The sequence below is a fragment of the Lichenostomus cassidix genome, chromosome 21 (genome assembly GCF_008360975.1).
Source record: "Lichenostomus cassidix isolate B80296 chromosome 21, HeHo_3.0, whole genome shotgun sequence".
Lineage (NCBI taxonomy): Eukaryota > Metazoa > Chordata > Aves > Passeriformes > Meliphagidae > Lichenostomus > Lichenostomus cassidix.
In genome coordinates, this window is record NC_139501.1 from 1,567,068 (window position 1) to 1,708,334 (window position 141,267).

The window sequence follows — 141,267 nt, forward strand, 5'->3', positions numbered from 1 at the left end:
ATAGATCTGCTCAGGGTAACATAAATTCAATAGATCTGCTCAGGGTTAATCGATCTGCTCAGCCCCAGCCCAGCGACTCTCCCTCATCCCAAACACTCCCCAAACCAGGCAGCCCACCCCAATTCCCACCGGAGAGCTGCTGAATCCCCCAGGCTGCTCCTCCTGGGCGATCTGCTCTCCTGGAGCTGCAACCACAGGGCTGAACATCCCCAGAGCCCATGAGGATCTCACCACAGCCTGCAGCTCGCCCCTCCCCGCGGCTGGGGAGAGCAGCTCAAGGCTGCAGAGACCAGCAGGAAGGAAGAGGAATTCCTGCAGCCCCACAAGGTTTCTGTTAAAGCTGCTGGGAGGCTTCCCACGTGGTGCCAGCAGCTGTGGAAGGACAGAGCTGGCCTGGAAAGCACTGATCCTGTGAAGAGTCAGCACCAAATCAGCTCATGGTTGGATTTTTCTCCTCTGCTTTGCTCCTCTCATCACCCACCCAACCCATCTGCCTGTGCAGACATCACTGGGGTTGGTGCCTCAGGATTTTAGCCTCTGGATTTTTCCTGTTCCAAGCATTTTTGGACAAAATCATTCCCCTCTCAGCTCCAACCTCAAGGATACCTTAATATAAGGTATATACCTTAATAGAAGGTGTAATAAGAAGGTATAATAATACTTTAATATAAGGGATAATAATAAGGATAACTAATTGTCTCAGGCCTTGAGATATGTAAACAGCAGTGAATTAATTGGGGGAGCAAACCTGGAGTAATTGACTTCGTTAGCTGAAGGTGTAATTGGAGGATTCAGGGTTGATATGTTAATGGGCAGAAATTATGAAGTATGAAGAACCTGTGACCTTATAAAAACCTTATAAAGTATGAAAACCCACGACCTGCTGTCCATTTTGGGTGTAGCTCTGGCTGGGCTGTGATTGCCCTACATGCACCTGAATGGCCTACAATAAATTTATCTGCTTTTTATTCTCTTCACTTTGTCTACCTCTGGTTTGGGTAAGCTCGTCAAGGCTTCAGGATAATGCAGAACATCTGCTGGGCTCACCCCAAATCCAGAGGAGGAGCTAAAAGGGAAAATAAGAATCCCTGGGAGAAGCAGGAACAGGGATAACAGGATCACAGCTTTTCTCCCCTCTGGGAACTCCAGGAGAGTGGAAGCAGCGTGGAACAATGGACATCCTGCTGGGCTTTGTTCTGGAAACTTCCATCAGGGACATCCTCTCCCGGGAGGTGACAGAATCCAGCTGCTAAAGCCATGAAGGAACTGGCCATGGAGCAGAGCTGGGGGATTCAGGACAAGGGGGGACAAAGCCACACGTCCTAACAGAGCTCTCAGAGTCACCTCTGGGCTCAATCAGCTCTCACTGAAAGCTTCACAGCTTTTTCAGGGCCAGAATGTGTACAGTGACATCATTTCTAAAGCACTCTGATTTGAACTTTAGGGTGTTTAGAACTGTCTCGGTTTTATTTTCAATCTCAGAATAATATTTATGTCTGTGGCCAGACAATGGGAGCCTGAAAGCTTCATTTTCATGGCAATAGGATTAGGATTAGCAAAGACCTACCTCCAAATAATTCTGGACTCCCACCAGTGCCTGGTCACTCTTGGTCTCCATGACCCCACTGCAGAGCAAAACAAACACCATTTATTGATGTGTTTCACCATTCAGGGCCAACAGCACACCCAGGACTTCTGGGGTTCTGTGATGGGATCTTCCCACAAAATCTGCACTGAGGAATGGGCAGAAGTGATGGAGGTGGTGTTTTCAAGAAGGGAGGTTGGAAATAAAATCAAATGTTCCTCTCTGGGCTGGTCCTTGAGACTTGTGATTAAATTCTGCCCTCCCAAAACTCTGCTCTCCCCAAACTCTGCCTTCCCAAATTCTGCCATCCCAAATTCTGCTCTCCCTAAATTATGCTGTCCCAAACTCTGCTCTCATCCAGCACATCCCAAACTCTGCTCTCCCCAAATTCTGCTCTTCCAAACTCTGCTCTCCTCAAACTCTGCCTACCCCAAATTCTGCTCTCCCAGATGCTGTTCTCCCTACATTCTGCTCTCCCAAACTCTTCTCTCATCCAGCACATCCCAAACTCTGCTCTCCTCATATTCTGCTCTCCCCAAACTCTGCCTTCCCCAAATTCGGCCTCCCAAACTCCACCCCCAAATTCTACTCTTCCCACACTCTGCCTACCCCAAATTCTGCTCTCCCAGATGCTGTTCTCCCTAAATTCTGCTCTCTCAAACTCTTCACTCCCAAACTCTGCTCTCCTCATATTCTGCTCTCCCCAAATTCCGCTCTCCCGAACTCCACCCCCAAACTCTGCCCTCCCAAACCGCCTCCCCCAAATTCCGCCCTCCCAAGCTCCCAGCCCTGTCCTGTCCTGTCCCAGCCGTGCTGAGCTCTGCTCGCCCCGGGCTCGGTTCGGTGGCCACCCGCGGCTGGGCTGGGCGGGCAGGTAGGGCAGGTACACCTACCTGTACCTGGTGCCGAAGTACTGAAAGAACACCAGGTACCGGGCAGGGCCACAGCACATGGCTGCCAGCGGAGCGCCCGGGACGGAGCGGGACAGAGCACGGCCCGGCCCGGCCCGGCACGGCTCGGCACGGCACGGCACGGCTGCACCGCCCCTTCCCCCACACAGCACGGCCCGGCCCGGCACGGCGCGGCACGGCACGGCTCGGCCCGGCTGCACCGCCCCTTCCCCCGCACGGCACGGCACGGCACGGCACGGCTCAGCCCGGCTGCACCGCCGCTTCCCCCGGCACGGCGCGGCGCGGCACGGCACGGCGCGGCACGGCACGGCGCGGCACGGCTCAGCCCGGCTGCACCGCCCCTTCCCCCGCACGGCACTGCCGCTTCCGCCGCCGGCGGCACGGGGGGAGCGAGGGACGGGATGGGCTAGTGAGGACCGGGATGGGCTAGTGGGGAGCGGGATGGGCTAGTGGGGACTGGGATGGGCTAGTGGGGAGCGGGATGGGCTAGTGGGGACAGGGGATGGGCTAGTGGGGACAGGGAATGGGCTAGTGGGGACAGGGATGGGCTAGTGGGGACCGGGATGGGCTAGTGGGGACAGGGATGGGCTAGTGGGGACAGGGAATGGACTAATGGGGACAGGGATGGGCTAGTGGGGACAGGGATGGGCTTTTGGGGACTGGGATGTGCTTTGGGAACCAGGATGTGTTTTTGGGAACCGGGATGTGGTTTTGGGGACTGGGACCACCCTGGGATAGTGGAAGGTGAGAACTGGATGATTTTTCAGGTCCCTCTTGCCCAAATGCTGCCATTTCAGACAATCCCACACCCATCTCTCCCAGCCTGGAGAGATAAATAACAGCTGAGGGCAAACAGCAGCTCGGGGGACAGAAATAAACCGAGATAGTGACAAAACACCAGAGCTGCAGATGTTCTCAGTGGCTGCAATCTGCATTTCAACCTCCTGCTCTTTCTAAAACACTGAACTGTGATTTCTGGGTGGGCAAGAGCCTCAAACCAGCTCGAAAAAGGACTTAACCCTCTGGTGAGGCAGGCAGAGGGAGAGAAAAATCCCTCCTGGGAGGCTGAGATCTGTTTGGAATGACAAATAAATGAACTAATCCAGCAGCTTTCAGGCCCCACAGTGACACCAGACTGTGATAATGGAAATGATGAGTGTCAGCTTTGGAGAGGAGGAATCTCTAATCCCTGGGCACACTCCCACAGGAGCAGCCAGGAGCTGTCATCCCTGCTGGAATCACCACGGAAAATCAGCGTTGGGTTGGTGTGACCTCGGGGACACCACAGGGGACAGAGGCCACCTGAGGTCACCTCGCCCCTTCTCCTGGCTGAGGTGTTGGCAGGGCTGAGTGCTTTCCCTGGGTTCCTCAGAGCTCCCCAGCAGCTGAGAGCTGGGATAAATAACTCTGGTTTTTGCTCTCACCGTGGTAAATAACTCTGATTTTTGCTCTCATTTTGGTAAATAACTCTGGTTTTTGCTCTCACTGTGGTAAATAACTCTGATTTTTGCTCTCAGTGCTCCTGGCTGTGGCTGGCAAATCAAGGTCTGGGAGCTCAGGTGGAAACGAGTCTGGTCTGGAGGTGAATTTTGGCTGCAATTTGTGTACAAAAATGGCATTAAACATCTCATTTCCCCTCTTTTCATCCTGGTTCTGCCTGGCAAATCAAGGTGTGGGAGCTCAGGTGGAAACGAGTCTGGTCTGGAGGTGAATTTTGGCTGCAATTTGTGCACAAAAATGGCATTGAACTTCTCATTTCCCCTCATTTCATCCCGGTTCTGCCCCATGGCTGGGATGAGGCCTCCTTGTGACATCTGTCATGGATTGTGACACCCCTGCTCCTGTTGTTAGCCTCGTGGCTTTGGTTTAGGTCTATAATATATAAGATTTTCTTCAAACATGGGATTTCCACCTCAGCCAGTTGACAGCAGGTTCATCTCCCACCTGCAGCGATGATGTGGTCACTGCTGCTCTCTGTGGTGCTCAGTGGGAGGATGATCAGCGCTAATTAGCCTCATTTAGCCACCCCACGTTCTGCTGCCTGGCCCGTGGCTAACGAGCTCGGCTCAGCCAGAGCCACAAGCCCAGCTGTGCTCCTGCCCCAGGGGATTGCAGTTCCCACAGGTTTGTCCCGTGGCAGCAGCAAATCCTGTGGGAAATGAAAAACGAGATTGAGGAGTAACGGGATTGATGGCAGTGCTGCTGCTGGGGTGGAGCTGCAGGTGGGTTGGGTTGGGTTGGTTCTTCTGCAGGGCATGGGGAGAGCAATCCCGCCTGGAAATCATGGAATGGGTTGGGTTGGAAGGTCTGAATTCCAATTCGACCTGGAAATCATGGAATGGTTTAGGTTGGAAGGTTTGAAATCCAATCCCACCTGGAAATCATGGAGTGGTTTGGGTTGGAAGGGTTTGGGTTGGAATGGTTTGGGTCAGAAGGGATTTCCAATCCCCCCTGGAAATCATGGAATGGTTTGGGTTGGAATTGTGTTGTGTTTGGTTTGGGTTGGAAGGTTTGAATTCCAGTCCTGCCTGGAAATCATGGAATGGTTTGGGTTGGAAGGTTTGAATTCCAATCCCTCCTGGACATCATGGAATGTTTGGGTTGGAATGGTTTGGGTCGGAAGGGTTAAATTCCAGTCCCACCTGGAAATCATGGAATGGTTTGGGTTGGAAGGTCTGAATTCCAAACCCACCTGGATATCATGGAATGGTTTGGGTTGGAATGTTTGAATTCAGCTATCCCAACACCTCCCACCAGGCCAGTCTGACCCTGGATGTTCCCAGGGTTGGGAATATTCCCAGCCAAACCTCTCTGGGCAGCTTTGCCACTGTTTTAACGCCCTCACTGTGGAAAATTCCTCCCAGACAGGACCTTGAGCTGTCACAGCTCCCCCGAGGTGGTGGCACTGTCATAGCCAGCCCAGCCCTGAGCCACACCTGAGCATCCATCCATCCATCCATCCATCCATCCATCCATCCCCACCCAGGGAGCAGGAACAGAGCTTTCCTCACAGAGGGATGATGAAATTCCGGAATGGCTGCTCAGGGAGGTGGCACAGTCACTGTCCCCAGCGGGTTTTAAGGACAGGCTCAGTGCCACAGGCTGGGTGACACGGCGGATTTGGGTCACAGGCTGGAGTCCATGGTTTCACTTTCCAAAGGACACCGAGAGTGGCCAGCAAAGGGCAGCCAGGCTCTCAGAGGGCTAAAAATGGCTTGTGAGGAACAGCTGAGGGAGCTGGGGTGACCAGCCTGGAGGAGAGGAGGCTCAGGGGGGATTCTGTCATTCCTACAGCTCCGGACAGCAGGGTGGGCTGGGCTGGGCTGGGCTGGACTGGGCTGGGCTGGACTGGACTGGACTCTGCTCTGCTCTGCTCTGTCCTGCCAGGCCTGCAGTGAAAAGATGACAGGAAATGGCCTCGAGCTGAGACAGGGCAGATTCAGATCCGATTTTGGAAAAAATCCGGGTGGTCAAGCCCTGGGATGTCAGCCCAGGGAGGGGTTGGAGTCCCCAACCCTGCAGGTGTGCAGGAGACACCTGGCTGGGGTTTGGGGTGCTGAGCTGATGGTTCCAAGCTCTCCTGAGCTGATGATTCCAAGCTCTCCTGAGCTGATGATTCCAAGCTCTCCTGAGCTGATGGTTTCAAGCTCTCCTGAGCTGATGATTTCAAGCTCTCCTCCAGCCCTGACCATTCCATGATCCCAGAACCTCACAGGTCCTTCCCAACGCCACCGATCCGTGCGTTCCGAGCAGAGGGACCGCGCCCTGTGTGTCCCACCAGCGCAGCCGGCCCGGGCTGGCCGGGAGGGGCTGTTCGGGGCCGGTGCTGTGGCCGGGCTGGGCTCGGTGTCGTGGCCGGTGGGCGGGAGGCGGGCCGGTGCCGTACCCGGTTCTGTAGCGGTGCTGGTACTGTCTCCGGTCTGTACCGGGCCGTGTCAGGGCTGTCCCCGCTTCTGCCCCGGGGCCGTGTCGGGGCTGTCCCCGGTTCTGTACCGGGCCATGTCAGGGCTGTCCCCGGCTCTGTACCGGTGCCGTGCCGTACCCGGTTCTGTCCCGGTGCCGTGCCAGGGCTGTCCCCGGTTCTGTACCGGGCGGTGTCAGGGCTGTCCCCTGTTCTGTACTGGTTCTGTGCCGGTGCCGTACCCGGTTCTGTACCGGGCCATGTCAGGGCTGTCCCCGGTTCTGTACCGGGCCATGTCAGGGCTGTCCCCGGTTCTGTCCCGGGGCCGTGCCAGGACTTTCCCCGGTTCTGTGCCGGTGCCGTACCCGGTTCTGTGCCGGGCCGTGCCAGGGCTGTCCCCGGTTCCGTGCCGGTGCTGCGGGAGGCGGATCGGTGCCGTGCCAGGGCTGTCCCGGGGCTGTACCGGAGGCGGGTCAGAGCCGCTCGGTGCCGTGTCGGTGCCGTGTCGGTGCCGTATCCGGTGCTGCGGGAGGCGGATCCGTTCCGTGTCTGTGCCGGCGGAGGCGGGCCGTGCCGTATCCGGAGCTGGGCTGCACCCGGTGCTGCGGGAGGCGGGCCGGTTCCGTGCCCGGTTCCGTTCCCGGTTCCGTGCCCGGTTCCGTGCCCGGTTCTGTACCGGGGCTGTGTCGGGGACTGTAGCCGGTGCCATAGCTGGTGCTGCGGGGGGCGGGCCGGTTCTGTACCCGGTTCCGTGTGGTTCTATAGCCGGTTCCGTGCCGGTGCCGCGGGAGGCGGGCCGGTTCCATAGCCGGTTCCGTGCCGGTTCTATAGCCGGTTCTGTACCCGGTGCCGGTTGTATCCTCGGTTCCGTGGCCGGTTCTACAGCCGGTGCCGCGGGAGGCGGGCCGGTACCGGTGCCGGTTCTATAGCCGGTTCTACACTCGGTTCCGTGGCGGTGCCGCGGGAGGCGGGCCGGTGCTGTACCCGGTTCTATCCTCGGTTCCGTGGCCGGTTCTACAGCCGGTGCTGTACCCGGTTCTATCCTCGGTTCCGTGGCCGGTTCTACAGCCGGTGCTGTACCCGGTTCCATCGCGGTTCCGTGGCCGGTTCTAGAGCCGGTGCGGCGGGAGGCGGGCCGGTTCGGTGCCGGTTCTGTACCCGGTTCTACACTCGGTTCTAGAGCCGGTGCCGCGGGAGGCGGGCCGGTTCGGTGCCGGTTCTGTACCCGGTTCTACACTCGGTTCTAGAGCCGGTGCCGCGGGAGGCGGGCCGGTTCGGTGCCGGGGCGGGCGAGGGGCGGGCGCTGCCCGAGCGTTCGCGGCCGGCGGGCGATGCGCTTCCTCCGCTGAGCGCAGCGCGGCCGAGCCGGCAGCATGACGGTGGAGTTCGAGGAGTGCATCAAGGACTCGCCCCGGTTCCGGTAAGCGCCGCGGCGGCTCCGGGAGCGGCTCGGGGCCGCGCTGGGGGGACGGGGGGACGGCGGGGCCGCGCCCGGGGAACGGAGAACGGCGGGCGGCGGCGGGGATGGGCTGGAGCCGCGGCCCAGCGCGCTGCCCCGGCAGCCCCGAGCGCCTCCGAGCGCAGGCGTTGTCCTTCCGAGCTCCGCATCGCTCCCGCATCGCTCCCGCATCGCTCCCGCATCGCTCCCGCATCGCTCCCGCATCGCTCCCGCATCCCTCATCCCACCCTCCCCCGCTCCCTCCGGCCTCTCGGCTGATGAAAAATGGCTCTGCGGCTGAAAAAACGCCTCGGCGGATGAGAAATTGGGGCACGGCAGGGCTGGGATCCCACCGGGACCATCGCCCCGCGGGGAGCAGCCGGGCGGCGCTGCTCGGAACCGCCCGGCTGGACTCTGATTTTCCGTGCGGTCACAGCGCCGGCGGGATTTCTGCAGCGGTCTCGGAGGAATCTGGGCTGGGACAACAAAGGCTCCGGCTGGGCTGAGCCGCAGCCAAGTCAGGCCGCTCCAGAAATGCCCCGGGCGGCGGGGAAAGGAGCGGCGGAGCTCGGGGCGATGGTCCATCGTGCCCGGAGCATCCTCCGGGTGGGCTCGGCCGCTCCGGGGCTGCCCGGGGGAGGAACCGCAGCCGAGCCTGCCGAGGGGAATGCAGACAATAGCCGGCTGGGGCTGCCTGCGTGTGCAGGGGAAGGAGCTGTCAGGGGGTTTGTCTCCTTCCTGCAGACATTTCGTGCTGTTCCTGCTCGAAACCGCTTCGGTTTGCTAGGGGAGAAAAAAAAAAAAAAATGCGGTTTGCGTTTTGCTGGAAGCGCGTTTGAAAGTGATCCCTGGGAATGCAGGCGCTGGGTTCTGCTGGAAGTGGATTTTAGAAATGATTCCTGGGAATGTAGGCTCTGCGTTTTGCTGGAAGTGGATTTTAGAATGATTTTTGGGAATACAGGCTCCGGATTTTGCTGGAAGTGGGTTTAAGAATGATTTTTGGGAATGCAGGCGCTGGGTTTTGCTGGAAGTACATTTAGAAATGATTCCTGGGAATGCAGGCGCTGGGTTTTGCTGGAAGTGCGTTTAAAAACGATTTTTGGGAATGCAGGATCTGGATTTTGCTGGAAATACATTTAGAAATGATTCCTGGGAATGCAGGCGCTGGGTTTTGCTGGAAGTACATTTAAAAAAAGATTTTTGGGATGCAGGCTCCATGCAGAAGGGCCGCAGTGCTCTGTGGCTGTGGCTTGGCTGTCAGGTTGTTGTCACTCGGTGGCTGTGGCTGTGCAGAGCTGCAGGTACCACAGACACCTGGGCAGGTGCACCTTTATTCCTGTGGCAATGAGGGAAGCGACCTCCCCCGTGATTTAATTTTAAATCCAAATTCAATTTCTCCTTAATCCCGCGGGGAGATCCTCCCCTCCCTGTCGCCGGGAGCTGACGGGCAGTGCCAGGTGAGGTGACAGCTTTGTCACAGCCCAGCCGGAGCTGCAATCGCGGCATTTCTCCATCGGGGGAAAAAACTCAAATTCACACCGAGCACCAACCCCTGCTTTAACCCTTTCCTCCCTCACCCCCAGCCCGCATCCCTCCACCCTTCCTCTGCCTGTCCCTGTGCCGCAGAGGGCTGGTGGCACCGAGCCAGCGCTGTGACTTCACGGCCAGATGTCACATCCCTCACCAGTGACCCTTCCCCGGTGACGTCTGCAGCCATGGATGTGCTTTTTTATTTATTTATTTGCTCCGTGCTCGTGGGCCTGAGGCCAATTCCCGAGCATCACTCTGCTCTGTCTGCTCCGGCCGGAAAAACAAACCAGCTTCAGAGATCTGCCCTGGACCTTTATCAAAAGGCACTTATTTCAAATGGAATGATGAACTCTCTCCCCAAAGGCCAGACAGAGTCTGCCTGTTGGAGGGAGAACAAGAGATGAGGCTGGAGGGGAAAAAAAAAAAGGTTGGATGTTTCGGGGATATGTGGAGAAAGGGAATGTTTTAGCCTCGGTTGGGGAGAAATCCTGATGTGAGCAGGAAAAAAAAAATTATTATTTAGATTTTCTCAAAGAGGGTTCGGCCTCTTCCTGGGTTTTTCCTCCTTCCAGGCCTTTAATTCGTTATTTTTGTTGTAATTATTTGCTGGGGATGAGAGGGAATCCTTGGGGGTGTGAGGGACAGGATTTCTTCCATAGAATGTGGCAGAGATTCTTACTAACACATCCCTAAAATATCACAATTATAAAAATATTAGTAAAATATTTGTACAAGAATATAGATATGAGATATCTGTACAAAAATAGAGATAATTTGTGCAAAAATAGAGATTAAAATGCAGTGATTTCCAGCTGATTTATTCTCCTCAATGGAGACCTTCCAGACCATCAAATTATCTTCTTCAGGGAGGAAAAAAAAAAACCCTAAAAAAACCTCACCCAGGATGAACCAACACCGGATTAAACACCTCATCATAAAATCAGCAATCACCTCCAACTCCACGTCAGTTCCACCCTCACTGCTTCCCACTCCACACAGACCTTTCCCTACGAGGGAAAAAAAAATCACATTTTTAATTTCAATCCCACGATTTAAACCTGTCCAACCCTCGGGTAAAGCTGATTTCTGCCTTGTAGAGACCTGTGTGTGATTCCAGGAAAGGCTTTAATGACCTGGAAGGACCTGTTTGGCACATTTGCATGAGGTTTGCATCTCCTGGGAGGAGTTTGGGAAATCCAGGAATACCTGCAGTTTGTTTGACTCAATCAGGGAAGCTGGAGGTGCTGCAAAAAAAAGGGAATAATTGCTCTCCAGACCCTTGAAGAGCTTTAGGGAAGAGTGGTGGGGGAATGAATTGGATATTTGGGGAATTAATTGGATATTTGGGGAATTAATTGGGTGTTTGGGGAATTAATTGGAGATTTGGGGTTGGAACGAGGTGGTTTTTGAGGTCTCTTCCCACCTGAAGTGTTTTGTGATTCCCTGACTCATTCTTTAAAAAGTTTCTCCCCAAAAGAGCCTCAAAAAACCCCCAAACTCTTCAGGGATAACTCCCTAAAAGGGCTTCAAAAAACTCCAAATCCCTCAGGGATAACTCCCCAAAAAGGCCTCAAAAACCCCCAAATCCCTGAGGAATAACTCCCCAAAAAGGCCCAAAAAACCCCAAATCCCTCAGGGATAACTCCCCAAAAAGGCCTCAAAAACCTCCAAATCCCTGAGGAAGAACTCCCCAAAAGGACCCCAAAAACCCCAAATCCTTCAGGGTTAACTCCCTAAAAGGATCCCCAGAAAACCCCAAATCCCTCAGGGATAACTCCCCAAAATGGCCTCAAAAAACCCCAAATTTCTCAGGGGTAACTCCCCAAAAGGCCCCCAAAAAACCCCAAACTCCATAGGGATAACTCCCCAAAAAGGCCCCAAAACCCCCAAATTCCTGAGGAATAACTCCCCAAAAAGGCCCAAAAAAAACCCCAAATCCCTCAGGGATAACTCCCTAGAAGAACCCCAGAAAACCCCAAATTCCTGAGGGATAACTCCCCAAAAGGACCCAAAAAACCCCAAACTCCACAGGGATAACTCCCCAAAAAGGCCTCAAAACCCCCAAATTCTTCAGGGATAACTCCCCAAAAGGATCCCAAAAAAACCCCAAATTCCTGAGGAATAACTCCCGAAAAGGACCCAAAAAACCCCAAATCCCTGAGGGATAAGTCCCCAAAAAGGCCCCAAAAAAACCCCAAATCCCTGAGGGATAACTCCCCAAAAGAACAGGAAATGATCCTCAGTTTCCATCCCGAGCATCACTGCCGTGCTTGTTGTTCCTAACGATTTTCTGCTGAGTGCTAATTAATGACGCTAATTAATCAGCATCTCTGGGAGGTCACAGTTCCCGGGGTGTGGCACTGGGGTGACCCAGAGCTTCTGGAACCTTCTCCCGAGGATTCCTCCCATCCCAGCAGGGACAGGAAAAATCAGGAAAAATCTAAAACCAGGAAAAATCTAAATTTCAACAATTAAATCCCTAATGAATCCCTAATATTTCACAGAGGTATTTAGGATATTAGGAATTTTAGGATATTAAGATTTTTAGGACATTAGGATATGATGGACAGGATGGGAAACCTGGGGCCAAAACTGGAAAAATTGAAATTTCAACAATTAAATCCCTAATTAATCCCCAATGTTCCACAGAGATATTTAGGATATTAGGATATTAGGATATTAGGATATGATGGACAGGACAGGAAACCTGGGGACAAAACTGGAAAAATCAAAATTTCAAACATTAAATCCCTAATTAATCCCTAATATTCCACAGAGATATTTAGGATTGGTTTTGGTTGGTTTTTGGTTTGGTTTTTGGTTTGGTTTTTGGTTGGTTGTGGGGTGGGTGGGGTGGTTGTTTTTTTTTTTTGTTGTTTTGTTTGGTATTTAGGATATTAGGATATTTAGGATATTGGGATATGATGGACAGTATGGGAAACCTGGGGAGTGGAATAAATAATATTTCATGAAATCTTTTTTTTTCACTGAGGTGTTTAGGGTATTGGAATTTTGGTTTGGTTTTTGGTTGGTTTGGGGTGGGTGGGTGTTTTTGTTTTTTTTTGTTGTTTTGGTTTGGTTTTGGTTTGGTTTTGGTTGGTTTTGGTTGGTTGTGGAGAGGATGGGAAACTTGGAAAGGGATGAAATCCTCATTCCATGGGGAAAGCTTTACATAAAGACATTTAGGTGTGAATGGACAAGATGGGAGACAAAACTAGAAAGGGGAATAAATCCTCATTTTTTGAGGAAAGCTTCACCCAAAGATATTTAGGGCTGGAAGAACAGGATGGGAAACAAAACTAGGAATAAATCTTCATTTCATGGGGAAAGCTTCACCCAAAAATATTTAGGTTTGAATGGACAAGATGGGAGACAAAATTAGGAAAGGGAATAAATCCTCATTTTTTGAGGAAAGCTTCACCCAGAGATATTTAGGGCTGGAAGAACAGGATGGGAGACAAAACTAGAAAAGGGAATAAACCTGAATTCCATGGGGAAAGCTTCCCACAGGAATATTTCGGGGCTGGAAGGGCAGGAAGGGCAGCTGTGACTGCAGGGGAGGAAACAACTGCAGGGTGACATTTCTGCTTTGACTTCTGCCTTTCTCAGCCCCTTTGACTTGGGGAGATGAAGAGATTAAGAGATGAGAAATAAAGAGATAAATTAAGAGATGAGAAATAAAGAGATAAATTAAGAGATGAGAAATAAAGAGATAAAGATGAGAAATAAAGAAATAAATGGAGAGATGAGAAATGAAGAGATAAATGAAGAGATGAGAAATAAAGAGATAAATTAAGAGATGAGAAATAAAGAGATAAACGAAGAGATGAGAACTAAAGAGATAAATGGAGAGATGAGAAATAAAAAGATAAGAAATAGGTATTGTGATGGGTACAGGTGATATCAAGCTGCTTTTACGAGCAGATCTCAGAAATAATTAGAAATAATAATTAGAAATATTTCTGCTAGTGAACATCTGGTGGGATATCTCCTGTGCCCATCAGGGCTGGGTCCATGTGGGTGTCCTGCTGCCAAATTTGGGGACCCTGCTTGCGTAAGAAGCCTTTTTGTGTGACACAAGCCAGCCCCAGATCGATGCCAGAATCAATCTGTCACATCGATTTAGCCCAGCAGATGAAAGTCCTTCCTCTGGCCGTTCCCTGTGGAATTTAAATTCGCTTTTAAGTGGAAAATAAATGAGTTTATTTCTCCCAGACCTCCTGGCCGTGGTGCTCAGGGTCACCGCTGCGCCTCAAACCTCTCCTGGCTTCCCATCCTGTCCTTCCAGACCCCAAATTTCTCCGGATTCAGGTTACCCATGGAATGAGGACTTCTCCCCTCTCCTGGTTTCCAGTTCCCATCCTGTCCTTCCAGACCCCAAATTTCTCCAGACGAAGCCCCTGAATTTCTCCAGATTCAGGTTTTCCCATGGAATGAGGATTTTTTTCCCCTCCCTGGGTTTCCCACCGCTCAGAGCTGGAGTTTCTGCCTTTGCTGACACATCCACCCGGCGCTCAGACTGGTTCTGCTGCCTCTCAATCCTCTAATTCCTCCTCTCAACTGCTCTAATTCCACCTCTTATCAGCCTCAGCCGCGCCAGGCTGACTCAGGGCTTTGATTCTCCTCGCTCTGCGGGGAACAGCCCAGGCAGGGCTGGGGAATGGCTCCTGAATGTACTCGTTGGGCCACTTCCCTTGCCTCCGGCTAGTGACTGGGGGATTTGGAATTGTATCCCTGTCCCTAGAGATGGAATGACGTCCCTGTCCCTAGAGCTGGAACTGGAATTGCATTCCTGTCCCTTTCCTGGAGCTGCAATGACCTCCCTGTCCCTAGAGCTGGAATTGTATCCCTGAACCTAGAGCTGGAGTTGGAATTGTATCCCTATCCCTATCCCTATCCTGGAGTTGGAATGACATTCCTGTCCCTTTCCTGGAGCTGCAATGACCTCCCTGTCCCTAGAGCTGGAATTGGAATTGCGTCCCTGTCCCTTTCCCTGGAGCTGGAATGACATCCCTGTCCCTGTCCTGGAGCTGCAATGACATCCCTGTCTCATCCCTGTCCCTTCCCTGGAGCTGCAATGACATCCCTGTCCCTTTCCTGTCCATTTCCTGGAGCTGGAATTGTATCTCTGTCCCTTCCCTGGAGCTGGAATGACATCCCTGTCCCTGTCCTGGAGCTAGAATGACATCCCTGTCCTTTTCCCTGGAGCTGCAATGACATTCCTGTCCCTTCCCTGGAATTGTATCTCTGTCCCTTTCCCTGGAGCTGCAATGACACTCCTGTCCCTTCCCTGTCCTTTTCCCTAGAGCTGCAATGACATCCCTGTCCCTATCCTGGAGCTGCAATGACACCCCTGTCCCTTCCCTGTCCCTTCCCTGTCCCTCCCCTGCCCGAGGAGAGTCCAGCAAGGATCACTCAGTGCCACCCCGATGTCCCTGGGTCACTGGCTGGGGACAGCTCTGCCCCAGGAAACCCTGGGGATGTCTGACCACAGCCTGGAGCCTGAGGGGTGGGGGAGGCAGGGCTGGGAACACTGGGATCCCCATGGGAGTGCAATCCCACAGATCCCATTGCTGGGACCTCAATCCCACAGATCCCATTGCTGGGACCTCAATCCCATTGCTGGGACCTCAATCCCATCTGGGTTGGATATTGGCTATTGGATATCCCATTGCTGGGACCCCAATCCCATAGATCCCATTGCTGGGACCCCAGTCCCACAGATCCCATTCCTTCCTGGGACCTGTTTGTGGGTTTTGGTTGGTTTGGTTTGTTTTGTGGGTGTTTTTTGGGTCAACCCCATCTGGACTGGATATTGGATATTGGATATTGGATACTGGAAATCAGATAATTGGATATTAGATATGGGATATGGGATATGGGATACTGGATATGGGATATGGGATATGGGATATCAGAAATCGGATATTGGATATTGGATATTGGATATTGGATATTGGATACTGGGTATTGGATATTGAGTATTGGATATTGGATATTGGAAATCAGATATTGGAAATCAGATATTGGATATTGGATATTGGATATTGGATATTGGGTATTGGATATTGGATATTGGGTATTGGATATTGGATATTGGATATTGGACATTGGATATTGGATATTGGATATTGGAAATCAGATATTGGATATTGGATATTGGATATTGGATATTGGATATTGGGTATTGGATATTGGATATTGGATATTGGAAATCAGATATTGGATATTGGATATTGGATATTGGATATCGGATGTGGCATATCAGATAGATATTGGATATGTATTGGATATTGGATAGTGGATATTGGATATTGGATATTGGATATTGAGTATCAGATATTGGAAATCAGATATCAGATATTGGATATTGGATATCAGAAATCAGATGTTGGCTATAGGATATTGAATATTGAATATCGTATATTGGATATCATATACTGGATATTGGATATCAGCTATCGGTTATTGATCTCCCATTCCCTCTGGGCACAGATCTCCCTGCTCTGCCCGTGTTTGAAGCTCCCCTGGGTGCTGCTCAGGATCCTCGGGAGATTCCCAGCCCCGAACCCTTCCCTGCTGGATTTCCCTGCTAGATTTCCCTGCAGGATTTATTTCCCTGCAGGATTTATCTCCCTGCAGGGTTTATTTATTCCCCTGCAGGGTTGATCGATGTCCCCGCTGTCCCCCGCCGTGCCCCACCCCGCTGATCTGTGGGGTTTGTGCTCGGTGAGCTCTGCTGGCCCCGCAGAGGGTCACTGATCGCTGAGTCAGGGATGAAGCTGTGCTCTGTAGGATCAGCGCTGGCAAATCCTATTGTATCCCAGAGCCCCTTGAACAGTGGGGGAGCCTGGCAGTCCTTTTTCCCAGCCTTTCCTGGTTTGTAGGGTAAATTCTGGGGTTCCAGAGACCCCACTGGAGCTGAGGGAATGAGGTTTGGAGCTCCCATTTAGGTTTTCTGGTTTGTAGGATGCATTCTGGGGTTGCCACACAGCTCAGAGACCCCACTGGAGCAGAAGGAATGAAGCTGGAGGTTCCCATTTGGGTTTCCTAGTTTTTAGGATGTACTCTGGAGTTGTCCCACAGCTCAGGGACCCCAGGGAATGAGGTTTAGGGCTCCCAGTTTGATTTCCTGGTTTGTAGGATGCATTCTGGGGTTGCCATACAGCTCAGGGACCCCACTGGAGCAGTTGGAATGAGGCTGGAGGTTCCCATTTAGGTTTCCCAGTTTTTAGGATGTATTCTGGGGTTGCCATCATAGACCCCAGGGATTGAGGCTGGAGGTTCCCAGATCAGTTTCCTGGTTTGTAGGATGTATTCTGGGGTTGTCCCACAGCTCAGACACCCCAGGGAATGAGGTTTGGGGCTCCCAGTTCGGTTTCCTGGTCTGTAGGACACCTCCTGGGGTTCCCACACAGCTCACAGACCCCAGGGAATGAGGTTTGGGGTTCCCATTTGGATTTCCTGGTTTGTAGGACACATCCAGGCATTATCCCACAGCTCAGCCACCCCACTGGAGCAGAGGGAATGAGGTTTGGGGCTCCCAGTTTGGGGTCAGGGCTTAGCAGGGAACAGCTGAACCGAGATGGAAATGTCTGTGTCCCAGAATATTTAGGATATTATGACCTATAGGAACTCTGGGAACAGCTGAACCAGGATGGGAAGTCTCTGTGCCCCAGAATATTTAGGATATTGTCAGCAGGAACTCTGGGAACAGCTGAACTGGGATGGGAAATGTCTGTGCCCTAGAATATTTAGGGTAGGATCAGCAGGATTGGGATGGGAATTCTCTGTGTCCCAGAATATTTAGGATATTATCAGCAGGAAGTTTGGGAACAGCTGGACTGGGATGGGAATTCTCTGTGTCCCAGAATATTTAGGATATTATCAGCAAGAAGTTTGGGAACAGCTGAACCAGGATGGGAAATGTCTGCATCCTGGAATATTTAGGATCAGCAGGATTGGGATGGGAAGTCTCTGTGCCCCAGAATATTTAGGATATTATCAGGAATATTTGGGATATTATCAGCAGGAAGTTTGGGAACAGCTGGACCGGGATGGAAGTGTCTGTGCCATGGAATATTTATATATATTATTACCACCAGGATAATAATATATTATATATTATATATATACTATCCCTAGGAACTATGGGAACAGCTGGACTGGGATGGGAAGATTCTGTGCCCCAGAATATTTAGGATATTGTCACCAGGAACTATGGGAACAGCTGAACTGGGATGGAAAATATCTCTACCATGGAATATTTAGGATATTCTACACCATGGAATATTTAGGATATTCTATACCATGGAATATTTAGGATATTCTACACCATGGAATATTTGGGATATTCTACACCGTGGAATATTTGGGATATTCTACACCATGGAATATTTAGGATATTCAATACCATGGAATATTTAGGATATTCTACACCATGGAATATTTAGGATATTCTACACCATGGAATATTTAGGATATTCTACACCATGGAATATTCAGGATATGATCCCCAGGAAGGCTGGGGCTGTGAGCAGAGCTGCAGCAGGGATTTTGGGGTGGCTGCAGGGCTGTCCCAGCTGTCCCCAGGCTGTCCCCAGTTTGTCCCAGTTTGTCCCAGTTTGTCCCAGTTTGTCCCAGCCCGGCCCCAGCTCACACCCAGCATCCCCACCCTCGGTTTCCTGTCATTCCGAAATCAGTTTGAATTCCTGTGCTGAGAACAGCCTGAAACTGCAAATCTGGGCTGGAAAATCATCTGTAAGTCTGGGCTGGAAAATCTGTAAGTCTGGGCTGGAAAATCTGTAAATCTGGGCTGGAAAATCTGCAAATCTATGATGGAAAATCTGCAAATCTGGGCTGGAAAATCTGCAAATTTGGGCTGGAAAATCTGTAAATCTGGGCTGGAAAATCTGTAAATCTGGGCTGGAAAATCTGTAAATCTGGGCTGGAAAATCTGTAAATCTGGGCTGGAAAATCTGTAAATTTGGGCTGGAAAATCTGTAAATCTGGGCTGGAAAATCTGTAAATCTGGGCTGGAAAATCTGTAAATCTGGGCTGGAAAATCTGTAAATCTGGGCTGGAAAATCTGTAAATTTGGGCTGATTATTGAGGTGAATTTGGGGGTGAATTTAGGCTGAATTTGGGGAGAATTTAGGGTGAATTGGGGGTGAATTGGGGGTGAATTTGGTGTTAATTGGGGTGAATTGGAGGTGAATTGAATTTGAGGTGAATTTGGGTTAAATTTGGGGTGAATTGGGAGTGAATTCTGGGGTTACTTGGAGTAAATTGGAGGTGAATTGAATTGGGGATGAATTTGAGGTGAATTGGAGGTGAATTTGGGGTGAATTTTCTTTCTCCCTTCCCTTCCCCACCTTTCCCCCCCTTTCCCCCGTTCCCCAATTTCCCGCTGGCATTGAAAAAAAAAAATCCCAGTTTTTTCATGACACTTGAAAAAAAAAAAATCCCAGTTTTTTCATGACACTTGAAAAAAAAGAAAATCCCATTTTTTTCATGACACTGGAAGAAAAAAAATCCCAGTTATCCCCTGGAAGTGGAAAAGAAACTCCCAGTTTTTTCGTGACACTGCAAGAAAAAAATCCCATTTTTTTCATGACACTTGAAAAAAAAAAATCCCATTTTTTCTCATGGCTCTGGAAAAAAAAATCCCAGTTATTCTGTGGCACTGGAAGAAAAAAGTCCCAGTTTTTTCATGGCACTGGAAGAAAAACATCCCAATTATCCCGTGGAAGTGGAAAAGAAAATCCCAGTTTTTTTCATGACACTTGAAAAAAAAATCCCATTTTTCTCATGGCACTGGAAGAAAAAAATCCCAGTTTTTTTCATGACACTTGAAAAAAAAAAAATCCCATTTTTCTCATGGCACCGGAAGAGAAAAATCCCAGTTTTTTCATGGCACTGGAAAAAAAAAATCCCATTTTTTTCGTGGCACTGGAAGGAAAAAAATCCCATTTTTTTCATAGCACTGGAAAAAAAAAATCCCATTTTTTTCGTGGCACTGGAAGGAAAAAATCCCATTTTTCTCATGGCACTGGAAGAAAAAAATCTCAGTTTTTCTGTGGCACTGGAAAAAAAAATCCCAATTTTTTCGTGGCACTGGAAGGAAAAAATCCCTTTTTTTTTCATGGCACTGGAAAAAAAAATCCCAGTTATTCTGTGGCACTGGAAGAAAAAAATCCCAGTTTTTTCCATGACACTTGAAAAAAAAATCCCATTTTTCTCATGGCACTGGAAAAAAAAATCCCAGTTATTCTGTGGCACTGGAAGGAAAAAATCCCATTTTTTTCATGACGCTTGAAAAAAAAAATCCCATTTTTCTCATGGCACTGGAAGAAAAAAATCTCAGTTTTTCTGTGGCACTGGAAGAAAAAAATCCCAGTTTTTTCATGGCACTGGAAGAGAAAAAAATCCCAATTTTTTCATGGCACTGGAAGGAAAAAATCCCATTTTTTCATGACATTTGAAAAAAAAAAAGGCAGTTTTTTCATGGCACTGGAAGAAAAAAATCCCAATTATCCCCTGGAAGTGGAAAAGAAAATCCCAGTTTTTCATGACACTTGAAAAAAAAAATCCCAGTTTTTTCATGGCACTGGGAAGAAAAAAATCTCAGTTTTTCTGTGGCACTGGAAAAAAAATCCCAGTTATTCTGTGGCACTGGAAGAAAAAAATCTCAGTTTTTTCATGACGCTTGAAAAAAAAATCCCAATTTTTCGTGGCACTGGAAGGAAAAACATCCCATTTTTTTCATGGCACTGGAAAAAAAAAATCCCAATTTTTTCATGACACTTCAAAAAAAATCCCATTTTTTTCATGACACTGGAAGAAAAAAAATCCCAGTTTTTTCGTGGCACTGGAAGAAAAAAATCCCAATTATCCCCTGGAAGTGGAAAAGAAAATCCCAGTTTTTCATGACACTTCAAAAAAAAAATGTCATTTTTTTCATGACACTTGAAAAAAAAAATCCCATTTTTCTCATGGCACTGGAAAAAAAAAATCCCAGCTATTCTGTGGCACTGGAAAAAAAAAATCCCATTTTTTTCGTGGCACTGGAAGGAAAAAAAAATCCCATTTTTTTCATGGCACTGGAAAAAAAAAATCTCAGTTTTTCTGTGGCACTGGAAGAAAAAAATCCCAGTTTTTTTCATGACATTTAAAAAAAAATCCCATTTTTTTCATGGCACTGGAAGAAAAAAATCTCAGTTATTCTGTGGCACTGGAAGAAAAAAAATCCCAGTTTTTTCATGGCACTGGAAGAAAAAAAATCCCAGTTTTTTCATGGCACTGGAAGAAAAAAATCCCAGTTTTTTCATGACGCTTGAAAAAAAAATCCCAATTTTTCGTGGCACTGGAAGAAAAAAAATCCCATTTTTTTCATGGCACTGGAAAAAAAAAATCCCAGTTATTCTGTGGCACTGGAAGAAAAAAATCCCAATTTTTTCGTGGCACTGGAAGGAAAAAAAAATCCCATTTTTCTCATGGCACTGGAAAAAAAAAATCCCAATTTTTTTATGACACTTGAAAAAAAAAATCCCATTTTTTTCATGGCACTGGAAGAAAAAAATCCCATTTTTTGGTGTCGTGGGGACACAACAAATCCCCTGTGCCACCTGGGGGAGGCTGGCAGGTGCCAGGCAGCCCTGGCAGGGGACAAAGGGACCTGGAGTGTCCCCTCTGTGTCCCTCCAGAGCTCTGCAGGGCTGGCAGGACGGGAACAGAACAGGAAAAAAAAAGCTTTTCAGGGAGGAACAAAAGGAACTCAGAGCTCTGGCCAAGGCCTGGGGAAGGAGGGGAAAAGGAGAAAAAAGGAGAAAAAAGGAGAAGAAAAAAGGAGAAAAGAAAAGGAGAAAAAAAAAAGGAGGAAAAGGAGAAAAAATGAGAAAAAAAAGGGGAAAAAAAGGAGAAAAAAGGAGAAAAAAGGAGAAAAAAAAGGAGAAAAAAGGAGAAAAAAAAGGAGAAAAAAGGAGGAAAAAGGAGGAAAAAAAGGAGAAGAAAGGAGAAAAAAAAAGGAGAAAAAAGGAGGAAAAAGGAGGAAAAAAAGGAGAAGAAAGGAGAAAAAAAAAGGAGAAAAAAGGAGGAAAAAAAGGAGGAAAAAAGGAGAAAAAAGGAGAAAAAAGAAAGGAGAAAAAAGGAGGAAAAAAAGGAGGAAAAAGGAGAAAAAGGGAGAAAAAAAGGAGAAGAAAGGAGAAAAAAAAGGAGAAAAAAGGAGGAAAAAAAGGAGGAAAAAGGAGAAAAAAGGAGAAAAAAGGAGAAAAAAAAGGACCAGAAAGGAGGAAAAAAAAGGAGAAAAAAGGAGAAAAAAGGAGAAAAAAGGAGAAAAAAAAGGAGAAGAAAGGAGAAAAAAAAGGAGAAAAAAGGAGGAAAAAAAGGAGGAAAAAAAGGAGAAAAAAGGAGAAAAAATGAGAAAAGAAAAGGAGAAAAAAAAGGAGGAAAAAGGAGAAAAAAAAGGAGAAAAAAAGGAGAAAAAAGGAGAAAAAAGGAGGAAAAAGGAGGAAAAAAAGGAGAAAAAAGGAGAGAAAAAAGGAGAAAAAAGGAGGAAAAAGGAGGAAAAAAAAGGAGAAAAAAGGAGGAAAAAGGAGGAAAAAAAGGAGAAAAAAGGAGGAAAAAAAAGGAGAAAAAAGGAGGAAAAAAAGGAGAAAAAAGGAGGAAAAAGGAGGAAAAAAAGGAGAAAAAGGAGAAAAAAAGGAGAAAAAAAAGGAGAAAAAAGGAGAAAAAAGGAGAAAAAAAAGGAGGAAAAAGGAGAAAAAAGGAGAAAAAAGGAGGAAAAAGGAGAAAAAAGGAGGAAAAAGGAGGAAAAAAAGGAGAAAAAAAAGGAGAAAAAAGGAGAAAAAAAGGAAAAAAGGGAAAAAAGGAGAAAAAAGGAGAAAAAAAGGAGAAAAAAGAAAAATAGGAGAAAAAAGGAGAAAAAAGAAGAAAAAAAGGAGAAAAAAGAAAAATAGGAGAAAAAAGGAGAAAAAAGGAGAAAAAAGAAGGAAAAAAAGGAGAAAAAAAAGGAGAAAAAAGGAGAAAAAAGGAGAAAAAAAAGGAGAAGAAAGGAGAAAAAAAAAAGGAGAAAAAAGGAGAAAAAAAAGGAGAAGAAAGGAGGAAAAAAGGGGAAAAAAAGGAGAAAAAAGGAGAAAAAAAAAGGGGGAAAAAGGAGGAAAAAGGAGGAAAAAAGGAGATGATTAATTTTGCTCAATTTCAATGCACAGATTTGCAGCCAAACTGGAAAAAAAAAAACCACAAAAAAAACTCCCAAATCTGAGTCATTTTGTCCAAACATCCTCCTCCAGCCTGGGAGCTGCAAAATGACATTGAAAAGGTTACAAAATGCTTTAAATTTGAGTGAAATCAGAGGGGTTTGGGAGGTGTGGGGTGGGCAGGAAGGTAGGGAGATGAGTTTGGGTACAGAATCTGCTCAGCTTGGGGGAAAGTGGGCTTTGGAGGTGGAAAATTTGGGTTAAAATCGGGGAAAAATGGGTTAAAATATGGGGGAATTGGGTTAAAATCTGGGGGAAATTGGGTTAAAATCTGGGAAAATTTGGGCTAAAATATGGGGGAAATTGGGTTAAAATCTGGGGGAAATTGGGCTAAAATCTGGGAGAAATTGGGTTAAAATCTGGGAAAATTTGGGCTAAAATATGGGGAAATTGGGTTAAAATCTGGGGAAAATTGGGAAAAAATCTGGGAAATATTGGGTTAAAATATGGGAGAAATATTGGGTTAAAATCTGGGAAAATTTGGGCTAAAATATGGGGGAAATTGGGTTAAAATATGGGAAAAATTGGGTTAAAATCTGGGAGAAATTGGGTTAAAATCCACAAAAAATGGGTTAAAATCTGGGGGAAATTGGGTTAAAATGGGGGGAAAATTGGGTTAAAATATGGGAAAAATTGGGTTAAAAGCTGGGAAAATATTGGGTTAAAATCTGGGAAAATTGGGTTAAAATCTGGGAGAAATTGGGTTAAAATCTGGGGAAAATTGGGTTAAAATGGGGGGAAAATTGGGAAAAAAATCTGGGAAAAATTGGGTTAAAATCCAGGAAAAATTGGGTTAAAATCTGGGAAAATTTGGGTTAAAATCTGGGAAAAATTGGGAAAAAAATCTGGGAAAAATTGAGTTAAAATCTGGGAGAAATTGGGTTAAAATCTGGGAAAAATTGGAAAATCCTTAAAATTCCCAGATTTTTCCCTGGAAAACAGGGATATTCCCAGAATTCTCACTGAAAAAACAGGAATATCCACAGATAAAAATTCTTTTTCCAGGGGAGAGCAGCATGGAAAACAATTCCATTTTCATTCTCTTTTTCAGTGACTTTCCAATTATTTTTCCCACCCGATTTTCCCTCAGTTATTCCTAAGCACTGAGTGAATTTTGGGGTGAAACAAAGATTTCCAGAGGGGGAAAAAAATGGATTTTCCCAGGAAGGGAAGCAGGAGGAGAACAGAATTATTTGGGGATGGAATTATTTTTTTTCCAGGAGAACTCCAAGGGCAGGTAGCAGGGATTGGAGTCAGCTGGGGTGGGAGAAATGTGGGAATTAACTATAAATAGATTTATCTGGGCCAGAGCTCAGCTCAGCTCGTCAGCAAAATCACCTCTGAGCAAAGCTGAGTTCGGCTGGTGGGATTGGGGTTGGTGCTGCCCTGGAAAATGGGATTTTTCCAGTTTTTTCTGGGATTTTTCCAGGTTTTTCTGGGATTTTTTCAGGTTTTTTTGAGATTTTCCAGGTTTTTTTGAGATTTTTCCAGGTTTTTTTGAGATTTTCCAGGTTTTTCTGGGATTTTTCCAGGTTTTTCTGGGATTTTTCCAGGTTTTTTTGAGATTTTCCAGTTTTTTTCTGGGATTTTTCCAGTTTTTTCTGGGATTTTTCCTGTTTTTTCTGGGATTTTCCAGGTTTATCTGAGATTTTTCCAGTTTTTTCTGGGATTTTTCCTGGTTTTTCTGGGATTTTTCCAGTTTTTTCTGAGATTTTCTCAGGTTTTTCTGAGATTTTCCAGGTTTTTCTGAGATTTTCCAGGTTTTCCTGAGATTTTTCCAGGTTTCTCTGGGATTTTTCCAGGTTTTTCTGAGATTTTCCAGGTTTTTCTGGGATTTTTCCAGGTTTTTTTGAGATTTTCCAGGTTTTTCTGAGATTTTTTCCAGTTTTTCCTGGGATTTTCCAGGTTTTTCTGGGATTTTTCCAGGTTTTTCTGGGATTTTCCCAGTTTTTTCTGAGATTTTCCAGGTTTTTCTGAGATTTTCCAGGTTTTTCTGGGATTTTCCCAGGTTTTCCTGAGATTTTTCCAGTTCTTTCTGGGATTTTTCCAGGTTTTCCTGAGATTTTTCCAGGGTTTTTTGAGATTTTCCAGGTTTTTCTGAGATTTTCCAGGTTTTTCTGGGATTTTTCCAGGTTTTTCTGAGATTTTCCACGTTTTCCTGAGAGAGAAAATAGAGAAAATGGTGTAGAAAATATATAAAATATGTAAAAGGGTGTAGAAAATGTATGGAAGGTTAAGGAAAATATATTAAAAGGTATAGAAAATATATAAAAGGTTAGAGAAAATATAAAAAAGGGTATAGAAAATATGTAAAGGGTATAGAAAATATATTAAAGGGTATTAAAAATATATAAAAGGTTATAGAAAATATAAAAAAGGGTATAGAAAATATAAAAAAGGATATAGAAAATATATAGAAGGTTATGGAAAATATATAAAATATATAAAATATATAAAAAGAAATATATATAAAAGCATAGAAGAAGAAAAGGTGAAAATCATCAGGTGTGATGGAGAGTTGGGAATGTTGTCCTTGGATGGGAAATAATGGGAAATAATGGGAAATAATAATGGGAAATAATGGGAAATAATAATGGGAAATAATGGGAAATAATAATGGGAAATAATGGGAAATAATAATGGGAAATAATGGGAAATAAATAATGGGAAATAATGGGAAATAAATAATGGGAAATAATGGGAAATAAATAATGGGAAATAATGGGAAATAAATAATGGGAAATAATGGGAAATAAATAATGGGAAATAATGGGAAATAAATAATGGGAAATAATGGGAAATAAATAATGGGAAATAATGATGGGAAATAATGATGGGAAATAATGGGAAATAAATAATGGGAAATAATGGGAAATAATGGGAAATAATGGGAAATGGAATATGGGAAATAATGGGAAATAATGGGAAATAATGGGAAATAATGGGAAATAATGGGAAATAATGGGAAATAATGGGAAATAATGGGAAATAATGGGAAATGGAATATGGGAAATAATGGGAAATTATGGGAAATAATTGGAAATGGAATAATGGCATATGGGAAATTATGGGAAATAACTGGAAATGGAATAATGGGAAATAATAATGGGAAATAATAATGGGAAATAATAATGGGAAATTATGGGAAATAATTGGAAATGGAATATGGGAAATTATGGGAAATAATTGGAAATGGAATATGGGAAATTATGGGAAATAATGGGATATGGAAAATGGGAATTAATGGGAATTGGAAATGGTAATGGGGGAGATGGAAAATGGGAATAGATGGGAGATGGGGAATTGGAAATGGGAAATAATGGGATTTGGGGAATAATGGGAAATGGGAATTTCCATGGGGAATGGGAAATGAGAGGAAATGGAAAGTTGAAAATGGGAAATAATTTATAATGGGAGAGTTGAAAATGGGAAAGAATGGGAAACAAATAATGGGAAATAATTTTTAATGGGAAATAATGGGAAATAAATAATGGGAAATAATTTATAATGAGAAAGTTGGAAGTGGGAAATAATGGGAAATAATTCGTAATGGGAAAGTTGAAAATGGGAAATAATGGGAAATAAATAATGGGAAATAATTTTTAATGGGAAATAATGGGAAATAAATAATGGGAAATAATTTATAATGGGCGAGTTGAAAATGGGAAATAATGGGAAATAATTCATAGTGGGAAAGTTGAAAATGGGAAATAATGGGAAATAATTTATAATGGGAAAGTTGAAAATGAGAAATAATGGGAAACAAATAATGGGAAATAATTTATAATGGGAAATAATTCATAATGGGAAAGTTGAAAATGGGAAATAATGGGAGATAATTTATAATGGGAAATAATGGGAAATAAATAATGGGAAATAATCAAAATGGGCAAGTTGAAAATGAGAAATAATGGGAAATAAGAAAGGGAATTAATGGGAAAAATGGGAAATAAAAAAGGGAATTAATGGGAAATAATGGGAAATAAAAAAGGGAATTAATGGGAATTAATGGGAACTAATGGGAATTAATGGGAATTAATGGGAACTAATGGGAATTAATGGGAATTAATGGGAACTAATGGGAACTAATGGGAATTAATGGGAATTAATGGGAACTAATGGGAATTAATGGGAATTAATGGGAACTAATGGGAATTAATGGGAATTAATGGGAACTAATGGGAAAGGGCAGCCCAGGGCAGCACCCCAGGCAGGCTCAGGGCTCAGGGCTCAGGGCTGAGCAGAGGGACACAGCAGCACTGTGAGCTGCACAAAGCTGCCTTTGTCCCCGAGGAACCCGCAGGGCCAGGGGACAGCAGCAGGAGTGTCCCTGTGCCCTGGCGTGTCCCACGGCTCGGGGACAAGGGCTGAGTGTGAGCAGGAGTGACACACGTGCCTGGGAGGGGAAAAGGGGAAAAATTATCTTTGGGATGCTGAGAGGCAGCAGGGAAGGGCCAGGGAGGAATTCCCTGCTCATCACACCTGCAGAGCCCTCAGTTTGGGAGGGAAAAACAGGGAAAAATAACCTTTGGGACAGGGAGAGGCAGCAGGGAAGGGCCAGGGGGCAATTTTCTGCTCATCACACCTGCAGAGCCCTCAGTTTGGGAGGGAAAAACAGGGAAAAATCATCTTTGGGATGCTGAGAGCAGCAGGGAAGGGCCAGGGAGGAATTCCTTGCTCATCACACCTGCAGAGCCCTCAGTTTGGGAGGGAAAAAAGGAGAAAAAATAATTTTTGAGGCACTGAGAAGCAGCAGGGAAGGGCCAGGGGGGAATTTTCTGCTCATCACACCTGCAGAGCCCTCATTTTGGGAGGGAAAAACAGGGAAAAATTATCTTTGGGATGCTGAGAGGCAGCAGGGAAGGGCCAGGGAGGCATTTCCCACTCAGGTGGGCAAACAGGAACATCACACCTGCAGAACCCTCATTTTGGGAGGGGAAAAAAGGAGAAAAAATCACCTTTGGGATGCTGAGAGGCAGCAGGAATGGAGCAGGGTTAGGGTTAGGGTGCTGCTGCCTTGAAGGTGATGAGCAGGAGCATCACTAGTGCAGAACCATCGATTTGGGAGGGGAAAAAATGGGAAAAAATAACCTTTCAGACCATAAGACGCAGCAGGGAAGGGCCAAGGGTGCATTTTCTGCTCGGGTGGGTAAACAGGAGCATCACACCTGCAGAGCCCTCATTTTGGGAGGGGAAAAAAATGGGGAAAAAAATAATTTTTGGACACTGAGAAGCGGCAGGAAAGGGCCAGGGGGAATTCCCTGCTCATCCCATGTGCAGAGCCCTCAGTTTGGGAGGGAAAAAAGGAGAAAAAATAATTTTTGAGGCACTGAGAGGCAGCAGGGAAAGTCCAGGGGGGAATTCCCTGCTTGGGTGGACACTGCTGCCTGGAAAGGCAGGGAAAAGGAGGAGAAGGAGAAGGAGGAGGAAAAGGAAAAGAGAAGGAGGAGGAGAAGAAGAGAAGGAAAAGGAGAAGGAAAAAAGAAGGAGGAGAAGAGAAGGAGAGGGAAAAGAGAGAGGGAAAATAGAAGGAGGAGGAGGAGAAGACAAGGAGAAGGAAAAGACAAGGAGAAGGAAAAAAAGGAGGAGGAGGAGAGAAGAGGAAGAGAAGAGAAAGAGGAAGAGAAGAGAAGGAGAAGAGAAGAGAAGGAGAAGGAAAAAAGGAGAGGGAAAAGAGAGAAGAGAAGGAGGAGGAGGAGAAGGAAAAAAAGAAGGAGGAGGAGGAGGAGGAGAAGAGAAGGACACGGAGGAGGAGAAGGGAAGAAGGAGGGAGAGAAGGAAGGAGGAGGAGCAGAGCAGGAGCATCCCTGGCTCAGGTTTCCAGCAGAACTCCAAATCTAGGTCAGCTCGGCGCCGTCTGCAGCGCCGGGGGGTGACAAGGAATTCCTGGCGACATTCCGAGCGGCAGCATTCCCGGTTTCCTCCGGAATGCCACAATCGCCATGAAAAATGAGCTCAGGGCCAGAAATGGCTGGTTTTCAGACAAAAACACATCCTGGCAGAGTCCGGAGTCCTTCCCAGCCCCGCGCTGGGAATTCGGCATTCCCGGGAGCTTATCCCGAGCTCGGCGGGATTTTAAAATTAACATTTACATCCCAAAGGAGCTTGGGGATAAACATTGACTTTTCCTTTGGGAGAAACATTCCTTTTTCCCTTTTTCTTTTTTTTTTTTTTGCCCTTTTTCCCTTTTCCCCTTTTTTTCCCCTTTCTTTCTTCCCTTTTTCCCCCCTTTTCCCCCTCTTCCCCCGTTTTTTTGGGATTTGGGATGAGGAATGGCAGATTTGGGATCAAGAGATTTGGGATTAAGAGATTTGGGATCGGGATCAGGAGATTTGGGGTCAGGAGATTTGGGATCAGGAGTGGCAGATTTGGGATCAGGAGATTTGGGATCGGGAATAGCAGATTTGAGATCAGAAATGGCAGATTTGGGATTCAAGAGTGGCAGATTTGGGATTCAGGAGTGGCAGATTTGGGATCAGAAAATTTGGGATCAGGAATGGCAGATTTGGGATCAGGAGATTTGGGATTGGGAATGGCAGATTTGGGATTGGGAGTGGCAGATTCGGGATCAGGAAATTTGGGATCAGGAGTGGCAGATTTGGGTTCAGCAGTGGCAGCTTTAGGATCAGAAGGTTCGGGATCAGGAGATTTGGGGTCAGGAGAGGCAGATTTGGGATCAGGAATGGCAGATGTGGGATCAGAAGATTTGGGATCAGGAAATTTGGGATCAGGAGTGGCAGATTTGGGATTGGAAATGGCAGATTTGGGATTGGGAATGGCAGATTTGGGATTGGGAATGGTGGATTTGAGATCAGAAGATTTAGGATCAGAAGATTTAGGATCAGGAGAGGCAGATTTGTATTCAGGAAATTTGGGATCAGGAGAGGCAGATTTGGGATCAGGAATGGCAGATTTGGGATCAGGAAATTTGGGATCGGGAATGGCAGATTTGGGATCAGGAAATTTGGGGTCGGGAATGGCAGATTTGGGGTCAGGAATGGCAGATTTGGGGTCGGGAATGGCAGATTTGAGATCAGAAGATTTAGGATCAGGAGAGGCAGATTTGTATTCAGGAAATTTGGGATCAGGAGAGGCAGATTTGGGATCGGGAATGGCAGATTTGGGATCGGGAATGGCAGATTTGGGATTGGGAATGGCAGATTTGGGATCGGGAATGGCAGATTGGGGATCAGGAGATTTGGGATCGGGAATGGCAGATTTGGGATCGGGAATGGCAGATTGGGGATCAGGAGATTTGGGATCGGGAATGGCAGATTTGGGATCGGGAATGGCAGATTGGGGATCAGGAGATTTGGGATCGGGAATGGCAGATTTGGGATCGGGAATGGCAGATTGGGGATCAGGAGATTTGGGATCGGGAATGGCAGATTTGGGATCGGGAGAGGCAGATTTGTATTCAGGAAATTTGGGATCGGGAATGGCAGATTTGGGATCGGGAATGGCAGATTTGGCATTCACGGATGGAGTTCTCCTGCAGGATTTCCCAAATTCCCCAAATCCCCTCCAGCTGACCCCTGAGGCCCAAGCTGCTGTTTGCTGCCATTTCCCACTTCCTTTCCCCCGGAATTCCCATCTCTGCCATTCCAAATGGGAAAAATCCACGGAAATCACCGGGAAAGGGCAGGATGGGGTTGCCATGGAGACCATCACCATGGAGCTGTTGCCATGGTGATGCTCAGGGATGCTCAGGGAGTTCATCCTCGGGAAGGAAATTGAGGATTGTGGATCCCATGGGAGATCCAGATCGATATTTGGGGAATTATTCGATTATTCAGAACAACCCAAAAATCTGGGAAATCACCCAAAAATCCCAAAAGTGGCTTTGACCTCATTTTACCTCCAAAAATGGTTTCTTGTAGGAGACAAAGAGGAGGAGGTGGGGCTTGAAATCCCCCAAGTTCAGCCCTTTTTTTCCTTAAAATGATATTTTTTTGGGATTTCTGGAGGAAGCTGGGAGCTGTCAGGGCCCTGGCGGTGCTGGGAGGAGGAGTTGGGTGAGAAATGATTTGGTTTTGGGCCAAAAAAATGACCTTTTCAGTGCAGGCAGAGCTCAGCTCGCCGAGGCAAAGGTTGATTTCACTGCATTTTAAATGGAAATCAGTGTGATGGAATAATAGCAATGATAATAATAATAAAGAAAATTTAAATTAAAGTGAAAATGAAAATTTAAATTAAAGTGAAAATGAAAATGAAAATTTAAATTAAAGTGAAAATGAAAATGAAAATTTAAATTAAAGTGAAAATGAAAATGAAAATTTAAATTAAAGTGAAAATGAAAATGAAAATTTAAATTAAAGTGAAAACGAAAATGAAAATTTAAATTAAAGTGAAAATGAAAATGAAAATTTAAATTAAAGTGAAAACGAAAATGAAAATTTAAATTAAAGTGAAAAGAAAATTTGAAAATGAAAATGAAAATTTAAATTAAAGTGAAAACGAAAATGAAAATTTAAATTAAAGTGAAAACGAAAATGAAAATTTATATTACAGTGAAAACGAAAATGAAAATTAAAGTGAAAACGAAAATGAAAATTAAAATTAATGTAATAATAGTAATAGTAACAGTAATAGCAATAGTAACAGTAAAAGTAATAATAATAACAATTATAATCATAATAGCAATAATAGCAATAGTAATAATAGTAATAGTAGTAATAATAATAATAATATTTGCACACCTCCAGCTCCCAACTCCCAGAGCATTTTGCCGCTGCTATTTATGAAAAAATCCATGTATAATATTTATAAATATTAATAATATTTACAAAATGGTGAAGCTCTTCATGGCATTAATGGGTGGAGATCCCAACCATCCCTGCAGTGCCACATCCTGTCGGGTCTGACTGCTCCAGATGCTCCAGGGGTTAAAATAAATCACATTTTCTGGGATTCCAGGAGATCCTTCCAACCTCATCAGCCTTTCCATGGCCAGGGAAGATGTTCCTGTCGCTGCCAGAGTTGGGTTTTCCAGGGATTTGGATTTTCCCTGGATTTGGCAGTTGTTCCTGCTGCTGCTCAGCCGGGGGGGAATTAATCCCCTGGGAATTCCTGGTGGGAAGGGAAAGGAAAGGGGAAAAAAAAGGAAAGGAAAAAGGGAAGGGAAGAGAAGGAAAGGAAAGGAAAGGAAAAAAGAAAGGAAAGGAAAGGAAAAAGGGAAGGAAAGGAAAGGAAAAAAGAAAGGAAAAAAAAAGGAAAGGAAAGGAAAAAGGGAAGGAAAGGAAAGGAAAAAAGAAAGGAAAGGAAAATCTCCAAGGAATTTTGGGAAGGAAAGGAAAATCTCCAAGGAATGGAAAATCTCCAAGGAATTTTGGGAAGGAAAGGAAAATCTCCAAGGAATTTTGGGAAGGAAAAAAATAACTCTCCAAGGTGCTTTTCAGGTGCAGCTCGAGGTGGTGACCTGGGGAGGTTTTGTGTAGAAATGTGTGCAGAATTTTCTGAATCACTTTCTGGATAATTTTCTGAATCACTTTCTGGATAATTTTCTGACTCATCCGCTGAATCATTATTTTCTGTGTCGTTTTCTGCATCACTTTCTGCACAATTCTGTGCAAAAATGCTCATTTTAGGGACAACCCAGCCCTCCCTGCACCCTTTAACCTGCAGAACCCTCTGTGTTCTCCTGACCACAAAACTCCCTCCATCTCCACATTATTCTGCCTGAGTTTCCCTGCCAGAAAAACGAGAAAAACCGAGAAAAACCAAGAAAAACCGAGGGCACGGTGAATTAAATAAGCTCTGGCTGCCAGGAGCTGCTTTCTGAGCACCTCCTGGTGGGAATTGCACTCCGTGTGGTTGCCAGAGGTAACCGAGCGATTTCAGGTCACCTCGGCGCTTTTTTTAATCCCGTTTTTTTGGGGTTTGTGTGGCTCAGCACACGTGGTGGTGGCAGCAGGGAACAAAGGAATGCTGAGCGAATGGAAGAAAAGGGGAAATGCAGCTGGGAATGTCTGCTGATCGCTCCGTGCCTCAGAGAGGATTTAATAGAATTATTTGTTATTTTTATAGACGAGATTTATATAATTTTTACGTGTTTTTATATGTGAGGTTTGTATAAATCTCGGCTGGGGCTGAGGTTGTTTATTTTAATAATAGAATTATTAATTCTATATATTAATTCTATTTATTTTAATAATAGAATTATTATTGTGTTGTTTAATGCTGAGTTCATCCACGGAATCCAGGGCTGTGCTCACCTGGCTGAGGTGGATTCCTCACGGAATCTCCCTGGGATTGATGCATTTTCGGGATCGAGGCTGTGCAGGGGCAGGAGGTGATGAAAATCCCAATTCAAGGAGCTTTTGGGGTGTTCTGTCCCAGTTCTGGGATGTTTCCCAGGGGGATATTTTCTCTTTGGTTTTGTCCATCAAATCCAGTTCTGGATTGTTCCACGGCCACAGCCTGGGGCTGGGCTGCAGCCAGCTCCATCTCCATCCCTGGTTTTCCTGGGATTCTTCACCTGGATCCCTTTGGGATCACAGTGGAGCTGCTACCGTGGATCCTTTACTGGGATTGCTTTTGGGATCACAGTGGAGCTCCATCTCCATTGGTTTTCCCAGGGTTTTTCCCTGTTTTTTCCAGGGATCTTTTACCTGGATCCTTTTGGGATCACAATGGAGCTGCTACCATGGATCCTTTACTGGGATCCCTTTTGGGATCACAGTGGAGCTCCATCTCCATCCATTTTCCAGGATTCTTCACCTGGATCCTTTTGGGATCACAGTGGAGCTCCATCTTCATCCATTTTCCAGGGATCCTTTACCTGGATCCTTTTGGGATCACAGTGGAGCTCCATCTCCATCCCTTTTCCCAGGATCCTTTACCTGGATCCCTTTTGGGATCACAGTGGAGCTCCATCTCCATCCCTTTTCCATGGATTCTTGACCTGAATCCTTTTAGGATGCACAGTGGAGCTCCATCTCCATCGGTTTTCCATGGAACCTTGACCTGGATCCTTTTGGGATCACGGTGAACTCCTTTTTTGGTTTTGGTTTTTGGTGTGTTTTTTTTTTCCAGGAATCTTTTACCTGGATCCCTTTTGGGATCACAGTGGAGCTCCATCTCCATCGGTTTTCCAGGGTTTTTCCCTAGGTTTTCCAGGGATCCTTGACCTGGATCATTTTGGGATCACAGTGGAGCTCCATCTCCATCCCTTTCCCAGGATTCTTGCCCTAAATCCTTTTGGGATGCACTTTTTGGGATCCTGGCTGTCACCAGGAGCAAACCAAACCCAATCCAACCCAATCCCCGCCAGCCTGCAGAGCTCCATATTCCCATCCCCACGGTGGGAATCATGGAAAAAGGGATGGAAAAATGCTCCTGGTGGGATTTTTGGGTCACATTTGGCAGATTTTTGGGTCACATTCGGCGGATTTTTGGGTCACGTTCAATGGATTTTTGGGTCACATTTGATGGATTTTTGGGTCACATTTGATGGATTTTTGGGTCACATTTGGCGGATTTTTGGGTCACATTCGGCCGATTTTTGGGTCACATTCGGCGGATTTTTGGGTCTCATTCGGCGGATTTTTGGGTCACATTCGATGGATTTTTGGGTCACATTCGGCGGACTTTTGGGTCACATTCGGCGGACTTTTGGGTCACATTCGGCGGACTTTTGGGTCACATTCGGCGGATTTTTGGGTCACATTTGGCGGATTTTTGGGTCACATTCGGCCGATTTTTGGGTCACATTCGGCGGATTTTTGGGTCACATTCGGCCGATTTTGGGTCACATTCGGCAGATTTTTGGGTCACATTCGGCGGAGTTTTGGGTCACATTCGGCCAATTTTTGGGCCACATTGGGCGGGTTTTTGGGTGACATTCGGCAGATTTTTGGGTCACATTCAATGGATTTTTGGGTCACATTCGGCAGATTTTTGGGTCACATTCGGCGGATTTTTGGGTCACATTCGGCGGATTTTTGAGTCACATTCAATGGATTTTTGGGCCGCATTCGATGGATTTTTGGGTCACATTCGGCCGATTTTTGGGTCACATTCAGCAGATTTTGGCCATTTCCGAGCAGCTATTTAGAAGGACAAAGCGAAATCTCTGCTTTCTCCCGGCCAGGAAACCCAAACCCCATCCCTCCTCGGGAGCAGCTCCAGCAGCTGAGGCTGGGATTGTTCTCCCGACAGAACCATTCCTGGCAGATTCCCAGCAGGAAGCGCCGAGCGGCAGGAAACGCGCGGGGCGAGAGGCCAGGAAGCTCCTCCAGCTGCTCCGGGGCTCTTTTTTTGGGCTGAAAAGATCCAATTCTTGGCAGGGAGAGTCCCTGCAGCTGGGAGAGGCCGTGCTGAGCATCCCTGATCCCCGGGAGGGTGGGGATGGAATTCCTTCCCGGGATGGATGGAGCAGCGCTGAGCTGGCATTGCTCATCCCCCAGGAGTCATTCCAGCTCCTCATCCCGCCCGTGGAATTCCCAGGAAATGCAGAATTTCATCTCTGACGTGGCAGTGGGAAGGTTGAAATTTGGGAACGGAGCTGGAACAGTAAAATGTGTGATTCCCTGTGATTTTTCCAGGGAAAAGCAGGATCAGAGAGGAGGAAAATGAGATTTTGAGTCCCCAGAACTCAGAGATTCTGGAAATCAGGTGTTGGTCAGAAGGAAAAATCCATCCTCATCCCAATTGTGGAATTCCCAGGGTTTTGCCTTTTTCTCTGACACAGCAGTGGGAGGATTTCAATGTGGGAATGGAGCTGGAACAGTAAAAGTTTGTGATTCCCTGTGATTTTTCCAGGGAAAAGCAGGATCTGGGAGCAGGAAAATGAGATTTTGAGTCCCCAGAACTCAGAGATTCTGGAAATCAGGTGTTGGTGAGAAGGAGAAATCCATCCTCATCCCGATTGTGGAATTCCCAGGGGATTGCCTTTCATCCCTGGCATGGCAGTGGGAGGATTTGAATTTGGGAACGGAGATGGAACAGTAAAAGTTTGTGATTTCCCATGATTTTTCCAGGGAAAAGCAGGAGCAGGGAGCAGGAAAAGGAGATTTTGAGTCTCCAGAACTCAGAGATTCTGGAAATCAGATGTTGGTCAGAAGGAGAAATCCATCCTCATCCCAACTGTGTAATTCCCAGGGTTTTGCCTTTTTCTCTGACACAGCAGTGGGAGGATTTCAATGTGGGAATGGAGCTGGAACAGTAAAAGTTTGTGATTCCCTGTGATTTTTCCAGGGAAAAGCAGGATCAGAGAGAAGGAAAATGAGATTTTGAGTCCCCAGAACTCAGAAATTCTGGAAATCAGATGTTGGTCAGAAAGGAAAATCCATCCTCATCCCAACTGTGGAATTCCCAGGGTTTTGCCTTTTTCTCTGATACAGCAGTGGGAGGATTTAAATTTGGGATCAGAACTGCCACAATCATGGTTTGTGATTCCTGCAGGGAAAAGTAGGATCAGGGAGCAGGAAAAGGACATTTTGAGCCCCAAAATGCAGAGATGGGTGGGAAATCAGGTGTTCAGGCAATCAGGGAAATCAGGAAACCAGCAGGATGAGGTGTGGGGGAAATTCAGTATTGGGGAAATTGAATATTTGGGGTTTTTTTGCCTTCCCTCCCAGTCAATCCCAAATGGATTTGAGGCTGCACTGCCCCACTCAGCTTCAGAATTCACCTTCCCAAAGACTTCCCTTGCCATAAAATTGTACCTGGATAATTTATTTTATATTGGATAAATATATATATAATATATAACTATTTATATTGGATAAATAGAAATAAATCCACCTTTGCTTCCTGCTGGTTTAGGTTTTTTCCCCCTGGTTTTTAGGGTGGTGGATTTGGGTTTTTCCTCCCTCCCAGGCAAATCGATCCCTGGGATTGCTGTCCTCGATTTAAAGCACTCTGAAATCTTTTCTGTCAAATTTCCATCAGCAGCCCAAATAGAAAATTCAAACTTCCTCTCAGCCCCAGCCTGTTGTGTTCACCCCAAAAATATCTCCCTCCTCTGCAGATCCCAAATTTATCCTCTCCTCTCCACGATAAAAATGAGGAGCAATTTAATTTATTTTTTAATAAAAATTTAAAAAAAAAAATTATTTTTAATTTTATTTTTTAATTTTATTTATTTTATACTAAATATCTCCCCACCACCTCCTGGCAGGAAATCGACAATGGCAGCTCCTGCTTTCCCGGGAAGAAAACCATCCCCAGAAAAACGAAAAAAAACCCCAGAAAAACAAAAAAAACCCCAGAAATATCCATTTTTTGAAGTCCTTTTTAATTTCCTTCTATCGGTGGCGCGGGCAAACCGAGCGGAAAAATCAGCTGTGGCAGCAATGGGTGAAAACACACAGAACTGAGGACAAAAATAGCTGGGAGAGGGGGGAAAAAACCTGGAAAAAATCCTCTGGAATGATTCCTTTTCTCTCCAGCAGCTTTGCCCCCGGCGCTGCAGATGGGAGGTGGAGGGTGGGAGAGCTGCGATATTCCCTGAAAATCTCCTTTTTTCGGCTCTGCTTGCCCAGGGCTGCTGGTGGCAGAGCCATGGTGGCCAAAGCTCTGGGCAAGGAGCCGGCTGGGCTCGGCCTGGGAGAGCTGGGATGACTTTTCCAGGCATTTCTGGGGAGTTCAGGGCTTTGCTGGGAGGGAAAAGAAGGGATTTCCCAGGGATTGGTTTTCCAGGGAGTTTAGGGCTCTGCTGGATGGAAAAAGAGGGAATTTCCCAAGGATTCATTTCCCAGGGATTCCTTTTCCAGGGAGTTTGCTCTCTTGGAAAGAAAAAGAAGGGATAACCCAAGGATTTATTTCCCAAGGATTCATTTCCCAGGGATTAATTTTCCAGGGAGTTCAGGGATCTCCTGGAAGGAAAAGGAAAGGATTCGTTTCCCAAGGATTGGTTTTTCAGGGAGTTCAGGGCTCTGCTGGAAGGAAAAGGAAGGAATTTCCCAAGGATTCATTTCCCAAGGATTCATTTCCCAAGGATTCATTTTCCAGGGATTTCTGGGGAGTTTAGGGCTTTCCTGGAAGGAAAAAGAAGGGATTTCCCAGGGATTAATTTTCCAGGGAGTTTAGGGCTCTGCTGGAAGGAAAAGGAAGGAATTTTCCAGCGATTCATTTCCCAGGGATGGAATTTTTAGGGATTTCCTGGGAGTTCAGGACTCTGCTGGATGGAAAAGGAAAGGATTCATTTCCCAAGGATTCATTTCCCAGGGAGTCATTTTCCAGGGATTTTCGGGCAGTTCAGGGCTTTCCTGGGAGGAAAAAGAAGGGATTTCCCAGGGATTGATTTTCCAGGGAGTTCAGAGCTCTGCTGGAAGGAAAAGGAAAGGATTCATTTCCCAGGGATTGGTTTTCCAGGGATTCGTTTTCCAGAGATTTCCTGGGAGTTCAGGACTCTGCTGGATGGAAAAGGAAGGAATTTTCCAGGGATTCATTTTCCAGGGATTCGTTTCCCAGGGATTCGTTTCCCAGGGATTCATTTTCCAGGGATTCATTTTCCAGGGAGTTCAGAGCTCTGCTGGAAGGAAAAGGAAAGGATTCATTTCCCAAGGATTCATTTCCCAGGGATTCCTTTTCCAGGGATTTCTGGGCAGTTCAGGGCTTTCCTGGAAGGAAAACGAAGGAATTTCCCACGGATTGGTTTTCCAGGGAGTTTAGGGCTCTGCTGGATGGAAAAGGAAGGAATTTCCCAGGGATTTGTTTTCCAGGGATTTGTTTTCCAGGGAGTTCAGGGATCTCCTGGAAGGAAAAAGAAAGGATTCATGTCCCAGGGATTTATTTCCCAAGGATTCATTTCCCAGGGATGCATTTTCTAGGGATTTCCAGGGAGTTTAGGGCTCTGCTGGATGGAAAAAGAGGGAATTTCCCAGGAATTCATTTTCCAGGAGCTCTGAGCCTCTTCCCGAGGGATCCAGCCCTGGCATTGCACAGAAAACTCCAGAAAACTCTGGAAAACTCCGTCAGGAAACATCCCAGTGGGAATACCAAATCCACCCTCCTGCTCTCCTCCCACCCCTCTGCTCCTCCTCACCACCTCCCAGCCTCTCCCCAGTCAGCAGAGCCATCACCTGATGATTCCTCCTTGCTAATTAATGATTTCTAATAGCCAATTAATGATTTCTCATCACTAATTAACGATTTATCCTTGATTTCCCTGCAGGGCGACCATCGATGAGGTGGAGACAGATGTGGTGGAGATCGAGGCGAAGCTCGACAAGGTGAGGGCATTTGGGCTCTGGGGTGAGTCCTGGGCAGGGTGAGGTCACTGCCAGTGTCCCCTGGAGCCTGGGGACATAAACTGGTGTGTGGCACTCGAGCCTTGTCCCTCTGAGTGTCCCCTGGAACATTAAATTGGTGTGTGGCACTCCAAATTTGTCCCTCCAAGTGTCCCTTGGAATCAATCCCTTGTCCAGCTGTGGAATTGATGTTTGTCACTCCAGCCTTGTCCCTCCAAGTGTCCCCTGGATCCTGAGCTCGTTAAATTGGTGTTTGGAACTTCAGACTTGTCCCTGTGAGTGTCACCTGGAATCTTAGCCCTTGTCCAGCTGTTGAACTGATTTTTGTCACTCCAGCCTTGTCCCTCCGAGTGTCCCCTGCATCCCAATCCCATGTCCAGCTGTGGAATTGATGTTTGTCACTCCAGGCTTGTCCCTCCAGGTCACCCCTGGAATCTTAGCTCATTAAATTGATGTTTGACACTCCAGCCTTGTCCCTCTGAGTGTCCCCTGGATCCTGAGCCCCTGTCCAGCTGTTAAACTGATGTTTGACACTCCAGCCTTGTCCCTCTGAGTGTCCCCTGGATCCTGAGCCCCTGTCCTGATGTGGAATTGCTGTTTGGCACTCCAGCCTTGTCCTTCCAGGTCTTGAGCTCATTAAATTGGTGTTTGACACTCCAGGTTTGTCCCTCCAAGTGTCCCCTGGAATCAGATCTCTGGTCCAGCTGTGGAATTGCTGTTTGGCACTCCAAGCTTGTCCTTCCAAGTGTCCCCTGGATCCTGAGCCCATTGAATTGGTGTTTGGAACTCCAGCCTTGTCCCTTTGAGTGTCCCCTGGAATCAGTGCCTTGTCCAGCTGTTGAATTGATTTTTGTAACTCCAGGCTTGTCCCTCCAGGTCACCTCTGGAATCTGAGCTCTTTCCAGCTGTGGAATTGGTGTTTGGCACTCCAGCCTTGTCCCTCCGAGTGTCCCCTGCATCCCGAGCTCATTAAATTGCATTTTGTCACTCCAGGTTCTGCTGGTGACAATCCCCCTCCTGGTTCTGCTCCTGCTCCAGGGGGTGACACCACCTGGGGATGTCCCTTCAGCGCTGGCTGTCCCCTCCCCACCCTGCCTGTGACACTGGGTGGGGCAGGAGGTGTTTGATGTCCTCTCAGCCACCCAAAAGCCACATCCCAGCTGCTGGAATTCACATTTTTATCACTGTAATTCAAATTTTTGTCACTGGAATCCACATTTTTGTCACTGGAATTCACTTTTTTGTCACTGGAGTCCACATTTTTGACACCGGAATTCACATTTGTGTCACCAGAATTCCCATTTTTGTCACCAGAATTCCCATTTTTGTCACCAGAATTCCCCATTTTTGTCACTAAAAATGCCTCTCAGGCCCAGTTTGGCCATCCCACCCCCAGCCTGGCCACTCTTTTCGCCCAATTTGGACCTCAATTTCTGCCTCAAATTGTCTTTCCCACCCCCAGTGAGGCACTGCTGCTGTTCCTAAACAAAAATAGAAGCAAAGCAGAGCAGCCAGAGGAGCTGCTGGTTTTTTATTCCGCAGCCAGGCAGGATAAAATCAGAGTCTGCTGGAGAAAGGAGCCCCAGGCAGAGCTGTGTCCTACAAAAATCTGTTTATTCACCGCCCTGTGCCAGGCTTTGGCTGCTGGTGCCACTGGGGGAGCTGGGAAGGATTGAAATATTGCAATTTTTTTGCCTCTAGAGACAGAGCAGGGGTGAAAAAGCTGTGCAGGGAGATGATTTTGGGGTGAAAAATCTCTGATTCTGGTCCAGAGCTCTGCAGGGAGATGGTTTTGGGGTGAAAAAGCCTTGATTTTAGCTCTGAGCCCTGCAGGGAGCTGATTTTGGGGTGAAAAATCTCTGATTCGGCCCCAGAGTCCTTCAGGAAGGAGATTTTGGGGTGAAAAATCTCTGATTTTGGCTCTGAGCCCTGCAGGGAGGTGATTTGGGGTGAAAAAGCCCTGATTTTGGCTCTGAGCCCTGCAGAGAGATGATTTGGGGTGAAAATCTCTGATTTTGGCTCTGAGCCCTGCAGAGAGGAGATTTTGGGGTGAAAAATCTCTGATTTTGGCTCTGATCCCTGCAGGGAGATGATTTGGGGTGAAAAATCTCTGATTTTGGCTCTGAGCCCTGCAGGGAGGAGCTTTTGGTCTGATTCTGCCCCAGATCTCTGCAGGGAACTGATTTTGGGGTGAAAAAGCTCTGATTTTGGTCCAGCGGGAATGGGAAGGCGCCTGTCCCAAAGCTCTGCGTTGGAGTGGGACAATCCCAGCCTGGTGTAACCCCAGTGTAACCCTGGCATAACCCTGGTGTAACCTGGTGTCATCCTAGTGTAACCGTGGTGTAACTGTGGTGTAACCTGGTGTAACCCCGGTGTAACTGTGGGGTACACAGGGTTTTACAAGTAACCCTGGTGTAACCCTGGCAGAACCTGGTGTAACCCTGGCGTAACTCTGGTGTAACCTGGTATAACCCTGATATAACCCCAGTGTAACCCTGGCATAACCTGATGTAACCCTGGTGTAACCCTGGCGTACCCTGGTGTAATCCTGGTGTAACCCCAGTGTAACCCTGGTGTAACCTTGGCATAACCCTGGCATAGCCTGATGTAACCCTGGTGTACCCTGGTGTAACCACAGTGTAATCCTGGTGTAACCCTGGCGTAACCTGGTGTAACCCCAGTGTAACCCTGGCATAACCTGGTGTAACCCTGGTGTACACAGGGTTTTACAAGTAACCATGGTGTAACCCTGGCATAACCTGGTGTAATCCTGGTGCAACCCTGGCGTAACCTGGTGTAACCTGGTGTAATCCTGGCGTAACCCTGGCGTAATCCTGGCATAACCTGGTGTAACCCTGGTGTACACAGGGTTTTACAAGTAACCATGGTGTAACCCTGGCGTAACCTGGTATAACCTGGTGAAACCTGGTGTAATCCTGGTGTAACCACGGCGTAACCTGGTGTAACCCCGTAGTAAGCCCGTAGTAAGCGGTGCTGTCCCCGCAGCTGGTGAAGCTGTGCAGCGGGGTGATCGAGGCGGGCAAGGTGTACATCACCACCAACAAACACTTCGTCAGCGGCGTGCGCGACCTGTCCCAGCAGTGCAGGAAGGATGAGATGATCTCGGTGAGTCTGGGGTGGCAGTTGGGGATCCCTGGGGCTGGGGGTGCTGAGAGGGATCTTTGGGGGCTGCTGGGATCTTTGGGGGTGCTGGATGATTGGGGCTGCTGAGATCTCTGGTTCTGAGACCCCTGGGGCTGCTGAGATATTTGGGGTTGCTGAGATCTTTGGGGCTGCTGAGATCTTTGGGGCTGCAGAGATCCTGGGGGTGCTGAGACCCCTGGGGGGCTGATGAGACCCCTGGGGCTGCTGAGATCTCTGGGGCTGCTGAGATCTTTGGGGCTGCTGTGATCTCTGGGGCTGCTGGATGATTGGGGCTGCTGTGATCTCTGGGGCTGCTGAGATCTTTGGGGCTGCTGAGATATTTGGGGTTGCTGGGATCCTTGGGGCTGCTGAGATCTCTAGGGGCTGCTGGGATCTCTAGGGGCTGCTGGGATCTCTAGGGGCTGCTGGGATCTCTAGGGGCTGCTGGGATCTCTGGGGCTGCTGAGATCTTTGGGGGCTGCTGAGATCTTTGGGGGCTGCTGGGATCTCTGGTTCTGAGCATAAATCCCCGGATCCAACCAGAGCATTCCTGGTTCTGGCTCAGGGAGCACCAGGGGCTGCTCAGATCCCTGGTGCTGGTTCTGCTCAGATCCGTGGATTCGGCACCTAAAATCCCATTTTCCAATTTCCCAATGGCTCCAAACCCTCCCTGCCAGCAGCAGGAACTCCTCAGAGGCTCAGGGAGTGTCTCCATCCTCCCCTGACCCCTGGGAACGAGGAGCAGCAGCTGCTTCCCCCCACTGCCAGTCCTCTTCACTTTTTGGTTTTGTTTCTCAGGAATGCCTGGACAAGTTCGGGGACAGCCTGCAGGAGATGATCAATTATCACATGGTAAGGTGCTGCAGGAAATGAAATTATTAATTATCACATGGTAAGGTGCTGCAGGAATTGATCAATTACCAATTATCACATGGTAAGTTGCTGCAGGAAATGAAATGATCAATTATCAATCACATGGTAAGGTGCTGCAGGAAATGAAGTGATCAATTATCAATTGTCAATCCATGGTAAGGTGCTGCAGGAATTGAAATGATCAATTATCAATCCATGGTAAGGTGCTGCAGGAATTGATCAATTATCAATTATCACAGGGTAAGGTGCTGCAGGAAATGAAGTGATCAATTATCAATCCATGGTAAGGTGCTGCAGGAATTGATCAATTATCAATTATCACATGGTAAGGTGCTGCAGGAAATGAAATGATCAATTATCAATCCATGGTAAGGTGCTGCAGGAAATGATCAATTATCAATTATCAATCACATGGTAAGGTGCTGCAGGAAATGAAGTGATCAATTATCAATTATCAATCCATGGCAAGGTGCTGCAGGAATTGATCAATTACCAATTCTCAATCACATGGTAAAGTGCTGCAGGAAATTATTGATTATCACATGGTAAGGTGCTGCAGGAAATGAAGTGATCAATTATCAATCCATGGTAAGGTGCTGCAGCAATTGATCAATTATCAATTATTGATCAGGTCCTGCTTCCCCCTGTCCCTCTGGGGTGGCACTGGCTGCTGCTTCCTGGGTCCTGGCAGGGTGAGAAAACTTCTTCAGAAAGGGAGAATTCACCCAGAATTCTCTGTTTTAATTTATTTTTGGCAGCTGAGGGGTTTGTGGTGAGAGTCCTGGAAGGGCGAGAAAACATTTTCAGAAACCTCTTTTTTTCTAATAAAGAAAAAACTATATTATATATATTTATATATATATATATATATATATACTATATATATCTATATTATCTATTATATATTTTCTATTATCTATTATATGTATTATGTCTATTATATATATTATATTTATATATATTATATATTATATATATTATATATATTATATATTATATATTATATATTATATATATTATATATATTATATATATTATATATTTTATATATATATATATATATATAATATATTAAAAAGAGTACAGAAAATACATCAAAAGGCGTATAAAACACCGAAAAAGGTGTCTAAAAAGAACAGGCAGACACTCCTCAGGCATCCCTAGGATATGGAAATCCCTGGAATTGCAGCAGCTGCAATAGCAAATCTGCCCTGACCCAGCTGTGCCTCCAGAATTAACCTCCAGGAGGTGAATTAACCTCCAGAATTAACCTCCAGGAGGTGAATTCACCTCCAGGAGAAGCTGCACTCAGTCCTGACTGGAATTTTGTGGTGGAAAAGATTTTTTTCCAGGGAAAATGATGAAGGGCTGTGTGTGGGCTGGGAGTGTTTGGGGGCGAGGAGTGAGGAGAATAAATAGGAGTGAAAAATCCGTGTGAAGAAATCTGAGGGAAGGTGGGTTTGGGTCACAGCAGGGGGAGGAAAATCTGGATTTTCACCTCCCTACACCAGGATATTTCTCCCCAGTATGTTTTATATTTTATCCCATTTTGGGTGCTATTCCATCACTCCCTAACTACCAGGAGGCTTTTCCAGCTGGAACTTTGCTCCAGGGCTTGACATCTCCTCCTCCTCATCCTCCTAAATGCAAATAAATCCCACTCCTGGAAAATTCCCTCTATTTGAGAACCTGTGGAAACATCTCCACACCTCTCAATATTTCTAGCTAGTTTTTTAAATTTAAATTCTTTAAAATTTCATATTTTATCCCATTTTTGGTGCTATTCCATCACTCCCTACCTACCAGGAGGCTTTTCCAGCTGGAACTTTGCTCCAGGGCTTGACATCTCCTCCTCCTCCTTCTCCTCTTTCTCCTCCTCCGAAATGAAAATAAAACTCCACTCCTGGAAAATTCCCTCTACCTGAGAACCTGTGGAAACCCCTCCACACCCCTGAATATTTCTATCCAGCCAGTTTTATATTTTATCCCAATTTTCGGTGCTATTCCATCACTTCCCCAGCTGCCAGGAGGCTTTTCCTGGGCGCGGCCGGAGCTGATGCTCAGCATCTGGAGTTGCCCTGCCCTGAGCGAGCCACGAGCCGTGGCAGGGAGCAGAATTCCCGGGATTCCAGCAGAATTCCCGGGATTCCAGTAGAATTCCCGGGATTCCAGCTGCTCCGGGAGCCATGAAGCTGTACGGGGTGGCGCAGGAGCTGGAGTGGCAGCAGCTGGAATTTTGCTCCAGGGCTTGGCGTCTCCTTTTCCTTATCTTCTCCTTCTGTTGTTCTCCTTTTCCTCCTTTTCCTCCTTTTTCTCCTCCTCCTCTCCTTCTCCTTCTCCTTCTCCTCTCCTTCTCCTTTTCCTTTTCCTTCTCCTTCTCCTTCTCCTCCTCCTCCTCCTCCTCCTTTTCCTCCTTTTCCTCCCTTCCTCCTCCTCCTTTTCCTCCTTTTCCTCCTTTTCCTCCTCTTCCTCCTCCTTCTCCTTCTCCTCCTCTTCCTCCTCCTTCTCCTCCTCCTCCTCGTTTCCCTGCAGGTTTTCCTGTCAGCCCCAAATCCATGTTGTTTCCTCCTCTGGAATGTGGCAGAAGAACACGCTGAGCTCGAGAATTCCCATTTTTTTTAAATTTTTTTTATTATTTTATTTTAATGTACAGAGGGAAATAAACCCCAAAGGCACCTGAGAGGGCAGAGCTGGAATTGGTGTCCTCAACCTTTTTTTTCTCATCCTTTTCTGCCTTCTCTCCATTCTGAAACATCCAAGTGTAAACATCAAAGTATAAACATTCCCACTTTATTTTCCCTTTTTTTTCCCTTCTTTATCAGCCTCCCTGAAACTCAAAGCAGAGCAAATCTGAGGGAAACTCTGAGGGGAAATCCCTCAGAAATCCCACTTTTCCCTGGGTTTTCCCAGCCTGATGGATGCAGGTAAAGAGAGGAACAAAATCTTCCCCCAGATAAAGGAGATGAAGTTCTGGAGATATTCCTGATAATTATTGGATAATTATTTTGGGATGGACAGCAGAGTTGTTCCTCCTTCACCGAGCTCAGAGCTGAGGCTCCAGTGCCCTCCGCCGGCAAAACCGGGAATTGGGGTGGGGTTGGAGTTCTGGATGAGGAATTTGGGGTTTGATTGACAATTCTGAATGAGGAATTTGGGGTTTGATTGGCACTTCTGAATGAGGAATTTGGGGTTTGATTGACACTTCCGAATGAGGAATTTGGGTGGGGTTGGAATTCCGGATGAGGAATTTGGGGTTTGATTGACACTTCTGAATGAGGAATTTGGGGTTTGATTGACACTTCTGAATGAGGAATTCAGGATGGGATTGGAATTCCGAATGAGGAATTTGGGGTTTGATTGACGTTTTGGGGTTGGGGTGGTTGTTTGGGTTGGGGTGGGATAGGCAATTCCGAATGAGGAATTTGGGGTGGGATTGGAATTCCGAATGAGGAATTTGGGGTTTGATTGACACTTCTGAATGAGGAATTTGGGATGGATGGGATTGACAGTTCCAAATGAGGAATTTGGGGTTTGATTGACGTTTCTGAACGAGGAATTCGGGGTGGAATTGACACTTTCAGATGAGGAATTTGGGATGGGATAGGCAATTCCAAATGAGGAATTCGGGGTGGGATTGGAATTCCGAATGAGGAATTTGGGGTTTGATTGACACTTCTGAATGAGGAATTTGGGATGGGATGGGATGGAATTGGCACTTCCAATCAAGGAATTCGGGGTTTGATTGACACTTCCAAACAAGGAATTCGGGGTGGGATTGGAATTCCGGATGAGGAATTTGGGGTTTGATTGACATTTCTGAATGAGGAATTTGGGATCAACAGGAACTGACACTTCCAAACAGGGAATTCAGGATGGGATTGGAATTCTGAATGAGGAATTTGGGGTTTGACTGACACTGCTAAAGGAGGAATTCGGGATGGGATTGGCACTTCCAGATGAGGAATTTCGGGTTTGATTGACACTTCCAAACAATTTGGAATTTGGGGTGGGATTGGCACTTCCAAATGATAAAATTTGGGATCAACAGGACCTGACACTTCCAAACAAGGAATTCAGGGTGGGATTGGCACTTTCAAACCCAGAATTCGGGATGGGATGGACAATTCCAAATGAGGAATTCGGGGTTTGATTGACACTTCTGAATGAGGAATTCAGGATGGGATTGACAGTTCCAAACAAGGAATTTGGGGTAGAATTGGCACTTTCAAACCCAGAATTCGGGATGGGATGGACAATTCCAAATGAGGAATTCGGGGTTTGATTGACACTTCTGAATGAGGAATTCAGGAAGGGATTGACAGTTCCAAAGGAGGAATTCGAGTCTCAGAATCAACACCTCAAAACAGGGATGGAAAGGGAATTTCTCCCCCAAACTCTCCCTGGGGATCTGCCATGGTGTCTCTGCGAGGTGCAGAGCAGATGTGGAATTTTGTAGGAATTCTGCACACGGGAAAGCTGCAGCTCTGGAAAAAGTTGTTATTTATTAGATCAGGCACTAAATTTTTTCATAAAATTTAAGTTTTTTTCATAAAAACCCACGAAGGATTTTTATGAGTTCCCCACTCTGAGGCTCCTCAAGAGATGCTCCTGGATTCCCTCACTCCTCAATATTTCTGTGCTGAAAAATAATATTTTTTCCCCTCTTTCCTCGCAGATCCTGTTTGACCAAGCCCAGAGGTCAGTCCGGCAGCAGCTGCACAACTTTGTCAAAGAGTGAGTAATTCCCTTTTCCCTCTGGTTTTCAGCTCCCAGTCCGGGTGGGTTGGGAGGAGAAACCCACTGGTTTTTGGGATTTTCTGAGTTCCTGGTTAAACTGGGAATGAGGCATCATCCCAAATTCCATCTGCAGGGATGATCTGCCAGGATGAGCATCCCAAAATTCAGACTCCTGTAGGATTGATCCTAAAGGAAGAACATCCCAGAATTCAGATTCCTGTAGGGCTGATCCTAAAAGAAGAACATCCCAAATTCCATCTGTAGGGCTGATCCCCCAGAACATCCCAAAATTCAGATCCCTGCAGGGCTGATTCTTCAGGAAAAGCAGATCCCTGAATTCCTGTTCCTTCAGGGCAGCTCTGCCTCTATCCCAAATTTTTCTGCTTGGGAAGGTTTTAGGAGCCCAAATTTTGCTGAACAGGAGAAGTTTAGAAGCCCAAATTTTGGTGCCCAGGAAGGTTTTAGGAGCCCAAATTTTGCTGAACAGGAGAATTTTAGGAGCCCAAATTTTTCTGCCTGGGAGGGTTTTATGAGCCCAAATTTTGGTGCCCCGGAGGGTTTTAGGTGCCCAAATCTGAAATAGCTCTGAAATAGTTTGAAAATCGCTTTCCAACCCCAACTTCCTCATCAAACCCCAATTTTCCCAATCCAACCCCAAATTCCCCATCCAACTCCAATTTTCCTGGTGCAACCCCAATTCCCCAATTTCCCTATCCAACCCAAATTTCCCATTTTTCCCAATACAACCCCAATTTCCCAATTTTCTCAATCCAACCCCAACTTCCCAATTTCCCAATCCAACCCCAACTTCCCTATCCACCCCCAAATTTCCCAATCCAACCCCAATTTCCCAATTTCCCCATCCCACCCCAATTTCCCAATTTTCCCAAACCAACCCCAATTTCCCATTTTTCCCACTCCAACCTTAATTCCCCAATTTTCCCAATCCAACCCCAATTTCCCAATCCAACCCCATTTCCCCAACTTCCCAAACCAACCCCAATTTCCCAATTTCCCGAATCCAACTCCAATGTCCCATTTTTCCCACTCCAACCCCATTTCCCAATTTTCCCATCCAACCCCAATTTCCCAATTTCCCCATTTCCCAACTTCCCACTCCACCCCATTCCCCAATTTCCCCATCCAACCCCAACTTCCCAATCCAACCCCGATTTCCCAATGTCCCAATCCAATCCCAATTTCCCCATCCAACCCCATTCCCCAAATTTCCCAATCCAACCCTGATTGCCCAATTTCCCACTCCAACCCCATTCCCCATTTTTCCCAATCCAACCCCAATTTCCCAATCCAACCCCAACTTCTTCCCAACTTCCCAACTTCCCACTCCAACCCCATTTCCCCAATTTCACCACTCCACCCCATCCCCATTTTTCCCAATCCAACCCCGATTTTCTAATTTTCCGAATCCAATCCCAATTTCCCAATCCAACCCCGATTTCCCAACTTCCCACTCCAACCCCATTTCCCAACTTCCCACTCCAACCCCATTTCCCCAATTTCACCAATTTCACCACTTCACCCCATTCCCCAATTTCCCCATCCAACCCCATTCCCCATTTTTCCCAATCCAACCCCAATTTCCCATTTTTCCCACTCCAACCCCAATTTTCCCACTCCAACCCCAATTTCCTATTTTTCCCAATCCCAACTTCCCAATTTTCCCAATCCAACCTGATTCCCCAATTTCCCAATCCAACCCCAATTTCCCATTTTTCCCAACCCCAACTTCCCACTCCAACCCCAATTTCCCACTCCAACCCCATTTCCCATTTTTCCCCATCCAACCCCAATTTCCCAATTTTCCCACTCCAACCCCAATTTCCCAATTTCCCCATTTCCCAATTTCCCCATCCAACCCCAATTTCCCCATTTCCCAATTTTCCCATCCAACCCCCATTTCCCCATTTCCCAATTTCCCCAATTTCCCACTCCACCCCATTCCCCAAATTCCCAATCCAACCCCAATTTCCCCATTTCCCAATTTCCCCATCCAACCCCAATTTCCCATTTTTCCCATCCAACCCCAATTTCCCCATTTCCCAATTTCCCCATCCAACCCCAATTTCCCATTTTTCCCATCCAACCCCAATTTCCCAATCCAACCCCAATTTCCCCAATTTCCCAATTTCCCAATTTCCCCATCCAACCCCAATTTCCCATTTTCCCCATCCAACCCCAATTTCCCCATTTCCCAATTTCCCCAATTTCCCACCCTCTCCCCAGGGACGTGCGTAAGTTCAAGGAGACCAAGAAGCAGTTTGACAAGGTGCGCGAGGACATGGAGCTGGCGCTGGTGAAGAACGCGCAGGCGCCGCGCCACAAGCCCCACGAGGTGGAGGAAGCCTCGGGGACGCTGAGCATCACCAGGAAGTGCTTCCGGCACCTCGCCCTCGACTACGTGCTGCAGGTGGGGTGACAAATCCATCCTGGAGATGGGGTTTTGGCCCCAAAAATGGTGGGGGTTTGGGGAAAATGCACCTGCGCCTGAGAAGGGAAATATTCTTTGTTTTGTCTTGAAATGTTATTATTTTGTCTCAAAAATTTCGTTATTTTATCTTGAAATGGCCATTATTTTGTCTCAAATATTTCGTTATTTTATCTTGAAATAGTCATTATTTTGTCTCAAAAATTTCGTTATTTTATCTTGAAATGGTCATTATTTTATCTCAAAAATTTCGTTATTTTATCTTGAAATGGTCATTATTTTATCTAAAAAATTTCGTTATTTTATCTCGAAATTTTCATTATTTTACCTCAAAATATTCATTGTTTTTTCTGAAAAAATTCATTATTTCTAAATATTCATTATTTTACATTGAAATGTTCATTCTTTTATCTCAAAATATTCATTATTTTATCTCGAAATACTCATTATTTTATCTCAAAAAATTCATTCTTTTATCTCAAAATAGTCATTATTTTATCTCGAAATACTCATTATTTTATCTCAAAAAATGCATGATTTTATCTTGAAATAGTCATTATTTTGTTTTGAAATATTCATTATTTTTTCTCAACAAATTCATTATTTTATCTCGAAATACTCATTATTTTATCTTGAAAAATTCATTATTTTATCTCGAAATATTCATTGTTTTTTCTCAAAAAATTCATTGTTTCTAAATATTCATTATTTTATATTGAAATGTTCGTTCTTTTATCTCAAAATATTCATTATTTTATCTCGAAATACTCATTAGTTTATCTCAAAATATTCATTGTTTTTTCTCCAAAATTCATTGTTTCTAAATATGCATTATTTTATATTGAAATGTTCATTCTTTTATCTCAAAATATTCATTATTTTATCTCGAAATACTCATTATTTTATCTCAAAAAATTCATGATTTTATCTCAAAATATTCATTGTTTTTTCTCAACAAATTCATTATTTTATCTCGAAAATTTCGTTATTTTATCTTGAAATATTCATTATTTTATCTCGAAAATTTTGTTATTTTATCTTGAAATATTCATTATTTTATCTCAAAATATTCATGATTTTGTTTTGAAATATTCATTATTTTATCTCGACAAATTCATTATTTTATCTCGAAATTTTTGTTATTTTATCTTGAAAAATTCATTCTTTTATCTCAAAAAAATCATTATTTTATCTCAAAATATTCATTATTTTATCTCATAATATTCATTATTTTATCTTGAAAAATTTCCTTATTTTATCTCAAAATATTCATTATTTTATCTCAAAAAATTCGTTCTATTATCTCAAAATATTAATTATTTTATCTCGAAATATTCATTCCTTTATCTCGAAAATTCATTATTTTATCTCGAAATATTCATTCTTTTATCTCAAAAAATTAATTATTTTATCTCAGCAAGAGACATGAATACGCATTTCTATTTATTTCAGCAAGAGAAATAATGAAAAATTCTCTTTATCTCAGCAAGAGAAATGAAGAAAAATTCTCTTTATCTCAGCAAGAGAAATGAAGAAAAAATTCTGTTTATTTCAGCATGAGAAATGTATTTCAGTTAGAGAAATCCTAGCACCTTAAATCCATCAGCTTTGAGATGTTCAGGTGTGAATTTATCCAAAATTTGGTGTTTAACTGAAATTTCATAGTGAGGGAGGAGATTTCTTTTATCCTTTTATTCTGGAAATTTGGGACCTGCTGGGGGAAAAACGCTGAGCTTATTCCACCTTTTTATCCCAAAAAACTGCCTTTCCAGGTCCTTTCCCTCTGGAATTATTTGGGAATTATTTGTGGTTAATTCCTGGGAATTAATTAATTTCCCAGCGAATTTGGGAGATTTCCAGGATTATTTCCAGGATTATTTCCAGGATTATTTCCCGGATTATTTCCAATTTCTCGATTTCCCCCCCAGATCAATGTGCTGCAGGCCAAGAAGAAATTCGAGATCCTCGATGCGGTGAGAGCGCTGGGGGTGCCTGGAGAGCTGGGGTGGATCGTTAATTAACTAATTAATTAATTAGTGCCAGGAGGAAATCCAGCCCTGGGTGGGAATTTTGGGGTGCAGGAGGTGCTTTGGGCAGAGGGAGGGAGGAGAAGAGGGATGAGTGGCTTTGGGGAAGTGAAATATTAGGAGTTTGATCCTTTTTTGGTGGGGGATAATTAATTAATTAATTAATTAATTAGCAGCAGGATGATCCACGGCCGGGGGGGTGAAAGAAGGAGGAAAAAAGGTGACAGAATCAGAAAAATGGATGAGAAACAGGGAAAGAAAGAGAAAGAGAGAAAAGAAAGAGAGAAAAGAAAGAGAGAAAAGAAAGAAAGAAAGAAAGAAAAAGAAAGAAAGAAAGAAAGAAAGAAAGAAAGAAAGAAAGAAAGAAAGAAAGAAAGAAAGAAAGAAAGAAAGAAAGAAAGAAAGAAAGAAAGAAAGAAGAAAAAAAAGGTGACACAATCAGAAGAATGGATGAGAAAGGGGAAGGAAGGAAGGAAGGAAGGAAGGAAGGAAGGAAGGAAGGAAGGAAGGAAGGAAGGAAGGAAGGAAGGAAGGAAGGAAGGAAGGAAGGAAGGAAGGAAGGAAGGAAACCAAGAAAAACTAAAAGAAAGGAAAAAAGAGATAAAAATGAAAGGAAAAAAATGTGACTCAATCAGAAAAAGGAAAGGAGAGGAAAGGAAAGAGGGAAGTTTCAGGGAAGTTTCAGGGAAGTTTCAGGGAAGTTTCAGGGAAGTTTCAGGGAAGTTTCAGGGAAGTTTCAGGGAAGTTTCAGGGAAGGGAAGGAAAGGGAAGGGAAGGGAAGGAAAGGGAAGGGAAGGGAAGGAAAGGAAAGGAAAGGAAAGGAAAGGAAAGGAAAGGAAAGGAAAGGAAAGGAAAGGAAAGGAAAGGAAAGGAAAGGAAAGGAAAGGAAAGGAAAGGAAAGGAAAGGAAAGGAAAGGAAAGGAAAGGAAAGAAGGAAAGAAAAGGAAAGGAAAGGAAAGGAAAGGAAGCTCTAACTCGCTGTTCCCTGCAGATGCTCTCCTTCATGCACGCGCAGTTCACCTTCTTCCAGCAGGGCTACAGCCTCCTGCACGAGCTGGACCCCTACATGAAGAAACTGGCCACCGAGGTGAGCCCGGCGTGGGGACAGCCTGGGGGTGAGGGGACAGCCTGGGGACAGCCTGGGGACAGCCTGGGGACGGCCTGGGGACAGCCTGGGGGTGAGGGGACAGCCTGGGGACAGCCTGGGGACACAGCCCTGCCTGTCCAGGGACAGCAGGCAGTGCTTGGGGAGCATCCTGGGTGTGCTGGAGCAGAGCCTGCATACCCAGACATGGCTTTTTGCCTCTTTTTTATCTCCTTTTTCCTCCTTTTTGCCTCTATTTGGGGATTTGGGATGCTGGAGGGATGGCTGCACACCCGAACAGGGTTTTTTACCTCCTTTTTGCTTCTTTTTTGCCTCCTTTTTGTATCCTTTTTCCTCCTTTTCCCCTCTTTTCCCCTCCTTTTTGGGGATTTGGGATTCTGGAAGAATGGCTGCACACCCAAACAGGGTTTTTTACCCCCTTTTTGCCCTCATTTTGCTCCTTTTTGTATTCTTTTTTCCTCCTTTTTCCCTCTTTTTGGGGATTTGGGATGCTGGATGACTGGCTGCACACCCTAACATGAACTTGCCTTCTTTTTTCTTTCTTTTTCCTCCTTTTTCCCTCTTTTTTCCTCCTTTTTGGGGATTTGGGATTCTGGAGGAATGGCTGCACACCCAGACAGGGTTTTTTTCCTCCTTTTTTCCCCTTTTTCCCCTCCTTTTGGGTATTATTTGGGATTTGGGAAGCACTGCTGTCCCCCAGCAGGGCAGCAGTGACTCCCTGCACTAATTCCTGACATTTTTCCCATGATTTTTCCCATGATTTTTCCCGTTTTTCCTGCCCAGCTGGACCAGCTGGTGATCGACTCAGCCGTGGAGAAGAGGGAGATGGAGCACAAGCATGCCCTGATCCAGCAAAGGGTGAGTCCTGCCTCCATCCTGATGGACCAAATCACGGATTTTCCCAAATTTTCCCGGATTTTCCCAAATTTTCCTGGATTTTCCCGGATTTTCCCGAATTTTCCTGGATTTTCCTGGATTTTCCCGGATTTTCCTGGATTTTCCTGGATTTTGGGGAGGGGCAGAGTCATTCCCTGGGCTCTGATTTTCCACCCTTGGCAAGGATTCCCAGCCTGAAGGTGGCAGAAACTTTATAATAATTGATAAAAATAGCTTGTTATTGATTATTTCTATTTTCATTATAATAAAGAATTGTATTTTCGTTTATTCTTTTTATAATGTGTTGATTTATTATATAATTATGTATTTAAGATAATATATATTTATAGATCTAATAATATAATATAATATAATATATAATACAATATAAGGTAACATACATATATTTAATTATATACATAATAGATTATATATTAGATTATATAGATTATATAGATTATATTATATAGATTCTATAGATTCTATAATTCTATACATCTATAGTTTATTTCACAGTTTCATTTCAATTTCTTATTTATAATTTTACTGTTTTATTGTTTATTATTATTTGACATCTGCTTTAATTTACTGTTATTAACTTATATAATTTATACTAACAATCTATTTATATTTATAATAATAATTTATTTTTCTTTCCCTCCTTCCTGGCTTGCTGCCCTGGCCCTTCAGACCCTGATGCAGGTGAGTATTCACCTTTATTCCTCAAAATATTTCCTCCCTCTGGCATTTTTATTCCTCAAAATTTGCTGCTTTGTGTTTTCACTAAAAGCAACACAAAACCTCCTTGGCCTGGCATGGTGGAATTGTCATTTTAAAGCCAGTTGTGAGTGAGTTTGGTTAATGAAAAGTGTTAAAATAGCATTTTAAAGCCCAGTTTTGAGTGAGTTTGGTTAATGAAAAGTGTTAAAATAATATTTTTAAAGCCCAGCTGTGAGTGAGTTTGGTTAGTGAAAAGCGATAACATTTTTAAAGTCCAGTTTTGAGTGAGTTTGGTTAATGAAAAGTGATAAAATAATATTTTTAAAGTCCAGTTGTGAGTGAGTTTGGTTAATGAAAGGTGTTAAAATAATACTTTTAAAGCCCAGCTGTGAGTGAGTTTGGTTTCACCTTCATTAGAAGTGTTAAAATGAGATTTTTAAGCCAGTTCTGAGTGGTTTCACCCTCATTGGAAGTGTGAAAATGAGATTTTTAAGCCCAGTTCTGAGTGGTTTCACCCTCATGAAAGGTGTTAAAATAACATTTTTAAAGTCCAGCTTTGAGTGAGTTTGGTTAACAAAACGTGTTAAAATAAGATTTTCATTCCTTGTGTGCTGAGTTGTGCCTCAGGGAGGAAATTTGGGTTAAATAATACATTTTTTGAAGTGTTTTCAGGGTGGGGAGCTGTGAGTTTGAAGGCAGGGAGGTGACAACAACGCCAGGCTGATGTTTGGGAGCTCAGAGGGTTTAGTGGATCAATATTGATCCACATCTGGATTGATATTGATCCACATCTGGATCGATATTCCCCATCGGAGTGAGCTCTGCTGCTCCCTGGGGAATGTCAGAGTCCAGGAAATGGGAATGGAGCCAGGAGGAGTGACATCCTGGGAATGGCTTGGGAATTCTTCCATGGATGGGGAATCCATTTGTGATCCCCTGGGAAAATGTGATATTCCATGGAATGGGAATGGAATAATCAGGTTTGGAAAATGAGGAGTGATGTTCCCTGGGAATGGCTTGGGAATTCTTGTATTGATGGTGAATCCATTTGTGATCCCTTGGGAAAATGTCACAATCCAGGAAATGGAAATGGAACCACATTTGAGGAGTGATGTTCCTTGGGAATGGCCTGGGAATTCTTGCATTGATTGTGAATCCATTTGTGGTCCCTTGGGAAAATGTCATATTCCATGGAATGGAATGTTTGAGGAGTGACATCCTGGGAATGGCTTGGGAATTCTTGCATGGATGAAGGGAAAATCCCTCTGAGGGAAGGGTGAATCCATCTGTGACCCCTCAGGAATGTGATATTCCATGGAATGGGAATGGAATCAGGTTTGGAAGATGAGGAGTGACATTCCCTGGGAATGGTCTGGGAATTCTTGTATGGGTGGTGAATCCATCTGTGATCCCCTGGGAAAATGTCATATTGCATGGAATGGGAGTGGAATCAAGTTTGGAAGATGAGGAGTGACATTCCCTGGGAATGGCCTGGGAATTCTTCCATGGATTAAGTGCTCTGAGGGAGGAGTGAATCAATTTATGACCTCTCAGAAATGTCATATTCCATGGAATGGGAATGGAACCAGGTTTGAGGAGTGACATCCTGGGAATGGCCTGGGAATTCTTGCATTGATTGTGAATCCATTTGAGATCCCCTGAGAAAATGTCATATTGCATGGAATGGAAATGGAATCAAGTTTGGAAGATGAGGAGTGACATTCCCTGGGAATGGCTTGGGCATTTTCCCGTTCCTCCAAGGAAAGGGTGAATCCATCTGTGACCTCTCAGGAATGTCACAATCCATGAAATGGAAATGTAACCAGGTTTGAGGAGTGACATTCCCTGGGCATGGCCTGGGAATTCTCCTGTGGATCCATCTCTGACCCCTCAGGAATGTGATATTCCATGAAATGGGGATGGAACTAGGTTGGAGAGCTGAGGGGTGACAATCCCTGGGAATATCCCGGGCATTTCCCAGTCGGTGGTGAATCCATCCTGACCCCTCAGCTCCCCCAGAGCCATGATTTCATCCAGAGAACACAAAAATCCCTCCAGGGTGGAGCTTTTCCCTTCAGCCTGCCTGCTCCAGCAGGGAATGGAGGTCCCGAGGGGAGAAAAGGGAATGAATTCCTATCAGGATCCAAACCCAGAGCTTGGGAGAGTCCTGAGCATCCTCACTGCTGGCAGGGGTGGCTCTGCTCCTGGAGCCTTCCAGGGCCAATTCCCGGCTGGAATCACTGCTGAGGGTCACAAATGGATCCTTGGATTCCCAGCTGGAATCTCTGGAATCGCTGGAATAGCTTCCCAAGGGTGGCTCCACTCCAGGGTCCTTCCAGGGCCAATTCCCGGCTGGAATCACTGCTGAGGGACCACAGATGGATCTCTGGCTCTGCTCCAGGATCTTTCCAGCTCTGATTCCAAGCTGGAATCTCTTCCCAAGGGTGGCTCCACTCTGGGATCCTTCCAGCTCCGATTCCCAGCTGGAATCACTGCTGAGGGATCACAAATGGATCCCTGGATCTGCTCCTGGGTCCTTCCAGGGCCAATTCCCGGCTGGAATCACTGCTGAGGGATCTCCAATGGATCCCTGGCTCTGCTCCAGAGTCCTTCCAGCTCCGATTCCCAGCTGCAATCGCTTCCCAAGGGATCCTTCCAGCCGCACAATCCCTGCTCTGTGGTGTCACCGAGAGCATCCCGCTGTCCCCGCGCTCTGTTCCTGCCAGCTGTATGCTAATGAGCCCGGCTCTATGCTAATTAGCGCGGCTCTAAGCTGATTGCCTCTCAATAGCAGGGCTGTTGAGCAGGTGGTCCCCGGGGGCTAGCGCGGGTCCTGCGCTCTGTGCCACGGCCAGAGCTGCCCGGAAAGGAGGGGAGAGGGGAAGAGGTTTCCAAGGAAATCCTTCCTTCCCTGGCTGCCCCCGGGGAGGGAGCTGCAGCTCCGAGAGAGAGACAGAGCGCGGAGCTGCTCCGAGAGAGAGACAGAGCGCGGAGCTGCTTCGAGAGAGAGCGAGAGAGAGAGCGCGGAGCTACTCCTGTGCGGCTCCGAGAGAGGGAGAGAGCGCGGAGCTCCTCCTGTGCATCTCTGAGAGAGACAGAGGGCGTGGAGCTGCTCCGGGAGAGAACGCGGAGCTCCTCCTGCGCCCCTCTGAGAGCGAGAGAGAACGCGGAGCTCCTCCTGCGCCCCTCTGAGAGCGAGAGAGAACGCGGAGCTCCTCCTGCGCTCTGGGAAAGGCCGCGGAGAGAGCGCGGAGCTCCTCCTGCGCTGCTCTGAGAGAGAAAGCGGAGCTGCTGCTGTGCGGCTCTGAGACAGAGAGAGGGCGCGGAGCTGCTCCATCTCTCCGGGAAAGGCCGCGGAGCTCCTCCTGTGCAGCTCCGAGATAGCGAGCAGCCGCGGAGCTGCTCCTGCTCTCCGGGAAAAGCGGCAGAGCCTCGCTCCTCGCCTCCCTCCTTCCCGAAAATGAAGATTTTCGGCAGGCTGGAATATGTCCTGGTGAGGAGGATCGCGCGGGGATGGTGGGGAGAGAGTTGTGGGGTCGTTTTTGGGGTGGGAGTCCTTTTTAGGGTGGCAGTCCTTTTTAGGGTGGCAGTCCTTTTTAGGGTCTGTCGGTGGGATTTGGCTGGTGACACCAAAGCCAGGCTGGGCTTTGTCCAGGTTTCTTCTCCCTGGGTTTGGAAAAGCTCCGGAGCGTCGGGAAAGCCGGGAAACAAAAGGGTTTGGGATTGGGGCAGAGCTCTCCTCCCAATTCCGGCTGCGATTATCCATGGAATTCACGGGAAAATCTTGGAATTTGGGCAGCGGAATAGGACATGGGTGGATTTTTAGGGATTGGGAATATTCCCCGGGGTTGTTCCGTTCGGAATCCAGCGGCGCGATTCCCGGTTCTCCCCCGGGAGAAGTTGCTTTCCGCGCTGGGATAACGGGAGGGAAAGTGGGAATGATGTCATCGTTCGATCCGGAGAGTTATTGATCAGCCGGAGGGATTTGGGGATAAAAGCCTTTGTCTGCCGAGAGGGAAAGAATTCCCTGAGCTGCTGCTGCTGAGTGGTATTGATTGAGAAGGAAATCGTGAAATAATAAATAATAAATCATCAAATAATGATGAAATAATGATAAAATAACGGGGAGGTTTGGTGGTATATATATTTTATATTTCTAAATAAATATATATTTTAAAGATCTAAACCCATCTGAACCGATATCTAAACTGATGTAGAAATATCTGATAACTAAACTGATATGGAAATATCTGAACTGAAATGATTCCCTGGTTTGGTTTGGTTTGGTTTGGGGGTGTTTTCTGTCTGCAGAAAGAATTTCTGTCTGTAAAAATCCAATAATTGAAGAGGAAATTCAGTTTTATTCAACGTTATTTCCACCCGGAATGGATAACTGAGGGAATAAAGGAATGGATAACTGAAGGAATAAAGAGATGGAAAACTCAGGGAATAAAGGGATGGAAAATTGAGGGAATAAAAAATGGAAAACTGAAGGAATAACGCTGTGTTTTTCAGGACAGGCCTGGATCAGCTCCATTCCCACCCCAACACCTCCCAGGCACGTTGGAAATAACTCATTTTAACAAGTGCCTGTTGCCATGGCAACCGAGCATCCCCCGGGGGCTGAGATGCCTAAAATTACCCAAAGTTACCCCAAATTACCCAAAGCAGAGCCTAGACAAAGTTAAGAGATTGAGAAGCGTTTATTCATGAAGTTATTTATCATTTTATAGTGAATTAATTTATTATATATTGTATTTGTTTGTTGGTTGAATTTATTGTTTTATTTTTAATTTATTGTTTATAATTTGATTATAAAATATATTTATTGAAGGGCTTTCAGGTGCATTTAGGGGAATTACAGCCCACCCAGGGCTACACCCAAAATGGACAGCAGGTCATGGGTTTTTCATACTTTATCAGTTTTTATAAGCCCACAGGTTTTTCATACTTTATAAGTTTTTTATAAGATTATGAGTTTTTCACACTTTATAAGTTCTTTTTAAGATCATGAGTTTTTCCTACTTTATAAGTTTTATCCATTTGGATATCAAGGTTAATCCTCCAATTACACCTTCAGCTAATGAAGTCAATTACCCCAAAATTGCTCTCCCAATTAATTCACCATTATTTCCACATCTCAGGTATATAATCCAATCAGGTATTTCCTTTTCCCAGGATTTCCTGTTTCCTTTTCCCAGGATTTTCCTGTTTCCTTTCCCCAGGATTTTCCTCTTTCCTTTCCCCAGGATTTTCCTCTTTCCTTTCCCCAGGATTTTCCTGTTTCCTTTCCCCAGGATTTTCCTGTTTCCTTTCCCCAGGATTTCCTGTTTCCTTTTCCCAGGATTTCCTGTTTCCTTTTCCCAGGATTTTCCCTTTCCTTTTCCCAGGATTTTCTGTTTCCTTTTCCCAGGATTTCTCCTACGATGACCCCAAGCTGGAGTTCAACGTTGACGCTCCCAACGGGGTGGTGATGGAAGGATATCTGTTCAAGAGAGCCAGCAACGCCTTCAAAACCTGGAACAGGTCAGCCAGAATTGCATTTTTTGGGGTTTATATTCAGATTTATAGCCAGATTTACATCCAGATTTATATATATGTTATAAAATTTAAAATATACTTATTTTTTATATTTATACAAGATGTATTTTATAGATATTTTCATATATTTTCACAGATTTAGGTAAAGATTTATATATTTATGTAAAGATTGATATATATATATATATTATAAAATTTAAAATATACGTATTTTTATATTTATACAATGTATATTTTATAGATATTTTAATATATATATTTATATATTTATATACAGATTTATATATATAATATATATTATAAAATTTAAAATATACCTATTTTTATATTTATACAGTACATATTTTGAGATATTTTCCATATAGTTATATCTTTATATACAGATTTCTATATGTAAAAAATATATTATAAACTTAAATATATACCTTTTTTATATTTATACAATACATGTTTTAGAGATATTTTCATATATATTAATACAAATATATATACATATTTATATGTATAATAAAAATATAAATATTTTATATAGTACATATTTTTATAGATGTTTTCATACCTTTATATAGATTTATATACAGATTTATTTCGATTTATATACAGATTTACATAAAGATTTATATATATATAAAACCTATAAAAATATATAAAAATATATAATTTTTTAAAAATATTTCCACTGACCACTCCTGACCTCTGAATAACATCTCTGCCAAGGGCTCCAGGTTTTTCCTGCCCCAAATCCCAGTTTTTTTCCTGGAATCCTCCCCTGGCAGGATTTTCCTTCTCACCTGGATTTCCCCATTCATTCCCAAATCCATCAAACCCTCACATTGCTTTTTACCTCTTTAATATTCTGTATTCCATGACAAAAATTTATATATTTATTCCACTTTCCATGACAAAAGTCAGGGAATTCTGACATGGATTTTCCCATTCCTCCCCAAATCCATCAAATCCTCACATTGCTTTTTACCTCTTTAATATTCTGTATTCCACATTCTGTGACAAAAATTGATATATTTCTTATTTCACATTCTGTGACAAAAGGCAGAGAATTCCAACATGGATTTCCCCATTTCTCCCCAAATCCATCTAATCCTCACATTGCTTTTTATCTCTTTCACATTCTGTATTCCATATTCAGTGACAAAAACTGATATATTTATTTCACATTCCATGACAAAAGTCAGGGAATTCTGACATGGATTTTCCCATTCATTCCCAAATCCATCAAATCCTCACATTGCTTTTTACCTGTTTAATATTCTATATTCCACATTCCATGACAAAAATTGATATATTTTTTTATTTCACATTCCATGACAAAAGCAGAGAATTCCGACATGGATTTCCCCATTCATTCCCAAATCCATCAAATCCTCACATTGCTTTTCACCTGTTTAATATTCTCTATTCTGCATTCCATGACAAAAATTTATATATTTCTTATTTCATATTCTGTGACAAAAGGCAGAGAATTCCGACATGGATTTCCCCATTCATTCCCAAATCCATCAAATCCTCGCATTGCTTTTTACCTCTTTAATATTCTGTATTCCACATTCTGTGACAAAAATTGATATATTTCTTATTTCACATTCCATATAAATGGAATTTATACTCCATTTCTTATTTCACATTCCGTGACAAAAATTTATATATTTCTTATTCCACATTCCATGACAAAAATTTATATATTTATTTCACATTCCATGACAAAAATTGATATATTTATTTCACATTCCATGACAAAAATTTATATATTTATTTCACATTCCGTGACAAAAGTCAGGGAATTCCGACATGGATTTTCCCATTTCTCCCCAAATCCATCAAATCCTTTTACCTGTTCAACATCCCGGAGAATTCCGTCTCACCTCATTTCCCCTCATTTTATTTTCACCAGCAGAATGAGTAATCCATGAATAACGATGACTCAGGAATTCCCAGGATTTCCTTCCTGCTGGGAATGCTGAGAGCAGCTTCCTTGGCTTTCCCTCAGGAGGAGCAGCTTGCTAAATTTAGCCATTTTTTGGAGATATTTATTTTTTTATATATATTGGAATTATTAGGGATTTCCAAAGGGGTTGGATGATCAATTCCTTCTCTTTGCAGCTTCCCCTGGTGCTGAGGAGATTCCAGGGAAATTCCACACCATTCCTTATTTTTGGAGTGATTTTTTAATGAGAATTTAAATGGAAAATGCTGAATTCCCTCAGCTCATCCCAGGGAGCTCCTGAGATAGAAATTTTTTTAATATATATTAGAATTATCAGGGATTTCCGAAGGGGTTGGATGAGCAATTCCATCTCTTTGCAGCTTCCCCTGGTGCTGAGGAGATTCCAGAAAAAAATCCTGATTTTTGGGGTGATTTTTTAATGAGAATTTAAATGGAAAATGCTGAATTTCCCTCATGCTCATCCCAGGGAGCTCCTGGGATATAATTTTTTTTTTTATATATTAGAATTATTAGGGATTTTCAAAGGTGTTGGATGACCAATTCCTTTTCTTTGCAGCTTCCCCTGGTGCTGAGGAGATTCCAGGGAAATTCCACACCATTCCTGATTTTTGGAGCGATTTTTAATGGGAATTTAAATGGAAAATGCCAAACGCCCTCAGCTCATCCCAGGCAGATCCCACATGGATGGGATTTTTCTGAGATGTAAATTTTTTCTCAAATATTGGAATTATTAGGGATTTCCAAAGGTGTTGGATGAGCAATTCCATGTCTTTGCAGCTGCCCCTGGTGCTGAGGAGACTCCAGAAAAAATCCTGATTTTTGAAGAGACTTTTTAAATTGGAATTTAAATGGAAAATGCTGAATTCCCTCAGCTCATCCCAGGGAGCTCCTGAGATACAAAATTTTTTATATATATATTGGAATTATCAGGGATTTTTGAATGGGATTGAATGATCAATTCCTTCTCTTTTCAGCTTCCCCTGGTGCTGAGGAGATTCCAGGGAAATTCCTGATTTTTTGAGTGATTTTTTAATAGGTTTTTAAATGGGAAATCCCAGGAAAAGCTGGATTTTCCCCTCTCCTGATCCATATCCATATATTTCTCTCCCCACAGGAGGTGGTTTTCCATCCAGAACAGCCAACTTGTCTACCAGAAGAAGCTGAAGGTCAGTGAGCTGATTGATTAATTAATTAATTACCTAAGTGGTTAATTAACCCACTGGACTCGTGGCTCCTGCAGGGAGCAGGGAGGGGATTGGGATCAGAGGGACACAAAGCCATGGTTGGTAAGGAAATGGCAGAAAATGGCATTTAAAAATCATGATTTTTGAATCATAAATCATTCTTTATTTGGGTTCAATCCTTAAATTATTCCCTGTTTAGATCCAATCCCCGAGGAGGGAGTTTGGAGGATTTGGGAAGAATTTTGGCGGGTTTGGGGAAAAGTTTGGAGGGTTTGGAAAGCAGGGAGTTTGGAGGATTTGGGAAGAATTTTTCAGGATCTGGGAAGGAGGGAGTTTGGAGGGTTTGGGAAGAACTTTGTGGGGTTTGGGAAGGAGGGAGCTTGGAGGATTTGGGAAGAACTTTTTAGGGTCTGGCAGGAGGGAGTTTGTAGGGTCTGGGCAGGAGTTTGTGGGGTCTGGGCAGGAGTTTTAGGGGTCTGGGGAGGAGTTTTGGGGTCTGGGCAGGAGTTTGTGGGATTTGGACAGGAGTTTTAGGATCTGGGCAGGAGTTTCAGGGTCTGTACAGCAGTTTTAGGGTCTGGGCAGCAGTTTTGGGGTCTGGGCAGGAGTTTGTAGGGTTTGGACAGGAGTTTTGGGGTCTGGGCAGGAATTTAGGGGTCTGTACAGCAGTTTTGGGGTCTGGGCAGGAGTTTTGGAGTCTGAGCAGCAGTTTTAGGGTCTGGGCAGCAGTTTCGGGATCTGGACAGGAGTTTTGGGGTCTGGGCAGGAATTTAGGGGTCTGGGCAGGAGTTTGTGGGGTCTGGGCAGCAGTTTTGGGGTCTGGGCAGGAATTTAGGGGTCTGTACAGCAGTTTATAGTGTCTGTACAGCAGTTTATAGTGTCTGTACAGCAGTTTATAGGGTCTGTACAGCAGTTTTAGGGTCTGTACAGCAGTTTTAGGGTCTGTACAGCAGTTTTAGGGTCTGTACAGCAGTTTTGGGGTCTGGACAGCAGTTTTAGGGTCAGGACAGCAGTTTATAGGGTCTGTACAGCAGTTTTAGGGTCTGTACAGCAGTTTTAGGGTCTGTACAGCAGTTTTAGGGTCTGTACAGCAGTTTTGGGGTCTGGACAGCAGTTTTAGGGTCAGGACAGCAGTTTATAGGGTCTGTACAGCAGTTTTAGGGTCTGTACAGCAGTTTTAGGGTCTGTACAGCAGTTTTAGGGTCTGTACAGCAGTTTTAGGGTCAGGACAGCAGTTTATACGGTCTGTACAGCAGTTTTAGGGTCTGTACAGCAGTTTATAGGGTCTGTACAGCAGTTTTAGGGTCTGTACAGCAGTTTATAGGGTCTGTACAGCAGTTTTAGGGTCTGTACAGCAGTTTTAGGGTCAGGACAGCAGTTTATACGGTCTGTACAGCAGTTTTAGGGTCTGTACAGCAGTTTATAGGGTCTGTACAGCAGTTTTAGGGTCTGTACAGCAGTTTATAGTGTCTGTACAGCAGTTTAGGGTCTGTACAGCAGTTTAGGGTCTGTACAGCAGTTTTAGGGTCTGTACAGCAGTTTAGGGTCTGTACAGCAGTTTTAGGGTCTGTACAGCAGTTTAGGGTCTGTACAGCAGTTTTAGGGTCTGTACAGCAGTTTTAGGGTCTGTACAGCAGTTTTAGGGTCTGTACAGCAGTTTTAGGGTCAGGACAGCAGTTTATACGGTCTGTACAGCAGTTTTAGGGTCTGTACAGCAGTTTATAGGGTCTGTACAGCAGTTTTAGGGTCTGTACAGCAGTTTATAGGGTCTGTACAGCAGTTTTAGGGTCTGTACAGCAGTTTTAGGGTCTGTACAGCAGTTTATACGGTCTGTACAGCAGTTTTAGGGTCTGTACAGCAGTTTTAGGGTCTGTACAGCAGTTTATAGGGTCTGTACAGCAGTTTTAGGGTCTGTACAGCAGTTTTAGGGTCTGTACAGCAGTTTATAGGGTCTGTACAGCAGTTTTAGGGTCTGTACAGCAGTTTATAGGGTCTGTACAGCAGTTTTAGGGTCTGTACAGCAGTTTTAGGGTCTGTACAGCAGTTTATAGGGTCTGTACAGCAGTTTCAGGGTCTGTACAGCAGTTTCAGGGTCTGTACAGCAGTTTTGGGGTCTGTACAGCAGTTTTGGGGTCTGTACAGCAGTTTATAGGGTCTGTACAGCAGTTTTGGGGCCTGTACAGCAGTTTATAGGGTCTGTACAGCAGTTTGTAGGGTCTGTACAGCAGTTTTAGGGTCTGTACAGCAGTTTTAGGGTCTGTACAGCAGTTTTAGGGTCTGTACAGCAGTTTTAGGGTCTGTACCCACCTCTCCCCAGGACGTGCTGACGGTGGTGGTGGAGGACCTGCGGCTGTGCACCGTCAAACCCTGCGAGGACATCGAGAGGAGGTTCTGCTTCGAGGTCGTGTCCCCAACCAAGTGAGTCTGGGGTCCCCAGGGGCAGCTGGGCTGGGCCTGGGGCTGGGGAAATGGGATTGGGAAAGGGTTTGGGAAGTGGAAATGGGAATGGAAATAATGGAAATAATGGAAATAATGGGAATGGAAATAATGGAAAAATGGAAATGGAAGTGGAAATAATGGAAATGGAAAAATGGAAATGGAAATAATGGAAAAATGGAAATGGAAATAATGGAAAGGGAAATGGAAATGGAAATAATGGAAATGGAAAAATGGAAGTGGAAATAATGGAAATGGAAAAATGGAAGTGGAAATAATGGAAATGGAAAGAATGGAAAGGGAAATGGAAATGGAAAGAATGGAAATGGGAAAATGGAAATGGGAATGGAAATGGAGAGAATGAAAAGGGAAATGGAAATGGAAATAATGGAAATGGAAAAATGGAAATGGGAATGGAAAGAATGGAAATGGAAATGGAAATAATGGAAATGGAAATAATGGAAATGGAAATGGAAAGAATGGAAAGGGAAATGCAAATGGCAATGCCATGGCCTCCACCCCAGAGTCCCTGAAAGCTCCTCAGCATCTCCATGAACTGCATCTGATGGTGTAATTAGAGATGGTAATTAATACAGGAGGCTCAATTATAGAATTGCAGAATTAAAATCAGCTCCCAGAGCTGCCTGGAGGGTTTGGAGTGGGAAAAGTCCTGAGACTCCAACCTTTAGGGAGAATTTTTGCCTTAATTTTGGAGAGAGAACCCCCCAGGCTCTCCAACCTTGTGGGGTTAATTTGTCTCCTTTTTTCCTCCATTTTGATGTTTATGCCAAGGATGAAAGGGAACAAAACCTTACCCCAAATATCCCCTGTGTCTCTTTGCTCTTCCACCTCAATCCCTGATCTTTTTTTCATTTTTACCTGGAATATTTGAAGAGGGAACACCTCAAGCTCTCCAACCTTATAGGGATAATTTTTGCCTCAATTTTGGAGTGGGAACACCTCTGGTTCTTCAACCTTTAGGGTGAATTTTTCCCCCCATTTTTTCCTCCATTTCAATATCTCCACCAAGGACGAAAGGGAACAACCTCTCTCAGAACATCCCCTGTGTGTTTTTGCTCTTCCCACCCCAATCCCTGATTTTTTAAATTTTTCCCTCAAGGTTTGGAGTGGGAACACCTCTGGCTCTCCATCCTTTAGGGTTAAATTTTCCCCTATTTTTCCTCCATTTCAATATCTGTACCGAGGACGAAAGGGAACAACCTCTCCCAGAACATCCCCTGAGTGTTTTTTCTCTCCCCACGGCATTCCCTGTTTTTTCCAGGAGCTGCATGCTGCAGGCAGACTCGGAGAAGCTGCGCCAGGCGTGGATCCAGGCTGTGCAAGCCAGCATCGCCTCTGCCTACCGCGAGAGCCCCGACAGCTACTACATCGAGGTGAGCCAAACCCATGGAAAATCCCAAATTCCCTCTTCCCCTCTCCAATCCGCCCTGGATTGCTCTTCTCCAGGTGTTTTCCAGGTGTCTTTTTTGTGATTTTGATGCCTAAAAAATGCTACTGGAAATAGAGGCTGAGACAGAGTTAGGAGAATAAAAAGCAGATTAATTTATTAAAGGTTTTTATGGTACGTTCAGGCAAACGAAGCTCACTCGAGAGACTGCACCCAAAAATGGACACAGAGTCATGAGATCTTCCCATTTTATAAATTCTGTCCTGTATTGGGCCTTAATTCTCCAGCCTGAGGTGATGATGTTAGCCTGCTCCCCAAAATCCAGTTTTTTACATATTTTTGAGCTCTGAGGCAGCAAAGTCTCCTTGGATTTCTATTGGGAGGAAATTATTTTGGCAAAACTATTCCTCTATTCAGAGGAAATTATTTTGGCTAAATTATTCCTCTATTCAGAGGAAATTATTTTGGCTAAAGGTGCTGGGAGCAGAGATTTTAGCGTTTCTATACTGCACCAAGTTACAGACACACAAAGAGTGAAAATTAGAAATTCTTCAGCATGGATTTTCTCTGGGAACAGAGATTTTAGCGTTTCTATACTCCACCAAGTTACAGATACACAAAGAGTGAAAATTAGAAATTCTTAGGCATGGATTTTTTGTTTTTTCCCGCAGAGGTTGGACAGGACAGCCTCTCCCTCCACCAGCAGCATCGACTCAGCCACGGATTCGCGGGAAAGGGGTGGGAAAGGGGAGAGCATCCTGCAGAGGGTGCAGAGCATTCCTGGGAATGACCTGTGCTGCGACTGCGGGCAGCCCGATCCGCGCTGGGCCAGCATCAACCTGGGCATCCTGCTGTGCATCGAGTGCTCCGGGATCCACAGGTCAGGGGGCCGGGAAAATGGGCTGGGAGGGGCTGTGGGATACTGGGGAAAACGGGCTGAGAGGGGCTGCAGATTCCTAGGAAAAACGGGCTGGGATGGGTGGCGGGATCCTGGGGAAAATGGGCTGGGATGGACTGTGGGATACTGGGAAAATTGGGTAAGGATGGGTGGCGGGATCCTGGGGAAAATGGGCAGGGATGGGCTGTGGGATACTGGGGAAAAATGGGCTGGGGTGGGCTGTGGGATCCTTGGGAAAACCTGCTGGGATAGACTGCAGATTCCTAGGAAAATGGGCTGGGATGGGCTGTGGGATCTTGGGGAAAACAGGCTGGGACAGACTGCAGATTCCTAGGAAAAATGAGCTGGGATGGGCTGTGGGATACTGGGAAAAATGGGCTGGGATGGGCTGTGGGATCTTGGGGAAAACAGGCTGGGATGGACTGTGGGATCTCAGGAAAAATGGGCTGGGATGGGCTGTGGGATACTGGGGAAAACGGGCTGGGAGGGGCTGTGGGATACTGGGGAAATTGGGTGAGGATGGGCGGTGGGATCCTGAAAAAAATGGGCTGGGATGGGCTGTGGGATACTGGGGAAAACGGGCTGGGATGGACTGCAGATTCCTAGGAAAAATGGGCTGGGATGGGTTGTGGGATCCTGGGGAAAATGGGCTGGGATGGGCTGTGGGATCCTGGGAAAATTGGCCAAGGAGGGGACTGCAGATTCCTAGGAAAAACAGGCAGGGATGGGCTGTGGGATCCCAGGGATGGGCTGCAGATTCCTAGGAAAAATGGGCAGGGAGGGGCTGTGGGATCCTGGGAAAATGGCCAGGGATGGGCTGCAGATTCCTAGGAAAAATGGGCAGGGAGGGGCTGTAGGATTCCTAGGAAAAACGGATAGGGATGGAATTCAGATTCCTAGGAAAAATGGGCAGGGATGGGCTGTGGGATCCTGGGAAAATGGCCAGGGATGGGCTGCAGGATCCTGGGGAAAGTGGTGGAGCTGGAACTGCAGCTGCTGGAATGTTTGTGCCGATGGATTCTGTAGGGATTGTCCCTGAGTATTGGGTTGTGCCGAACATTCCCTGCTTTAGCTCCAGCTGGATAGAGGGACAATTAAAAACCACGTTCATTTTGGTGGAAAAATTCTGATTTTTATCTCATTGTCACAATTTGGGATTTTTTCCTCTTGGGGTTTTTAACCAATTCTGGTTTTCCTTTGGGCTGCGCAGGAGTCTGGGGGTTCACTGCTCCAAGGTGAGATCCCTCACGCTGGATTCCTGGGAACCCGAGCTGCTCAAGGTGAGTGGAACAGAGGGATTGGTTATTCCTGCCTGGAAGGAGGCAATTCCTGCCCTGAGGTTTGGAATTCCTGCCCTGGAAGGAGGGAATTGCTCTGCTGAGGGTTGGAATTCCTGCTCCAAGGGTTGGAATTCCTACTCTGGAAGGGGGGAATTCCTGCCCCAGGGTTGGAATTCCTGCCCCGAGGGCTGGAATTGCTCACCTGAGGATTTAATTTGATTTAAATTCATTTGCAGCTGATGTGTGAGCTGGGCAACAGCACCATGAACCAGATCTATGAGGGGCAGTGTGAGGAGCTGGGGCTGAAGAAACCCACGGCAGGGAGCTCCAGGTGAGCTGGGAGAGCCAGGCAAGCCCGAAATCCATGGAAAAGCAGGTCAGGAGGGCTCCAAATGCACACACAGATCCTGGGGAATCCCCAAAATCCATGGAAAAGGAGGTCCAGAGGGCTCCAAATGCACTCACAGATCCTAGGGAATCCCCAAAATCCATGGAAAAACAGGTCCAGAGGGCTTCAAATGCACACACAGATCCTAGGAAAGCCAGGCAACCCCAAAATCCAAAGAAATCCAGGTCCAGAGGGCTCCAAATGCCTCAGGACCCCCCATCCCATCCCTCTGACCCGAGCTGGGCTCTCACAGAGCCTCTGGGGCTTTGGGAGGTGTTTGGGAATCAGGAATTGTAGGATTTTCTCTGCCCTGAGATCTCCCAAACGCCCGGAACCCCCGGTGGTCCCTGAGGCTGAACCTCTCATTCCATCCTCATCCCACTCCCAGCAACCCTCTGCAATTCTTGGTTGTGCTTGGAGACATTTTGGAGTTGGAGAAACCCCAATTTTAGGTGGCCAAACCCCTCCAGACGTTTGGAAGTCTGAGAAGCCTCAGTTTGAGGCCTCAGGAGGCTAAAACACCCCAGATATTTGGAAGTTGCAGAAACCCTGAATTTAGGCCTCAGGTGGTCAAACCTCCCCAAATATTTTTAAGTTTGAAGAGCCTCAATTTTAGGCCTCAGGTAGCCAAAACACCCCAGACAGTCTGGAGTTGGAGAAGCCTCAATTTTAGGCCAAAATGCCTCAGACATTCTGAGGCTGGAGAAACCTCAGTTTTAGGCCTCAGGTGGCCAAAACGCCTCAGACATTAATTTGGGGAAACCCCAATTTTAGTTGGCCAAACTCCCCAGACATTTGGAAGTTTGACAAGCCTCAATTTTAGGCCTCAGATGGCGAAACCTCCCCCAATATTTTTAAGTTTGAGAAGCCTCAATTTTAGGCCGAAACGCCTCAGACATTTTTAAGTTGGAGAAACCCCAATTTTAGGCCAAAACACCTCAGACGTTCTGAAGTTGGAGAAGCCTCAATTTTAGGCCTCAGGTGGCCAAAACACCTCAGATATTTTGAACTTTGAAGAGCCTCAATTTTAAGCCTCAGGTGGCCAAACCTCCCCAGATGTTTTTAAGGTTGAGAAGCCTCTTTAGGCCGAAATGCCTCTGACATTCTGAAGTTGGAGGAACCCCAATTTTAGACCAAAATGACTGCAACATTCTGAAGTTGGAGAAACCCCAGTTTTAGGCCAAAACACCTCAGACATTCTGAAGTTGGAGGAACCCCAATTTCAGCCCTCAGGTGGCCAAACTGTCCCAGCCATTCTGAAGTGTGAGAAATGCCAATTTCAGCCCTCAGGTGACCAAAACACCTCAGACATTTTGAATTTGGAGAAACCCCAATTTTAGACCAAAACACCTCAGACATTCTGAAGTTGGAGGAGCCCCAATTTCAGGCCCCAGCTCAGCGGCTCCATCCCCTCACGGCTGCTCTGCCCAAACCCCACCACCATGTTTCCCCATCTCCGTGCCGTTCCCCCTCAGGCAGGACAAGGAGGCCTGGATCAAGGTGAAGTACGTGGAGAAGAAGTTCCTGAAGAAGCTGCCGGGCGGGGAGGCTCTGGCTGATGGAGAACGCAAGCCGCGGCGCTGGAGCGTCAAGAAGTGCCAGAGGCACAACAGTGGCTCCAGAGCTCCTCCTGCCCGCAGGAAATTCCGCCAGGACGCCGGCAGTGCCTCTCCGGCCATGCTGTCCTCAGGTGGGCATGGCACCCCCTGTGTCCCCTGCAGTGTCCCCAAGCCCTGGGAATGCTGCTGGAGCAGCCCTGGCTCTTCCAGGACCTTCCTGGCTCTTCCAGGACCTTCCTGGAAAAACGGTGTGGCACAAAGCCTTTTCCAGAGGCTTTAAAAAGCTTTTAAAACTATTTCCTGAGGTTTTCCAGCTGCCCCTGAGTCCCCATCCCATGTCCCCAGTCCCTGGGAATGCCCCTGGAGCAGCCCTGGCCCCTTCCAGGACCTTCCTGGGAAAACGGTGTGGCACAAAGCCTTTTCCAAAGGCTTTAAAAAGCTTTTAAAGCTATTTCCTGAGGTTTTCCAGCTGCTCCTGTATCCCCTCTCCATGTCCCCAAACCCTGGGAATTCCCCTGGAGCAGCCTCAGCCCCTTCCAGAACCTTCCTGGGAAAACAGTCTGGCACAAAGCCTTTTCCGAAGCCATTTTTAAAGCCATTTTAATGGTATTTCCTAAGGTTTTCCAGCTGCTCCTGAGTCCCCTCCCTGTGTCTCCAATTCCAGGGAATACTCCTGGTGCAGCCCTGTTCCCTTCCAGGACCCTCCTGGAAAAATGTTCTGGCACAAACCATTTTTTTTTATTTCCATGCTGCTCTTTAAAAGCCTTTAAAGCCATTTATTGAGGTTTTCCAGTTGTCCCTGTGTCCCCAAGCCCTGGGAATGCCCCTGGAGCAGCCTCAGCCCCTGACTTTAGTCTGAAATTTATTATCATCTTTTGGTGGCTCAAGAAGGGTTCTGGCTGCTCCAGGTGTTCTGAGATGACTTTGGTCAGAAATTTGTGATATTTTAGTTCCTTAGGAAGATTCTGTCTGCTCTGGGATGACTTTGGGCAGAAATCTGTGATATTTTAGTTCCTTAGGAAGGTTCTGGCTGCTCTGGGATCTGAGTTTGATCACAATTTGTGATATTTTGGTCACTCAAGAAGGGTTTTGGCTGCTCTGGGATCTGAGTTTGATCACAATTCATTATATTTTGGTCACTCAAGGAAGGGTTGGGGCTGCTCTGGGATGAGTTCGATCACAATCTGTGATATTTTGGTTGCGCAAGAAGGGTTGGGGCTGCTCTGGGATCTGAGTTTGATCACAATTTATTCTATTTTGGTTGCTCAGGAAGGGTTCTGGCTGTTCTGGGATCTGAGTTTGATCACAACTTATTGTATTTTGGTTGCTCAGGAAGGGTTGTGCTGCTCTGGGATCAGTTTGATCACAATCTGTGATATTTTGGTCACTCAAGAAGGGCTCTGGCTGTTCTGGGATGAATTTGATCAGCAATTTATGACATTTTGGGGCGTGCAGCCCCATCTGGTGAAGCCTCTCGTTTTCCAGAGATTAATCCTGATTCCCTGTGTGCCACAGCAGCCACCCTGGAGCGCAAGTTCCGCCGGGACTCGCTGTTCTGCCCCGACGAGCTGGACTCTCTCTTCTCCTACTTCGACACCGGCGCTGGCTCTGGGCCTCGCAGTAAGTGCCTGAGAGCTGCTGAGTCCTGCAGGGCACGGCACTGCAGAGGGCTCAGATAGTCCAGATATTCCAAATAACAGTCCAGCAGAGGGTCGATATACCAAATATTCCAAATAGTATTCCAGCAGAGGGTCAAGATTCCAAATATTCCATATAAATATTCCGACTATTCCAGCAGAGGGTCAAGATGCCAGATACTCCAAATAATATTCCAGCAGAGGGTCGAGATTCCATCTATTCCATATAAATATATTCCATATATTCCAGCAGAGGGTCAAGATTCCAAATATTCCAAATATTCCATATAAATATTCCAAATATCACAGCAGAGGGTTGAGATTCCAAATATTCCAAATAATCCAAATAGTATTCCAGCAGAGGGTTGAGATTCCGAATATTCCATATAAATATTCCAAATATTCCAGCAGAGGGTCAAGATTCCAGATGTTCCAAATATTCCAAATAATACTCCAGCAGAGGGTCGAGATTCCAAATATTCCAGCAGAGAGTCAAGATTCCAAATAAATATTTGAAATATTCCAGTGGAGGGTTGAGATTCCAAATAGATATTCCAAAGGATCCAGCAGAGGGTCAATATTCCAAATATTCCGAATAATACTCCAGCAGAGGGTCAATACTGCAAATATTTCAAATATTCCAGCAGAGGGTCGATAGTCCAAATATTCCAAATAATATTCCAGGAGAGAGTTGATATTCCAGACATCCCAGCAGAGGGGTGAGCACCCTTTAAGGCTCTTTTATCACCTATTTTTATGTGCTGCTGCCACTTGGCCTTCTGGTGGATGTGGATTTTTTTCCTCCCATAGCATCTTTCCCTCCCAGACCATGCATTCCATTGGCTTCTTTTTTAATTTTATTTTCCTTTTTTTTTTATTTTTAATTCCGCTTTTCATTTTGGCTTTCCTTTTTTCTAATTTTTAATATTTTTTTTAATGTTTAAATTTTTTTGTTTTAATTTTTTTGTTTTTATTGCTTTTTTCCTTTCAATTTTTTCGGTCATTTTTTTTCCCTTTTCATTTTTTTTTTCTAATTTAAAATTTTTTTTTTGTAAATTCATCTTTTTAATTTTTTTTTTTTTTTTTTAGCCGAGCCTCGCTGAGGACAATTTTCTTTTCCTCTCTTTTTTTTTTTTTTTAATTTTTATTTTTTTTTGCGTTTGTTCCAACGAACTCCCCTCCACCTTCCTCTAGGTGCCAACCACCCCTGTGCGCAGCCCCCGCTGGCAGGTGGCCCCTGGAGTGGGCCAGGTCCCGCTGGGTCCCTCCTGGACGGAGGTAAGGTGACGCTCTGGCAGCCAGCAGCACCACAGACACCCAAATTCCGCTCCTTTCACCCCAAAATCCCGACGGATTTCAGCTCAGCCATTCCCCTGGCGTTCCGCAGGCAAAGCTCTCCCTGAGGTTTTCAGCTTGTTACACCTTAGAGGATGTGATAAATTTAATTTATCCTCTAAGGAATGAATGCCTCAGAGGATCTAACGCTGGACAGGTGGGATCTCAGAGAGGAAGTTAATTTATTTTATTTTTATTTGATTTTATTTGGTGTTCTAAGAAAACAGAGTGTTTGTGTTCAACGATCATCCTTAGCTCAGGAGTTATTCAAACTTCCTGGCTCAGTTGCTTGTTCTTGTAGGGATTTACAATTTAAAATTTACAATTTCCAATTTGCAATAATTCAGGAGTTATTCAAACTTCTTGGAGTTATTCAAACCTCCTGGCTCAGTTCCTTGTCCTTGTAGGAATTTACAATTTAAAATTTCCAATTTACAATAATTCAGGAGTTATTCAAACCTCCTGGCTCACTTCCTTGTCCCTGTAGGAATCCCCAAGAATTATTTGTAGCCCTGAGTTTGGCACAACAGAAACTCCCAGGTTTTCCTCCCTGTCCACATTGTCTCTTGGAATTGAGAGAAAAAAGGTGCTTTAGGGTTTGTCTGAATCAGAGCTGTCCCAGTTTTGAGGAATTTTGGGCTTTTAGGCCATAAAACCAACGGGAAATGTAGGATTTCAGAGTCCCTCGAATCCCTCCGGCCTCATCTTGCTCCTGGAGGAGAAAATAGCAAATTCCTCAGAGAGAAAACAGCAAATTCTCTCAGAAGGAAAATATCAAATTCCCTTAGAGAGGAAAATAGCAAATTCTCTCAGAGAGGAAAATATCAATTTCCCTCAGAGGAGAAAATAGCAAATTCTCTCAAAGAGAAAATAGCAAATTCTCTCAGAGGGGAAAATAGCAAATTCTCTCAGAGAGGAAAATAGCAAATTATCTTAGAGAGGAAAATAGCAAATTCTCTCAGAGAAGAAAATATCAAATTCTCTCGGAGAGGAAAATAGCAAATTATCTTAGAGAGGAAAATATCAAATTCTCTCAGAGGAGAAAAATATCAAATTCCCTCGGAGGAGAAAATATCAAATTCTCTTGGAGAATTCCCTCGGATAGAAGGAAATAGCAAATTCTCTCAGAGGAGAAAATATCAAATTCCCTTAGAGAGGAAAATTGCAAATTCTCTCAGAGAGGAAAATTGCAAATTCTCTCAGAGAGGAAAATAGCAAATTCTCTCTGAGAGGAGAAAATAGCAAATTCCCTCAGATAGGAGAAAATAGCAAATTCTCTCAGAGGAGAAAATAGCAACTTTCTCCCCGCTGCAGGGAGAGCAGGGCTGGGAACGTGCTGGATCCACACCCATGTGCCACGAGGCAGATCCTCCCTTTCCCCACATTTTCGGGAATGTGGAGCAGAGCCGCCAGCCCTCGCTGCAGTCACGTTTTCCCTCCTGCCCAGGCCGTGGGTTTGTTTGCTATAAAAATCCCCAGCAGCTCCAAAAAAAGCCACTCGTGCTGCAGGCCACTGGGGTGGCTTCATTCCCTCGTGGGGCTGCAGGATTCCTCGTGATCCAGGATTTTGGGAGCTCTCGTGGAGAGCCTGATCTTCATCTGGGAATTTGCTCTGGGCAGTTTGGCAACCTTGGAAATTCAGAATTCTGGTGCTACTGAGGTTGTTCCAGGCTCGGCTCAGTGGTTCTTGCAGCTTTTGCTGCTGTTCCTCTTTGCACAGAGCACTCAGCTGGTGTAGGAATATTTTTCCAGGCTTGATTTCCTTCCTGATTGCAGAGGTTTGAGGATGGGGATGGAAGATCTGGAGTTCTGTGAGGCTTTCTGGTCAGTGGGGAGTTTAAAGCAGCAAGGAGGAGAATCCCAAGGGAAGGAGAATCCCAGAGAGGAGGTGAATCCTGAGGAAAGGTGATCCAAGAGAGGAGAACCCAGAGAGGAGGTGAATCCAAGAGAGGTGAATCCCAAGAGAAGGTGAATCCACAGTGAATTCCCAAGGCTGGCCAGCCATCCCTCAGGACAAAGGGAACATCCATCCCTCTTCCTGCAGGAGCAATTCCTTCTTCCTGCCTTTCTCTCCTTTTCCTGACCATTTTGGTGCAATCTGAGGAAGTTTCCCCTCCCCTGACACCTCGTGTGACCTCAGACAAGTGGCTTTGTCCTTCACCTCCATCCCTGGAGGCATCCCAGGCCAGGCTGGATGGGTTTGGAGCACCCTGGGACAGGGGGAGCTGTCCCTGCCATGGGTCAGGAGCAGGATGAGCTTTAGGATCCCTTGGGATCCCAAAAAACCCCTTGGATTCTGGGATTCCTTGGATGGAGCCAGGCAGGGAAGGTGGGAAGCACTGCGGGACAGGGAGGAGATTCTGGGAATGGATGAGAACAATTCCAGAGTTTGGTTTAGCTCCAGATGTGATTCAGCTCCAGCTGTGATTTGGCTCCAGATGTGATTTAGCTCCAGCTGTGATTCAACTCCAGCTGTGATTCAACTCCAGCTGTGACTTAGCCCCAGATGTGATTCAACTCCAGCTGTGATTCAACTCCAGCTGTGATTTGGCTCCAGCTGTGATTTGGCTCCAGCTGAGATTTGGCTCCAGCTGTGACTCAGCCCAGCCATGCCAACCAACCCAAGTGCCAGCTGCAGAGCTCTGAGTTTGTTTGTTTGTTCCGAGCACAGAGGGGTCTGGCTGTGCAGTGCCACCTCGTGCCACCCTGTCTCTGCTGCTGCTCCGCTCCAGTCTCCGTCACACCCCTCAGGGATGGCCGCAGGGGCTGTCCCCAGCTGTCCCCAGTGCTGTGGCAGTGTTGGAGCATCCCTGCATGAGGGCCACCGTGGGGACACGGCCACCGTGGGGACATTGCCACCATGGAGGCTTCTCCTCAGGGCTGAGTGGGGTGGCAGCGCCCTGTCCCTGTGCCCTGTCCCCATGCCAGTGGTGTGTGTGACGTCCCTGTCCCCCCCGGCTGGGCTGGGCTCGGCTCTGGGGGGCCTGGGGGTTAAAGTGGCCTTGCTTTGTGTCCTGTTGGCCCCGCAGGTCTGAGCAGTGACAGTGGCCTGGGAGGGAGCACCGATGGCAGCACCGACATCCTGGTGTTTGGCTCCGTGGTGGACAGCGTCACCGAGGAAGGTGGGTGGCACCTGAGCAGGGCTTTGTCACCTCCGTGAGGGACAGGGTGACACAGGAGGGTGGTGGCACCTGAGCAGGGCTTTGTCACCTCCATGAGGGACAGTGTGACACAGGAGGGTGGTGGCACCTGAGCAGGGCTTTGTCACCTCTGTGAGAGACAGTGTCACCGAGTAAGGTGGGTGGCACCTGAGCAGGGCTTTGTCACCTCTGTGAGGGACAGGGTGACACAGGAGAGTGGTGGCACCTGAGCAGGGCTTTGTCACAGGGACAGTGTGTCACAGGAGGGTGGTGGCACCTGAGCAGGGCTTTGTCACCTCTGTGAGGGACAGGGTGACAGAGGGAGGTGGGTGGCACCTGAGCAGGGCTTTGTCACCTCTGTGAGGGACAGGGTGACAGAGAAAGGTGGGTGGCACCTGAGCACGACTTTGTCACCTCTGTGAGGGACAGGGTGACACAGGAGGGTGGTGGCACCTGAGCAGGGCTTTGTCACCTCCCTGGTGGACAGTGTGACAGAGGAGGGTGGGTGGCACCTGGGGAAGGCTTTGTCACCTCCCTGGTGGACAGTGTGACAGTGTGGTGGCACCTGGGGGTGGCATCTGGGCAGGGCTCTGTCTGGAGTGTTTGTGAAGGGTACAAGGAGAGGAAAAGGGTATAAAATTGTATAACAAGGGTATAAAAATGTATAAAAAGGGTATAAAATGTATAAAACGGGTATAAATTTATAAAAAGGGTATAAAAATACATTTAAAGAGTATAAAAGTACATTTAAAGGGTATAAAAATGCATTTAAAGGGTATCAAATATCTAAAAAGGCTATAAAAATTTATAAAAAGGGTATAAAGAAAGGACAAAAAAATCACCAGGCATCACCTTCCCACCCACCCCAGCATGGGATTCTCTTCCCACCGAATTTCCCCAAAACAAAGCCAGAAATATCTACATAAAGCCCCAGGACTGGCAGCAGGAACACAAACCCAGGCTGACCCCTCCCCACCCTGTCCCCGCAGAGTGCGAGGCGTCCGAGGAGTCGAGCGGCGAGGCGGAGATGGAGCAGGAGGTGTCAGACCTGGAGGATGTCCGTGAGCTGCACCCCGGGCTGCTGCTGTACCGCGCGGCGCAGAGCCGCAACCTGCCGCTGATGGCCGAGGCGATGGCGCACGGGGCCGAGATCAACTGGGCCAACGAGGAGGATGAGAGCAAAACCCCACTGATCCAGGCTGTCAGCGGGGTGCGTGGGGATGGGATAATGGGATGGGATGATGGGGATGGGGATGGGATTGGGAATGGGGATGGGGATGGGATGGGATGGGATGGGATGGGATGGGATGGGATGGGAATGGGAATGGGAATGGGAAAGGGATGGGATGGGATAATGGGATGGGATGATGGGATGGAATGGGATAATGGGGTGGGATGGGATGGGAATGGGATGGGATGGGGATGGGATGGGAATGGGAATGGGAATGGGAATGGGAATGGGAATGGGAATGGGGATGGGGATGGGGATGGGAATGGGGATGGGGATGGGAACGGGATGGGAATGGGATGGGATGGAATGGAATGGGAATGGGAACGGGGATGGAATGGGATGGGAACAGGATGGGGATGGGATGGGAATGGGAATGGGAATGGGAATGGGAATGGAATGGGATGGGGATGGGAATGGGAATGGGGATGGGAATGGGGATGGGATGGGATGGGATGGGATGGGATGGGGATGGGAACAGGATGGGGATGGGAATGGGAATGGGAATGGGAATGGGAATGGGAACAGAATGGGGATGGGAATGGGAATGGGATGGGATGGGAATGGGAATGGGAACGGGAACGGGGATGGGAATGGGGATGGGATGGGATGGGAATGGGATGGGATGGGATGGGAACAGGAATGGGAATGGGAACGGGATTGGGAATGGGAATGGGAATGGGAAAGGGATGGGAGCTCCTGGATCTGGTTTGGAGCATTCTTCATGCCTAGAGTGGCTAGCAAAGTTCAGAGAATAACAAGCAGTGTTTATATATTTATTTATATATTTGTTTTTATTTTTACCTTTTTAATATATTTAGATTTATTTTGATCTTTTTTAATATATTTATATTTCTTTATGTATTTATTGAAGGGTCTTCAGGTGCATTTAGGGCTATTTAGATTTATTTTTATATTTTTTAATATATTTATATTTCTTTATGTGTTTGTTGAAGGGTCTTCAGGTGCATTTAGGGCACTCACAGCCCAACCAGGGGCTACACCCTAAATGGACAGCAGGTCATGGGTTGTTCATACTTTATACGTTTTTATGAGGTCACACATTTTTCATATTTAGTAGGTTCTTTATAAGCTCACAGGTTTTTCATACATTATAGGTTTTTTATAAGGTCACAGTTTTTTCATACTTTATAACTTCTGTCCATTTGCATATTGAGGTTTAATCCTCCAATTACACCTTCAGCTAATGAAGTCAATTACCCCAAGTTTGCTCCCCCAATTAATTCACTGTTGTTTACATATCTCAGGGTCTGAGACAGTGAGGTGAGGTGTCCTTGAGTTTTGGGCTTGGAGAGGAATTCTTTTGTCTAAAAAATTAGAGAAATAAGCTTAACACCTGTATGGAGCCCAGAGTTACACACTAGAGAATCACAGGATTACAGATCCACGGAAAATACAGAAGCTAAAATCCTAAAGCATCACTCATGGGATTTGACCTAAAATTTGCTCATTTTAGTGCATTTTGGATCAAAAGCTTTTTCCAATTCCGCTTGAAACACAAAAGACATCATGACAGGATATTTTGACATTTTAAAACCACAGGATATATCACCACAGGAATTGTCCAGCCTGTGCATCCTGCCGGCTGAATCCACGGAAAAATCCCAATTTCCCTCTGCAGGGCTCCTTGATAGCCTGTGAGTTCCTGCTGCAGAACGGGGCTGATGTCAACCAAAGAGACTCGCGGGGCCGCGGCCCGCTGCACCACGCCACCTACCTGGGCCACACCGGGTGAGAGTCCCCAAATTTCCACCCCCGGAATGGGATCTGCAGCTGGAGAACTCTGGGAGTCATGGGGATTTGGGGTTTGGGGGGAATTGATTTGTGAAATGTGGGGTTCGGAGCAGATTGGGGACTTGGAGCTGGGTTAGATGGGATTTTGGGGTGAAATGCTTGCCTGGGGTGGAATTTCCAGAGAATGGGATTCCCAGGGAATTCCCAGTCCTGGAAGTGCCCAAGGATGGGTTGGAGCAACCTGGGATTATGGAATTCATCACCCATGGAATGGGATGAGCTTTGGGGTCTCTTCTACCCAAACCAGTCTGGGATTCTCTGTGTTTTATTTATCCCTTTATTACCCTAAAACCCCCAATTTTTATTGTTTTATTCTGCCTAAATAAAGGCAGAAACCTCCAAATTCTGGCAGGCACAGCTTCACTTGGAGTCAGAAAGGAATGGAGGTGTGGAGGCCAAATTACCCCTTTTGGAATTTGGGGATAATTACCTCCATGATCGATCTGTGGGATCACAGAGATCATTATCCTCCAGAAAATCAAATCCATGGAGTCCTGGGATGGATCATCGGTGAAGGGTTGGATGCTAGAGAGGAGGATTTGGGATCAGTTGGTTCCAAGATGACTTTGGGATTTGGGATCAGTTGGTTCCAAGATGACTTTGGGATTTGGGATCAGTTGTTTCCAAGATGACTTTGGGATTTGGGATCAGATGGTTCCAAGATGACTTTGGGACGGGGATTGAATCCCTCCGTGTCCCTGCTGTGATCCCCACGGGGATTGGGATGATTGTGACGATTGTGAGGGAATTCCATATGGTGGAAATCTGGGAATTCCGTGCTCCTGGAGCTGGAATTCCCGCCCTGAAATCCCTCATGTCCCCCGTTTCCAGGCAGGTGTGTCTGTTCCTGAAGCGCGGCGCCAACCAGCACGCGGTGGATGGCGACGGGCAGGACCCGCTGAGCATCGCCGTGCAGGCGGCCAACGCTGACATCGTCACCCTGTGAGCGCTGGGAACGCTGGGGGATACTGGGGGATACTGGGGAGTACTGGGGAGTACTGGGGAATACTGGGGGATACTGGGGGATACTGCCCAGGGATTGGGAAACAGCGGGGAACACCGGGGAAATAGCGGGAAACACTGGGAAACATCAGGAAACACTGCCCAGGGACTGGGAAATAGCAGAAAACTTCAGGAAATGCTGGGAAAACACTGCCCAGGGACTGGGAAACACTGGGAAACATCAGGAAACACTGCCCAGGGACTGGGAAATAGCAGGAAACTCCAGGAAATGCTGGGAAAACACTGCCCAGGGACTGGGAAACACTGGGAAACATCAGGAAACACTGCCCAGGGACTGGGAAATAGCAGGAAACTCCAGGAAATGCTGGGAAATACGGGAAAACACTGCCCAGGGACTGGGAAACCCTGGGGAACATCAGGAAACACTGCCCAGGGACTGGGAAATAGCAGGAAACTCCAGGAAATGCTGGGAAATACAGGAAAACACTGCCCAGGGACTGGGAAACACTGGGAAACATCAGGAAACACTGCCCAGGGACTGGGAAACACTGGGAAACATCAGGAAACACTGCCCAGGGACTGGGAAAGATTGCTTAGGGACTGGGAAATATCAGAAAACACCGGGAAATACCGGGAAACACTGCCTGGGGACTGGGAAACACCAGGAGACTCAGGGAAACACTGTCTGGGAACTGGGAAATACTGGGAAACATGGGGAAAGGCTGCCTAGGCATTGGGAAACACTGCCTGGGAACTGGGAGATACTGGGAAATGCTCCTCAGGACTGAGAAATACTGGGGAACACTGCCTGGGGAGTGGGAAGCACTGGGAAACAGTGCCAGGGAACTGGGAAATACTGGGAAACACTAGGAAACACTGCCTGGGAACTGGAAGACACTGGGAAGCACTGGGAAGCACTATCTGGAGATTAGGAAACATTGGCAAACACTCCCTGGGGACTGGGAAGCACTGCCTGGGGACTGGGAAATACTGGGAAACATTGGAAAACACTGCCTGGGGACTGGGAAATACTGGGAAACATTGGGAATCACTCCCTGGGAACCGGGAAACGCCAGGAAACGCTGCCAGCAGAGCAGGAATAACCCCATTCCCCCCTGCCCCATGCTCCCCGCAGGCTGCGCCTGGCCAGGATGAACGAGGAGATGAGGGAGGCCGAGGGGCCCTTGGGGCAGCCAGGCCAGTACCCCAGCAACAGCCCCACGGAGCTGCAGTACAGGAAATGCATCCAGGAGTTCATCAGCCTCAACATCGACGAGTGTTAGTGACGGCTCCGCGCTCCCGGCGCCCCCGGCATTCCCAGCCTCGCGTCTCTCGGTGTTTTCCTCGCGGATTCGGTCTGTTTTCGACGCCTGCGCCGCTGCCCTTGGCGGGGAGGCCGAGGGGGTTTTGCTGTTTGGTTCTCACGCTTGGCTGCTGGATGGTTGGTTTGGGTTTTTTTGTTCCGGAGTTGGAGCTTCCCAGGCGGCGGCGTGTGGAGTGGAGTGTGTGGGAAGTGCGGGAGATGAGCTTAGAGTTGTCAGAAAAATGGGAAATGAAACAAACAACCAAGAGAAGAAAAGGAAAAAAGCCTCTGTGACCAGGAGAGAACCACCAGCAGCAGGATCGGGTGAAGAGCTCCTGGGTGAACCGGAGTTGGCTTGGAATTCTGGCAGGGATTGTGGAGTCCTCAACCCTCTCTGCCCCTGGGACAACTCCGAGGTGTCCTCCCCGCCAGGCCGGCGCTGATTTTGGGGCAGGGATGCTCCGGAATGCCGGGAAGGGCTGTGATCGGGATCGGGATCGGGATTGGGATGGCCGGCTCCTCACCCCTCGCTGCTCTCAGGACCAAACCAGCCCTGCTCCTTCCCGCTGCTCCAAGCCATAGCTGCCCTGCTCCATCCCGCCGCACTCCCGCAGCGGCAGCGCCGATCCCCGCGGGATTCCCGGGACAAGCTTGTCGCAGGCGATGGGCTCGGGGCCGGGAGGGGCAGCCCGGTTCGATTCCCCAATCCCCTGCTCCCTGCAGGATTTCAGCAGGATTTCAGAATTCCACTTGCATGCATCCCCTCCGCGCTCTGCCCGCATGTCGGAGCTCCTTCCTCTGCAGCTCGGAGCTCCAGGGAGCAGCAGGATCTCTGTGTTCCTCTCCTTTTTCCCGGGATCCAGTGAGGGAATGTGGTTCTCCTTGCAGCACTTTGTCGCTGTCTCGTGTCTCTGGAGCTGTGCTGTCCCGACTTGGGGGGACTTGGGGACCTTGGGAATGCTCTGTCAGAGCCGGGATTGCCCTCTGGAGCTTTTCCCCAATGTCCCCAACTGGCACCACAGGTCCAGGACCTCGGGAACACTCAGGCTGGGAGGTTGGAGCTGGAATTGCCCTGTGGGAACCTTTTCCTGACATCCCCAGTTGGTTGTCCAGGAGCTCTGGAATGCTCTGTCGGAGCTGGAATTACCCTGTCGGAGCCTTTTCCCAATGCCCCCAGCTGCAATTGGCTTCCAGAGGTTGTCTAGGAGCTCTGGAATGCTCAGGCTGGAAGGTCAGAGCTGGAATTGCCCTGTCAGAACCTTTTCCTGATGTCCCCGATTGGCACCAGAGGTTGTCCAGGAGCTCTGGAATGCTCAGGGTGGCAGTTTGCAGCTGGAATTACCCTGTCAGAGCCTTTTCCTGATGTCCCCAACTGCAGTTGGCACCAGAAGTTTTCCAGGAGCTCTGGAATGCTCTGTCAGAGCTGGAATTATCCTGTCAGAGCATTTTCCCAATGCCCCCAACTGCAAATGGCTTCCAGAGTTTGTCCAGGAGCTCTGGAATGCTCAGGGTGGGAGTTTGCAGCTGGAATTGCCCTGTCAGAACCTTTTCCTGATGTCCCCAACTGCAGTTGGCACCAGAGGTTGTCCAGGAGGTCTGGAATGCTCTTTGAGAGCTGGAATTGCCCTGTAGGAGCTTTTTCCCGATGTCCCCAATTAACCAATTGGGGTTAATTAACCAGAACCTCTGGAATGCTCTGCCAGAGCTGGAGTTGCCCTGTCAGAGCCTCTTCCCGATGTCCCCAGCTGGCACCGGAGGCTGTCAGGGCTCAGAGGTGACATCCCTGCCCGGGCTCCAGAGTCAGGCCCCAGTGCCTTACGGATCATCCCGAGGGGATGCAGACCTCGCAGGGAATCCCAGGCAGATCCCCAACCCTCCTGCTCCATGGCCAGCAATCCCCAATCCTCTGATTCCTCATCCTTCTGCTCGGGAATTCTCCCTCCCTGCCTGGAAACCTCGGCCAGGTTTGTTCCTGGGGCTGGAATTGTGTCCTGGGATATCGAGGGAGCAGCTCTTCCCCCTCAGCAGCACTTCCACACCATGAAGAGGCTGTACTGGGTCTGTCCTGGCTCAAGGAAATTCCTCTTTCCTTAGGGAATTCCTGCTTCCTTAGGGAATTCCTTCTTCATTAGAGAATTTCTGCTTCCTTAGGGAATTCCTCTTTCCTTAGGGAATTCCTGCTTCCTTAGAGAATTCCTGCTTCCTTAGGGAAGCTCTGTCCCAGGTTTTCCTGCAGCCAGGAGAATCGTGCAATCCCCATTTCCCCGGAGCTTTGGGATGAGCTCTGCTCTGTCCCCGAGTCTGGAATGGCCCTGGTGACTCCGTGGTGCAAAATCTGCCCCCAGGGCCTCTTGTGCTTCCTTCAATCAGGAATATTCTCTTCCCAGCGATCTTGGGGAGTGAAAATTCCCCTTTCTGGCTGCTCCGTGCCTGGGCTGAAGCTCTCCTGTGCTCTTGGAGCACGCACTGACCCAAATTCCCCCAAATTTCGCTGCCTCCCCATCCTGGGCAGGCTGGAGAAGCTCCTGGAGCTCATCTTTCGCTCCTTTCTTTGAGTTTTTTCTCCTTCCTGACCCAAATTCCCCCAGATTTCACTGCCTCTCCTCCCGAGCAGGGCGCTGCTTTCCCCTGGGTGTCCCTGCCCGGTTTTGTCACCTTTTCCGTGTCATTCCAGCCTCTTCATCCCGCTGGCCATGGGAAATGCAGGGCTGAGCAGTGCCCTGGCTGCTCCCGGCACGGCTGGTGCTGATCCTGCTCCCAAAATCCGCCCCGAAATCCCAGTTTGCCTGCAGCAGGGTGCTGGTGTCCCTGGGGACAAACCCGGATCCCCCCGGGACAAACCCGGATCCCCCCGGGACACCCAGCCCAGCTCCTGGAGCGATTCACACAACCATCATCCCACCCTGGACCTTCTTCTTCCCGGGTCAGGAGCCGGGAGATTCCCGCAGGGAATTCCCTCTTCTCTCTGACCCCAAATTCCTGCCGATCTGCATCAATCCAGGCGGTTTTTGGTGCTGATTCCCCCTCGATTCCCCTTTTCCGCACTGGGAATCTTTTCCAGGGTTCCTCAGAGCTCTCGAGGGTGAAGTAGAAATTCCACTATTGCCACGATCCTGCTCTGCTTCCCGGCTCGGGAGCTGGGAGATTCCCAAAGGGAATTCCCTCTTCTCTCTGACCCCAAATTTGTGCTAATTTGCATCAATCCAGGCGATTTTTGGTGCTGATTCTCCTGGAAATTTCCCTTTCCACGCTGGGAATCTTTTCCAGGTCCTTCCAAGCTCTTGGAAATGCAGTGGAAGTTCCACCTCTGCCCTTTCCACGCTGGGAGCCTTTTCCAGGTCCCTCAAAGCTCTTGGAAATTAGGTAAAAATTCCACTATTGCCACGATCCTGCTCCGGGTCGGGAGCTGGGAGATTCCTGCAGGGAGTTTTCTCCTCACTCCTGCCTCGATTTTTTCTGGTCTGCATCAATCCAGGCGTTTTTTGGTGCTGATTCTCCTGGAATTGTGCTCTTTCCACGCTGGGAATCTTTTCCAGGTCCTTCCAAGCGCTCAGAAGTGAATTGGAAGTCCCAGCACTGCCACGATCCTGCTCAGGAGCTGGGAGATTCCCGCAGGGAATTCCCTCTTTCCCCACTTTGTGCTGATCTGCATCAATCCAGGCAATTTTTGGTGCTGATTCCCCTTTTTCCACGCAGGGAATCATTCCAGGCTCCTCCCAAGCTCTCGGGAGTTGGAAATCATTCCCAAATTCCCAAATTCCCAAATCCCAGCACTGCCACGCTCCCGCTCTGCTCAGATTCCAGCACAGCCACTGCCTGGAGATGATTTTTTATTCACCTGTACAGCAACTCCAAACACCCCAATTCCTTTTCCCAGCTTTTTAGGAGGAGTTAGGACCCCGACTGATCCTTCCTGATCCAAGGACAACCGCGGCTTCCGCTTTTGGGTCGTTTTATTTCACTTTCCCGGGAATTCTGGCTGGAAATCCTGGTCCAGTTGGCTCCCTGGAAGCTCAGACTCACTGCTGGAGTAAATGAAGTCGAGATTTAAAAAGAAAAAAAAAAAAAAATGTAAATACTGATGCAAAAAGCAGACAATTGATTCTTGATCATGTATTGGTACTTTATTTAGAGTCAATGTATAAAGCAACTCGGTGCACTTTTCCTACCTGACAGTATTTGGGGGGGTTTTATGTTCTTTTGTTATTATGGGTTTTGTGCTGTCTTTTTTAATCCGTGGAATTGTTAAGTATTTAATTTATTACGATGATTGATGTGCCCAGAGGACTAGTGCAATTTTTATTCAATACAGTCGGTCTGTATTTAATGTCAGGATTCTTTTGTAGCGTTGCTAGGGAATATTTTTCCAAACCTTGCTTTTCCTCCCCCCTGATTTTCCTTTTTTTCCCCTCCCTCCTCCCCTCTCTGTTTTCATCCTACAACTCATGAGGCGTTAAATGCCTTTTATTTGAGATATAACCCAACACTTGAGCACATCCTGCAGCCCCTAAAATGAACATTTCTCCCGGAAAAACACGCTAAGGAGGCACTTCTCCCCATTTTCCATGTTTCTTTGATTGTTATTTTTGCTCGGGGTGTGTGTGGGGGGATGTGTGAGCTCCGAATTCGGGAGGGGAGAGTGGGGAAGGTGCACAGAAAATTCATTTTCAGTGAAGGAAATGCATTTCCAGGCTCTGGGGATGATGAGAGAATGAGAATTTCCTCGTTTTCCTGCCTCGAACGCAGCTGGATTTGTGTTGTCCAATCCCCATGGGAATATCTGATCCATAAAATTACTATTTTCAAATTTTCCCATTTTTTATTTTTATTCCCCAAGGCCGTGTGAGTATTTTCTCTACACTTCAGCATTTCCCAGGAGGAGATTTGCCTTTGCCACAGCAAGCAAACTGCCAGGCACTGCCCAAATTCCTCCATAATCAGAATTTTTTGGGATCTGGTGAACATTTCCTTCCCTAACCAAGTGCCTGGACTTGGATCCAGTCTGGGTTTGGATCTCTGCATTTGGATTTTTTTTCTCCTCTCCAGCAAAATCCAGGGAAGCCTCAGGTTATTTCAGTGTTGCTGCCTCTGAGATGGGAAATTCCTCGGAGTATTTTATTGGGGAAAAAAGTGGAATTGGAAGATTTTATGCCTTTAATTTGAAAAAAAAGTGTGACAAGTTCAGCATGAAAGAGAATTATTGAGGTTGGAAAAGACCTCTGAGGTGGAATTATCGACGCTGCAGGTAATTTTTTGCAGATAAAGAGAGAACTGGAGGGAGGATTTCGGAATAAACAAATCAGGGCCATCTCAGAGCAGCCAAAAAAGGCCATAAATTATGCAAGGAAAAGCCAGGAGCTCGGGAAGAAATGCACTGATTTCCTGTCCCAAGCTGCCAGGGAATTTCTGCTTCCAACCAAAGACAGGAGAGGCTGGGAAGTGCCAGGGAGCTCTGGCAGAGCAAAGGGGCTGAGGGAGAGGAGATTCCGGGGGGAAAAATGGGGTTTTTGGGAGATTCTGGAGGGAAAATGGGTTTTTTTTTAAGATTCTGTAGTGAAAAGGGGGTTTTTTTGAGATTCTGGAGGAAAAATGGGTTTTTCTGGGAGATTCTGGAGGAAAAATGGGTTTTTTTGGAAGATTCTGGAGGAAAAAGGGATTTTGTTTGAGATTCCAGACCAGATGAGTGCTGTTTCCATAGGATTCCTGCTGGTTCCTCAGGGATTTTGGGGTTGGAATGGATTCCCCCTGAGCTTTTCCCATGGGAATGGGGAGAAAATGAGGGATTTTGAGGGATGTGGAACCAAGGGAGATCCCGAGAAGGATTTATAGGACACCTGGAATGGGAGCTGGGGAGCAGGATGGAGCAGGAAATGCCAGGATTTTGGGGTGGAAATGCTTTTATTCCTAGGAAATGCCAGGATTTTGGGGTGGGAATGCTTTTATTCCCAGGATTTGGGGTGGAAATGCCAGGATTTTGGGGTGGCAATGCTGCTGCTCCCTCAGGTGGCACCGCAGAGTGACCTGGGGATACCTGGGGACACCTGGGGACACCTGGGGACAGCAGGCCAGCCGAGGCTCCCAGAATTCATCCATCCCCACAGCTCGGACAGGGAGAGGTGCTTTGGCCAGGCCAGACAGCCTTTTGGCATTTTTAACCCTTTTTGGCCATTTTTAGCCCTTTTTGGCCATTTTTAGCTCTTTTTGGCCCTTTTTATCCCTTTCTGGCCAGGCCTGAGGTGCTTTGACCAGGCCTGAGAGCCTTTTTGGCCATTTTTAGCCCTTTTTGGCCCTTTAGCCAGGCCAGAGGTGCTTTGGCCACCTCAGAGGGCCTTTTTGGCCCTTTTTAATCAGGTCAGAGATCCTTTTTGGCCTGCCCAGAGGCACTTTCACCAGGCCAGAAGCCCGCTTTGGCCATTTTTGACCAGGCCAGAGGTGCTTTAGCCAGGCCAGAGGCTCTTTTTGGCTCTTTTTGGCTCTTTTTGGCCCTTTCTGACCAGGCCAGAGGCCCTTCAGCCAGGCCATAGGTGCTTTGGCCAGGCCAGAGATCCTTTTGAACCCTTCCTGACCAGGCCAGAGTCCCTTTTTGTCCCTTTTTGTCCCTTTTTGTCCCTTTTTCACCAGGCCAGAGCTCCTTTGGCCAGCTAGGAGATCCTTCCTGCCCAGGCCAGAGGTGCTTTTTGGATTTTCTGCCCAGGCCAGAGATCCTTTTTAGCCCTTTCTGACCCGCTCAGAGGTGCTGTGGGCAGCTCAGAGATCCTTTTTGGCCACCTCAGAAACCCTTCTGGCCACTTTTTGGCCCTTTTTGGCCATTTTTGGCCCTTTTTGGCCCTCCCTGGCCAGGCCCTGCACTGCTGTAAATAAAGCTCTACCTGCACTCCTCACCTCCTGCTCCCAACACCACTTTATTCCCAATTTTTACTCCTTTTCCCACCCAGTGCCACTTTATCCCAATTTTTACTCCTTTTCCCACCACTTTATCCCAATTTTTACTCCTTTTTCCTTCCCAATTCTGCTCCCAGCACCACTTTATCCCAATTTTTACTCCTTTTCCCTCCCAGCTCTGCTCCCTGTCCCTCTGGAACCAGAATTTCTCTGTGATCACCACACTCTGTACAATTTCAGAGCTCTTGCTGTGCTGTTTGCCTTTTTTTCCCTTTTCTCCTCTCCTCTCTCTTCTCTGGTCTCTTGAAGCACTGTTAATAAAAATCTGGATAAAATCAAATAAAATAAAAATAACCTTTCTCTCATCCTTCTCGGCTTGGTTTGTTGCTGTCTGGATTAACTGGAGCTGAAATCTTCCCTTTTAAACTCATTTTCCTTCTCTCTGCACCTCTCTGGGCTGAGTTGTGGGGCAGGGAATTTTTCTTTTTTCTGAGGTTTTTTTCTGGTTTTTATTTTAATTCTTACTATTTTAATTTTAATATTTTTATTTATTTTTATTTTTTGGGGGGGTTCTGGGTTTTTTAGGTTTTTTTAATTATTAATTTTTCTGGGAGTTTTCTTTCTTTTATTTTTACTATTTTTGTTTTTATATTTTTATTTTTATTTATTTTAATTTTTTCGGGGGGGTTCTGGGTTTTTAAGGTTTTTTTTAATAATTATTTTTTCTCTGATTTTTCTGGGGGTTTTTTATTATTATTTTATTTTTTCTCCAGGTCAGGGTGGACCCCGAATTCCCAGGATTTCTCCCTGGGTTCATCACCAGGTCAAAAATGAAATGAATAAAAATTTCATTTTATTGAATATAATTTTTAAAAAAATTTATTGAATATAAATTCATTAATTTTCATTTCCAAATTAATGAAATATCAGCTGAAGGCAAAGGCAAAGTCTGTATTCAGAGCATTTTATTATTTAAAAATAAAATAATATTGAAATAAAAACGAACCCAAATATCAGCTGAAGGCAAAGTCTACATCCAGAGCATTTTATTATTTAAAAATTTTTAAAAAAACCAAAGCTTGTGGATTTCTCTTTCCCTGCAAGTCACGAGTGAGGTTAAAACAGAGAAATCAAAATGCTCCTTACAACCTCCCCATCAAAAATAAATCAATTTCCCACATTTCCTGTACAGATAAATTACTAACATTACAGATAAATATTAACATTATTTCTGTTGATAAATTGGCTGTGGCAAAAACGCAGCCTTGGGTCCTTCTGTGGCAATCTGATGCTTTCCTGGGATTTCCAAAATCCTCAATCCCATTTTCCTGTCTTTGTTTCCCTGGGGGAAAATCAAATCCACTGGGAATGAGCTGGGAAATCCCAAAGCATCTCAGCAGCAGCAGAACGGGTGAGGAATCTGGGAATTCAGGGTGGAATTTGGGAATTCAGGGAGGAATCTGGGAATTCAGGGAATAATCTGGGAATTCAGGGTGAATCTGGGAATTCACAGAGAAATCTGGGAATTCAGTTAGGAACGTGGGAATTCAGGGAATAATCTGGGAATTCAGGGAGGAATTTGGGAGGAACCAGAGCCACCTCGGGAGGAACCCTCAGCTCCTCAGTCCTGTCCCAAATCCTATTCCTTGTGCACCCAAATCCCAAATCCCTGTCCTTGGAGCCCCTGGGAAATCCCAAATCCCTGTCTTTGGGACACCCAAATCCCACATCCAAAATCTGTGTCCCTGGTGCCTCCAAACCCCAAACCCCTGTCCTTGCAGCACCCACCACTGTCCTGGGTGCCCCCAAATCCAAAATCTGTGTCCTTGGAGCACCCAAACCCGAAATCCATGTCCTCAGGACACCCAAATCTCTATCCTTGGTGCAACCACCACTGCCCTTGGTGGCCCCATATCTGAAATCTGTGTCCTTGGAGCTCCCAAATCCCAAATCCCTGTCTTTGGAGCACTCACCACTGTCCTTGGAGAACCTAAATCTGAAATCTCTGTCCTTGGTGCAATCACCACTGTCCTTGGAGCACTCAAACCCCAAATCCAAAATCTGTGTCTTTGGTTCCCCTAAACCCCAAATCCCTGCCCTTGGTGCCCCCAATTCCCAAATCCCTGTCCTTGGAGCACTCACCACTGTCCTGGGAGCCCCCAAACTCCACATCCCTGTCCTTGCAGCCCCTAAACCCCAAATTCCCATCCCTGGAGCCCCCAATTCCCAAATCTCCATCCCTGGAGTCCCCAGTTCCCAAATCTCCATCCCTGGAGCCCCCAAACCCCAAATCACCATCCCTGGTGTCCCCAAACTCCACATCCCTGTCTCTGGAGCCCCCAATTCCCACATCCCTGTCCCTGGAGCCCCCAAACCCCAAATCCCTGTCCCTGGATCTCCCAGTTTCCAAATCCCTCTCCGTGGAGCCCCCAAACCCCAAATCCCTGTCCCTGGTGTCCCCAAACTCCACATCCCCATCCCTGGATCCCCCAGTTCCCAAATCCCCGTCCCTGGCTGCCCCAGCCCCACCCTGGCACACCCCCGCTGTCCCCCCGCCGCTCCCACCCCCCGTTCCCCAGCTCCGGGCTCTCTCCCTCTCCCCGGCGCTCCCGTCCCGCCGCTGCCGGTATCTGGCGGGGCTCCGGCGCAGGCTGGGCGCTGGCGGCAGCCGCAGGGAGCTCGTGCCGCGGAGCCGCTGCAGGCAGCAGAGCAGCGAGAGCACCAGCGTGTCCAGCAGCAGCTCCAGCATCTCCACCACCGACAGCACCGAGGAGCCGAACCACAGGCTCCACTGGCTGCCCATGCTGGACAGCAGCAGGTTCTCCTGGGGAAAATCAGAATTTGGGGTTGGCAGAGATCTGGGAATGGGAATTTGGCTGGGACAGCGAGGGGGAATGGATGGGATTGTGTGAAATGGGAAATCGTCCTTAAGGAGAGCAATCCCATGGTGGCAGCTGGAAAAATCCCTCCCAGCTGCCCAGGCTGGACAGCAGCAGGTTCTCCTGGGGAAAATCCACATTTGGGGTTGGCAGAGATCTGGGAATGGGGATTTGGCTGGGACATCCCAGGGGGAATGGATGGGATTGTGTGAAAGGCAGAATTCCCAAGTAGCATTCCCAAATAACATCTTAAGGAGAATAATCCTGGAAAAACTCCCCCTGTAGCCACCCCAGCTGCCCAGGCTGGACAGCAGCAGGTTTTCCTGGAAAAAATCCACATTTGGGGTTGGCAGAGATCTGGGAATGGGAATTTTGCTGTGACATTAAAAAGGGGAAGCAATGGAATTGTATAAAAGTTGGAATTCCCAAATGTTAGCCTTAAGGAGAATGACCCCATGGTGGCAGCTGGAAAAAGACCTCCCAGCTGCCCATGCTGGACAGCAGCAGGTTCTCCTGGAAAAAATCCACATTTGGGGTTGGCAGAGATCTGGGAATGGGAATTTGGCTGGGACATCCCAAGGGGAATCGATGGGATTGTGTGAAAGGAGGAATTCCCAAGTGTTTGTCTTAAGGAGAATAATCCTGGAGAAGGAGAGTAATCCCAGAAAAAGCCCTCCCAGCAGCCCAGGCTGGTCAGCAGAAGGTTTTCCTAGAAAAAATCCAGATTTGGGGTTTGTAGGAAGCTCTGGGAATGGGAATGTTGCTGTGCCGTCCAAGGGGGAATTTATGGAATTGTGTAAAACAGGAAATTTCTGAGAGTAATCCCAGAAAAAGAGAGTAATCCTGGAAAAAGCCCTCCCAGCAGCTCAGGCTGGACAGCAGCAGGTTCTCCTGGGGTCAAAAAATCAAAATTTGGGGTCAGCAGAGCTCTGGGAATGGGGATTTGGCTGTGACATTCAAGAAGGAATCAATAGGATTGTGTAAAACAGGGAATTCCCAAGTGTTGTCCTCAAGGAGGCTAATCCTGGAAAAAGCCCTCCCAGCACCCCAAAACCAACCCAGGGAGCAGAGTCTGGGGAGAATAATCCTGAAAAATCCCTCCCTGCAGCCATCCCAGCAGGGAATTTTTCCCCAAAACCAACCCGGGGAGCAGTTTTGGGGTTTTCACCTACCGAGAGCAGAGGAGATTCATTCACAGCCTGGTAGTTGAGCTGCTGGTAGAAGATGGTGACCTTGGCAATGTCCTTCCTGCGGGGACAGAGCAGCAGGTGGCACTGGGGACATCCCTGAGCCTCCCCTCCAGGATTTTGGGGGGAAAAAGGACTTTTCCCACTCCTACCAACGTTTTTCTTGAGGTTGTCCAACCAGAGCTTGGGGAAAAGTCAGTATTTTGCGGGGTGGGGAGGAAAAATTGGGAGTTTCTTGGATTCTCCTGGGAGTTTTTTGGATTCTCCTGGGAGATTTTTTTTTATTCTCCTGGTTTTCTTTTTTTATTGCCCTGGGAGTTTCTTGGATTCCTCTTGGAGTTTCTTGGGTTCTCCTGGGAGGTTTTTTTTTTATTCTCCTGGGAGTTTTTTTTGGATTCTCCTAGGAGTTTATTGGATTCCCCATGGAGTTTCTTGGATTCTCCTAGGAGTCTCTTGGATTCCCCATGGATTTCTTGGATTCTCCTAGGAGTTTTTTTGGATTCTCCTGGGAGTTTTTTTGGATTCTCCTAGGAGTTTCTTGGATTCTCCTAGGAGTTTTTTTGGATTCTCCTGGGAGTTTCTTGGATTCCCCATGGAGTTTCTTGGATTTTCCTAGAATTTCTTGGATTCTCCTGGGAGTTTTTTTGGATTCTCCTGGGAGGTTTTTTTTTTTTTATTCTCCTAGGAGTTTTTTTGGATTCCCCATGGATTTCTTGGATTCTCCTAAGAATTTCTTGGATTCTCCTAAGAATTTCTTGGATTCTCCTAAGAATTTCTTGGATTCTCCTAGGAGTTTTTTGGATTTTCCAGCACGTTTCCCTCTCAGCCTCCCTTCCCAGCCCAACACCTGAGGGATGAGGAGCTCATCATGGATTTACCTGTTGCTGGTGGAGTTGTAGCCATTCTGGTGCCTCAGGGCCTGGCGGACCCAGTCCTGCAGGGATGGGGTGGTTGGGATTGGAATATTTGTTATTGGAATATTATTGGAATATTTGCTATTGGAATATTTGTTACTGGAGTATTTCTCATTGGAATATTTCCTATTGGAATGGTTGGGATTGGAATATTTGCTATTGGAGTATTTGCTATTGGAATGGTTGGTATTGGAATATTTGGGGTCAGTTTGGGGTTTGGGGTCAGTTTGGGGTTCAGGGTCAGTTTGGGGTCAGTTCAGGGTTTGGGGTCACTTTGGGGTTTGGGTCAGTTTAGGGTTTGGGGCCACTTTGGGGTCAGGGGTCAGTTCAGGGTTTGGGGTCAGTTTAAGGTCAGTTTAAGGTCAGTTTGGGGTCAGTTTGGGGTCAGTTTAGGGTTAGTTTGTTTGGGGTTTGGGGTCACTTTGGGGTCAGTTTTGGGTCAGTTTGGGGTCAGTTTGTTTGGGGTTTGGGGTCACTTTGGGGTCACTTTGGGCTAATTTTCCCTGACTCAGGGCAGCCTGTGCCTCACCTGGGATTTGGCCGAGGGCCACTTGGCTGTCCCAGCCGACACTTTGTACAGAGATTCCCTGAGGAGAGAAAAAACAGGAATTCCACAATCCCAAAAATCCCCAGGGCAGCTCTGGAGAACCTTCCTGAGTTCAGCTCCCAAAATAACCCCAGAAGTTGCCTGAAAATTGCTCAGGAGGAAAATCGAAACAATTTCAAAATCCTGAGACTTTCTGGATACATCCATAATGCAAACTTTTGGTATTTTGTTTTCAAAATCACCTTTTCCTTTCAAAATTGTTCAAAATTTCAAAATGAAACTGAAGAAATCCAGGCTGAAAATGACACAAGCGCTATTTAATTAGGGTTGGGCCTAATTAAACATCTCAGACATTTTTAAACCATTTCCCTTCTCCGGAATAAAATTATTTTTTAATATAATCCTCTCATTTTTGGCTCTCTCAGCACTGGGGTTGAAGCACCAAACCAGAATCTCTCAGCCCCAGTTATTCCACGAATTTGAATTTCCACGCAATTCAAATCCCATGAACTTTAACCCAGGGATTTCCCAGGGAATTCCCAGATTTCCTGTTGTGTTTTCCCTGGTTTTTGGGCTCACCTGCAGGGTTTGGGGCACTGCTCGAAGCAGTTGAGGTGGTGATTCCTGAGGCGGCTGTAGAGCTGGTAAAAGCAATGTCCTGGAAAAGGAGGGAAGGATTGGGATCAGGGAATTCCCTTGGGAATGATTCCAGAGGAGCTGAGGGTGGGACAGCTGGGGGGTTGTGCTGAGATTTGGGGTCAGAGTCAGAATTCAGAGCTTGGAATTATAAAATCCCGGAATCGTAAAATCACAGATTCATAAAATCCCAGAATCGTAAAATCATGGGATCATAAAATCACAGAATGACAAAATCCCAGAATAATAACATCACAAAATCATAAAATCCTGGAATCATAACATCCCAGAATCATAAAATCCCAGAATAATAACATCACTTAATCTCCAGTGTCCTGGAAAAAGGGGATGGAAGGAATGGGATCAGGGAATTCCCTTGGGAATGATTCCAGAGGGGCTGAGGGTGGGACAGCTGGGGGGTTGTGGTGAGATTTGGGGTCAGAGTCAGAATTCAGAGCTTGGAACCTTAAAATCATAAAATCACAGAATTGTAAAATGATTTGTGATCCATGGAATCATAAAATCCCAGAATTGTAACATCACGGAATCACAAAACCGCAGAATCATAAAATCACGGAATTATAAAATCACAGATTCATAAAATCACAGAATCACAAAATCACAGAATCATAAAATCCTGTGATTCCATGGATCAATGATCCCTTTAAACTCAGAGATTTTATGGATCAATGATCCCTTTAAACTCAGGATATTCCATGGATCAATGATCCCTTTAAACTCGGGATATCCTGTGATTCCACAGATTAATTTAAACCCAGGATATTCTGTGATTCCATGGATCAATGATCCCTTTGTACTGAAGATACTCTCTGATCCCATGGATCAATGATCTCTTTAAATCCAGGATATTCTCTGATGCCATGGATCAATGATCCCTTTAACTCAGGATATTCCATGGATCCCACAAATCCACGAGGGCAAATCCTCAGCAGCTCAGAGCAGCAGTAATCCCAGAAATCTCAACCCCGGCAGGAATTCCGGAATAATCCCAGAATAATCCCAGAACAATCCCAGAACAATCCCAGAATAATCCCAGAACAATCCCAGAACAATCCCAGAATAATCCCAGAATAATCCCAGAACAATCCCAGAACAATCCCAGAATAATCCCAGAACAATCCCAGAACAATCCCAGAACAATCCCAGAATAATCCCAGAACAATCCCAGAACAATCCCAGAACAATCCCAGAACAATCCCAGAACAATCCCAGGACAATCCCAGAACGATTCCAGGACAATCCCAGGACAATCCCAGGACAATCCCAGGACAACTCCAGGACAATCCCAGGACAATCCCAGGACAATCCCAGACCAATTCCCATTTCCCTGCCCAGCTCTCACCCCAGGCAGGGTGCTGGTTGTAGTCGCAGTGCTGCGCCCCGGCAGGAATTCCCGAACAATCCCACAACAATCCCAAAACAATCCCAGAACAATCCCTGAACAATCCCACACCAGTTCCCCTTTCCCCTGGAGCCTCACCCCAGGCAGGGTGCCGGTTGTAGTCGCAGTGCTGCGCCCCGGTGGGCAGTGGGTAATAATTCCAGACCAATCCCAAAACTATCCCAGAACAATCCCAGGACAATTCCCGAACAATCCCAGGACAATCCCAGAACAATCCCTGAACAATTCCACAATAATTCCCATTTCCCTATTGATCTCTCACCCCAGGCAGGGTGCTGGTTGTAGTCGCAGTGCTGAGCCCCGGCAGGAATTCCCGAACAATCCCACAACAATCCCAAAACAATTCCAGAACAATTCCCGAACAATCCCAGGACAATCCCAGAACAATCCCTGAACAATCCCACACCAGTTCCCCTTTCCCCTGGAGCCTCACCCCAGGCAGGGTGCCGGTTGTAGTCGCAGTGCTGCGCCCCAGCAGGAATTCCGGAATAATTCCGGAACAATCCCAGAACAATCCCGAACAATCCCAGAACAATCCCACACCAATTCCCCGTTCCCCTGGAGCCTCACCCCAGGCAGGGTGCCGGTTGTAGTCGCAGTGCTGAGCCCCAGCAGGCAGTGGGTAATAGTAATATCCGCAGCCACACTCGCGGATCATGATGTGCTGGAAGCAGGAGTGCAGGCAGGCCTGGCTCGGAGCGAGGGGAAAGGGTTGGGTCAGCCAGGAAAAATCCCAAATTAAAAACCCCAAAAAATCCCAAATCTGCAGGATTGGAATTCCAAATCTAATCTGTAATGGGTTTTGTTATGGGAAAAAGGCACAAAATGGTGGGAAAGGTTATGGGAAAGGCACCAAATGGTGGGGAAAAAAATCCCCAAAAACACCCCTGAAAAAAATCCCAGATCTGTAGGATTGGGATTTACACCTCTCAGGAAATGTAAATCTCTAATGGGTTTTGTTAAGGGAAAAAGGCACACAGTGGTGGGAAATGTTGTGGGAAAGGCACCAAATGGTGAGGAAAAAATCCCCAAAAAAACCCCAAAAAAAGTCCTGAATCTGTAGGATTGGGATTTACATCTCTTAGGAGATGTAAATCTGTAATGGGTTTTGTTAAGGGAAAAGGCACACAGTGATGGGAAAGGCTGTGGGAAAGGCACTGAATGGTGGGGAAAAAAATCCCCAAAAAACCCCCCAAAAAACCCCAAATCTGTAGGATGGAGCTCTGAGATGTAAATCTGTAATGGGTTTTGTTATGGGGAAAAGGTACACAGTGGTGGGAAAGTTATGGGAAAGGCACTGAATGGTGGGGAAAAAAATCCCAAAAAACTCCCAAAGCTGTAGGATGGAGCTCTGAGGAGATGTAAATCTGTAATGGGTTTTGTTAAAACCCTGAGGGGGTAAAACATCCTACAGAACACCTCAGCTGTAGGGTTTTTGTGGGGCAGAACCTGTGGGGTGGAGGAGTTGTTGTGGGGCAGAATGTAGGGTTTTTGTAGGGCTGTAGCTGCAGGGTGTAGGGCTTTTGTAGGGCTGTACCTGCAGGGTGTAGGGTTTTTGTAGGGCTGTACCTGCAGGGTGTAGGGCTTTTGTAGGGCTGTACTATACCTGCAGGGTGTAGGGTTTTTGTAGGGCTGTACCTGCAGGGTGTAGGGTTTTTGTAGGGCTGTACCTGCAGGGTGTAGGGTTTTTGTAGGGCCATACCTGCAGGGTGTAGGGCTGTTATAGGGTCATACCTGCAGGGTGTAGGGTTTTTATAGGGCTGTACCTGCAGGGTGTAGGGATTTTTGTACCTGCAGGCTGTAGGGTTTTTATAGGGCCATACCTGCAGGGTGTAGGGTTTTTGTAGGGTCATACCTGCAGGCTGTAGGGATGTTGTACCTACAGGGTGTAGGGGTTTTGTAGGGCCATACCTGCAGGGTATAGGAGTTGTTGTACTTGCAGGCTGTAGGGCTGTTATAGGGTCATACCTGCAGGGTGTAGGGATTGCTGTACCTGCAGGGTGTAGGGTTTTTGTAGGGCCATACCTGCAGGCTGTAGGGTTTTTGTAGGGCCATACCTGCAGGGTGTAGGGTTTTTGTAGGGCCATACCTGCAGGGTGTAGGAGTTGTTGTAGAGCAGCTCCACATCCACGTCACTCCCATCCGTGGTGCATTTCCCATAATTGCCTCCCAGGCGATTCACCTCGTCCTGTGCACAGGGAAAGAAAGAGTTAATTGGGGCAGTGCTAATTGGAGCCAGAGCCTCTGGAATTCCCTGCAGGGATTCAGAGAGATTTCCTGGAAATCTCAGCATTGATCTGAGAGATTTCCTGGATTCAGAGAGATTTCCTGGAATTCTCAGCACTGATTTCAGGGAGCAGCAGAGCTGGGCCTGGATAATAAATATTATTAGGGAGAGATGGGAAAGGTGGGAGAATGCAGAGGAATCATGGAATATCAGAAGGAACCCACGGGGATTATTTAATCCCATTCCTGTCCTGGCCCAGCACACCCCAAAACCCCACCCTGTGCCTCCAAACATTTGAAGAGCTGTGCACCTAAAATCCTATTAGAACCCCAAAATAAAACCATTTCTCCCCTTTTTAACTATATCTGCATCATACAGAACTGCTGTGCACCTAAAATTCTATTTAAACACCACAATAAAACCCTTTTTCCCCTTTTTAACTACATCTGCCTCACACAGAAGTGCCGTGCAACTAAAATCCTATTAAAACCCCAAAATAAACCCCTTTTCCCCCCTTTTAACCACACCTGCCTCACACAGAAGATTTTCTTTTTTAATAAGAAAATCTTATTAAAACCCTTTTTCCCCTTTTTCACTACATCTGCATCATACAGAAATGCTGTGCCCCTAAAATTCTATTAAAATCCCAAAATAAAACCCCTTTTCCCCTTTTTAACTACATCTGCATGATACAGAAGTGCTATGCACCTAAAATCCTATATAAATCCCCACATAAAACCCTTTTCCCCCCTTTTAACCGCGTCTGCCTCAGATAGAAGAGCCGTGCACCTAAAATCCTATTAAAACCCCAAAATAAAACTCTTTCCCCACTTTTTAACTACATCTGCATCATACAGAAGTGCTGTGCACCAAAAATCCTATTAAAACATCAAAATAAACATTTTATTTAAACTTTTCCCCCCTTTTAACCACACCTGCCTCACACAGAAGAGCCGTGCACCTAAAATCCTATTAAAACCCCAAAATAAACATTTTATTTAAACTTTCCCCCTTTTTAACTACATCTGCCTCACACAGAAGAGCCGAGCACCTAAAATCCTATTAAAACCCCCAAATAAACCGCTTTTCCCCCCTTTTTAACTACATCTGCGGGTTGTTCCCACCCTCCCAGCAGCAGTGCGGGTGTCACCCCTTGGGTTTGGTGTCCCCAGCGGTGGCACCTGGCGGATGCCGATGGTGGTGGCGATGCCGGGCCGGATGTCGAAGCCCTCGTGCTCCAGGAAGGGGGTCTGGTTGTGGTTGTGGATCATCACCTTCACCCCGGCCACGGTGGACAGCAGCGGGATGTGGTCCTTCTGCTCGGCCCGCAGGATCAGGGACAGCCCTGGGGATGGAGAGATGGGGAAATGGGGAAACACTGGGGAAATGGGAATGTTGGGAGTTGGGGGATTGAGCAAATCGCTGCTAGGAGAGCCATTGTCTCTCCTTAGAACATTGGGGTTGCTGGGATTCTCAGCACTGATCAATTCTCAGCACTGATCAATTCTCAGCACTGATCAATTCTCAGCACTGATCAATTCTCAGCACTGATCAATTCTCAGCACTGATCAAATCGCTCCCAGTAGTGCCATTTTCTCTCCTTAGAACATTGGGGTTTCTGGAATTCTCAGCACTGATCAATTCTCAGCACTGATCAATTCTCAGCATTGATCAATTCTCAGCACTGATCAAATTGCTCCCAGCAGAGCCATTTTCTCTCCTTAGAACATTGGGGTTTCTGGAATTCTCAGCACTGATCAATTCTCAGCACTGATCAGTTCTCAGCACTGATCAATTCTCAGCACTGATCAGTTCTCAGCACTGATCAATTCTCAGCACTGATCAATTCTCAGCACTGATCAAATTGCTCCCAGAAATGCCATTTTTATCTCCTTAGAACATCAGGATTTCTGCAATTCTCAGCATTGATCAATTCTCAGCATTAATCAAATTGCTCCCAGCAGAGCCACTGTCTCTCCTTAGCACACTGGGATTTCTGGGATTCTCAGCACTGATCAGTTCTCAGCACTGATCAATTCGCTCCCAGCAGTGCCATTTTCTCTCCTTAGAACATTGGGGTTTCTGGGATTCTCAGCACTGATCAGTTCTCAGCACTGATCAATTCTCAGCACTGATCAGTTCTCAGCACTGATCAATTCTCAGCACTGATCAAATTGCTCCCAGAAATGCCATTTTTATCTCCTTAGAACATCAGGATTTCTGCAATTCTCAGCATTGATCAATTCTCAGCATTAATCAAATTGCTCCCAGCAGAGCCACTGTCTCTCCTTAGAACATTGGGGTTTCTGGGATTCTCAGCACTGATCAATTCTCAGCACTGATCAATTCTCAGCATTAATCAATTCTCAGCATTAATCAAATTGCTCCCAGAAGAGCCATTTTCTCTCCTTAGAACATTGGGGTTTCTGGGATTCTCAGCACTGATCAATTCTCAGCACTGATCAATTCTCAGCACTGATCCCATTGCTCCCAGCAGAGCCATTTTTTCTCCTCAAATATAAATATAAATATAAATATAAATATAAATATAAATATAAATCCAAACACAAATACAAACATAAAAATAAATATGAATAGAAACAGAAATAGAAATACAATAATAATAATACTAATCATAGTAATAGTAATAATATTGATTAATAATAATAATAATAATAATATATATTAATTTGAGCTCTTTACCCCACTTCCCCAAGTCACTCACCATAAGGAATTCCCGGTTTGGTGGCTGTCCAGAAGGGATCTGTCCCCTTGCTGTTGAAGGTGTAGCAACTCCCAAAAACTGGGTGGTGGAAGTGAACATAATCACTGCAATGGAGAGAGGTTGGATGGGAGTTTAATCATGAGTGTGGAGAGAATTTAATTTAAAGCAGGATGAGCTTGGGAAAATGGGGATTTTACCATTTTTCTGTGATTCCGTGGATCAATGATCCTTTAAACTCAGGATATTCCATGATTCTGTGGATCAATGATTCTTTAAACTCAGGATATTCCACGATTCCGTGGATCAATGATCCCTTTAAAATCAGGATATTCCATGGATCAATGATCCTTTAAACTCAGGATATTCCATGGGTCAATGATCCCTTTAAAATCAGGATATTCCATGATTGCATGGATCAATGTTCCCTTTAAACTATGGATATTCCATGATTCCATGGATCAATGTTCCCTTTAAACTCAGGATATTCCATGATTCCATGGATCAATGATCCCTTTAAAATCAGGATATTCCATGGATCAATGATCCTTTAAACTCAGGATATTCCACGGATCAATGATTCCTTTAAACTCAGGATATTCCAGGGATCAATGATTCCTTTAAACTCAGGATATTCCATGGATCAATGATCCCTTTAAACTCAGGATATTCCATGGATCAATGATCCCTTTAAACTCAGGATATTCCATGGATCAATGATCCCTTTAAACTCAGGATATTCCAGGGATCAATGATTTCTTTAAACTCAGGATATTCCACAATTCCATGGATCAATGACAAGCAGAGCCACATGGAATTAAATATGCTAATAAAACCGAATTTATAAAATGTGAAGATTTGTTGCCTCAGTGTCCATTTTGGGTGCAGCCTCATGTAAGCCTTGCCTGCCCTGATTGCACCTGAAGCCCTTCAATAAATTAATCTGCTTTTTATTCTCCTAACTTTCAATAACCTCTGGTTGAGGTCAGCTCAGCTAAGGCATCACCTGGAAATCCCAAAAACACCCAGCTGGGCCTGCAGGGCTCCCCAAAAAAACACACCTGGGCCTGCAAGACTCCCCAAAAGCAAACATATTCTGGAGGGGCAGGATGGGGATTGACCCCAAAATTCACCCCAAACCGACCTGGGCCTGCAAGACTCCCCAAAAACAAACACATTCAGAGGGGCAGGATGGGGATTCACCCCAAAATTCACCCCAAAACTCACCCCAAAATTCACCCCAAGCTGACCTGAGCCTGCAGTGCTCCCCAATAAAACACACCTGGGCCTGCAAGACTCCCCAAAAATAAACACATTCTGGAGGGGCAGGATGGGGATTCACCCCAAAACTCACCCCATAATTCACCCCAAAGCTGACCTGGGCCTGCAGGGCTCCCCAAAACCAAACATTGCAAAGGGGCAGGAGGGAGATTCACCCCAAAATTCACCCCAAATTCACCTGGGCCTGCAGGGCTCCCCAAAAGCAAATACATTCTGGAGGGGCAGGATGGGTTTTCACCCCAAAATTCCCCCAAACCCACCTGGGCCTGCAGGGCTCCCCAGAAAAACACACCTGGGCCGGCAGAGCTCCCCAAAATCAAACACATTCAGAGGGGCAGGATGGGGATTCACCCCAAAATTCACCCCAAACACACCTGGGCCAGGAGGGCTCTCTAAAAACAAACATTCAGAGGGGCAGGATGGGTTTTCACCCCAAAATTCACCCCAACAAAACCCACCCGGGCCTGCAGGGCTCGCCGTCGTACTGGCAGGAGTACACCATGTCATGGATGTGCTCCTCGTGCTGCGAGATGTTGATGATGACGGGCAGCTGGGCCATGATGTTCATGTAGTGGAAGCGATACCACTCCAGGATGGCGTCCATGCCTGACGAGTAGGCCTGGAAGAAACAATTCCCTCCCGAGGAGTCGCACTGGAGAGAGGGAAAAACTCAGGATTAGAGGGACGAAAAGGGGATGGTGGGGATGGGGATGAGGGGAATCTGTTTGCCCTCAGAAAGGGGAAATTCTCATTGTTTCAGTTCTCACTGAGGGTGGAATTTTCTCCAAATCCTTTCAGTTCTGAGGGTGAACCTTTTCTCCAAATCCTTTCAGTTCTGAGGATAGAACTCTCTCCAAATTGTTTCAGTTCTGAGGGTGAAATTTTCACCAAATCGTTTCAGTTCTCACTGAAAGAACTTGGAGAAAGACTTTTCTCCAGCCTGAGCTGCTCCATCTCATGGAGAGAGGCAGGAGGACAGGAATCACCCCAAAATCATTGCACTGGGAGAGAGGGAAAAGCTTGGGATGAAGGGGAGAAACTGCAGGGAAAAGGGGATGGTGGGGATGGGGATGAGGGGAAGCTGTTTGCCCTCAGAAAGGGGAAATTCTGATTGTTTCCCTTCTCATTGAGGGTGGAATTTTCTCCAAATTGTTTCAGTGCTGAGGGTGGAACTTTCTCCAAATCCTTTCAGTTCTCACTGAGGATGGAATTTTCTCCAAATCCTTTCAGTTCTCACTGAGGATGGAATTCTCTCCAAATTGTTTCAGTTCTAAGGGTGGAATTTTCTCGAAATCATTTCAGCTCTCACTGAAAGAACTTGGAGAAGGAATTTTCTCCAGCCTGAGCTGCTCTATCTCAGGGAAAGAGGCAGGAGGACAAGAATCACCCCAAAATCATTGCACTGGAGAGAGGGAAAAGCCCTGGATGAGGGGGAGAAGGATTAAAGGGAAAAGAGGATGGTGGGGATGGGGGTGAGGGGAAGCTGTTTGCCCTCAGAATGGGAAAATTCTGATTGTTTCCCTTCTCATTGAGGGTGGAATTTTCTCCAAATTGTTTCAATTCTGAGGATGGAATTTTCTCCAAATCGTTTCAGTTCTCACTGAAAGAACTTGGAGAAACAATTTCTCCAGCCTGAGCTCCTCCATCTCAGGGGGAGAGAGGCAGGAGGACAAGCAGGACAGGAATCCCAATCCCAAAATCCCAATCCCAAAATCATTGCACTGGAGAGAGGGAAAAACTCGGGATGAAGGGGAGGAACGGCAGGGAAAAGGGAATGGTGGGGATGGGGATGAGGGGAATCTGTGTTTTCCCAGAAAGTGGAAACTCTGGGAAAATATGGAATTTTTATTTATTAGAATTTATGGAAAAGGCAGTAATTACCTCAAGTAAATGCTAAAAGAATCTGCTCCTTGTTCATGAGGAAAAAGTGGAGATTTCACCTGTGAGCTCTGCCTGCTCAGGGATTTCAGGGTGGATTTTGGGGTGAATTTTGGGGTGAATCCCCATCCTGCCCCTCTTCAATGTGAGCTCTCCCTGCTCAGGGATTTTGGGGTGGATTTAGGGGTGAATTTCAGGGTGGATTTTGGGGTGAATTTCGGAGTGGATTTTGGGGTGAATCCCCATCCTGCCCCTCTGCAATGTGAGCTCTCCTTGCTCAGGGATGTCGGGGTGGATTTTGGAGTGGATTTTGGGGTGAATTTTGGGGTGAATCCCCCTCCTACCCCTCCAGAACATCCCCCCATCCCCAAGGAAGCATCCAACCCTCCTTTTCCCCCCCAAATCCCCCCGAAACCCCAGCAGCACCCACTGACCAGCCTGAATCCCACGCTGGAATGTCTCTTGCCGGACCTGAGGTCAGACACCCTGAGCAGGGAGAAGTTTTGGCTGAGCCTGAAGGCAGAATTGCTGATGTTCCTCTCTCTGGGCAAGCCCTGGATGTGGACATTGGTGTCGTTGTCGTGGAACAGCCTGGCCGAGGTGTTGATCCCGTACAGGAAGGTGATGGACTCCTCGGCCATGCGGTCCAGCTGCTGCAGGTGCTCGCTCACCAGCTCGAACCTGCCAGGGGAATTTGGGAATTTTCATTTTTCTGAGGGATAAAGGGATTGGGAGCCTCACAGGGAATTTGGGAATATTCACATCGTTGAGGGATAAAAGGGTTTGGATCCTCACAGGGAATTTGGGAATTTTCACGTCCCTGAGGGATAAAGGGACTTGGATCCTCACAGGGAATTTGAGAATTCCCAGATTGCTGAGGGATAAAGGGATTTTGAGTCTCACAGGGAATATTCACGTTGCTGAGGGATAAAGGGATTTGGATCCTCACAGGGAATTTGGGAATTCCCAGGTTGCTGAGGGATAAAGGGATTTGGATTCTCACAGGGAATTTGGGAATTCCCAGGTTGCCGAGGGATAAAGGGATTTTTGATCCTCACAGGGAATATTCACGTTGTTGATGGATAAAGGGATTTGGATCCTCCCAGGGAATTTGGGAACATTCAAGTTGTTAATAGATAAAAGGATTTGGATCCTCACAAGGAATTTGGGAATTTTCATTTTTCTGATGGATAAAAGGATTTTGATCCTCACGGGATCCATGGGAAGGTTATTCCAAGATGGATGTGGGAGAATATCCAGGAATTCTGGTGAGGTGCTCAGCATGCCAATAAATGGATTTATTAACTGAGTATTTTAACTGAATTTATTAAATGAATATATTAACAGAATTTAGTAAAGGAATGTGTGAACTCCAATAAATGAATTTACTAACTGAATATATTAACTGATTTTATTAACTGAATATATCAACTCCAACAAATAAATTTATCAGCAGCTCCCGTGAATTCCAGCTGTTGGAAACCTCGGAGCTCGTCAGCCAATTAGCTAATTATTCCACGGAAATTACCTAATTCCCTCACTATGTAACACGAAACTCGGTGATAATTCCTATCATGAGAGCCTCGCCTGGCAAGCAGAGCCACCCGGAATTCCGGATCTGCTCCCTGATTTCCTGTGCTGTTCCCAGTTTCTGTGGAAAACCCCAGGGAATTGGCTGGGACAGCACCATTCCAGAGTGAGGAGTTGGGCTGGGGAGGAATTCATGGAGCTGTCATGTTTGTAGGGAAAGGTGTTTTTGTGGGAGCACAGAATCCTGTCTTTATCAGAGCTCAGAATCTGTTTTATCAGAGCCCAAAATCCTGTTTTTATCAGAGCCCAGAATCCTGTTTTTATGGGAGCCCAGAATCCTATGTATTTATGGGAACCCAGTACACTGTTTTTATCCTGTTTCTATCAGAGCCCAAAATCCTGTTTCTATCAGACCCCTATCCTGTTTCTATCAGAGCCCAAAATCCTGTTTTTATCAGAGCTCAGGATCTGTTTTTATCAGACCTCACAAGCCTGTTTCTATCAGAGCCCAGAATCCTGTTTCTATCAGACCCCTATCCTGTTTCTATCAGAGCCCAGAATCCTGTTTTTATCAGAGCCCAAAATCCTGTCTTTATCAGAGCTCAGAATCTGTTTTTATTAGAGCTCAATCCTCTTTTGATCAGAGCCCAGAATCCTGTTTTTATCAGAGCCCAGAATCTGTTTTTATCAGAGCTCAGGATCTGTTTATATCAGAGCTCACAATCCTGTTTTTATCAGAGCCCAGAATCCTGTTTCTATCAGAGCCCTATCCTGTTTTTATCAGAGCTCAGGATCTGTTTCTATCAGAGCTCAGGAGCTGTTTTGATCAGAGCTCAGAATCTGTATTTGTTAGAGCTCACAATCCTGTTTTATCAGAGCCCAGAATCTGTTTTTATCAGAGCCCAAAATCCTGTCTTTATCAGAGCTCAGGATCTGTTTTGATCAGAGCTCAGGATCTGGTTTTATCAGAGCCCAGGATCAGCTCTCAGCTCCCAGCAGGTGCCCAGGTGAGCTCCCTCTCTGCTGACTCAGCACTTGGAACTCACTGCTCCAAGTCCTTGCACAATTCCCAACAGGATCTGTATCGGGAAACCAGGATGGAAACAACAACAGCAGCAGCAGCAGCAGGCTGTCCACCTGGGGCAGGCATGGAGACCTGGGGGATGCAACCCTGACCTTTCCCAAACCTTCCCAAACCTCTGGGAACATCCAGGTGGGATGGGAAGCCACCCAGATTACCTGCAGGGATCCATCCTTGACCTTTCCCAAATTTTTGGGATGAGACGCAGCCCAGACTACCTGCAGAGATCCATCCCTGACCCATTCCCATCCCCCATTCCCTGTATGGATCCAGATTCTCTGCATGGATCCAGATTACATATATGGATCTAGGTTACCTGTATGGATCCAGATTCCCTGCACGGATCCAGGTTACCTGTAGGGATCCAAATTACCTGCATGGATCGATCCCTGACCCATTCCCATCCCACATTCCCTGTATGGATCCAGATTATCTGTATGCATCCAAGTTACCTGTACAGATCCAGGTTACCTGCATGGATCTGTATCACCTGTATGGATCCATATTACCTATACGGATCCAGATTACCTGTATGGATCCATCCCTGACCTATCCCATCCCACTTTCCTGTGTGGATCCAGATTCCCTGCATGGATCCAGGTTACCTGTATGGATCCAAATTCCCTGCATGGATCCAGGTTACCTGTATGGATCCAGATTACCTGTATGGATCCATCCCTGACTCATTCCATCCCACATTCCCTGTACAGCTCCTGCTCACCTGTACAGATCCACATTCCCTGTACAGATCCACATTCCCTGTACAGATCCAGCTCACCTGTACAGATCCATATCCCCTGTACAGATCCACATTCCCTGTACAGATCCAGCTCACCTGTACGGAACCATATTACCTGTATGGCTCCATATCCCCTGTACAGCTCCAGCTCACCTGTACAGATCCACATTCCCTGCATGGCTCCAGCTCACCTGTACAGATCCACATTCCCTGCACAGCTCCAGCTCACCTGTACAGATCCAGATCCCCTGTACAGCTCCAGCTCACCTGTATGGATCCAGGTTACCTGTACAGATCCAGATCCCCTGCACAGCTCCAGCTCACCTGTACAGATCCAGATCCCCTGTACAGCTCCAGCTCACCTGTACAGATCCAGGTTACCTGTACAGATCCAGCTCACCTGCACAGCTCCAGCTCACCTGTAGGGATCCAGGTTGCAGATGGTGACAGCAGGGAACATCTTGGGCTCGGAGTGCATGGACATGGTGAGCACCACGGGGTAAGCCCAGTACTGGCTGAACATGAGCGCAAACTGCCAGTAGAGCATGCCGAAGCTGGCCAGCAGCAGCAGCGTCCAAAAAGCCGTTTTCATCCTGTTCCTGCCCGAGCACACCAGCCGGATGGTGCCGTGGATGGTGGTGTTCTTGCAGAAAAACTCAAACATCTCCCTGAAGGAGGCGTAGAATTCGATCAGCCCTTCCTTCCTCGCGGCTTCTCCTTGGGAGAATTCCTGCTCCATGCTCAGGGTCTTGCTGGGAGTGGGGAGGAGGAAAAATGGGATTAATGTGAGGGGAAGAGTCTTCCAATGGGACTTTTTCCAAAACTTGGACTGATATTGTATAAGTTAAATATTGTATAAATATTGTACAAGTAAAATATTGCAAAAATGTTGTTGGGAGAATTCCTGCTCCATGCTCAGGGTCTTGCTGGGAGTGGGGAAAAGAAAATATTGGATTAATGTGAGGGGAAGAGTCTTCCAATGGGGCTTCTTCCAAAACTTGGACTGATATTGTACAAGTGAAATATTGTATAAATATTGTACAAGTCAAATATTGCAAAAATGTTGTTCAGGTATTGTACAAGTCAAATATTGTACAAGTCAAATATTGTATAAATATTGTACAAGTCAAATAGTGTGCAAATATTGTACAAGAAAAATATTGTACAAGAAAAATATTGTACGAGTCAAATACTGTACAAGTCAAATATTGTACAAATATTGTACAAGACAAGTATTGTACAAGAAAAGTATTGGACAAATATTGGACAAATATTATATAAATATGGACAGGTATTTACATATTAGTAATAGATATTAAATATATTAATAACATGTATTTATAATGAATATTAATTAATAATAGCTGTTATTATAAATAAATAATACCTATAAAAACAGACATTAAACAACAAAATTTCACCCAAATCATCCCTTAGAAACACACATTAAACAACCGAATCACACCCAAATCATCCCCTAAAAACACACATTAAACGACCGAATTATCCCCAAATTACACCCAAATTACACCCAAATCACACCCAAATCCCACTGTACCTCAGCAGAAAATCTGATTTCCGAGGAACCACCCACCCCAGCCCCGTTCCAGTCTCAGCAGAAGCCAACTGCTGCCCCAAGCTCTGGGGTTTGGCAGTGCAGAGCCCCGGGAGCTGTCCAACCCTCCTGGCCCAGGATGACATCAAAGGGGCAGGACTGGGACAGATCATGGGAATTATCCAAACGTGATCCAGGGAATCACAGGAAGGGCAGAACTGGACTGACGGGTTGGGGTTACGCTGGAGGTCACCTCGCTGGGGTTTGATTTCCTTTTGTCAGCCAAGTGGCTTTTTGTTTCTAGGGAATAACCAGGATTTCTTCCTGCTCTGGGAATAAATCCCTCATTTTTCTGAAATCCCTCATTTTTCTGAAACCTCTCATCCTTTCTGCCTGTTTTCCCCGTTTTTCAGAGGTTTTCAGGATGCAAGGGAATGGAGCCATCCAGGTGTGCTCCAAAAATTATTTAAATATTGGAGAGGAACTTTCTGCGTGGTTTGGGTTTTATAAATCTAAATCCAGTCTAAATCAAGCTCCAATAATGTTTAAAACATTTGGGTTTTAGAAATCAAAATCCAGGGTAAATCAAGCTCCAAAAATGATTTAAACATTTGGGTTTTATAAATCAAAATTCAGCGTAAATCAAGTGTGACTAGGATCGGACTCACTCCAAATCAGGGGATTTTGTTTCCCTTCATCTCTGTCCTTTCTCCTTTCATTCTGAGTCAAATTCCATGAGAAATTTCCGCTGAGATTCCTGGGTGGAATCTCAACTGATCAGCTCCTCCTGTTTCTCTGAGAATATTGCTCATCCCGTCCATAAATCCCATAAATCCCATTATCCCATTATCCCATCCCAATCCCATCCATAAATCCCATAAATCCCATGGATCTCAATCCATAAATCCCATTATCCCATCCCAATTCCATCCATAAATCCCATGGATCCCATGGATCCAATCCCATCCATAAATCCCATTATCCCATCCCAATCCCATCCATAAATCCCATAAATCCCATGGATCTCAATCCATAAATCCCATAAATCCCATGGATCCAATCCCATCCATAAATCCCATTATCCAATCCCAATCCCAGATTTGGGAACAGAACCAAACCAAACCCCATTTCAATCAGAACCCAGAAATCATTTTCCAAGTGTCAGAAGTGATGGAGAAATGGATTATTGGATAACTTCCAGGATGATTTTTGATGTTTTCCCACCTGGAAAAGGCTCAGCCATGGGTTTGTTGTGTGAAAATAGCAATATTTGGGGTGCAGTTAGTGAATCAGAGCAGCAGAGCTCCTGCCTGACCTTCCAAGGTGGATTTTCTATCACGCTGGAAGTTGTGAAATATCAGAATTTGCAAAAAATAATGGAAATTTCTCTTGGAATTTGATTCAGAAAGAAGGGAGGAAGGACAGAGATGATGAGAAACAAACTCTTGATTTGGGCTGATTTCAATCCTACTTGATTTCTGCTGGATTTTGATTTATAAAATCCAAACTATGTAGAATGTTCCTCTCAAATGTTTAAATTATTAATTAAGAGACTCAGATCCCATTACCCAACTGGCCTTGCCATGTTCTACCCCTTTTCACCTTTATTTATTTGAAACAAATATTTGAAATAAATAATATTTCAAATAAATAATATTTCAAATAAATAACATTTTAAATAAATATTTCAAGGAAGCTTCAAAAAACCCATCCGGAACCTGGCTGAGATTTTAAAAAGTAAAATATTTTGGAAAAATTCTGATGAAAAACCTAAAAAAAACCTAAAAAAAACCTAAAAAAAACCTGAAAAAAACCTGAAAAAAACTTTAAAAAACCTAAGCAAAACCCCACCCTTCCCTCTCTCTTCACCCCGAATTGTGCAACACAAAATCCCTACAATGGGATTGAGCAAATGAATTCTTGCACAAGCACAGCTCCTGTTGCCTCACTCTGACATCCCCTGCCAACACAGAATTCCCTCCAGGAGGTTTTTTTCCTGAGGGAAATGGGAAAAAAATGGATCAGAACAGCACAGGAGCCCTGAAAAAATAAAAAAAATCCCATTTTTGTGGGGATGGGAAATGGGAAAATATCCCTTTTTTCCTCCTGGATCCCAAAGTGGGAGGAGAAGGGAAAAGAACTCATTCGCTTTTCAATTTTGCTGACAGAATTTCTTTCAAAATGCAGAGATTGGGGAGATAAGAGCTCTGAGAAAGTCCTTGGGGGTTGTAATTATCTGTTCTGCCTTTTGCTGGGCTGAGAATTGTGGGTTGGAGAGGGTGAGAGGGTTTGTGCTCTGGGGTTTGAAAAGGGTTTGTACTCTGGTATTTTAAAAGGGTTTTTACTCTGGTATTTTAATAGGATTTTAGGTGAAGAGCTCTTCAAGGTGGAACACACTGAGATTCACACTCATGTCATAGAATAAATAGAATAGAATAGAAATAATGCATTTATCATTTTTATGGACTTTGCAAATTAGCATATCTTTGTAGGATTTTCCCATAAAAAGGGTTTTTCCTTTGGTATTTTAATAGGATTTTAGGTGCAGAGCTTTTCAAGGTGGAACACATTGAGATTCACACTCATGTCATATAATAAATATAATAAATAAAATAAAATATAATATAAATAATGCATTTATGATTGTTATGGACTTTGCAAATTAGCATATCTTTGTAGGATTTTTCCATAAAAAGGGTTTTTACTCTGGTATTTTAATAGGATTTTAGGTGCAGAGCTCTTCAAGGTGGAACACATTGAGATTCAAGGTGGAACACATTTTATTTTATTTATTATATTATATTTATTATATAACTCACATTATATAATAAATATAATAAATAAAATAAAATGTAACACAAATAAGGCATTTATCATTTTTATGGCCTTTGCAAATGAGCATATCTGTATAGGATTTTCCCATAAAAAGCTCAATAAATGAAGTCATATCCCCTGATTTTAATAATTTCCCCTTCAAACGAAGTTAAACTTTAATTTACAAAATATGTTTCAGAGAGAAGGTTTGAAGCAAGGCTGAAACTTCGAGTTTTTGATTGCCCAGAGCTCTGGGGATGTTTGGTTTTTCCGCCTTGCAGAACCCAAAAACTGAGTTATCCCGAATTTCCCAATATCCCGAATATAACTGATTTTATCCCGAATTTCCCATTGCCAGGATTTTATCCCAGATTTCCTCATGCCAGGATTTTATCCCGAATTTCCCAATGCCAGGATTTTATCCCAGATTTCCTCATGCCAGGATTTTATCCCAAATTTCCCAGTACCAGGATTTATCCCGAATTTCCCATGCCAGGATTTTATCCCGAATTTCCCAATACCAGGATTTTATCCCCAATTTCCCATGCCAGGATTTTATCCCGAATTTCCCAATACCAGGATTTTATCCCGAATTTCCCAACGCCAGGATTTTATCCCGAATTTCCCGTTGCCAGGATTTTATCCCAAATTTCCCAATACCAGGATTTCATCCCGAATTTCCCAGAGCTGGGATTTCATCCCAAATTTCCCAATGTCAGGATTTTATCCCGAATTTCCCAATGACAGGATTTTATCCCAAATTTCCCAATGTCAGGATTTTATCCCGAATTTCCCAGAGTTGGGATTTTATCCCGAATTTCCCAGTGCCAGGATTTTATCCCGAATTTCCCAGTTCCAGGATTTTATCCCGAATTTCCAATACCAGGATTTTATCCCGAATTTCCAATACCAGGATTTTATCCCGAATTTCCCATACCAGGATTTTATCCCGAATTTCCCATTGCCAGGATTTTATCCCGAATTTCCTCATCCCACGATTTTATCCCGAATTTCCCATGCCAGGATTTTATCCCGAATTTCCCAATGCCAGGATTTTATCCCGAATTTCCCAGAGCCAGGATTTTATCCCGAATTTCCCAATGCCAGGATTTTATCCCAGATTTCCCAATGACAGGATTTTATCCCGAATTTCCCAATGCCAGGATTTTATCCCAGATTTCCCAATGACAGGATTTTATCCCGAATTTCCCAATGACAGGATTTTTATCCCGAATTTCCCAATGACAGGATTTTTATCCCGAATTCCCCAGCGCCAGGGTTTTATCCCGAATTCCCAATTCCCGCCCCACCTCCCGAGCCCCGCGATGAGCTAATCAGCAAAAATTCCCTAATTACCCTCTGGAATGAGGAGGAGCAGCTCCGCCCCGCCCTGCTCCGGCCCAGCTTAAATCCCAAAAATCCACCCGGAATTCCCGCAGGATCCATTCCCACCTTCCTCGGGGAAATCCCTGCAGCTGCTCCTGGCATCCCTCTGCGAGAAAATCAACTTTTTTTCCAGGATTTTCTGATTTTTCCGGATTTTTTCCCCCTCAGCTCTCCATGGTGTTCTCCTGCTGCGAAGATCCCAAAGATTCCCGGGATGAGGAGGAATTTTCCGGCCGGATTTGTGGGAATTCCGAGGCGATCAGGGCTTGGAAAATTCCGGGAAAACCTCCTTGTTCCATCCTGGAATTCCTGACACCATCGCTGCCTCCTCACCGAGCCCGGAATTCCCAAAATTCCCTGGAAATCCTGGGAAAAGAGGCGCAGGGCGCTCCTGGAACAATCCCAAAATTCGGCTCTCAGTGATTCCCAGGGGTTAATCCATCCAGGAAATTCAGATTTTCCTCCTGGGAATTGGAGCAGCTCCCAAAATTCAGTTCCAAATAATTCTCAGGGGTTAATCAATCCAGAAAATTCGGATTTTCCTCCCGGAACAATCCCAAAACTCAGTTCCCAGTGATTCCCAGGGGTTAATCCATCCAGGAAATTCAGATTTTCTTCCTGGGAGCTTGAACAGCTCCCAAAACTCTGTTCCCAATAATTCCCAGGGGTTAATCCATCCGGAAAATTCAGATTTTCCTCTTGGGAATTGGAGCAGCTCCCAAAACTCAGTTCCAAACCATTCCCAAGGGTTAATCCACCCAGAAAATTCAGGTTTTCCTCCTGGAAAAACTCCCAAAATTCGGCTTCCCGTGATTCCCAGGGGTTAATCCACCCAGAAAATTCAGATTTTCCTGCCGGAACAGCTCCCAGAATTCAGTTCCAAATCATTCCCAGGGGTTAATCCACGCAGAAAATTCAGATTTTCCTGCCAGAACAGCTCCCAAAACTCCACTCCCAACGATTCCCAGGGCTTAATCCATCCAGGAAATTCAGATTTTCCTCCTGGAAAAGCTCCCAAAACTCAGTTCCAAACAATTCCCAACGGTTAATCCACGCAGAAAATTCAGATTTTCCTGCCGGAACAGCTCCCAAAACTCCACTCCCAGCGATTCCCAAGCGTCAATCCATGCAGGAATTCCAGCTTTTCCTCCCGAGAACTTTCACAGCTCCCGAATTTCCATCCCAAACGCTTCCCAAAGGTCAATCCACGCAGGAAATTCAGCTTTTCCCGCAGCTGTCGCAGGAGGAAGAGGAGCTCCCTGTGCCTGCCGCCGATGGAGAAACCCAACCCCACTGCGCAGGGCAGAGGCTCATTAACAAACCCTAATTAAACCGCTGATTACGGCAGAGCCCGGGCCAGAGCGCTCATTAACAAACCCTAATTAAACCCCTGATTACAGCAGAGCCCGGGCCAGAGCGCTCATTAACAAACCCTAATTAAACCCCTGATTACGGCAGAGCCCGGGGCAGAGGCTCATTAACAAACCCTAATTAAACCCCTGATTACAGCAGAGCTCAGGGCGCTGCCGCTCCTCTCCCTTTGGGGTTTTTTTGGGATCAATCCAGCTGCGGCTTCCATCGGGAATTCCTCCAGCTGGGGAGTTCAGAATTGCGAAGGAAAAAAGTCTGGGAGAAGTTGGGAAAGCTTTGGGATTTTCCCTGGATTTCTGTGTTTTCCCTGGGAAAGCCTCGGGGAAGTGTTGGGGCTGAAGGGAAGATGTGGCTGGGAAAAATAAATTAATTTTGATGCCTTTAAATGGTGCTGAAGGCAATTGAAAATCCCAAAGGAATAGCTGAGGTGAATTATTTGGGAATTATTATTCCAACTTGCAGGAATTCTTTGGGAAACCCCAAAACCCACCCGGGCTGTGAATAAGCTGTAAAAAGTCAGGAATTTTCCCTGGATTTCTGTGTTTTCCCTGGGAAGCCTCAGGGAAGTGTTGGGGCTGAAGGGAAGATGTGGCTGGGAAAAAATAATTAATTTTGATGCCTTTAAATGGTGCTGAAGGCAATCGAAAATCCCAAAACAGTGGCTGAGGTGATTTGGGAATCATCCAAACTTGCAGGAATTCTTTGGGAAACCCTAAACCCCCCGGACTGTGGACAAGGTTTAAAAAGTCAGGAATTTTCCCCTGGATTTCTGTATTTTCCTTGGAAAGGCTCAGGGAAGTGTTGGGGCTGAAGGGAAGATGTGGCTGGGAAAAAATAATTAATTTTGATGCCTTTAAATGATGCTGAAGGCAATCGAAAATCCCAAAGGAATAGCTGAGGAGAATTATTTGGGAATTATTATTCCAACTTGCAGGAATTCTTTGGGAAACCCCAAACCCCCCATGGCTCTGGATAAGATGTAAAAAGTCAGGAATTTTCCCTGGATCTCCAGATTTTCAGGGAAGTGTTGGGGCTGAAGGGAATATTTCATCATTGGGAAGGCTCCAAAAATAAATTTAAAAAATAAAACAGGAGGAGGAATGGGAGAGCAAGGATTTACAGGGAATATTTTATCATGGAAATGCTCCAAAAATAAAAAAAAACCCAGCAGGATTTACAGGAATATTTTATCATGGAAATGCTCCAAAAATCAAAACCCAGCAGGATTTCCAGGGAATATTCCATCATTGAAATTTTCAAAAAAATCAAAAACCCAGCAGGATTTACAGGGAATATTTCATCATTGAAATGCTCCAAAAATGAAAAAAACAGCAGGATTTACCGGAATATTTAATCTTTGAAATTCTCCAAAAATCAAAAACCCAGCAGGATTTCCAGGGAATATTCCATCATTTAAATTCTCCAAAAATTAAAAAACCCATCAGGATTTCCAGGAACATCCCATCATCCCAAATCTCCATTCCTACTGTTAACCCTGGAAATGATTCCTTTGGATCCCAATGCTGATAAATCCCAAAATTCCCAATTCTTTCCTGCAAAAACCCCAAACCAGGAAGCTGCAAACTCCTGAACTCCCCAGAAAAAAAAAACAACTTTTTTTTATTTCTGGGAGCAGCAGGGCCAGCACTGCCCAGGCCTTAATTAGCAATTTGTTAATTAGTGGTTGTGCCAAACCCTGGTGATGTCACCTTGCCCTGGTGACAACTTTGCTCCTCCATTCCTCCAGGACAGGCTGGACTCATTCCACCCTCGGGAAAAATCTGGTTTTGTGGGATTTTCCTCGATCTAAACTGGCAGTTAGGGAGGTTCAGGTGTTTTCCAAAAGGTCCAAATCCCAAATATTTTGGATTCCAGGTTGATCTGTGACCTCCTGGCAGTGCTCATTGATCAATTTTGGATTTTTTCTCTCACCCAACAATCCACCCTCATTAAAAATCTGTTTTTATGGGATATTTCTTGATCCCAGATGGCATTTGGAGAGGTTCAGGTGTTTTCCAAAAGGTCCAAATCCCAAATATTTTGGCTCCCAGCTTTACCCAGGAGATCCTGGCATTGCCCATTGCTCAATTTTGGATTTTCCTCTCACCCAACATTCCATCCTAGTTAAAAATCTGTTTTTATGGGATTTTCCTCAATCTCAGCCACATTTAGGGAGGCTCAGGTGTTTTCCAAAAGGTCCAAATCCCAAATATTTTGGATTCCAGGCTTATCCAGGAGTTCCTGGCAGTGCTCATTGCTCAATTAGTCACCTCAGGCTGGCTGAGCCAGGAAGGAGAGGAAGGAAATCCAAGGGAAAAATGGCAAATTTATCCAGGATTTAGCAATTCTCAGCATTAATTGCTGCCAATTAATTCTGGTCACCTCAGGCAGGGGAAAAGGAAGGAAATCCAAGGAAAAAACACTTTGATTCCAGCAAATTTATCCAGGATTTAGCAATTCTCAGTTTTTATAGCTGCCATTTAATGTGGCTCACCTCAGCCAGGGGAAAAGGAAGGAAATCTAAGGGAAAAATGCTTTGATTCCAGAAAATTTATCCAGGATTTAGTAATTCTTGGCATTAATTGCTGCCAATTAATTTGGGTCACCTCAGCCAGGGGGAAAAGGAAGGAAATCTAAGAGAAAAATGACAAATTTATCCAGGATTTAGCAATTCTTGTCGTCAATTGCTGCCATTTAATCTGGCTCACCTCAGCCAGGGGAAAAGGAAGGAAATCCAAGGGAAAAAACACTCTGATTCCAGAAAATTTATCCAGGATTTAACAATTCTTGTTGTCAATTGCTGCCAATTAATTCGGGTCACCTCAGGCAGGGGAAAAGGAAGGAAATCTAAGAGAAAAATGGCAAATTTATCCAGGATTTAGCAATTCTCAGTTTTCATTGCTGCCAATTAATCTGGCTCACCTCAGCCAGGGAAAAAGGAAGGAAATCTAAGGGAAAAATGGCAAAATTATCCAGGAGTTAGCAATTTTCACTTTTCATTGCTGCCATTTAATTCTGGTCACCTCAGGCAGGGGAAAAGGAAGGAAATCTAAGGGAAAAATGATAAATTTATCCAGGATTTAGCAATTCTTGGTGTTAATTGCTGCCAATTAATTCTGGTCACCTCAGCCAGGGGAAAAGGAAGGAAATCCAAGGGAAAAACACTTTGATTCCAGCAAATTTATCCAGCATTTAGCAATTCTCAGTTTTCATTTCTGCTATTTAATTCTAGTCACCTCAGGCTGGGGAAAAGGAAGGAAATCTAAGGGAAAAATGACAAATTTATCCAGGATTTAGCAAGTCTCAGTTTTCATTGCTGCCAATTAATCTGGCTCACCTCAACCAGGGGGAAAAGAAAGGAAATCTAAGAGAAAAATGGCAAAATTATCCAGGATTTAGCAATTTTCACTTTTCATTGCTGCCATTTAATCTGGCTTACCTCAGGCTGGGGAAAAAGGAAGGAAATCCAAGGGAAAAATGGCAAATTTATCCAAGATATAGCAATTTTTGGTGTTAATTGCTGCCAATTAATTCTGGTCACCTCAGGCTGGGGAAAAGGAAGGAAATCCAAGGAAAAAACACTTTGATTCCAGAAAAATTATCCAGCATTTAGCAATTCTCAGTTTTCATTGCTGCTATTTAATTCTAGTCACCTCAGGCTCAGGAAAAGGAAGGAAATCTAAGAGAAAAATGGCAAATTTATCCAGGATTTAGCAAGTCTCAGTTTTCATTGCTGCCAATTAATCTGGCTCACCTCAGCCAGGGGGAAAGGAAGGAAATCGAAGGGAAAAATGGCAAATTTATCCAGGATTTAGCAATTTTCACTTTTCATTGCTGCCATTTAATCTGGCTCACCTCAGGCTGGGGAAAAGGAAGGAAATCTAAGAGAAAAATGACAAATTTATCCAGGATTTAGCAATTCTCAGTGTTAATTGCTGCCATTTAATCTGGCTCACCTCAGCCAGGGGAAAATGAAGCAAATCCCATTGGGAATGATGGCAGAAATGAGAATTTTCCCCAAAACTGGATGTTTCCACCATGGATTGTTTCACCAACCTGGAGAACAAAGGTGGGGATGAGTCACTGAGCTCAGGAGGAACTTTGCTCCAGCAGGATGAACCAGCTGCCAGTAAAGCTGAATAAATCCAATTATCCCAGCTTTGGGCAGGAGGAAAATGGAGTTTTGAAATGCTGAATGAGTCCTTCGTGGCTGGGGATGAATCAGGGAGACTCAGAGGGGTTTGGGGAGGAGTTTGGAGTTTCCTGGGAGGGAAAAATAACAATTGATGGGTTTGGGGGATTGTGGGGAACTCAGAAATATTACTATTTATTTCTGTTACTGTTTATTTATTGTTACTGTTTATTTCTGTGATTAAACAATGGCTGAAGCAAAATTATTCAGTAAAAACCTGGAGAACTCCACAGTCCTTAAATTAATATTACTATTTATTTCTATTAGTGTTTATTTGTTGTTACTGTTTATTTCTGTGATTAAACAGTGGCTGCAGCAAAATTATTCAGTAAAAAGAAACTCCACAGTCCTTAAATGAATATTACTATTTATTTCTATTAGTGTTTATTTATTGTTACTGTTTATTTCTGTGATTAAACAGTGGCTGAAGCAAAATGATTCAGTAAAAACCTGGAGAACTCCACAGTCCTTAAACGAATATTATTATTTATTTCTATTAGTTTTTATTTATTGTTACTGTGATTTATTTATTATTTATCTGTTTATTATTTCTGTGATTAAACAATGGCTGAAGCAAAATTATTCAGTAAAAACCTGGAGAACTCCACAGTCCTTAAATAAATATTATTTATTTCTATTAGTATTTATCTATTGTTACTGTTTAGTTCTGTGATAAAACAGGGGGTGCAGCAAAATTATTCAGTAAAATTATTCAGTAAAAACCTGAAAAAAACCAGTCCTTAAATAAATATTATTATTTATTTCTATTAGCGTTTATTTATTGTTACTGTTTAGTTCTGTGATTAAACAGTGGCTGCAGCAAAATTATTCAGTAAAAAATTATTTAAGGACTGTGGGGAACTCCACAGTCCTTAAATGAATATTACTATTTATTTCTATTAGTATTTATTTTACTATTTATTTCTGTGATTAAACAATGGCTGCAGCAAAATTATTCAGTAAAATCCATGATGGGAAAGGAATAAAACCCCTTGGGAGGACAGAAAAACCCAAAAAACAAACAAAAAAAAAAAACAAAACCAAAAAAACAAAAGAACAAAAGAACAAAAAAACCCCAAAAAACAAAAAAAAAAAAAGGAAAAAAACCAAACCAAACAAAAAACAAACAAACAAAAAACCCCAAACCAAAACAACAAAAAACACCAAAAAAACCCCAAACAAACAAAAAAAAACTGAAAAAAACCCTCATAAAACCAAGGAAAACACCTCCAAACTGCCTTTTGGGCCCAGATGAACCTTGCACTGAGTCAGGAGCAGCTGAGGAGGAAACCAGGACAAAAACCCCCTCAAGGAAATGGGATTATTGGGATTATTTCAGGCAGGAAAGGTTGAACTGGAATGCAGATGGCATTGCTCAGGGCTCAGAGGTGCAGTGATGCAGCTGGCAGGGAATTCAGGATGTAATTAGGGAAATAAACTCCAAGGAAGGAGTTTTGGTGCAGGATGGGTGTTGGTTGGATGGAATCTGGGAGGGTTTGGGATCAATGGGTCCTGCAGGAGCTCAGGATGGATTAATTGATTGATGGATTGATTGATTGAGGTCATCTTCCTGTCCCACATTGCCCCAGCCTGGCCTTGGACATTCCAGGGATGAGGCAAATGTGGAATTTTTGGGAAATCAGGGTCCTGCAGGAGCTTGGGATTGATTGATTGATTGATGGATTGATGGATGGATTGATTGATTGAGGTCATGGCTCTGCTCTGCTCTGCCCAGGTTGGGGACAATGGGGACATTGAGGTGGAGTCGCTAAAATCCCAATTTTTTGGGTCAGAAAGACATTAAATGCCATCCATTCCCACATCTTCCTGTCCCACATTGCCCCAGCCTGGCCTTGGACACTCCAAGGATGAGGCAAATGTGGAATTTTTGGGAAATCAGGGTCCTGCAGGAGCTCAGGATGGATTAATTGATTGATTGATGGACTGATTGATGGATTGATTGATTGAGGTCATGGCTCTGCTCTGCCCAGGTTGGGGACAATGGGGACATTGAGGTGGAGTCCCTAAAATCCGAATTTTTTGGGTCAGAAAGACATTAAATGCCATTCATTCCCACACCTTCCTGTCCCTGATTGCCCCAGCCTGGCCTTGGACATCCCAGGGATGAGGCAAATGTGGAATTTTTGGGAAATCAGGGTCACCTCACCTTCCCAGGAGAGGAATTCTGTCGCTGCTGAGCCGCCAGCAGAGTGAAGAACCAGGCCAGATCAAGTGTGGCAAAATTCTGATTGTATTATTTAATTCTAAAATTTCTACAGACTTTCAAAGGTCGTCCAGATTGGGTCAATTCCAAACCTCCCCTAGGTTTTTCCTCCATCTCAGCCAGCCAAATTAAGTGGCAGCTATGAAAACTGAGAATTACTAAATCCTGGATAATTTGAACTGCTTGTCTTTCCAGAGACTGTTTCAATAACATCCAAACTTTTATCTTTATTTATAAAAACACAGGAAGAGAAAATTCCCATGGGAAAGAGTCTGTGCTGCCACAGAATTCTTCCCCAAATCCACCCAAATCTCGAAAGCACTGCTCTCCTCCTGTCACTCTCCATCTGCAGATTCATGAACACATCTGAATCTGAGCAATCTGAGGGAAATATTCTGATTTACAGCAAAAAAACACCTCAGGCCAAGCCTTTGGGAAGGGAAATGAAGATGTGCTCGCTCCCAAACCCAGCCCTGAGCTGCTCTTTAATGATTATTAAATTATTATTTATTATTATATTATATATTAATATTTATTTTTATTATTTATATTATATATAATTAAAATTATGTATTATATATTATGTATTTTATATATAATATATTAATATATTATATTATATTATATTATATTTTCTAAATAATAAATTATTCTTTATCTCTGTCGGTTCCCCTGGGCTCAGTCCCAGCCGCAGCTCGGGCAGTTCGCAGAGCTCAGCCAGCCCGGGGGGCTGTTGGGGTGAGCTGGGTGATCCCCCAGCTCCCTGCAGTCGGGACATGTCGCGATACCGAGTTTCTGTCCCTTTCTGTCGTGACAATCTGTCGTGTTCACAGCCCGGCCCGCCCGGCGCTTCCATCCCTCAGCCTTTCCTTTCTCCCCTCAGCCTTTCTTTCCTTCCTTCCTTCCCTCAGCCTTTCCATCCTCCCCTCAGCCTTTCCTTCCTCCCCTCAGCCTTTCTTTCCTTCCTTCCTTCCCTCAGCCTTTCTTTCCTTCCTTCCTTCCCTCAGCCTTTCCATCCTCCCCCCAGCCTGTCCTTCCCTCCTCAGCCTTTCATTTCTCCCCTCAGCCTTTCCTCCCTCAGCCTTCCCTTCCTCTCCTCCCCTCAGCCCTTCCATCTTCCCTCAGCCTTTCCTTCCTCCTCTCTCCCTTTCCTCCCCTCAGCCCTTCCATCCTCCCCTCAGCCCTTCCTCCCCTCAGCCTTTCATTTCTCCCCTCAGCCTTTCCTCCCTCAGCCTTCCCTTCCTCCCTCAGCCTTCCCTTCCTCCCTCAGCCTTTCCTTCCTCCCCTCAGCCTTTCCTTCCTCCCTCAGCCTTTCCTCTCCTCCCCTCAGCCCTTCCATCTTCCCTCAGCCTTTCCTTCCCTCGGCCATTCCTCCCCATAGCCTTTCCTTCCTCCCCTCAGCCTTTCCTCCCTCCTCTCTCCCTTTCCTCCCCTCAGCCTTTCCTCCCTCCTCTCTCCCTTTCCTCCCTCCTCTCTCCCTTTCCTCCCTCCTCTCTCCCTTTCCTCCCCTCAGCCTTTTCTCCCTCAGCCTCTCCTCCCCTCAGCCTTTCATTTCTCCCCTCAGCCCTTCCTTCCTCCCTCAGCCTCTCCTCCCTCCCCTCCTCAGCCTTTCCTCTCTCAGCCTTTCCTTCCTCCCCTCCTCAGCCTCTCCATCCTCCCCTCAGCCCTTCCTTCCTCCCTCAGCCCTTCCTCCCCTCAGCGTTCCCGCCACGCCGCCCAGCCGGAACCGGAAGGCGTTCCGGAACCGGAAGGCGGCGCAGTGCCCGCTGCTGGCCGGAAGCGCCGCCCGCCCGCCATCTTGGCCGGAGGCAGGGTAGCGCCGCCGCTGCCCGCCCGCTGTCCGCCCGGCCCGGCCCGGCCCGGCGCGGCGCTCCTCCGCCTGCTGCCTGCTCCGCCGGGCGGGACGGAGGGAGCGAGGGGCCGCCCGGGGCTGGCGGCCAAGGAGAGGTGAGCCAGAGCTGTCCCGGCAGCGGGCGGAGGGACGGGCGGGCTGCCTGCCTGTGTGCGCCCTCAGCGCCGCTCTGCTGCTCCTTCCCTCCTCCTTCTCTCCGCTTCCCAGCTCCTTGCTCCTTCTCCTTCCCTCCTTTCCAGCTCCTTGCTCCTTTTTCTTCCTCCCTTTCCTCCTCCTTCCTTCCTTCCTTCCCAGCTCCTTTCTCCTTCTGCTCCCTTCCCCTTCCCTCCTTCCCAGCTCCTTCCCTTTCCTTCTCCTTCTCCTTCTCCTTCTCCTTCTCCTTCTCCTTCTCCTTCTCCTTCTCCTTCCCTCCTTTCCCAGCTCCTTTCTCCTTTTTCTCTCTCCTCCTTCCCTCCCTCCCTTCCCCTCTCCCCTTCCCTCTCTCCCTTCCTCTTTCCCCTCTTCCCTCTCTCCATTTCCTCTTTTTCCCTCTCGCTCTCTCCATTCCTTTTCCCTCTTCCCCTTTCCCGTTCTCCTTTTCATTCCCTCCCTTCTTCACTCTCCTCTTTCCCTCCTTTTCCCCCTTTTCCCCCTTTTTTCCCATTTTTTCTCCCCTTTTTTCCCATTTTTCCCCCTTTTTCCTCTCTCTCCCTCACTCCTTCCCTCCCTCTTCCTCCTCTCGTTCTCCCTCACTTCTCCTGTTCCGTTGTGTTCTTATCCAGGTGGGAAGTTAGGATTTATTTTCCGCCTTTTGTATGTAAATATTCTTCCACGGGAGGCTTTGAGGAGTGTTAAAATCCCAATAATTAAAATATTCGGGTTTTTTTTACCCCCCATGGTGAGGGTGGCTGTGGGATAGGCGTCAGATTGTTTTAGAATAAAAATATTTATTTTTTAAAGTCGAAGCAAGCTTATTTAGAAGAAAAAAAACTATTTTATGATTTCAAGAAGTGTGACTTAAAACAAAAATTACAGGTTTGGAGCAATTCTGCCAAAATTCAGGTTAAACGAATTTATTCTGAGTTGAACTTGAATGTTTGACCAATTAAAACTTATGGTTTAAATGTTATTTTCCTAATAAATTTTACCTGTTTGTGATAAAGAAATACAGAGAGTTATAGGAATTTAATATCATTTGATGTCATATTGGAGACTTTGCTTTATATTTTAAATTCTGCTTTAATTTCCTGGTGTGAAACCAAACAACTCAGACTTGTGGGGAAAGTTAATTAATCAGCAGCTGTTAATTGCTGTGTGTTGTGTAGGTTAATTAGGGCAATGATGGTTCCTTTGTCCTGTAATTCAGCAGGGAATTGAAATCTCACTGAGCTGCAGGAAATAATCAGAAATTCAAAATACTCCAGTACCCAGTTAGCCTCTTGCTGGGTCTTGTTTGGTGTTTAGTTCAGAGAATTGTAAAAAAAGCAAATTAATTGAGTTTAAACTGGGGCAAGTTATTTAAATTTATGTAATTAATGGTAAAGCTGACTAGGGAAAGATATATATGTATATAATGTATATAAATATGTGTTATATGTTATATATGTAAATATGTATTATAGATATATTTATATATATAATGTATATAAATATGTGTTATATATTATATATGTAAATATGTATTATAGATATGTTTATATATATAAAATGTATATAAATATGTGTTATATATTATATATGTAAATATATGTTATAGATATATATTATATCTATATAAATGTATATAAATATGTGTTATATATTATATACGTAAATATGTATTATATATATATATTTATATATATAAAATGTATATAAATATGTGTTACATATTATATATGCAAATATATATTATAGATATATTTATATATATAATGTATATAAATATGTGTTATATGTTATATATGTAAATATATATTATATATATATATATATAAATGTAAATAAATATGTTTTGTGTTTTGTGGTTTTTATGATTATCTATATATATCGATATATAAAAATGTATATAAATGTTATATATTATATATGTATATATATTATATATATTTATAGATATAAAATGTATATAAATATGTGTTTTATTATATATGTAAATATATATTATATATCTATATCTATATCTATATATAAAATGTATATAAATATGTGTTATATATTATATATGTAAATATATATTATAGATATGTATTTATAGATATAAATGTATATAAGTATGTGTTATATATCATATATGTAAATATATATTATAGATATATACATAGAAATATATTAAAAATATAAATAAATACATAGGGAATAAAACACCTCAGGATCCCAGGGATCACCCAGGTCAGAGCTCACTTGGGATTTTATTTTGCTTCCTAAAAACCAAGATAACTCAATTCCCATTTCAAATCTAGTCTGTAAAGTGGCTTTTGCAGCCTCCCTGAATTCCTGTGCCACTAATTAACTTATTAATGAATTATTCCCAATTAGATGAGCAACACCAGCACCAAGAGAGCACCAACCACAGCGACCCAGAGGCTGAAACAAGATTACCTGAGGATCAAGAAGGATCCAGTGCCTTACATCTGTGCTGAGCCCCTGCCCTCCAACATCCTGGAATGGTCAGCATTTATTGATTATTGATTGATTGATTATTGATTATTGATTGGGAATTGATTGGGATCCAGTGCCTTACATCTGTGCTGAGCCCCTGCCCTCCAACATCCTGGAATGGTCAGCATTCATTGATTATTGATTATTGATTATTGATTATTGATTGGGAATTGATTGATTGATTGATTGATTGAGCCCCTGCCCTCCAACATCCTGGAATGGTCAGCATTGATTATTGATTATTGATTGGGAATTGATTGATTGATTGAGCCCCTGCCCTCCAACATCCTGGAATGGTCAGCATTCATTGATTGATTATTGATTATTGATTGACTGATGATTGATTGATTGATTGATTGAGCCCCTGCCCTCCAACATCCTGGAATGGTCAGCATTGATTGATTGATTATTGATTATTGATTGGGAATTGATTGATTGATTGATTGAGCCCCTGCCCTCCAACGTCCTGGAATGGTCAGCATTCCAGTCCCAGGGGGAATTAATCAGGGTGGATATTGGGATGGGAATTAATAGGGATGGGAATTGATTGGGGTGGATATTGGGATGGGAATTGATTGGGGTGGGAATGAATTGGGATGGAAGTTGGTTGGGATGGGAATGGAGATGGGAATTAATTGCGACGGGAATTAATTGCAATGGAAATTATTGCAGTGGGAATTGGAGTGGGAATTGAGGTGGATATTGGGGTGGGAATTAATTGGGGTGGGAATTGAGGTGGGAATTAATCGAGATGGGAATCGGGGTGGGAATTATTTGGGGTGGGAATCAGAATAGGAATCAGGATGGGAATGAATTGAGATGGGAATTGGGTGGCAGTTAAGATGGGAATTTATCAGGTTGGGAGTCAGGATGACAGTCGGGATGGGAATTAATCAGGGTGGGAATTATTTGGGGTGGGAATTGAGATGGGAATCAATTGAGATGGGAATTGGGATGGGAATCAAGATGGGAATCAGGGTGGGAATTATTTGGTGGGAATTCAGATGGAAATCAATCAAGAGGGGAATGAATTGGGATGGGAATCAAGATGGGAATTACTTGGGGTGGGAATTGGGATGGGAATGAATTGGGATGGGAATCAGGATGGGAATCAAGATGGGAATTATTTGGGGTAGGAATTCAGATGGAAATCAATCAAGATGGGAATCAGGATGGGAATGAATCAAGATGGGAATTATTTGGGGTAGGAATTGAGATGGAAATCAATCGGGATGGGAATGAATCAAGATGGGAATTACTTGGGGTGGGAATCGAGATGGAAATCAGTCGAGATGGGAATGAATTGGGATGGGAATCAGGATGGGAATGAATCAGGATGGGAATGAAGATGGGAATTATTTGGGGTAGGAATTGAGATGGAAATCAATCGGGATGGGAATCAGGATGGGAATTACTTGGGGTGGGAATTGGATGGAAATCAATCGAGATGGGAATGAATTGGGATGGGAATCAGGATGAGAATCAAGATGGGAATTATTTGGGGTGGGAATTCAGCCGGAAATCAGTAGAGATGGGATTTAGGATGGATTTTTCCTCTCCCAGGCCAGAACATCCTCTCCCAGGCCATCCAGCCTGCCTCTCCCCCTGCCTTCGGGGAGGTGGAGGAGGAACCTCTGCCCGAGGCTGATGCTCATTTTTGGGGTTTTCCTGCTTCCCCAGTGTTCCATTTCCCCTCTCTTTGCAGGCACTACGTGGTTCGAGGGCCTGAGCTGACTCCCTACGAAGGTAAAACCCTTTTTTTTAAAAACCCTGGCTGTTTTTAAAACCCTTTTTTTAAAACCCTGGCTGAACCCAGGCTCAGGAATTCCAGGGGGTTGAAAAGGAGCAAAAAAACCCCACAGAAAAGAGCTCCAAAACCTTCCAGAGCCATCTCAGACCTGTGGAGAAGAGAGAAAGAAATCATGATGCTGCTGCCAATCATTTTGCTGTTATCAAATTTAATTAAATCAAATTCAGGTTCAACTGAAGGCAAATATTCTGATTAAATTGCTGAAGGTTTTGGAGCGAGTTCTGTGGGAAAGATAATGTCCAAAAGTCCTGTTTTTATCACCAAAATATTCTTTATTCTGAGGAATATTTGGGATCTTTTTTATTTGGATTAAAATTCTCTTCAGGAAGTTTTCTGGAGAAAGATTGAAATAGAAAAACTTCATTAATTTGTTCCAGTCAGATATTTCCCAGTGGCTTCTGAAAATGCCTTTTCAATTTGGATTCTTCAGTTAGTTCCTGACAAAATGTGCAATTTGGACTGGATTAAATACATTTTGGAGAGCTTTATTTAACCCAATTTTGGGGCATTTTAGGACTTCATCTCGAATTTTCATTTAATTTTTACTCATTTTTTGGGGTATTTAAGGACTTTATCTTGATATAAAATCTCTCTGTGTGCTGCAGGTGGAACAGTTTGATGTCTTTAGTAAGAAGAGGAGAAGGAATAAGGCAGAGGGGTTTATTTAATTAAATTTTTATTAATTTTCATCCAATTTTGGGGTATTTTAGGCCTTTATCTCGATGTACAATCTCTGCAGGTGGAAGAATTTGCTCTCTTTAGTAAGAAGGGGAGAAAGAATAAAGCAGAGGAGTTTATTTAACCCAATTTTTGGGTGTTTTAGGACTTTATCTCGATATAAAATCTCTCTTTGTGCTGCAGGTGAAAGAGTTTGATCTCTTTAGTAAGAAGGGGAGAAAGACTAAAGCAGAGGGGTTAATTTAATTCAATTTTTATTTAACTTTTACCCAATTTTGGGTATTTTAGGCCTTTATCTTGATATAAAATCTCTGCAGATGGAAGAATTTGCTCTCTTAGTGGGAGAGGGAGAAGGAATAAAGCAGCAGCTTTTATTTAATTTAATTTTTATTTAATTTCCACCCCATTTTGGCCTATTTCAGACCTTTTTCTAGATACAAAATCCTGAATTTCTCCCTCTCTGTGTTCCCCAGGTGGCTACTACCACGGCAAGCTAATATTCCCCCGAGAATTCCCCTTCAAACCTCCCAGTATTTATATGATCACCCCCAACGGAAGGTTTAAATGCAACACCAGGTCAGCATTTCCACCTCTGACAATTCCATCCTTCCCAACTCCTGATGCTGATTTTGGGGTGGTTTGGGGTGGTTTTTGGGGCAGGTTGTTTGTCTCCAATCCCTCATTTCCCTGATCCTGATTTTGGGGTGGTTTTGAGGTGGTTTTGGGATGTTTTTGGGCAGGTTGTGTCTCTCTAATCCCTTATGTCCCAACCCCCTAATCCCAATTTTTGGGGTGTTTTTGTGTCTCTCCCTTGCCTCATTTCCCTGATGCTGATTTTGGGGTGTTTTTGGGGTGTTTTTGGCAGGCTGTGTCTGTCCATCACGGATTTCCACCCCCTGGTGCTGATTTTAGGGTGTTTTGGGATGTTTTTGGGATATTTTGGCAGGCTGTGTCTGTCCATCATGGATTTCCACCCCCAGGTCCTGATTTTGGGGTGTTTTGGGCAGGCTGTGTCTCTCTAATCCCTCATTTCCCTGCTGCTGATTTTGGGGTGGTTTTTGGGGTGTTTTTGGGGTGTTTTGGGCAGGTTGTGTCTCTCCATTTCCTCATTTCTAAACCCCCTGGTGCTGATTTTGGGGTGTTTTTGGGGTGTTTTTGGCAGGCTGTGTCTGTCCATCACAGATTTCCACCCCCAGATCCTGATTTTAGGGTGTTTTGGGGTGTTTTTGGCAGGCTGTGTCTGTTCATCACGGATTTCCACCCCCTGATGCTGATTTTGGGGTGGTTTTGGGGTGTTTTGGGGTATTTTGGCAGGCTGTGTCTGTCCATCACGGATTTCCACCCCCAGGTGCTGATTTTAGGGTGTTTTTGGGTGTTTTTGGCAGGCTGTGTCTGTCCATCACGGATTTCCACCCCCTGGTGCTGATTTTGGGGTGTTTTGGGCTGTTTTTGGGGTATTTTGGCAGGCTGTGTCTGTCCATCACGGATTTCCACCCCCTGGTGCTGATTTTGGGGTGTTTTGGGATGTTTTTGGGGTGTTTTTGGCAGGCTGTGTCTGTCCATCACAGATTTCCACCCCCAGATCCTGATTTTGGGGTATTTCTGGGGTGGTTTTGGGCTGTTTTTGGGGCAGGCTGTGTCTGTCCATCACGGATTTCCACCCCCTGCTGCTGATTTTGGGGTGTTTTTGGGTGTTTTTGGCAGGCTGTGTCTGTCCATCACGGATTTCCACCCCCTGCTGCTGATTTTGGGGTGTTTTTGGGGTGTTTTTTGGCAGGCTGTGTCTGTCCATCACGGATTTCCACCCCCTGCTGCTGATTTTAGGGTGTTTTGGGGTATTTTGGCAGGCTGTGTCTGTCCATCACGGATTTCCACCCCGACACGTGGAACCCAGCCTGGTCAGTGTCCACCATCCTCACTGGGCTGCTCAGCTTCATGGTGGAGAAAGGACCAACCCTGGGCAGCATCGAGACCTCCGAGTTCACCGTCAGTCTGCGGGGTTTGGGGTTGGGGATTTGGGAACTGGAATTTGGGGGTTGGGGTTTGGGGAGTTGGGGGAGTTGGGGGATTTGGAATTGGGGAGTTAGGGGTTTGGAGAGTTGGGACTTGGGGATTGGGATTTGAGGAGTTGGGAATGTGGGGAGTTGGGGGATTTGGGGTTTGGAGAGTTGGGATTTTGGGGATTTGGGAATTTGGGGTTTGGTGAGTTGGGATGTTGGGATTTGGGGATTTGGGGGTTTGGGATGTGGGGAGTTGGGGGTTTGGGGTTTGGGGGTTGGGTTTGGGGTTGGGTTTTGGGGTTTGGGTTTGGGGTTTGGGGTGGGGTTGGGGTTTGGGGATTTGGGGGTTTGGGATGTGGGGAGTTGGGGGTTTGGGGATTTGGGAGTTTGGGGTTTTGGGGAGTTGGGATTTGGGAATTTGGGGAGTTGGGGATTTGGGGTTTGGGGAGTTGGGGTTTGGGAACTTGAATTTGGGAATTTGGGGTTTGGGGAGTTGGGAATTTGGGATTCGGGGAGTTGGATTTGGGGCTTGGGGAGTTGGGGGTTTGGGGAGTGGGTAATTGGGTGTGTGGGGAGTTGGGGAGTTGAGGGTTTGGGGAGTTGGGATGTTGGGGGTTTGGGGAGTGGGGATTTGGGGTTTGGGATTTGGGGAGTTGGGATTTGAGGAGTTGGGGATTTGGGAATGTGGGGAGTTGGGGGTTTGGGGAGTTGGGAATTTGGGGATGTGGGGAGTTGGGGGTTTGGGGTTTGGGGAGTTGGGAAATCTCAGGGTGTTTGGGGTTTTGCTCTCTGCTAGAGCCCTGATCCCGTAGGATCAACAGTACCATCCTTTATGTCTGCAAACATCTCTTTTAGGGAATATTTGTATCTGTAAATACCTGTTTTAGAGGATATTTATATCTATAAATATCTATTTTACAGAATATTTATATCTGTAAACATCTGTTTTGGAGAATATCTATATCTATAAATACCTGTTTTAGAGAATATCTTTTATCTATAAACATGTATTTTACAGACTATTTATAAGTATAAACAGCTGTTTTAGAGAATATTTCTATCTCTAAATGTTTATTTTAGAGAATATCTATCTATAAATATCTATTTTAGAGAATGTTTATATTTATAAATATGTCTATTTTAGACAATATATCTCTATATCTATAAATGTCTGTTTTAGTGAATACCTAGATCTATAAACATCTATTTTGAAGAATATTTCTATCTATAAACATCTATTTTAGAGGACAATCCTCCCAAATTTGACATTTTCAATGTTCCAAACACATTTTTTGGAGGTTTCTGCTGGGCAGTCAGGTGTGGGATTGCAATAAATCACTGAATTTTTCTCCAGCTGCTGATCAATGTCCATTTCCTCCCCAGAAAAGGCAGCTGGCTGCACAGAGCTTAGCGTTTAATTTAAAAGACAAAGTCTTCTGTGAGCTTTTCCCTGACGTGGTGGAGGTAAGGGAATTATGATTTATTCCTTATTCCCACAAGAATTCCATTTTCCCTGATTCTTCAGCTCCTCCTGGAGATCTGCTTGGGATTTTCCCAGCCTGGAGCTCTGTTTGTTCACCTTGAAGCCAAAACACCCAAACCATCCCAACAACTCCCAAATCCCCCCAAACCATCCCAACTCCCAACTGAATCTTCTCCCAAATCCAAACCACCCCAACTCCCACTGAATTTCCTCTTTTCCCAAACCCAACTCCCCCTGAATTTCCTCTTCTCCCAAACCCAACTCCCCCTGAATTTTCTCTTTTCCCAAACCCCAACCCACCCCAACTCCACCTGAATTTCCTCTTCTCCCAAACCCGGCTCCCCCTGAATTACCTCTTCTCCCAAACTGCCCCAACTCCCACTAAATTTTCTTTCCTCTTCTCCCAAACCCACCCCACCCCAATCCCCCTGAATTTCCTCCCAAACCCAAACCACTCCAACCCCCTGAATTTCCTCCCAACCCACCCCAAGTCCCACTGCATTTCCTCTTCTCCCAAACCAACTCCCACTGAATTTCCCCTTCTCCCAAACCACCCCAACTCCCACTGAATTTCCTCTTCTCCCAAACCCAAACCACCCCAACTCCCACTGAATTTTCTCTTTTCCCAAACGCGACTCCCCCTAAATTTCCTCTTTTCCCAAACCCAAACCACCCCAATCCTCCTGAATTCCCCCCAAACCATCCCAACTGCCCCTGAATTTTCTCTTTCCCAAACCCAACTCCTCCTGAATTACCTCTTCTCCCAAACCCAAACTGCCCCAAATCTTACTAAATTTTCTTTCCTCTTCTCCCAAACCCACCCCACCCCAATCCCCCTGAATTTCCCCCAACCCCAAACCACCCCAATTCCCCCTGCATTTCCTCTTCTCTCAAACCCCAAACTCCTCCTGAATTTCCTCTTCTCCCAAACCAAACTCCTCCTGAATTTTCTTTTCCCAAACCCAACCCCCCAATCCCCTGAATTTCCCCAAAGCCACCCCAATCCCCGAATTCCCCCAAACCCCCTAATCCCCTGAATTTCCCCAAAGCCACCCCAATCCCCTGAATTTCCCCCAAAGCCACCTCCTGAATTTCAACCCACCCCAATCCCCCTGAATTTCCTCTTTTCCCAAACCCAACTCCCACTGAATTTTCTCTTTTCCCAAACCCAACTCCTCCTGAATTTCCTCTTTTCCCAAACCCAACTCCCCCCGAATTTCCCCCAAACCCCCTAATCCCCCTGACTTTCCTCTCCCCTCTCTCTCCCAGGAGATCAAGCAGCAGCAGCAGCAGCAGCAGCAGGCGGCTCAGCAGGCTCAGCAGTCCCCGAGCAGCCGCTCCCCCTCTCTGCCCCTGCCGGACGTGGTGCCCGACGGGGAGGCGCTCGGGGGGCACCAGGGGCTGGCCCTGCTCAACGGGCACCCCGGGGGGCTGCCCCAGGGCCAGGGGGGGCTGCAGCAGCCCCACAGGAACCACGGACTCTTGGGGGGAGCCCTGGCGAACTTGTTTGTCATCGTGGGCTTCGCCGCCTTCGCCTACACAGTCAAGTACGTGCTGAGGAGCATAGCCCAGGAGTGAGCAGCAGAACAGCCACGGCGCTGCCATTGCGGCATAAACAGGACTTGGTGGGCACCTGGATGGAATTTGGGGGCTTTTGTTCCGTGTGGGAAACTCCTGGGTTGTGTTGGGAATGTGTTAGGAGTTGGTGGATGTTGGGAAGTCAAAGCATTACTGATGAAACTCTGCGTTTTTAGTGCTTTGATTTTCAGATTCTGCTCCATCTGTGCTCTGAGAATCTTCAGCAAATTCACTTTTTTACTCCATTCAGTCATTGCTGAAGAGCACAGCCCAGGAGGGAGGAGGAGAAACAGCCAGACCTGGTGGGGATTGCAGGATAAAGGAGACTCTGGATGGAATTTGGGGTTTTGTTCCATGTGGAAACTCCTGGGTTGTGTTGGGAATAGGTTGGGTTGAGCACATTTTGAGAAGTCAAAGCATTACTGATGAAACTCTGCATTTTTAGTGCTTTGATTTTCAGATTCTGCTCCATCTGTGCTCTGAGAATCTTCAGCAAATTCACTTTTTTACTCCATTCAGTCATTGCTGAGGAGCACAGCCCAGGAGTGAGAGAGAGGAACAGCCAAATCCCATGGGATTGCAGGATAAACAGGACTTGGTGGTCACCTGGATGGAATTTGGGGTTTTGTTCCATGTGGAAATTCCTGGGTTGTGTTGGGAGTAAGTTGGGTTAAAGTTCAGGTTTTGCCTCACTGAGAAATCAAAGCATTACTGATGAGAAACTGCATTTTTAGTGCTTTGATTTTCAGATTCTGTTCCATCTGTGCTCTGAGAATCTTCAGTGAATCCACTTTTTTACTCCATTCAGTCCTTGCTGAGGAGCACAGCCCAGGAGTGAGGAGGAAAAACAGCCAAATCCCATGGGATTGCAGGATAAAGGAGACTCTGGATGGAATTTGAGGTTTTTGTTCTATGTGGAAACTCCTGGGCTGTGTTGGGAGTAGGTTGAGTGAACCAGGTTTGGAGAAGTCAAAGCATTACTGATGAAACTCTGCATTTTTAGTGCTTTGATTTTAGGGTTTTCCTCCATCTGTGCTCTGGAAATCTCCAGTGAATCCATTTTTTTACTCCATTCAGTCAAATATCTGCTGAGGAGCACTGACTTCCAGGAGTGAGCAGGAGAAACAGCCAAATCCCATGGGAATTGCAGGATAAATGAGACTCTGGATGGAATTTGGGGTTTTTGTTCCATGTGGAAACTCCTGGGTTGTGTTGGGTTCAGCAGGTTTGGAGAAGTCAAAGCATTGCTGATGAAAATCTGCATTTTTAGTGCTTTGATTTTAGGGTTTTCCTCCATCTCTGCTCTGGAAATCTCAAGTGAATCATTTTTTATTTACTCCATTCAGTCCTTGCTGAGGAGCACTGACTCCAGGAGTGAGAGAGGAAAACTTCCCCAGTGGGAATTGCAGGATAAAGGAGACTCTGGATGGAATTTAGGTTTTTTTTCCACAGGAAAACTCCTGGCTTGTGTTGGGTTCAGCAGGTTTGGAGTAGTCAAAGCATTGCTGATGAAAATCTGCATTTTTAGTGCTTTGATTTTAGGGTTTTCCTCCATCTGTGCTCTGGAAATCTCCAGCAAATCCATTTTTTTTACTCCCTTGACCACTTTTTAAAATCCCACCATTCCTCCACCTTTGATTTTCCTTGGGGAAGAAAATTCCCTTCTTTCCTGGCCAGGGATCTGAGCAGAGATCCCACCTGGATTTGGGGGGAAAAAAAGGTTGATTTTATCCAAAATTGTTTCTTTTTATTCCCAATAAACACCCATCCTGCCACATTACTCAGCAGTGACCCAACGAGTGGGAAAAAAACCACCAAATGTGGTTTATTTGGGAAGGAAAAAAACCACAAAAAACTTTGGGAAAAGTGGGAAATCACCACGTGCAGGGTCGGTTTGGAGTTGTTCTTGCAGAGATTTTTCATTTTTCTGGTGGTGAATTGTAACAATTCCTTCTCATCTCGAGGTGAAGTGCAGAATAAAGCTGCTCCCTCCCAGGAGAGTCGCTTGTGTGTCCAAAAATGTGGTTTTTTTTCCAGGCTCTGGGATGGAGGGAACAGCCTGGGAAGGGAAAATCCCAAATTTTAGAGTGGGGAGGGAAAAATCCCAAATGCTGGAGTGGCAGCAGGTTTTGGGAATGGGGAAAATCCCAAATTTTGGAGTGAGAATAACCCCTGGAAATGGGAAAAATCCCAAATTTTGGAGTGAGAATAACCCCTGGAAATGGGAAAATCGCAAATTTTGGAGTGAGAACAACCCTTGGAAATGGAAAAATCCCAAATTTTGGAGTGAGAATAACCCCTGGAAATGGGAAAATCCCAAATTTTGGAGTGAGAATAAACCCTGGAAATGGGAAAAATCCCAAATTTTGGAGTGAGAATAAACCCTGGAAATGGGAAAATCCCAAATTTTGGAGTGAGAATAACCCTGGAAATGGGGAAAATCCCAAATTTTGGAGTGAGAATAACCCCTGGAAATGGGAAAATCCCAAATTTTGGAGTGAGAATAACCCCTGGAAATGGGAAAATCCCAAATTTTGGAGTGAGAATAACCCCTGGAAATGGGAAAATCCCAAATTTTGGAGTGAGAATGACCCCTGGGAACAGAAAATCCCAAATTTTGGAGGTCAAAATGTCTCAAATTCCTGAATTTTGAGGCAAAAATGTCTCCAACCCATGAATTTTGAAGGAAAAATATCTCAAATTCCTGAATTTTGAGGCTAAAATGTCTCAAATTCCTGAATTTTGAAGCAAAATTCTCAAATCAGAACTCAAGAGCATCACAAAAAATTCCCTGCTCTGGGTAGGAATTCCCAAAATTCCACAGAAAATCCCAAAATTCCTCAGAAATTCCTAAAATCAGATCAACTCAACTAAAAAAAATCCTAAATCTGATCCTCCTGATGTCAGCTGAGGGATGTGAGGATGTGGAAAAAAAACTGAAATTAAAAATTTCTTTCTAAAGCCCTCGATTATTTCTTTTTATTATTATTTTATTGCTTTTATTACTATTTAATCTTTTTATTCGATTAATTTCGGGACCTTTTCCTCACCCAGCTCCAAGAAAAACACCTGGAAAAGTGAAATAAAACCCTTTTTGTGGCACAAAAAATCCGATTTCAGCCCCACCTGGAGGTGAATCTCATTTTCAGGGAGTGAAAAATCAACAAAATCCTTTTGCTTCAACCCTGGCTGTGCTGCTTTTTTTTTTTTTCCCTAAAAATTGTGTTAAAACCCCAAAATTCCAGTTTTTTTTCCCTGGATTTGGAGGAAGATTTGAAAGCAATTCCATTTTTTGGATGCTGAGAGGAATCCCTGTGAATTCCAGGAAAATTCCAATAATTTTCCAGCTCTTTTCCTTTAGGAATGGAATATTTATTCCATTTTTTGGTGGAGATTTGACCCAAAAAACCTCCCAAAAAACCCAATTTATGTTTGATTTTCCCCAAGGGATTGAAGGGAAAATTCCAATTTCCTGGAATTCAATCCAAATTCCCATTTGGGATTTGATCTTGGAATAATCTCAGCCCTTCATTTCCAGGCTGCAATTCCTGGAAAATCGTTATAAATTGATTTTTGGGGTTTTTTTCATAAAAAATCCTGAATTTTTGGGATTTTCTCCCCTTTTTTCCCCTTTTGGAGATTCCAAGGTTGTGGAAATTCCAGGAATTCCAGGACTGGGAGTGGCTGAGTTGTAATGTTTGTTCATAATAAACATCCGTGAGAAAAATGGACTTTGAGGGGCTTTTTTTGGGGAAAAAAAGGAGCAAAATTGGGAATATTTCAGTTCATTAATGCAGAAATAGAAATTATGGAGGAGAAAAGTGATTTTTGCTGATTTTTTTTTCCTTTCCAGTTGGATTTTTCAGCTTCCTTTTGATGTCTTTTCTTCAGCAGAGTAAGAAATTTATAATTCAAATTATTCTGTATTTTATAATTCAAATTATTCCCACAAACCTCCTGCTCCTGGAGGAAATATTGGGATATATTGGAATAATTCCTCCTGAATTTGTGGGTTTTTGTAATAGATTTATAATTATTATTGGCAATTAGTGATTAATTAACCAGGGAGAGAAATTCCCAGCGAGATGCTGCTATTCCCATGGACAGATTGGACTTTTAAAGCAGGAAAATCACATTTTTAATGGAAAAAAATCCCCAAAAATGAATTAATTGGAACTCCAAGCATTCCCACATCCCTGAAAATCCAGCAATGCGGATTTCATTAGGGTTAATTGGGAATTTTTAATTAGCGCAGAAAGCTTTGGGTTTTTTCCCACCTGGAGCAAGAAAAACTTGGAATTTTTTCCCATTTTTTCCCTTTTTTTCGGGGAATTTTGATGTTTTTCTGGATTCGCCACGAGGTGGCGCAGCTGAGTCGGGAATTGGGAAATTGAGCGAAGTTTTTATGGAATTATATAAAATAAATAATAATAGATAATTATTTATGGAATATCCCGAGCTGGAAGGAATCCTGAGGATCGTGAATTTTTTGGAAAAAAGAAATTTAATGGAAAAAAATCCCAAAAAGGAATTAATTTCACAGGAACTCCAAGCATTCCCAAATCCCTGAAAATCCAGGAATGAGGATTCTCTGCCCGGGAAACCCCAAAAATCCCAAGCTGGGCATCCCTGGGAATGTGGGAATTCCCTGGGGAGCCTGGATTCCTGTGGGATTTTCAAAAAACCCTCTGGGAAAAAAATCCCAAATATCCAATCTGAACAACCTGAATCCATTCCCACTCATCCTGGGAGAAAGCACTGAATCCCAGTTCTTCCCAGTTACTCCCAGTTATTCCCAGTTAGTTATTCCCAGTTAGTTATTCCCAGTTATTCCCAGTTCTCTGAGCTCCTGGCCTTGCCATGCTCTGGGAGTGCAACACCAAAATTCCCAATTTTTTTGGAATTCGATGCTTTGAGTGGCTTCCCTGTCCACTCTGATCCTGAAAAAAATGCCAAATATCTGATCTGAACAACCTGAATCCATTCCCACTGATCCTGGGAAAAAGCACTGAATCCCAGTTATTCCCAGTTAGTTATTCCCAGTTAGTTATTTCCAGTTATTTTGCAGTTCCTTCCCAGTTCTCTGAGCTCCCAACCTTGCTGTGCTCAGGAAAATCACAATTTCCCAATTTTTTTGGGAATTGGATGCTTTGGGAGCTCTCAGGTGCTTTGGGATTGCTGCCCTGGGATGTGACCTGAAATTATGGGATTTTTGTACCCCATTAATGGGATTTTTATCACTTCCAGGATGGTGATGATCCCAGTTACTCCCAGTTACTCCCCAGTTATTCCCAGTTACTCCCAGTTCCCTGAGCTCCTGGCCTTGCTGTGCTCCGGCAGTGCAACACCAAAATTCCCAATTTTTTTGGGAATTAGATGCTTTGGGAGCTCTCAGGTGCTTTGGGATTGCTGCCCTGGGATGTGACTTGAAACTATGGGATTTCTAACCCTTCCAGGGATGGTGATGATCCCAGTTATTCCCAGTTAGTTATTCCCAGTTACTCCCAGTTCTCTGAGCTCCTGGCCTTGCTGTGCTCTGGCAGTGCAAAACCAAAATTCCCATTTTTTTTAGGAATTGGATGCTTCGGGAGCTCTCAGATGCTTTGGGATTGCTGCCCTGGGATGTGACCTGAAATTCCACATTAATAGGATTTCTAACCCTTCCCGGGATGGTGATGATCCCAGTTATTCCCAGTTAGTTATTCCCAGTTATTCCCAGTTCTCTGAGCTCCTGGCCTTGCTGTGCTCTGGCAGTGCAACACCAAAATTCCCATTTTTTTGGGAATTAAATGCTTTGGGAGCTCTCAGGTGCTTTGGGATTGCTGCCCTGGGATGTGACCTGAAGTTATGGGATTTTTTTATCCCGTTAATAGGATTTTTATCACTTCCAGGGATGGTGATGATCCCAGTTACTCCCAGTTACTCCCAGTTATTCCCAGTTCTCTGAGCTCCTAGCCTTGCTGTGCTCTGGGAAAATCACAACTTCCCAATTTTTTTGGGAATTGGATGCTTTGGGAGCTCTCAGGTGCTTCGGGATCAGGCTGGGCAGCTGGACCCAATCCACCTCCTCTCCTTCCATCCCAAAATAGGACAAAACCTCCAAGCCCGCCGGGCTCAGCCATAACTCTCATCTCTCCCAAACACAGCCAGGATTGATTCCCCAAACCCCTAAATTTGGCCGCAGTAGGATCGGCGCGGCAGAGCCGCCGGGATGTGAGGATCATCCATCCCATTAATGTGTCATCGGCAGACTCCGACTAACTCGGGGCTTGGCTCCAACCGACCTGAAAGAATCCAGCCTGGAGTGGGAGAAGGCGCCGGGGAAAGTTAAATATTATGAACAAATCCAGTCTGCCACGTCCTGCCCCTGGAATGTGAGCCGCCGGGGGAGGGCAGCGCCTTAACCCTTCTCCTGCCGGAGATTCCCGCCGGGGTTTGAGGGTTTGTGACCCAATTGTTGGGGTTTTTAGCCAGGAGGTGGTGGGGGGAAAATAACTTTTGAAGTGTGTTTGTTTGTTGTGGGGTTTGGGTTTGGGCTCGGGTTGGTTTGGGATTCTGTTTTCCTTGAGGTACAAATGGAGAGTTTTGCTCCCAGGCCAGAAATTCAGAGTTTTGCTGCCGATCTATAGAGTTTTGCTCCTCATCCATAAACCCAGATTTCTGCCCCTGATCCATAAATCCAGAGTTTTTCTCCTGATCCATAAATCCAGATTTCTGCTCCTGATCCATAAATCCAGAGCTTTTCTCCTAATCCATAAATCCCGTTTTCCTCCTGATCCACAGATTTTTCCTCCTGATCCACAGATGCAGAATTCTGTTCCTGATCCATAAATCCAGAGATTTGCTCCTCATCCATAAACCCAGATTTCTGCCCCTGATCCACAAAGCCGGAGCTTTTCTCCTCATCCATAAATCCCGTTTTCCTCCTGATCCACAGACTTTTCCTCCTGATCCAC

General features: G+C 45.5%; 4 protein-coding genes and 6 long non-coding RNA genes across 18 annotated transcripts in view; 6 read left to right on the plus strand and 4 right to left on the minus strand.

Annotated features, from left to right (window-relative positions):
* PUSL1 (pseudouridine synthase like 1) overlaps positions 1-2,637 on the minus strand; it is a 20,641-nt gene extending 18,004 nt beyond the window's left edge. The window contains exons 1-2 of the mRNA XM_085079861.1: positions 2,479-2,637; positions 1,568-1,625 (exon numbers count right to left, since the gene is read on the minus strand). Coding sequence (XP_084935987.1) covers positions 1,568-1,625; positions 2,479-2,537 — 117 coding nt within the window. The 5' untranslated portion in view covers positions 2,538-2,637. The remainder of the gene's footprint in view (positions 1-1,567; positions 1,626-2,478) is intronic.
* Positions 2,638-7,628: 4,991 nt separating this feature from the next.
* On the plus strand, positions 7,629-87,382 carry ACAP3 (ArfGAP with coiled-coil, ankyrin repeat and PH domains 3). 6 transcript variants are annotated; one of them, XM_085080180.1, is made up of 25 exons: positions 7,629-7,817; positions 38,742-38,799; positions 41,824-41,943; positions 42,760-42,813; positions 47,510-47,568; positions 49,816-49,999; positions 51,946-51,990; positions 53,036-53,131; positions 53,933-54,007; positions 54,716-54,727; positions 60,159-60,271; positions 63,364-63,415; positions 65,751-65,851; positions 67,152-67,263; positions 67,949-68,157; positions 69,386-69,455; positions 69,692-69,786; positions 71,319-71,533; positions 72,921-73,022; positions 74,234-74,317; positions 77,404-77,496; positions 78,504-78,724; positions 80,385-80,494; positions 81,389-81,499; positions 82,656-87,382. In XM_085080180.1, the coding sequence occupies exons 1-25, from the start codon at positions 7,771-7,773 to the stop codon at positions 82,801-82,803; spliced, it is 2,586 nt and encodes an 861-aa protein (XP_084936306.1). In that variant the 5' UTR covers positions 7,629-7,770; the 3' UTR covers positions 82,804-87,382. The 6 variants fall into 6 exon arrangements, with proteins under 6 accessions (XP_084936306.1, XP_084936308.1, XP_084936310.1 ...); XM_085080179.1 differs by having other exon boundaries at positions 7,631-7,817; positions 72,918-73,022; XM_085080182.1 differs by lacking the exon at positions 74,234-74,317 and having other exon boundaries at positions 7,630-7,817; positions 77,395-77,496.
* Positions 16,068-17,367, plus strand: LOC146428208 (uncharacterized). Its single transcript, XR_014856149.1, has 3 exons — positions 16,068-16,554; positions 16,724-16,958; positions 17,031-17,367. It is a non-coding gene; the product is annotated as an uncharacterized LOC146428208 (long non-coding RNA).
* LOC146428209 (uncharacterized) lies at positions 23,569-25,031 on the plus strand. The gene is made up of 3 exons (XR_014856158.1): positions 23,569-24,050; positions 24,754-24,803; positions 24,876-25,031. It is a non-coding gene; the product is annotated as an uncharacterized LOC146428209 (long non-coding RNA).
* On the plus strand, positions 29,258-30,710 carry LOC146428210 (uncharacterized). Its single transcript, XR_014856150.1, has 2 exons — positions 29,258-29,420; positions 29,508-30,710. It is a non-coding gene; the product is annotated as an uncharacterized LOC146428210 (long non-coding RNA).
* Positions 45,275-47,356, plus strand: LOC146428211 (uncharacterized). Its single transcript, XR_014856163.1, has 2 exons — positions 45,275-46,060; positions 47,183-47,356. It is a non-coding gene; the product is annotated as an uncharacterized LOC146428211 (long non-coding RNA).
* LOC146428212 (uncharacterized) lies at positions 69,363-71,322 on the minus strand. Of its 3 annotated transcripts, none has more exons than XR_014856160.1 (3): positions 71,186-71,322; positions 69,658-71,071; positions 69,363-69,487 (listed from the first exon to the last, which is right to left on the minus strand). It is a non-coding gene; the product is annotated as an uncharacterized LOC146428212 (long non-coding RNA). The 3 variants fall into 3 exon arrangements; XR_014856162.1 differs by having other exon boundaries at positions 69,658-70,655; positions 70,760-71,322; XR_014856161.1 differs by having other exon boundaries at positions 69,658-70,712; positions 70,760-71,322.
* Positions 87,383-90,762: 3,380 nt separating the features above from the next.
* LOC146428213 (uncharacterized) lies at positions 90,763-92,077 on the minus strand. Its single transcript, XR_014856111.1, has 2 exons — positions 91,753-92,077; positions 90,763-91,680 (listed from the first exon to the last, which is right to left on the minus strand). It is a non-coding gene; the product is annotated as an uncharacterized LOC146428213 (long non-coding RNA).
* A 206-nt stretch (positions 92,078-92,283) lies between these two features.
* SCNN1D (sodium channel epithelial 1 subunit delta) lies at positions 92,284-115,755 on the minus strand (the record flags this gene model as incomplete). Its single annotated transcript, XM_085079715.1, has 13 exons — positions 114,571-115,755; positions 109,169-109,501; positions 105,834-106,080; positions 103,980-104,173; positions 102,244-102,347; positions 100,700-100,863; positions 99,381-99,479; positions 97,862-97,979; positions 95,812-95,890; positions 95,215-95,272; positions 94,650-94,705; positions 93,757-93,832; positions 92,284-92,529 (listed from the first exon to the last, which is right to left on the minus strand). Coding segments are annotated over exons 2-13 (1,761 nt in total), but the record flags the coding sequence as incomplete, so codon positions are not given.
* Positions 115,756-124,063: 8,308 nt separating this feature from the next.
* Positions 124,064-136,311, plus strand: UBE2J2 (ubiquitin conjugating enzyme E2 J2). 2 transcript variants are annotated; one of them, XM_085079781.1, is made up of 8 exons: positions 124,064-124,238; positions 126,640-126,770; positions 128,468-128,508; positions 129,724-129,826; positions 131,098-131,236; positions 132,634-132,714; positions 134,006-134,975; positions 135,256-136,311. In XM_085079781.1, exons 2-7 carry the CDS (start codon positions 126,640-126,642, stop codon positions 134,309-134,311), a joined length of 801 nt encoding a protein of 266 aa, XP_084935907.1. In that variant the 5' UTR covers positions 124,064-124,238; the 3' UTR covers positions 134,312-134,975; positions 135,256-136,311. The 2 variants fall into 2 exon arrangements, with proteins under 2 accessions (XP_084935907.1, XP_084935906.1); XM_085079780.1 differs by having other exon boundaries at positions 124,065-124,238; positions 134,003-134,975.
* Positions 136,312-141,267: the final 4,956 nt, after the last annotated feature.

What these genes read in the sequence shown, in the direction of transcription:
- ACAP3 (XM_085080179.1), top strand. Translation starts at nt 7,771, where the DNA reads ATGACGGTGGAGTTCGAGGAGTGCATCAAGGACTCGCCCCGGTTCCG. An exon ending in AAGGACTCGCCCCGGTTCCG is followed by an intron (nt 7,818 to 38,741) that starts GTAAGCGCCGCG and finishes ATTTCCCTGCAG; the next exon opens with GGCGACCATCGATGAGGTGG. An exon ending in TGAAGAAACTGGCCACCGAG is followed by an intron (nt 53,132 to 53,932) that starts GTGAGCCCGGCG and finishes TTTCCTGCCCAG; the next exon opens with CTGGACCAGCTGGTGATCGA.
- UBE2J2 (XM_085079780.1), top strand. Translation starts at nt 126,640, where the DNA reads ATGAGCAACACCAGCACCAAGAGAGCACCAACCACAGCGACCCAGAGG. An exon ending in AGGTTTAAATGCAACACCAG is followed by an intron (nt 129,827 to 131,097) that starts GTCAGCATTTCC and finishes GTATTTTGGCAG; the next exon opens with GCTGTGTCTGTCCATCACGG. An exon ending in TCGAGACCTCCGAGTTCACC is followed by an intron (nt 131,237 to 132,633) that starts GTCAGTCTGCGG and finishes TTTCCTCCCCAG; the next exon opens with AAAAGGCAGCTGGCTGCACA.